At 36.1% G+C, this 139,949-nt stretch overlaps 15 protein-coding genes, 4 long non-coding RNA genes and 2 other non-coding genes across 26 annotated transcripts; 11 read left to right on the forward strand and 10 right to left on the reverse strand.

Annotated features, from left to right (window-relative positions):
* Window positions 1-815: 815 nt before the first annotated feature.
* LOC141611078 (lysine-specific demethylase JMJ26-like) lies at window positions 816-10,251 on the forward strand. Of its 3 annotated transcripts, none has more exons than XM_074429488.1 (13): window positions 816-1,462; window positions 1,880-1,995; window positions 2,194-2,293; window positions 2,379-2,520; window positions 4,158-4,221; window positions 4,335-5,109; window positions 6,765-7,103; window positions 8,284-8,661; window positions 8,764-8,836; window positions 8,924-9,009; window positions 9,315-9,437; window positions 9,533-9,597; window positions 10,074-10,251. In XM_074429488.1, the coding sequence occupies exons 1-13, from the start codon at window positions 995-997 to the stop codon at window positions 10,144-10,146; spliced, it is 2,802 nt and encodes a 933-aa protein (XP_074285589.1). In that variant the 5' UTR covers window positions 816-994; the 3' UTR covers window positions 10,147-10,251. The 3 variants fall into 3 exon arrangements, with proteins under 3 accessions (XP_074285589.1, XP_074285590.1, XP_074285591.1); XM_074429489.1 differs by having other exon boundaries at window positions 9,540-9,597; XM_074429490.1 differs by having other exon boundaries at window positions 867-1,462; window positions 2,469-2,520.
* Window positions 10,252-12,449: 2,198 nt separating this feature from the next.
* On the forward strand, window positions 12,450-17,777 carry LOC141611079 (E3 ubiquitin-protein ligase RING1-like). Its single transcript, XM_074429491.1, has 2 exons — window positions 12,450-13,476; window positions 17,430-17,777. The coding sequence occupies exon 1, from the start codon at window positions 12,556-12,558 to the stop codon at window positions 13,465-13,467; it is 912 nt and encodes a 303-aa protein (XP_074285592.1). The 5' UTR covers window positions 12,450-12,555; the 3' UTR covers window positions 13,468-13,476; window positions 17,430-17,777.
* Window positions 17,778-20,594: 2,817 nt separating this feature from the next.
* LOC141612710 (uncharacterized) lies at window positions 20,595-34,544 on the forward strand. Of its 2 annotated transcripts, XR_012529161.1 has the most exons (3): window positions 20,595-21,630; window positions 22,044-22,146; window positions 34,409-34,544. It is a non-coding gene; the product is annotated as an uncharacterized LOC141612710 (long non-coding RNA). The 2 variants fall into 2 exon arrangements; XR_012529162.1 differs by lacking the exon at window positions 34,409-34,544 and having other exon boundaries at window positions 22,044-24,577.
* A 599-nt stretch (window positions 34,545-35,143) lies between these two features.
* LOC141612711 (deoxyhypusine synthase-like) lies at window positions 35,144-37,726 on the reverse strand. The gene is made up of 7 exons (XM_074431495.1): window positions 37,429-37,726; window positions 37,159-37,326; window positions 36,606-36,824; window positions 36,440-36,526; window positions 35,922-36,027; window positions 35,513-35,748; window positions 35,144-35,411 (listed from the first exon to the last, which is right to left on the reverse strand). The coding sequence occupies exons 1-7, from the start codon at window positions 37,624-37,626 to the stop codon at window positions 35,316-35,318; spliced, it is 1,110 nt and encodes a 369-aa protein (XP_074287596.1). The 5' UTR covers window positions 37,627-37,726; the 3' UTR covers window positions 35,144-35,315.
* Window positions 37,727-38,836: 1,110 nt separating this feature from the next.
* LOC141611062 (uncharacterized) lies at window positions 38,837-42,450 on the forward strand. The gene is made up of 3 exons (XM_074429473.1): window positions 38,837-38,988; window positions 40,060-40,225; window positions 42,039-42,450. The coding sequence occupies exons 1-3, from the start codon at window positions 38,928-38,930 to the stop codon at window positions 42,292-42,294; spliced, it is 483 nt and encodes a 160-aa protein (XP_074285574.1). The 5' UTR covers window positions 38,837-38,927; the 3' UTR covers window positions 42,295-42,450.
* A 411-nt stretch (window positions 42,451-42,861) lies between these two features.
* TRNAT-UGU (transfer RNA threonine (anticodon UGU)) lies at window positions 42,862-42,933 on the reverse strand. Its single transcript has one exon. It is a non-coding gene; the product is annotated as a tRNA-Thr (tRNA).
* A 1,467-nt stretch (window positions 42,934-44,400) lies between these two features.
* On the reverse strand, window positions 44,401-44,472 carry TRNAT-UGU (transfer RNA threonine (anticodon UGU)). Its single transcript has one exon. It is a non-coding gene; the product is annotated as a tRNA-Thr (tRNA).
* Window positions 44,473-45,175: 703 nt separating this feature from the next.
* LOC141611063 (prefoldin subunit 5) lies at window positions 45,176-50,094 on the forward strand. Its single transcript, XM_074429474.1, has 4 exons — window positions 45,176-45,588; window positions 45,680-45,783; window positions 47,044-47,121; window positions 49,806-50,094. Exons 1-4 carry the CDS (start codon window positions 45,387-45,389, stop codon window positions 49,887-49,889), a joined length of 468 nt encoding a protein of 155 aa, XP_074285575.1. The 5' UTR covers window positions 45,176-45,386; the 3' UTR covers window positions 49,890-50,094.
* A 4,752-nt stretch (window positions 50,095-54,846) lies between these two features.
* On the forward strand, window positions 54,847-66,042 carry LOC141611059 (myosin-1-like). 2 transcript variants are annotated; one of them, XM_074429469.1, is made up of 23 exons: window positions 55,684-56,085; window positions 56,936-57,037; window positions 57,125-57,268; window positions 57,375-57,525; window positions 57,687-57,714; window positions 57,866-58,031; window positions 58,142-58,205; window positions 58,340-58,353; window positions 58,457-58,541; window positions 59,152-59,255; window positions 59,373-59,511; window positions 59,951-60,069; window positions 60,985-61,137; window positions 61,237-61,326; window positions 61,644-61,721; window positions 61,875-62,033; window positions 62,373-62,579; window positions 62,747-62,952; window positions 63,083-63,218; window positions 64,178-64,307; window positions 64,482-64,628; window positions 65,015-65,073; window positions 65,191-66,042. In XM_074429469.1, the coding sequence occupies exons 1-23, from the start codon at window positions 55,795-55,797 to the stop codon at window positions 65,854-65,856; spliced, it is 3,438 nt and encodes a 1,145-aa protein (XP_074285570.1). In that variant the 5' UTR covers window positions 55,684-55,794; the 3' UTR covers window positions 65,857-66,042. The 2 variants fall into 2 exon arrangements, with proteins under 2 accessions (XP_074285569.1, XP_074285570.1); XM_074429468.1 differs by lacking the exon at window positions 58,340-58,353 and having other exon boundaries at window positions 54,847-56,085; window positions 58,440-58,541.
* Window positions 66,043-67,350: 1,308 nt separating this feature from the next.
* On the forward strand, window positions 67,351-71,779 carry LOC141611060 (FAD synthetase 1, chloroplastic-like). The gene is made up of 5 exons (XM_074429470.1): window positions 67,351-67,700; window positions 68,743-68,795; window positions 69,349-69,484; window positions 70,493-70,668; window positions 70,760-71,779. The coding sequence occupies exons 1-5, from the start codon at window positions 67,396-67,398 to the stop codon at window positions 71,260-71,262; spliced, it is 1,173 nt and encodes a 390-aa protein (XP_074285571.1). The 5' UTR covers window positions 67,351-67,395; the 3' UTR covers window positions 71,263-71,779.
* Window positions 71,780-73,352: 1,573 nt separating this feature from the next.
* Window positions 73,353-78,306, forward strand: LOC141611061 (uncharacterized). 2 transcript variants are annotated; one of them, XM_074429471.1, is made up of 6 exons: window positions 73,353-73,508; window positions 75,804-75,943; window positions 76,135-76,981; window positions 77,069-77,174; window positions 77,589-77,797; window positions 77,890-78,306. In XM_074429471.1, the coding sequence occupies exons 3-6, from the start codon at window positions 76,257-76,259 to the stop codon at window positions 78,158-78,160; spliced, it is 1,311 nt and encodes a 436-aa protein (XP_074285572.1). In that variant the 5' UTR covers window positions 73,353-73,508; window positions 75,804-75,943; window positions 76,135-76,256; the 3' UTR covers window positions 78,161-78,306. The 2 variants fall into 2 exon arrangements, with proteins under 2 accessions (XP_074285572.1, XP_074285573.1); XM_074429472.1 differs by lacking the exon at window positions 73,353-73,508 and adding an exon at window positions 73,577-73,665.
* Window positions 78,307-94,979: 16,673 nt separating this feature from the next.
* Window positions 94,980-98,450, forward strand: LOC141611073 (uncharacterized). The gene is made up of 3 exons (XR_012528492.1): window positions 94,980-95,110; window positions 97,290-97,344; window positions 98,365-98,450. It is a non-coding gene; the product is annotated as an uncharacterized LOC141611073 (long non-coding RNA).
* Window positions 97,843-99,130, reverse strand: LOC141611066 (putative GEM-like protein 8). Its single transcript, XM_074429476.1, has 3 exons — window positions 98,672-99,130; window positions 98,333-98,562; window positions 97,843-98,238 (listed from the first exon to the last, which is right to left on the reverse strand). Exons 1-3 carry the CDS (start codon window positions 98,886-98,888, stop codon window positions 98,020-98,022), a joined length of 666 nt encoding a protein of 221 aa, XP_074285577.1. The 5' UTR covers window positions 98,889-99,130; the 3' UTR covers window positions 97,843-98,019.
* LOC141611072 (uncharacterized) lies at window positions 98,770-101,425 on the forward strand. The gene is made up of 4 exons (XR_012528491.1): window positions 98,770-98,851; window positions 99,885-100,960; window positions 101,063-101,209; window positions 101,320-101,425. It is a non-coding gene; the product is annotated as an uncharacterized LOC141611072 (long non-coding RNA).
* On the reverse strand, window positions 100,805-102,295 carry LOC141611068 (putative GEM-like protein 8). The gene is made up of 3 exons (XM_074429478.1): window positions 101,646-102,295; window positions 101,313-101,563; window positions 100,805-101,182 (listed from the first exon to the last, which is right to left on the reverse strand). The coding sequence occupies exons 1-3, from the start codon at window positions 101,836-101,838 to the stop codon at window positions 100,994-100,996; spliced, it is 633 nt and encodes a 210-aa protein (XP_074285579.1). The 5' UTR covers window positions 101,839-102,295; the 3' UTR covers window positions 100,805-100,993.
* On the forward strand, window positions 101,641-118,933 carry LOC141611071 (uncharacterized). The gene is made up of 8 exons (XR_012528490.1): window positions 101,641-101,729; window positions 106,361-106,451; window positions 107,310-107,436; window positions 107,539-107,685; window positions 107,796-107,895; window positions 108,088-108,207; window positions 118,580-118,727; window positions 118,830-118,933. It is a non-coding gene; the product is annotated as an uncharacterized LOC141611071 (long non-coding RNA).
* Window positions 104,100-105,707, reverse strand: LOC141611067 (putative GEM-like protein 8). Its single transcript, XM_074429477.1, has 3 exons — window positions 105,149-105,707; window positions 104,809-105,038; window positions 104,100-104,714 (listed from the first exon to the last, which is right to left on the reverse strand). The coding sequence occupies exons 1-3, from the start codon at window positions 105,363-105,365 to the stop codon at window positions 104,496-104,498; spliced, it is 666 nt and encodes a 221-aa protein (XP_074285578.1). The 5' UTR covers window positions 105,366-105,707; the 3' UTR covers window positions 104,100-104,495.
* Window positions 107,281-108,663, reverse strand: LOC141611069 (putative GEM-like protein 8). Its single transcript, XM_074429480.1, has 3 exons — window positions 108,124-108,663; window positions 107,789-108,039; window positions 107,281-107,658 (listed from the first exon to the last, which is right to left on the reverse strand). Exons 1-3 carry the CDS (start codon window positions 108,314-108,316, stop codon window positions 107,470-107,472), a joined length of 633 nt encoding a protein of 210 aa, XP_074285581.1. The 5' UTR covers window positions 108,317-108,663; the 3' UTR covers window positions 107,281-107,469.
* Window positions 114,343-117,548, reverse strand: LOC141611064 (putative GEM-like protein 8). Its single transcript, XM_074429475.1, has 3 exons — window positions 116,448-117,548; window positions 116,085-116,314; window positions 114,343-115,988 (listed from the first exon to the last, which is right to left on the reverse strand). The coding sequence occupies exons 1-3, from the start codon at window positions 116,662-116,664 to the stop codon at window positions 115,770-115,772; spliced, it is 666 nt and encodes a 221-aa protein (XP_074285576.1). The 5' UTR covers window positions 116,665-117,548; the 3' UTR covers window positions 114,343-115,769.
* On the reverse strand, window positions 118,463-119,644 carry LOC141611070 (GEM-like protein 4). Its single transcript, XM_074429481.1, has 3 exons — window positions 119,392-119,644; window positions 119,051-119,301; window positions 118,463-118,949 (listed from the first exon to the last, which is right to left on the reverse strand). The coding sequence occupies exons 1-3, from the start codon at window positions 119,582-119,584 to the stop codon at window positions 118,767-118,769; spliced, it is 627 nt and encodes a 208-aa protein (XP_074285582.1). The 5' UTR covers window positions 119,585-119,644; the 3' UTR covers window positions 118,463-118,766.
* Window positions 119,645-123,876: 4,232 nt separating this feature from the next.
* Window positions 123,877-124,999, reverse strand: LOC141611074 (GEM-like protein 4). Its single transcript, XM_074429482.1, has 3 exons — window positions 124,645-124,999; window positions 124,282-124,532; window positions 123,877-124,188 (listed from the first exon to the last, which is right to left on the reverse strand). Exons 1-3 carry the CDS (start codon window positions 124,826-124,828, stop codon window positions 124,006-124,008), a joined length of 618 nt encoding a protein of 205 aa, XP_074285583.1. The 5' UTR covers window positions 124,829-124,999; the 3' UTR covers window positions 123,877-124,005.
* Between the last annotated feature and the right edge of the window lie 14,950 nt (window positions 125,000-139,949).

The following is a 139,949-nucleotide window of genomic DNA, read 5'->3' on the forward strand; positions in this document are numbered from 1 at the left end:
CGTTATTGTCAATATTTGGCAACTTTATGATCCAGGAAGGAATCTTGTGTTAAAATCTACTCCCTTCGGACAGAGGGAGCACATATGAATAGAGATCTATTGACGCCTACTAATGCATGATGTGCCTTGAGAGGAAGGTGACTATATCGTGCTGAATGCTGATAAAGTGTTCTCTAGATTATATACTCCGTATTGTTTAGCATTTTCGTGTCTCTAGTTTGTCTAGTAGCACAAAAGTTCTCATAATTTGATCTGAGCAATAACATTTTATCAGAAACAAATCCAAGATTACAAGGTAATTGGTTTCAAAAAAATAAAATATAAAATATAAAATTTACAAGGTAGTTACTATTCCGTATAAATATTTTTTACATGAGACCGCTAACGCGCATAAATATATCAATTTCTTCTCTCCTTTGATTAAAGAGACGACGGCTTAATTGTACGCATATATAAGACTAATTGAGTGTAATTACAAATTTTGAAACATCAGTACTACTCTAAATACTTCAATTGCTGTAATATATTTTTATTTTTATTTTTAATATTGACTAAAAAACTTGAATGAAGAAATTAGCCCGAGAACAATTCGAATACAACATATTTGAGCTGAATCGAACCTGAATAGAGTCAATTAATCGTCTACAATACTTCCGTCTTAACCTGGTAACCATTACAATAAGGCTCCTCGGCGAAAAGACAGCAAGCTTGCTTAACAAGTTAATAACAACTTAACTTGATGTCAAATTAGTCAGAGAACAATTCGAGTACAACCAGTTCAACATAAGTGAGGTGAATCGATTATGAATATAACCGTCCACGATAACTCCGTCTTAACCGTTAGAGTACGACTCCTCGTGTCCTCGGCAAAAAGACAGCATTCATAACAAGTCAGCAACAGTGTTAAATCAGTGATAAACTGGGAAATCAGTACAGGATGTTCATGCTGTTCTACTGAATTTTGTCTAAATTAACAATCATATCAGCTAAAACAATGGAAGAAAATGAGGAGAAAACTGGGAAATCAGTAGAACCAACTGAAAGAGAAGAAATGGATCGTTGTAGAACTCGTAAGCGTAAATGCGTCGGAAAGAAAGGTCGCAATAAACGTCGCAATATTGCTACAACGGAACCGGCAATCCTCCTCTCACCTTTTTCACTAAGTGTTTGTCGAAATGCCGCTGTGAATGCTGAAAATGATGATACGATGAAGCAAGTAGAGGAGTGCACACCAAGTGTTTGTGGAAATGCCGCTGTGAATGCTGAAAATGATGATGTTGTAGAAGAGAGGAGAAAAAAAGATGGGAATGATACGGTGACGGAAGTAGATGAGTGCACACCAAGTGTCTGTGGAAATGCCACTGTGAATGATGGAAAGGATGATGATGGTTTTGATCGATTATGTGGGAGTAGTAGGAGGGAGGAAACACGGAAGTCGAAAAAGCACGTGTATGATGAGAATGTAAGATGAATTGGGTTTGAATTTGCTTGGGTCTTTAGCTTATTCTTTGGTTATATTGTTGTTGTTTGGTGAATTGGGATTGAATTTGTTGGTTCTTTAGGTGATTCCTGGTTTTATTGTTATTTGATTGATGAAGTTGAAATTATGTAGGGATTTGAGGTGTTGGTTCTTGAGTTTTATGTTGTTTTTTTATGAAGTCGAAATTTTGTATTTTGATGAGAGTGTGAGATTAATTGGGATTGAATTTGTTTGGGTCTTTAGCTCATTCTTGGTGATATTGTTATTGTTGTTTGATGAAGTCGAATTTCTATTTTGATGAGAGTGTAAGATGAATTGGGATTGAATTTATTTGGGCCTTTCGCTCATTGTTGGTTGGATATATTGTTCTTTAGCTCATTTTATATGTTTGGTTGACAGGGAATTAAAATTGATTCGAACATGTGTCACCAGTGCCAGAGGAATGACAATGGAAGAGTTGTGAGGTGCACCAAGTGTAAGACCAAGCGCTTTTGTATTCCCTGCATAGAAAAATGGTGTGTCCCCTCTTTGGTTCTTCATGTTTGGTCATATATGCTTGAGCTAATTTGTTGCTTTTGGATTATGTCTAGTTTAATACTCCGTATGTTTTGCTTTTTCTGCATTTGTGATGGCTTTTTCCTGCCTTTGACGAATGACAAAAACTTGGGAGTAACTTATAAGGCTTACGTTACAATGCTAATGGGATTGACCAGGTATCCAAAAATGACGGATGACCAGATTGCCCAAGCTTGTCCGTTCTGTCTTGGAAATTGTAATTGCAAGGCATGCTTAAGGATGGAAGGAGGTGTAAAAGTATGTTCTGTTTTTGCTTTCTTGTGTACCATTAGACGTAAATATCATGTTCTTAATGATTTACGAGATAGACACTTTTCGACAGAGTTTTGTGAGGGATAATTTTGACATCAGCGATGAAGAGAATTTTAACCACAACAGATACTTGCTGAGTACTATTTTGCCTTTTCTGAAGCATTTCAATCAGGAGCAGATGATGGAAAAGGAAATTGAGGCCAAAATTCAGGGTATTTTTCATTTTCTTAATGTGACAAATCCCTATTTTTTTTCTTGTTTCGAGTGCCTCTATTTGACAACTAAGAGCGTCTTTTTTTCTTTTCTTTTTAAAGTTTGTATTATACTCTGTTTGATTTATATGGATTGATTATTGTATTTAGTCACCTACATTTAGCTTGCTTTGATGAAATTCAGGCAAATAAGTTTCTTGGACTGCAGAATGGGAATGTTTTGTTTTTTTATAGAGTACTTTATGCTAAGTAACTACTAGCAGGGGAGTTACACTAGATTTTGAATATAACAGTTGGGTTAAAATATTTTTTTTTTCCTTTTTGTAAAAGTTAAGTATATACATTTCAACCAAACTCACATATTACATCAATGGCTATAGACAAGCGTAGTTGCAAATAAACAGGAATGAAGTAAATAGATTATAGCATATCCGTCTGTTCCCTATTTTTAAGCAAAATATCAGACTTCGCCTTTGCAAAGAGACTGGATTTTGCCTCATTCCAAACATTCTCAACCACCTTAGCAGGATGACCGACTTGATTTTCAAGTCTGCGCATATTCCTCATCCTCCATATATGATAAATAAGGTCAATTATACAAGCTCCAACAAATTTCTTTTTCAACAGGCCTCTGAACCTATTCCTTTTCCACCATTCTTGATAAGCATCAATTGGGATATAAAAGTTCAGCTTCTCAGACAGGATCTTAATGCACTTCCTGCTGTACTGACATTAGAAAAACAGATGACTGTGACTTTCGTCATCATCTTCACACAGCACACAACTCCTCTCTGTGCAGATTAGCATTCTCTAGAGTCTGTCTCTAATCAAAAGTCTTCCCTGAACAGCAACCCATCCAATAAAACGGTGTTTAGGAATATTCAGCCTATTCCGGACCATATGAGCTCAGGGAACTTTACAATCTGCAGGTCTAAGCCATTCATATACCCGTTTGATAATATAGACACTGCCAGATTTAATCCAATCATTTCTATTAAAACTAGTCTTAATTTGGTCTTTAACAGCACAAATTTTCCTCCAAGATCGACTCGATCCTTGTTTAGGAGTGTAATTCCACCAATTCCCTTGCTTTAAGTAAATAGAGTGGAATGGGTTAAGAGATATTTACCTAAAGAAATGGTGATTTTGAAGTGCATCGTGGATTTATCTTACATGAAGACTATAAGCTTTTTTGTAATTAAGGATATCATAAGCTGTTCATTGACGCCTTTCTCCTCCTGTTACCCTGATTAGCAGGTTGTCAGGGGCATTATGGTAACAATATTATTATTGTCATACCATATTGCTGGGTTTTATTCATTTGTTATAAGAATTTTATATGATCTTTCTTTTGACTTTCTTTTATGTGTTGCTTGGAATAAATGCTCACTCTGAAATATTGAGTGGAAAAAAATTGGATACTATTCGACTGTATGGGATTTTGATACCTGTTCATTTGCTCCATAGAGTTAGCTTGTAAATTTGTAATAATTATTTCGTCATTGTAGTTATATTGATTATATTTATGGTGCTAATCTTCTTTAACCTCCTTTTTTCATGTGCTTGCACCTGAAAAATTGTGTTAGTGAAGACAACTTGGCTGCTCAGTCTGAAACCGTGGTCTCTATTTCTTGTAGGCATACCAGTAGCTGAAGTAATAGTCCCACGGACAGTTTGCAGTAAAGACGAGCTTGTTTTTTGGTAAAATGGCCATAGATGACAAATTATTGTTAATTTCCATTTAACTTAACATTTGTGTTTGGTTAAAACAAGCGCTTTGATATTAAGCCCTTATTTGCCTGTTTATTCCGCAGCAATAACTGCAGAACATCTATTGTAGATTTCCACAGAAGTTGCTCGAAGTGTACGTATGATTTTTGTCTAACTTGCTGCCAGGAGCTTCATGCTGGGAAACTTCAAAGTTGTGGAGAAATCACTTTTGAGTATCGCAACAGAGGATACGACTATTTGCATGGTAAACTCTACACTCGTTCTAAGAAATTCAAGAGTGTACGTGGAGGCAATGTCGCTTCTACTGAAGCAGTGAGAATAATGAGATCAATGACAGATAGATATTCTGAGGGGCAGTGTGATTGTCAAGATGGAAAACTACGATGGAAAGCAGATGAAAATGGCAGTATAACATGCCCGCCTGTGGAATATGAGGGTTGCGGTGGTGGAGATCTTGAACTAAAATCTGTTCTTTCGGATGGCTGGGTTTCAAAATTGATTCAGGAAGCAGAGCAGAAACTTGATGATTTTCCAGAGGCTCCTGGTGGATCATCATTCTCGGAAATGACAGTTGATGAGGACACTGATTGCAGTATGCGGAAATGTGCTTCAAGAGAAGGCTCCTCTGACAATTATTTGTATTACCCAGATGCCCGAGATATTCCTCATGGAAATTTGAAACAATTCCAGCGGCACTGGGCTAAAGGAGAGCCAGTAATTGTCAGGAGTGTGCTTGAGACTACCTCAGGCTTAAGTTGGGAACCTCTGGTAATGTGGCGTGCTGCCCGTCAAATTAAAAATATCAATCATTCCAAGCTGTTAGACGCCGAAGCTATTAATTGCCTGGACTGGTCTGAGGTAAGTCCTGTCCACTTGCATCGTTACTAAGTTTTAAATTGCGTACTTATTATTTACCTTTTTCATTTGGAATATTTATTGTGGTTAATTTGTGAACTTTGTCGACCTCAATTTTACTATTTTCTTTTTAAGTTGACGTTTGTATCATATGGGCTATAACTTTGTAAATGTTTATTTGGTGGCTGTTGAATTAAATATAATTCTAGTATGCTACTATGCTTATTATGTCCAGTTGTGCAGGTGTAATTAGTCCATGTGTTTTGGAAATGTTCCACGTCTTGACAAAACTTTATCTCCTTTTATATTACTAATTTTTATTCTGTGATTAGCTAACTCTAACTTTTAAATACTGAACAAACATGGCCATCACTTTTGGGGAGTACACTTTACTAAACAACTAGTATTGGTGCCCGGCTTTGCCCGGGCTACCTTTACTTACCATTAATTTTTTTTTATTAAATAAAATTACTTAAAGTTGCATAACCCATAAATTTATCATTAATATATTTTTTATAACATATCCTAAAATTACGATGAAATAAAATTTGATACAAATTCACTCCCGTTATTAATATTTTACTCTTATTAATGAAACAATAGTAATAAGTAATAACATTTCACTACTTGCCCATAATCATTGTTACTTTCACTACTCCCGCCGTAATTATTTTTACTGTCACTACTGCCGCATTAATATTGATAATTTCACTACTCCCGCCGTAATTATTGTTACTTTCACTATTGCCGCATTAATATTGATTATTCCACTACTCCCGTGGTTGTTTCTACTACTCTCACTAATCTCGTTGATAATATTGTTACTTTTACTATTCAAATGAGTGATTACTATCATATAACTATATCCAATGTTACTACAATTCTTTTCTTTACTGACGAAATTACTTTTACTACTTAGACATGCAATTTTAAGAGGATTATATTTTTATATAAATATATTACATATATGCATTAAATCAAATCGAAAGAATTATGCAATATTATATATTATGGAATCTAACTTGAATTATTTATAACCTACTTATTATATTTTTGTATGTTAAATAATTAACATCTCTATACATCTAATAAACTATAAAGTTTAATAAAATTGCATTAAATTTAATATATAATTTTATTATGATAATAATTAATACCATAAGCGTGCATATTTATACTAATTAATTATTTTATTTTAAGGAAATTGACCATCTTCTAGTCTTCTATAAATATTTAGGAAAATTACCAGGCATTTTCTTTCTTTTAGTCTCATTGAAATTGACCATCTTAATTAATAATTTTATTTTTAAAGAAATTGACCATCTTAATTAATTATTTTATTTTAAGAAAATTGACCATGTTTAGGAAAATTACCAAGCTTCTATATAATTTAATTTTAACCCAAATTATATAATATTTGCATTGAGATCCCTCAATCGGGTCCATCACATGGTGCTAGTGATTTAAAACTATATAATATAATTAATTTGTATAACTTTCTTTAATTACATTGAAGTCCCTTGGTTTCTGGAATTAATATATAGTATTGATTGATGAGGAATTGTTACTGAATTGAGTTTGAGATTTTTCTGATTTGTATCCTGTAGACTGCTGATCATTTAAGCTAATACCGATTCCTGTATTTCTATGTGCTGTAGGTCAATGTTAATCTTCGCAAATTTTTTGTCGGGTATTCGGTTGGTGAATTTGACGAAGTTGACTGGCCTATCATGCTGAAATTGAAGGACTGGCCAGATGATAATAATTTTCATGAGCGTTTACCACGTCACGGTGTTGAATTTATCTGTGCATTGCCGTTTAAGGAGTACACACATCCCCGTGCGGGACCTCTGAATCTAGCTGCCAAATGGTGCACAAGTCACTGCACATCGCCTTTCCCATATATGGTCCCAGGCACTTATATTGCATATGGGCTTGCTCAGGAATTGGGCCGTGGTGACTCTGTTACTAAGCTTCACTATGATACGTTTGATGTGGTATGTTGAACATTATATTTTTTTCCTTGGCATCTGACTGCTGTGATGCAGTGATGGTGTCTGCTGCTCCTTTTGGGTGACAATGTAGTGCAATAAAAAAAAAAAAAACTGTTACTAGATTCTTATGGAGTTATGGTTTCTGTTTGAGGGATATGTTCCACTATTTCTTGCCTGTTATAGTGTAATGTCATGATATGTTCCAGTCTTTCGTCTATTCTTATTGTGCCATTTCTCTTGTTTAGACATGTTTTGTTGGTAAAATGGCAAACATATCGTACTATACTGGGTGAGACTCAACATCCACTCACCTTTCTTAATGATTGCGCGAAGCCAAATGGGCATTTCTAGAGAATTAGAGGGACTAATTAGTAATTACTACACAGTCTAGTATTTGAATTGTACTCTTATTTATTTGCTTTTGGCACAATGTTGTAGAAAAAGTAGAAAATGTGGGGTCTATAGTACAAAGTTTCTAAATTACCTCTCAACTTAGCAAAATATTGGGAGAGAGAAGATTGGGGGATGGGGAGAGAAAGATAGTGGGGGGTATAACCTAGGTAGTACCAAAACGGACACGGATACGACACGGACACGTGATACGACATCCCATGAAATTTAGGACACGGGACACGCTATTTAAATTTAACAAAATATATATTTTATGATTATAAATATTGTATGATTTTATGGTTACAAAATATATATTTTATGGTTATAAATGAGTGAAGGTAAATTTGACCTTGACTATGACTAATTCTCATTTCCCACCCAAACCCATCTTTTAATCAATCTCTTTTGACATTTTATTCCTCGGCTAAACTATAACATGTTTAGGCGTGTGTCCGACGAGTGTCGGATGTCCGACACGGAGTCGGACACGGGACGGCTAGTTAGGAGGAGTGTCCGTGCTACCAAGGGTATAACTATAGCTTTTATAAATGAAACTTACTAAAATAGGACATGTATACTATTAAATGGAATTGTTCAAATTGGACTATGTTTAAAACTCCATGGATTGGAGGGTGTATTAAGTAGAGTGGCAGAAGAGTGGCTTCCTCACCACCTTCTGCCCTTGAGATAGGTGGTATTAAGTAATCTTTATCGCCTCAAAACTCTTCTCGGCCTACTTGTCTGCCTAATTATCTGTGGTACTTGAATGTCATTTCTGTTGATTTTGTAGGTCAATATTTTGACACACACAGCTGAAAACACCTTGACCACATCAAAAGCCGAGGCTATTTCAAGACTGAAGAAGATTCATTTTGCTCAAGATCAAAAGGAAATCTTTAGCAATAGTTCCTCATCTGGTAATGGTACCAGTAATGGTACGACAGACCATTCTGAGGTCATTGCTGACACTGGAGCACAGCAAGCTACTAAGGCATTAGATATTCTTTCTGGAGAAAACTGCTCTAACAAAGAAGTAACCCATGAATATCCTGATAATGGAGGTGCTCTTTGGGATATCTTTCGGAGAGAAGATGTTCCTAAGCTAGAAGAGTATTTGAGATCCCATTTTCGGGAGTTCAGGCACATTTTCGGTGCTCCGCTGAACCAGGTATTACACTTCTGCACATAACGATTATCATGTCTTCTTATTAGAATTTAAGGTTATTACCCTTGTAAGAATTTCAGAATTTTTTTTTTTTTTTAACTACAGGTTGTCCATCCTATTCACGATGAGACGTTCTATTTGACACTCGAACATAAAAGGAAGTTAAAGGATGAATATGGTAGGTTTACAATGTATAACTGACTCACATTCTTTGATCAACTTTTGGGCAACTTTATTTCATCTCCTTTTTTTTCATGTAATGTAGGAATTGAACCCTGGACATTTGTTCAGAAGCTAGGAGAAGCAGTCCTCATTCCAGCTGGATGTCCCCACCAAGTTAGAAATTTGAAGGTAGGTTACCCTTTTCACTTGTCTCATGTTTGTTAACTTGTACTTTTGATGTTATATTCTACTTTAGCGTCTGTAAGTTTCGAATGCCTCACGTCGTGTAAAAGTCTTGGCTATATTACATATCAATATATCATGAGTTGATAAAAATCTGTTTCTTTATCTTTTACCTTAATTCGGTGTGAGAGAATGTTTTGTTTAGATTTACAATTACCTGATGGTCCTGATCTTGCCTTTTTCCTTGGCCTTTGAAATCGTACGAATTCTGGTCTAATTTGTTGATTTATTGAATCTATTTGTTTTTTCAGTCTTGCATAAAAGTTGCACTTGATTTTGTTTCACCTGAAAATTTCGGCGAATGTATCCGCCTAGCTGGGGAGCTCCGTCATCTACCACATAACCACAGGGCCAAAGAAGATAAGTTGGAGGAGGTAACATTCAGTCATTTCTCAGTTAGAGCTGTTCCTCATGTTGCCTGGTGAGGACAGGCACCCTTGATCTGTTCAGGATTCTGATGCTTTTTCAGGATACAGGTAGAGAACATGCTTATTTCTGTTGTCGAGGACGCTATCAAAGACCTAACGAAGATAGGTATGTCTGCAGTTAATAATCAGATTCCTGGGTCACTATTATCCACTATCAACATCATCAGTTTTTCGTAAAATCCTTTGATTGTTTTTGGTGTTTGGGAGTAAGCTAAATATTCAATCACAAGACAATTAGACGCAAAATTATATGACAGTTTAGTATCAAAAACCCTTTTGTCTCTCACTAGACATTTTTGTTCGCTGGTCTTGAATGGTTTTACTTTCGTGTTTTCCATTCCCTCCACCTTTTTGTTGTTTTCCCATGCGTCATAGACGGTTCCAAACGATAATTTCTTTTTAGCCGACTCCAACTATCTTTGGAACAAAGCTAAGGTGTTTAGATAAGGAGATGGTAAGTTAGTAACCCTAGACGGAGAAAATCACATGCTTACATGAAGATTGTAGTAGTCAGTATTGTAGTATGGATAGGCAACTCTTTATTATGTTCTCCTGTTTTTTTTTGTTTTTTTTTTATTACAGAAGAACAAAAATTAAGATTGGGAATGAAGAATTGGAAGACTTAAGTTTACCATGGAGGTCATTATGGAGTTGATGGCACTTTTGACTGATATTGTAGTTTGTACAAGAATTTGGAAAATTATTGTCTCTTTTGGCATCTTTCAGGCTGCACAATGCCAATGTAATTTTGTTACCAAAATAATGTCCTTGGGTCAACATGGGCTCGGTTTTTTTTTTTTCCATCCATGGTTCAAAATCGCTTGCTGACGTATTATACAAAATGGAAAAAAAATAAATGGAACTTGGGACGAAACTGCGAGCTTGATTTGTCGTTGTATTCTTTTCATTTTCCCACATAATCTATCTAAAAATAAAAAATAACTATAACTATAATTATAAAACGTAATTGCTAAATCCCGCACACCATTTTACTAAATCCTACACAAATTACCGACTTATTCCAATTTTACCCCTCATTTCACAGCCCAATGGAAATTAAACCCTAACTCAAATTCTACACCCTTCTCCTTCTCTCACCTATCCCAACCGACTACCCTCCTCCGCCGCTTCAAACGCCGTCCCTGGCCACCGACCTACGATACCTCTCCGGTGGCTCACTTGTCGTCACTCTTCAACAGCCACATCTCATTTAGTCATTCGTTGCAACCATAAATATGACGGCATCTTCTCTAAAACTCTTAACGGCGATGTCGCATACGGAAGTCAATAACGCCTTGTTTGGTAATGCTACAGACGTAGTTCCGTTAACAGCGTCGATTTGGACTTTCCATATTAGGTTTTCTTCGAAGTTGTTGACATAGGTGTTTCCATGGGGACCAAAACGATGATGTTTGAGCCGGTAGAGGAAAGGAATTGGTTGGGGGAGGAGAGAGAAAAAGAAGGGTGAGGGATTAGAGTTGGATTTAGTTTTTTTTAGTCGTGTATTTGTGGGAGGGGCAAAATTGGAATAAACGGTAATTTTGTGTAGGATTAAGTAAAATGGTGTGCGGGATTTAGCAAGTCCCTTATAAAATACTTCATCCATTCAACTCCACTCTACCTATTTCTATTTTTTACACTATTCACAAATGCACATTCAATCTCGATTTTCTCTCAATACATAAGTGAAAATATATTCATGTGGGATCTTGTTTGATCCGTCTTTACGAGTACATTAAAAATATCTAACTTTCATAATTTTTGCAAATATGTAGCTAACGATATTTACCGTGTAAAACACGCATTGGGGAACGTGAAAAAGCAAAGTGTTAGAGTGGAGTTGAATGGAGGAAGTACAAAATATAATATACACTCCCTCCATTCAACTTCAAATAACCCATTTTTTTGGACACTATTTATAGGTGAAGAGTATCTTTACGATTCTTTGCGATCTATAAGAAAAAATATGGTCATGTGAGATCTTGTTTGATTAACCTCTAAAACTAAAGATATTTACGTTACAAATTGTGCATTGAAAAACGTGTAAAAGGAAAATGTTGTGTTTGGAGTTGAATAGAGGGAGTAATATATACTTATATATTAGCTGCCATATAAATATAAAAAGTGAATTGTGAGATAACACATATAATCCAAAAATAGTCGAGTCATAAATTAAAATTATATTTTTTTTTTAAAAAAAATGAGTTCAAACGAGTTTATGATCCGAGCTTTGCTGAGCTTGGGGTCAACTCGGATTTGGTCAAGCTCAGGGTGACTGAGCTTGAGCGGGCTGAACTGGCCGGCTCTCATAATTTTACGCCTCTACTTTGAGCAAATTTATTTTTCTTTGGAAAAAAGAAAGAAATCAAAATACTTAGAACTTTTTCAAGGCAGTCAACGAGTCATATAAAAAGATCACGATGAGCAAAGCGGACTTTAAACTAATTCGAGAATATATCAATTATTTTAAAGTCAAACAACAAGATGTTGCCAAACCCTAAATCATCTCCATATGATACACTAATTCTATCCCGATTATTTATTTAACTTTTTATTTTTTGTAAAACGCATATTAATCAAATACAAATGAATATGACAACGAAATACCTCAGTAGGTCTCATACGAGACCGTCTCTCACTAATTTAGTGGGAGACATATTGGGGAAAAAAAAAATTCAATAGACCCATCACCCTATCATGTGAGAGGTCTCTCAATAACGCTATTGAGATACCGTCTCTCTGAAGTTTTTGTGTACCATCTTAACATAAACCTAAAACAGTTCTAATAATCTAAAACGAAATAACTTTCCTAATCCCAATCGAATATGTAAATTACTTAACATTTTCTTCAAGAAACCGTCTCAAATAAGATTCTGTGTTTAACTCTATTTACCTAAAAATAAATAAATCCAACCCCTAATCTTCTTCAGAATAGAACATACTACACACACGTACGTATTCCCATATATAAATACCCAATAACTCCATAAAAAATTTCATCAAAAAATCAAATCAATCAAAATTCCTAATTTTTCTTCTGTCGTAAATCTCACGCGCCGCCGCAATGTCCACCGTCGAAACCCTAAATCTCCAATTATCATACTTCTGTCACCAATGCAATCGCAACGTCTCCATATCTCCTAACCCTAATTCCGACCTCTCTTGTCCTCTCTGCCATGGCGGTTTCCTTGAAGAAGTCGATTCCTCCACCACCAACCCTAACCCTAACCCTAATTTCGCCGATGACCTTTTCCCTTCCTTTCTCCCCGACCCTTTCTCTTTCTTCACCGATCCCTTATTCACTCCGTCCACCGGTTCCGTCACCCGCCGCACTCAGTTCATCATCACGCCGTCGTCGTTATTCTCTTCGTCGTCAGGCGGCGGCGGAGGCGGTGGCGGTGCCGGAGGATTTGATGCGGTCTCGTTTCTGCAATCGCACCTCGAGAATTTCCAATCCAACGGTGTGAATATCCAATTCGTGGTGGAAGGTTCGGATGGTTCATCTAGGGTTCCGGCGAACCTTGGGGATTATATTACCGGAAATGGAATAGAACAAATTCTTCAGCATTTAATGGAGAATGATCCGAATCGATACGGAACACCACCGGCTGCGGAGACAGCGGTGGAAGGGCTGCCGAGCGTGGTGGTTGGAGAGGAGGTAGTGAATTCGGAGTCGAATGCGTGTGCGGTTTGTATGACGGAGTTTGAATTGAATAACGAGGTGAAGCAGATGCCTTGTAAGCATTTATATCACCCTGATTGTATTATACCATGGTTGAAGATGCATAATTCGTGTCCCGTGTGTCGGTTTGAGTTGCCTACCGATGATCAGGATTACGAGACGAGGAAAACAGGTGGTGGTGGAGGTGGTGGTGGTGGTGGTGAAGGAGGTTCTGGGGGTGGAGGTGGGAGTTCCGGGTCTCGGTCGCCGTCTGGGATGACGTTTAATATTCCCTTGACTTGGCCGTATATGTGAAGGAGCTAGGTACATTGTCTTAGTTTTATACGAGTGTTGTTTGTGTTGTTGGTTTATGAATTATGAATTTGGTCTTTTTTTTTTGTTAATATAATAGTATCATCAATATAATCGGTTATTTTTGAGTAGTTGTTGATTTGTTGTTTGTTTTGAAAGATTAATTCTTTGTTGTGTATTCTTATGATTATGTGTTTGGCTGTTCACGGTTTTAGAGGATGATTCACGACTCTCTTCGTCTTTAACTCTATTATCACGAGAATTTCGGAGGGAAAGAAGGTGTAGAGGAAAATTCATGTCGAAAAATTTAGTGGTTCACATATCACAATAACCACAAAAAACAGAGTAAATAAGAAGTAATTCAAAGAGTGAATTTTTTTGTTAGATGGTCTGAAAAAGAAAGTGTGAGCCTTTAGTGAGGCAAAGGGAGTTTTTTGAGATTAAGGTTGTGATGTTGTGTCCTTTGTTCTGCCTCGTAGGGTGGTGCGAGGGGTAGAGGTATAGAGGTGCTGAATGGAATGGGTTTGAGAACTGCTATGTTATTTCTACCTTTCGATGATCTGGTTTTGGAGCATAAAATTTACGGATGCAAATTTCGAGAGGGTCTGGACGTCTGAATTTATCTGTGACTTGCTGTTGACGTATTAATATATGCTGTTTCGATGTGCTTGGATGTTTAGCTTTTTGCTTTTGTTCCTTTTTTAAATTTTTACCAGATAGATTGAAGGGGAAATGGCTACTCAGTATAAGTTTTTACTTGTATAAATACTTAGAGCTTAACCCCTTTAGTAGGATAGTCTGGATCTATCTATGGGAGCAAGGTAGTGGTGTGTGATTGGCAGATGATTCGCTTCGAGATTGCCTAATTGACTGAGAAAATTTTAGAGTTAAGAGAGGTTTGAAAAGTTGAGAAATTTAGTTCGTGGCTGTTGGTGTATTAATAGGCTGTTTTGATGTGCCTGGATGTTGGGGGTTTGTGTTCATTTGCTTTCTCTAATTTTTGCTAGACAGACGGGAGGGGTTGTGTCATTTGGCAAGTGCATATAGATGGTTTCATCAAGGCTGGTGAACCGAGTGGGAAAGGGAAATACTTTAGTTTTGGAGCTCTGATTTTTTTGAAATCAATGAGAAAAGAGTTCAGAGTCAAAGACACAGACACAGAAAATTTTCGTCTTTGACTGATGAATGGGAAAATTTTGAGTTGGATTCCGGCAAGGGAGGATTTCGAATTATCTTCGCATTATTATGTTGTTATGGCCAAGCTCTGCAACCCACAAAATTATTGTACTTGACTTAGTATATGTTTCTTATGGTTTGACCTTTTGGCCTGTCTTTTGCTTGTGTCTTTTAATTTGCCTTATTGTTTTCAAGTGTTTACCTTCGAGTAAGGGGGGCATATAAGATAAGCAAGATGGCATGTTGATCTTGTGTAAATCTGAAATCAGTTATTGCTGCATCCCAGGAATCTTGTGTAAATCTGAAATCAGTTATTGCTGCATCCCAGGAACCTTGTCCATTTTTTTCCATTAAGAGTCGTTTCCCTTTCAAGTAACTATTTATGAGTAAAATAACCATTCTATCCTCCTTGGCATTTTTATTGTACTGAAACCGTAGTTCATTAAAATTTAGAGGTTGAATACTGATTCCGTAACCATAGCAATTAGGCCCACTAATGCCATACTTTATTCAACTAGATAACCATAATTAAACCTAAACACATCGGTTGCACTAAGTTTGTGCTGACCTTTGTTCTTCTTTCGTTACCTTCACTTTTACCCGTTAGCTTTTGCCAAGTCAGGGTTAAAGTTTTCTTCTTTGGTGATGTCATACTTTCCATGGAGGTCCAAACCTCACCACTATTTGTTTTCCTAAGTTGTTCCTTCAATTCTCCATCTGAACCTTGGCTTTGAAAGGATCACTTAAGTATCGTTTGGTTGGCATGGGGGAGTTAAATTCCCATGAATTTGAAAAACACTTGACAATTCATGTGATTTGCTTACAGAGTGTTTGGTTGGCATTCGGGAATCAAATTCATGTGGGAGTTTGCAACTAACTAAGGGGGGGGGGGGGGTGTAATTAAAGTCCTCCATTATGGAGGAGAGTTTACAATTCATGGAAAAAACAAAATCATGTGAATTTTGGGTAAACAAACACTCCATTTTTCCAATTCATGGGAATTTGCAATTCACCCATTTTTAAAGGGGTAACCAACCGACGCCTTAGAGTTCGAATTTATTTTTTATGGCAAGTTTAATTTCATGGAGTCTTTTTCCCTTGCACACCTCATGTGTTTTTCGTGTGTCAAACTGATGAGTGTGAGGCTCTTCAAGAGGATCAAAATCTTGTTGAATCAGATTTGCCAAAACACTAGCATGTGCTTGCACAAGTAACATATGAGGGTACATGTGTTTTATGCGTGTCAAACTGATGAATGTGGTCACATGTATTTTGTGTGGGTGTTAAAATTGATTATTTTTCTTAGAACCCACTTGAATGAACTTCCATGTGCTTGCATAAGTAAACGGAAAGCAACCTGTCTAATAAGCAGATCTGTTTTTGGTTCGGTTACTTATGCAAGTACATGCAACTCGGCTTGAAGACAAATATTTAAATTTGCCACCCCGTCGTCGTCACCGTAGTTCCTACTTCTCTCTTTCTCACCATGCCACCTTTTCCCTTTTCTATCTTCTTGCACATTACCCCGTCCCTTTATTTTCATACCATGTTACTACCTTCGGTTTAGACATTTGATGCGGAGGATGAATCTTATTGGAGACAGTAGAAGGCGCTGTTTTGCGACGATTTTGAAGGTGGGCAGAGAGTACAGACAATTTTAATGGTTGTCAAGGCTGGGACGGAAGCTGAGAGCTGCTGTGAGATGCCAATTAGGTTAGGGACTGCATGCGTTTGAAGGGGCGTGTGTGGGAGACTGGAAGGTTTAGGAGGTTGGGAGCTGTGTGGGGGACATGGATGCTGATCATAAATCAAATCTGGCTGGGGGTGGACATCAGCTCTCTGTGGATGTAGTTGGGGATGCTGGAAGTAGGGGTCGAAGTGGCTGAAGACTTGAATATTTTATCCAACAGTAGTAAAGGCGAGGTTGGCATCTCAGGAGTGTTCCTGGTAGGGACTTGGGGGCGGGGTTGGATGGATACAGTTGCTGATAGGTGGTATGAGTAAGTTGGTTGGGAAAAGTTGTAATTTGCATTTCCAAGGCCTACACAATACATGAATGAATGTCAACTATCAATGAGACGGTCAAAAAAAAAAAAAAAATAGAATCCATAAACCTGTTTTGGTCTCAGCCTTGATCCGTAAACTTCAAAATTTGGTATTTTGAGTCACATCTGATAAACCAGGAGTAGGAGTAAATGTTAGCTTCGTAATGCGTATGTTATTTGGTCTGACAAGCCATGCTAACCTCAAGTGATTCTGTAGGCACCTGAATGGAAGGCTTTTTCCTTCCGTCTTAAGCTTCCTACTACTGCTACTACTACTACTATGACCCTCCTTCATTCCTGTTATTTTTATCACCAATTTCCCCTGTTTCTTGCTTTCAGCTGTATAACTTCCATAGCAATTACTCCTATCTCAAAGCAAGGCACATAATGCTCTACGCCTCTACTAAAGTACTAACCCTCATTGGGAATAATGTAGTTAGCCAAGTAATAAGTGATGTTACTGTCGAGAATAGGGTTGCTCCAATCTGACTTTTGCTAGATAAGGGACTTACTGCCTGCAATCTGTTGGTTGACTTGCTTCCCGACTTCTTATCAGTTGTCGAGTGAATCAAATGACGCCTTTTTTTGGTTTATCCTATTTCAAATACGTAGACAAGATTATTTGTCAAATTACTCGTACTTGTGTATACGTGTACCATCCCAGTTCCCACCTAGATATGTAGGACATTGCCATTGTTTGTATGACGTGGTTTTCTCTTTTTTAATCCTACCTCCGTTTTGCAGGTGCTTATCATCGGAGTGATTGCTGTTCAAAGTTGTTTTTCTGGGCTTGATATAGATGACGCGAAAGCTGAATATGGTGGTGGAATTTTGATTTTTGCGACTAAAACATGCGTAAAACTCGGGACTCCTAAGAGAGGAAATTATTATTTACCAATGACTAAATGTATTATTATTATTATTATTACTATTTTTTCTATGGATTCGTTTTTTGTACAAAGACGTGGGTGCGTTAGATGTGTACATAGATCTTATCATACCGACATGTAATTTTGTTTGTCATGGCGTTTTCATAACGTACGGTTTTCACTTGCATTTTGTTGGCTGTGATTGTGTTGCCATTTTCCAAAATCATTTTGGTTGTTTTGCTTAAAAATGACATCTCGTTTGATTCTCTTTCCATGGTGTCAACACCCACGTTTTTGTGCTACCTATTTTTGCGCTACATTCGACAGTGACAGGTAGGGGTGTTCAGAATAAACCGAACCGCAATAACCGAACCGCAAAACCGAAAAACCGTCCATTTTTAAGGTTTGATTAACCGAACCGTTTTGGCAAAGCGGTTCTTTGAACCAAACCGTTAACTTTATTATGGAAAAGGTTCGGTTAAGGTTCGCAATTTTAGATAACCGATTAACTGCGAACCGAACCGTTTCACAAAAAAGTAAGCAAAAAATTAAAATATTATATAAAAAACCGTTCGTTCGTTTAATTTTCTTAGTGTATCCAAATTTAAAATTTCTTAAATTGATTAATGCTAAAGTTTAGTTTATTAACTTTATTGTTGGGTATAATATATAATGAAAATTTAATTAAACTATTAGAAAAAATTCCCAAAAATTAACGAAAACTGAAAAAAAAAAAAAAAAAAAAAGTAATATAGAACGATTATCGGTTAACCGGTAACCGAACCGCTAATAACCGTTTAAAGTGGTTAACCGAACCGTTTATAACCGTTTCTAACGGTGCGGTTTAGGTTCGGAGTTTTGTCGAACCGAACCGTGTGCGTACCGAATTAAATTAGAAGTTCGGTGAACCGAACCGCGAATGAACACCCCTGCTGACAGGTATAGAACACACATTCTTACGGCGTACCATATTTAAGAAGGTGATGTCCGTTTTAACTGAAAAACAGGCAAAGTAGATGGGTAAAACAAAAGGGAAGTAAAAAGCTTTGTCCCGTCTATTTATATGGTGGTGTGGCCTGTTTTGTAGTTAGGACGAATACTGTCGTTTTAAGGGAGGCTAATTGGACGAGGAAAATGGAGTGAGAAGAAAATACTGATAATACTTGAGCTTTTTCGAGAGGAAACTAAAGTGATATATATATATATAGGCATAGTTGGCTTTTTTGAGTACTCCGTATCGGTCATGACACTGATATGTAACCGAGTTATAAGATTTTGGAGTTTACCTTAACTAACGTAACCGAGTTATAAGATTTTGGTGTTTACCTTGACTACTGTACATTTTACCGCTTTTGTAGGCGATATTGACCGGTAACAATCTATACCATGACCGCAACTGAAATTGAGATTTCATATTATGTATATAGGTAAGAACATACCAAGTGACAATATAGGCGGAAATAATGAAATAATCCATAAAAGAAAATATACTTGTTTAATTCGTCTTTTTATTTTTACTTCTCTTTTCCATTTATTTGTTTATCTCTTTATTCTGTGTGAAGTTTTATCAAACAGGTACTTAATCTACTCAATTGCAGTAGGTCGCTTTCCTTAATACCGTATATGAATTTTACTAAATGTACTCGTGTGAGATCGACTATGTCTGTCCATTATCTCATCCCGTCTAGAGCTGATAAATTGGCCGCTTTATCTCGACGTCAGACCCAGGCAAAGCCCGCCTTTGATCACCTTTAGCTCGAGGTTTATGTGATTGCTTAAGGAAAGGTGTGTTGTCGATAGTTTACTTGTGAATAAGTTTGATTGATGTAATATTTGCTCGTAAACTTTAAATTTGTCACGCAGTAAATCTTTTGAGAGACCGTCTCTCATTACATTAATGAGAGAGAACAAATAAATGCATTAAAAGGTAACTTAACAAAAGATAAAATTAAATAAAAAATAATGACTACCTCTTAAGACTTTAAGAGAGCTCTCTCACTCTCATTAATGAGAAACCGTCTCTCTTAAGAATTTATTACACGTCAAATATAACTAGAGGTGTTGCATGCTTTAACTTCATCAATTGATTTAATTGCATTGTTGTTTGCTTTACAACCCTCGATATTTCATGGTGAATAGGTTGTTTTCGTTTCAAATACTTGATTTAACAAGTACGGAATTTGAAACCTAATGCATGTAAACAGTAAGAAGACTATACAACCAGTTTATCAGTTCTAGAAATGAGTATTTGAGACTGGAAAATCCTCGAATAAATAACAATGTCGAAATAAATAACATTGTAATATGAGAAATTAGCAGGGGTCTAACCCCCTCCCAATATAACTAAGGTCCTCCACTGGAGTCGACTGTATTTGAGGCTGAAAATCTTCGACTTTCAAGTCGACTCCATTTTAACTCTATGTAAGTGCAGGGTGACATTGTGACAAAGAAAACGAAGAGAAAACCAAGAGTGAAGAATTAGAAGAGAGATCAAGCAATAGTTAACTCAAAGGATGAATGTCAGTCACTCAGTCAAGTGGGATTTGTATAAGAAATGTCCAATAAGAATTTCTTTGAAAATTTTAAGAATTTGTATCAAAATACACTCAAATCCAAAAAAATTTGTAGATTCATAAACATAAGTTTTGTCCAAATTTAGGTTTAATTCAATAATGATTCCCATTGGCTATAAAATTATTTGTTAAATACTAGTAATTAATTTAATTCATAAAATTTTTAACGGTACTAAACACTGATCTGACCGTACGAATAAACTAATCCACCGGCATCTTATCTTCCCCTTTTACTCACTTTTTTATCTGATAAGATAAAGGACAAGTATAAAAAAATGAACGGTTAAAACTGATTGGCCGACACAGTCCGCGCACTCACCATATAATAAACTTAACTTGGTCTTGGTATGTACATAGTACAAACACAAATATATACTCCCAAGGGTTAGGGAGAAAAAAAAATATGGTAAATTAGTATAAATACCTAATAGTTGATGGCTTAGGTTCTCTCAAACTTACAAGTTTACAACCACTAAACCCTATGTCTAGATTCCCACCCTTCCCTCACTATTTTACCTTATTTTGTCCCTCTTTTTTTCCCTGGAGTTTGGGCTTTTGCCTCTATGTCTCCCTTCTTCTTCTTCTTCTTCCTCACTTGCCCAACTTTTCTTCTTTAGGTTCATTACTATCTATATTATTTTCCTTTTTTGTTGTTGCATATGTATAGTATTATCATATGTTTATTTATATTGTTATCATAGGGGTGAGGCTGCGTATATCTGACTCTTTCTTATCCCTTGATTTGCGGCAGCTCTTGAGGCACTAGGGTAATGATAGTAATGATAGTTGTTGTTATCTTTGACAAGTTGATTCACTTTTTAAATTCTTGTATTCAATCAATCAAAATAGTTTTTCAGTTCTTGATGTATATATATCACAAGTTTGATCTATAGATTTAAATTATTTCATTTACATCTATTTATTTTCACTAGCTAGGGTTTATTTATTGACTGCGTACATCCGATCTTCCTATCTTTCAGTAGATAATCAAGTCGGAGATATTTGAGGTTTGTACTAGAAATTTGTAGATATTATTGTAGGGTTTTTGGTAATATTGTGACAATTATTTCAAAGATTTTTTAAATTTGGGTTTATTAGTTTCATGAGTTTCTAAGGTTTCAATACATGAATTAATAATGCTTGGTTATGTATTCCTGCATATTTCATGCATATAATAACATCTATGCAAGTGCATCACTTGACACACACACAAGGAGAGCTAGGGTTGCTATCAAAAGAATCGTTGTTTGCTGATGCAGCATCACCAAGATTCACAATCAAAGACGACGATTGATTAGTGATTAAAAATCACTTGATATCTCGCTTCTAGATATGCGAATCTTGATGATGCTGCATTGGCAATAGACGATTATCGATGAAATGTGATTGAGCAAGAAGCGTTTTGTGATTGGTGTCTTTTTTGACAAAAAGATCGAAGACGACATCTACAAAAGATATCAAAATTGACGGAACACAAAGTTATGTCCAATAACATATACGATGGTATACTACTAAACCCTGTTCTTTTGAAGTTCATTTCTGTTCATTATTCCTATAAATTCAATTCAATTTAGTTTATTTTTACTCTTCAGTTCAGTTCAAGTTTTATATCTTTAGTTCAGGGTTAGTTTAGAGAGTTTCAACAACTCATACTATCATACTTATGTACTTAATTTCATTTCAGTTATGTTCTGTTCAAATTCTACAGCAGGTTCAGTTCAGTTCAATTTAACTCTTTTATTCAAATCATATCTTATAAATTCAGTTTAGTTCAAGCGGTTTCAGACGGGGCTAAATGACATTGTCCAATAACATGTTTTGGTCATATAGGAAAGAAAAATCTTGGGTTTGGAAGATTGCAAGATATTTGGAAACAAAAAAGAAGATGTAATATGGCAAATTTGTGTGGTATGCAGGATAGTGAACAAGAGTGTCACAGATTGTGTACAAGATTTGGACCACTTGAGCAGCATAATAAAGCTTGAGAGTTTAGATTATTGGACCGACTTACATATATTGGTACGTTTATCTGACTAAGACCTTCTCATTTCTCAAATTTATTATTATTCATCTTCTTTTCCAAATATCTATCTGGTGATGAGGTAATATAACTTGGTGCTTATTTTTAGGTCATGTTATGCTTTTATATGGTATCATTGGTTGTAACTTGTAATACGAATATTGAATACTTGTCAAAGAATCAAATATATGGTTTGCTTGGTCATATGATTTTTTTTTTTTCGTATACCACCTGGTTTAGTTCAGAGTCCAGCTCGATCTTCTTCATGAGTTTTAACACTACTGCTGTGTATTCCCGGGGATTGAACCTGAGATTTCTGTTTAAGTTGGAACAACTTTTTACCTGTTGATCTAAGTGTTCATGGGTTATTTGGTCGTATGATTGATGATTCATATCACCAATTAAAGTCTAAAGGATCATGTGACTATTCGATTGGTTAATTTAGAAACTATGACTAGTTTTTATTTGACGACTCATTTTGATTTGAAAATTTCTTAGGTACAAATATCATATAAGAAGTTTTGAATTTTTCATTTTAGTTTCTTAGGTGCTACGTGTAGTTGATTACGATTTCTTATTGGTCATAACTCATAACTCATAACATATGTGTATCTGAGAATTTTTTATCTCTTTAAATTCTTATAAGAGAAGATTTGATCGAAACTAATTTACAAAAGATAACTTCATTATACATCTAGGGTGTAATCATCAACAATAAGTCTACTGTATGATTCACAAATTCTTGGGAGAAATGGTCTCTCAATAACTTATTGAGAGACCGTCTCTCCCCAGGACTTTGTGAATTATCAAGGAGGCTGCAATAGCGCAATGCTACCTAGTTTGATACATAATACTCGGTATATATTATCTCTTGTTTAGATGGAGGAACGGAGAGGAATAGAAAACGGTAATAATTTACATTATTGGGTTAGTAATCCGGTTTTAAGGAAACTGGACGAGTCATGGAAATGGAGGATTCATTTTTCCTTTCACCTTATCTTCCCTCTTACCTAAACTAACCTCATGAAGCTAGACGTCTAAGATTCCAATAAATAAACTCGTTTAAGGTTTACATTTGTTTTTGGATCGGTTTATTAGGGCATATAAGGAGTCCTATCGTTCCATTCTCCACCACACAAAACATGTCAAAAAGGAACATACTCTTAAGCTGATGCGAGTTATTTATGAATCAAAATGTAATATCGATTACATACATATGTTAATTATGTATGCTACACATACAAGTTGGGTTCATAGTGTCCTCTGTCAAGTGGGACATGAAATTGGTCCTAGCCAAAAAAAAAAAAAAAATGCTATGAAGATTTAGTGAAGATCTTTCCTTTAATATAGTTGGTTCATTTAAGCTCTTTTATTTTTTTGGTGGGGAAACTTGTAAGAGTGTAGCCAGCTTGCATCTTAGTCCTTTTTGCTAGTACTATCACCATCTTATAATTCACCTTCTAATTATATCTGTACTATTTTGATTCCTCTCCTCTTTTTAATTGCTTTCTAACCCAAAAATTACTCCTCTTTTAATTAATGGCCATATACACTTTCTAAATATACATTCCCTCGGTTTCAATCGTTTGTTTACCTTAACATAAGACTGTAGGAGCCTTTCAGGTATTATTTCCATGTTTCTAATGGAGTCAAAGACTCATTACTCTTTGGTTTTGGACTATGATGGAATAAATCAAAATGGTTCATGTATTGAAATGGTTGTGTTTCTTTCTCTTGGGAAGTGTGTGGTCCTTTGTTGTAGTTCTCGACAGAATTTTCATCTTAGGTCATTCAGAGACACACTCTTTGCATACATCTGATCCCCTTTCCTCACAATTTGTGGGAGCCATTGATGCATTGCAGTAATGTTGTAGTTGATGTTGTTGTTGTACTCGGTATTCATTATGCTGCATGCATTATTTGTTATTATTCCTTGATATTGGCCAATTCTGAATCGAACTATACTTGACTCATTCAAATTTAAAATGGAAAAAAAGTATCCAACATTCTAACTACGTACATTACTCCTTTACTAGACAGATTGGTACTGTCACTCTAATGCAGCTCCAAATAAACAGTGATGTTTTATGACACGGTTTGGAGTAGGAGTCGACCATGTAACTATCGAAGTGAGAAACATAAAATTAAGCTAATAACAAGACTCATGTTATTAAGCTTGGATTTTCAGAAAGAAACAGGAATTAAGCATGGCTCATCTTTCGCAGTGCGCCACGGGTACATGCGAGCAGGGATGGAATTAAGCACAGGCAGAGGCCGACTAGGCTATGACCTGGACAATTTTTTTAGGAAAAAAAATACTATATACATAAATAATATTTTTTGCGAAAAAAATAATTATAATTAGAAATACAAGAAAGATGGTTGTTTAAGCCCTAGGTAGAATTTCAACCTAACTTCGTTATTCTTGCATGCAAGTTGTGAACTCTCATTTCTAAAGTAAGTGATTAAAGGTTCATGATACCTAACTACTACGAATGAAAAAACTAAATTTAAGAGGGGTTTATCTATTAATTAAGTTGCTTTTGTTATCCGAAGAAGATTGCCCCAGCACTCAACAGTCGGAATTCTCGGGAAATACTATTGAAGTTGGTCGAGTTTTGAACCTAGACTAACATGGAAGATGGTTTTACCAGCCACATAATATCAGTTGACAATATAACATTTAATAATGTATACCGATTTGCAGATGTAAGTTAGCTTAACTTGTAAAGTCGTTATAAATAGTGATACTCATAACTTAGGTTTAAATCCTATCAGCATTATATTTACCCTTATAACTCCTTTTACATCAAAAAATAAAGTAAATCGATTATAATCCTCGGACACGAGTATCACCTCTCCCAATTGACACAAAAGAGTGAATCACCTTGGTGTGTGCATCAGATCTTGATCCACGCACGTACCTTAGTTTACTTTGCAACTTGCAAATTTACTTTAATTTACATATACCAATAGGTCTCACATATATCCGTCACAAGATTGTGACGGGTCAAGTATCACTCACATGGATAGATAAGACAAAAAGTAGAATGCCTAGAGAATTACAAATGACTTGTCTTTATCCTCTCACGTGGGTTTATTTGACCCGTCACAAGCTTGTGACGGATATCGACCGTCACAAATGAGAATTTGTGTTACACATATGATATACTCTCTCTGTCCCGGCCATTTGTTATTCTATTCTATTTTGAAGTGTCTCATACTCTCAGTCAATTGTTGTTTTTTCTATTTTAAGAATGAATTTGATGAACAATTTGATTATTCACTCTGAATTTATTCCACTTGTTATTTACTAATTGGCTCTCACATCTTTCCTTAATCTCTGTGTCAAAACCAAAAAACAACAATTAACTACATCGAAGGGAGTACTAAACATTAGCCAATAATAGTGGTTAGTGACATAGTGCAACATGTAATATTTAATAGACTTAGGAAATGTATACAATATGCATTTTTGTAACCTAGGACATTTCCATATATAGATTTGCCCATAATACAGGAGTATACATTATTTATTTTAGTCATGGTTCCTGAAATTACAGCATATACTTTGCTTTTGATGCTTTATTTTTTTTTATTTTTTGAGGGAAACAATTTTTTATGGTATACATTATTGCCCATGTTAAGATTCTTCGATTTGTCATTGAGCATGCTTATAATAAACTTTTCGTACATGATAAAATGTTTTTATATAGGATAATGCTATCTAAACTCCATTAAATATTGATTATCGACTTATCGTACCACTTTAATTTGTTTGATGTCATGATAAGCTGTCAATGTTAGTTACTCCCTCTGTCCCGGTAATTTGTTGTCCTTAATTTGTTGTCCTTTTCTATATTAGGGTGTCTCAGTCATTTATTGTCCTTTCTATTTTAAGAATGAACTTGATGAGTAATTTGATCATTCTCATTCAATTTGTTCCACCTGTCATTTAGTTATTGGCCTTTTCCTTTTTTCTTGGTCTTTGTGCCAAAACAAAAGGACAACAATTGACCGAGATGGAGGAGGTACATGCTACTTTTTGTTTAATCAAATAATTCAAGATTGAGTTAACTGTAACTTTTATAATCAAAATTAACATGTTCTAGTCTCATAATGAACATGTATAAACTAAATGCGGAAGCGCGATAAAAGAGATTGATTACTTATCTATAACCATTACTTGAAATTATTAATCCGTCTTACTAAATAACCTAATTTCTTATGCCCCAAATCTGACTTGGCTTCCAAACCATCGGCCTCACAATTTAAATTGTGTATTTTCTTAATGAGATAGGATTGGTGAACCTTAATCAGAATAAATATGTTCGCCTTATATACTTTTGCCATAAAAGAGTCAACTGAACAGTTTACTAAATTGTGAGTGGTAAATTCCATCATACAATGGACCAACTTAATTTCTATAAAATAACTTAGTTAAATATTAATATAATACTTATTTATTTTATGGAATATCTTACATAAACCTCCTATAAAATAATTATATGATCAAACATTGTTGTTCCGGGTGTAATTCCAGAGCAGTGATTAGTTACCACCCGTGGCTCGTAGAATAATGTCTTGAGCTGAATCCTTCTTGCTCCTATCGTCCCACTCGGCCTCTCCTGCAACAATGAACGAAGGCGAGGGGGCTTGTTTGTGTGCCAAGCGTACTCACTCCGACGCTCAAGTCATAAACTTAAAGGGTTAAGGTTCGTGTTACTTGGCTAGATGCGTATTGTAGAGAGATAAGGGAGATATTACCAGATGAATAGTGTATTTAGGTTATAATTGTGAGATCCTCTCCTCAATGAAGGTTGAGGAGTATTTATAGACTTTCACCTTTTGTCACGTAGTGGCCAAGTGGCCAAGTGGCTAGCAGGTGGAAAGACTGATCTACCCCTCGGCCGAGGGACCTATGGCAGGCCGGCGGACAATGTTGACTCGCCGCCGAGGGGTCTTGGATATGAGTACGCGGATGTGTGTCCCTACGTGGCGGGTTGTCACGCCGAGACCAGTGTGGCGGTAGATGGGATGCATCGGCTAGGCTATCTAAGTCGTTGACTTGCTGTGGATATCTTTGACCTTGCTCAGTGTGTTGACTTGGTCAGCGGTGCAGAATATGCCCCATCAATTGTAAAATCATATAACAAATACCATGATGACCTTGATGCCCTTATCCGGTAAACTACATGATATATTATGAGCCTAGGCTCGCTAGTTCCTGTGGTTTACGTGAATTGTCTTAGCTGATTCGTGTAAACCACATCAACCAGCGAAGGCCAATCACTCTAAACAATACAAATAGACCAATTTATATTTTTTTCCGTTGTGTTCGATCTAGCTTGTCGAAATAAGCGATTTGAAAAAAAAACCTCGAATTGAACACCCAAGTCCGAAGTTGTGATCGTTCATGTTGATCCTCATTTTTTGTTATTAATTATCGTTTAGTAATGTTATGAAGAAACGAAAGGAGGAGAATAATGAGAAATTTTATGAAGTGTAATGGGTAAAAAATGAGAGTAATTATCTTGAAAACCATATTTCCCTAAAAACTAATTAAAAAGTAAAATAAAATAGTAACCACTCATTATATGAGAGGTCTCAGACTCTCACATTAACATTATTGTAAAACCGTTTCATATGAGAATTAGCGTAAAAAACTAAAAATGTTGGAAATATTAGGTAAATGGATGGTGATATATACTTGCTGTTACGTACGAGTACAAGCATAATTTTCCATATTTACCTCCCTTTGTGCAATTATGTCATTGGGGAAAAACATGGAAATGACATAAAGTCTTGGTTTTTTCGTTTCTCTAAGAGCATCCACAATGGTAAGCAACAACCCAACTAGCTTAACTTTTCACATCACATTTTTGAGCTATAACACTTTTAAGCTACTAAACTCCTCCAATGGTTAAGCTATAAGAGTTGTTGCTTAAATAAATTTACAAACATTTATTTAATTGGCATATATCACTTTGTGGGTCCATTTGAGCTACTAGCTTCATAGAGCTAGTTGCTCAAACTAAGCTAGTTCATGTGGAGTTCTCCAATGGTTGAGCAACTAGCTTGAAACTTTAAGAATTTGCAAGCAAGTCCTTTTACTCAACCATTGGAGATGCTCTAAGACCATCCTCAAGCAAGGTCAATTGCTAGGTCATGACCTTGTTTGGTCACACTAATCATCAATTAAGAAAAAAATTATGGTGACCTTTGGAGAGAAGAGGTCAATTTGTGACATTTGGTGGTCAATTTGTGACCTTTGGTGGAGCAAATTGACCCAACTCATGACCTATATGTGGCGATATGTGATTAGTTAACAATATTAATAATTAATAAAAATATATATATATGAAAAAGTGATATAATGTAGAGAGATGTAATTGGTTGGAAAGTGAAAAATGATTGGATTGATGACCTAGATCGTGACCTTCTGCTTGGGAGGGTGGAAGCAGGTCAAGATAAATAAAGTGGGATTAAGAGAAAACTGGGTCGCGACCTAATTAACGCGACCTTTGCTTGAGGATGGTCTAATGCTCCTGACAACAGATGCATTCAAATGATTCAATAGTACTAAAATCTCTAATTGTTTCAAGGGAAAATGATAAATACAAAGCAAGTAAGAATTATAGTAACGCAATATACAAAACAATTAACAAAAAATCATATTATGATAAGGAACGAAAATATAGAAATTGATTATGGAATATTATGGAGGTAATGGTAAAAACAGATTTATAATAGCAGATTTAATTATAGCGTAGTTTAAATACGTCTATAATCAATGATATCACCTAAATAACTTATATTTTATAATAGCAGATTTATAATAGCAGATTGACTTGTACTTTAAAAGAGACGACGAATAACTTATCAAGTTATCAGTTGATCCAACTATAAGCACAATTAAACTTGAATCAAACGTCAACAAATTTTTAAAGAGATTGAAACCAACTCGACTCACCCAATTTACACCTCCGAAAAATATTGACATAAAAGTAATAATGTCATGGTGCTTAAATTATTCCACAATAAAATAACGTATATGCTAAATCCCGCACGCTTGTTTGCTAAATCCTACACATTTTATCCTAATTTTCCATATTTGCCCTTTGGTAAAAAAACAGAATTAAAGACTACTAAAGAATTAAAAAGATTTATCTCTCTTACCCTAATCAATCCCTTCATCGTTCGATTATTATGAATCGTAATTCGCACATATCAAATATAATTTCGTCATTTTATCAATAATTTTATTAAGACCCCGACTTTTAGTCGATTTAGATGATGTTTTTGATATTAAAAATAGGGTTTTTTTAACAATTAGGATTTGGATTAAGTTTGGTTGTTGAAGGGTGGTTGTGGGGACGTCGGACCGAAATATGGTGGTCAGAGAAGGATGCTCTCTTAAGTCTTAACCTGCGATTTGTTCTTCTTCATCTTCAAGGATGCCCTCCTTTTTATTAGACATTATAATGTGAGAGTCACAAACAATTAAAGTCATAAAATTGAACATTTGTCTCCACCAATTTATTTTCCTGTAACCAAAGCACTCATACAGATGATAAGCAATTGCAAACTGATGTGCTCTTATCGCTTGGTGTTTGTTTTGTGAGACGATCTCAAATGTGTGCAGGGAGGGGGGGTCGGTTGCGGGAAGGAGGTTGTCGACTCCGGGATGGTCAGCCGCAGGGAGGGGACTGTCGAATCGGGACGGTAGGATGCGGGGAGGGGGTCGTCGGTGTGAAGGGATGGTCGCGTCGCGTAGATGGGGGTGTGGTGGGGTGGTCGGCGGCGCATGGACGGGCGGTGAGGGAGGAGGGTGACGGTGAAAATTATTTGGGGTTTTTTATTTTCTCTTGTTTCTCATTTGATGAAGGGGAGAAATGAGAGGGGCAGTCTTGGAATAAGGCGGAATTAAGTGCGGGATTGAGTAAAATGATGTGCGGGATTTAGCACGTCCCTAAAATAAAATAATACACGTTCTTGTTCTTTTGCAAGGTTGTTTTACACAGAAATTTGTATAAGGGTTATAGACTTATAGTTATATATATATAACGCGTTTTTCTAGTTTTTTTGTGAATCTGTCTCACATTACAATATAGTAAGATCACCTCATAAAAGACATCAATTTTATAGTTTCTGAACATTATGATAAAATTTTTGAGTTTTGTTTTAAAAATTACTTCGTATGAGTTTTGCTATAAAGTTTCTGAGTTTATTCACGAAAACATTGAGCTCTAAAACATTACAATAAAACTCAAAAACATTACATATAAATTTAATAAAATTTGAGTTTGGATGGAAAAAAAATTAAAATCTAACTTATAAATTTTAATAAACTCAAAAAAAATATAAGTATGCTAAAAACAAATAAAGTTTGAGGTAATAAGCTCAAAAAATATACAAATATGCTCGAAAACAAAAAAAAATTTGAGGTATTACATCCGATGTATGTTCCTTTTTCTCGCTAGGGGGGCTAGTGGGGGCGCTCGGCCGCTCGCCCCCTGACGGTTCAGTTTTTCGAAGTTTTTAGTTAAATGTTTCGAATTTCTTTCGAATGTCATCTATCTTTCTTAAGCTCAAATCCTGGCTCTGCACTGGGTAAAAAGAGGAAGAAGAAACTGGACCATTTGATAGTGATCTCTGGTGCTGATGGTCTGTACTGTGTAGGGTTCAGTTAGATGGTCCAAACAACTGCATGATCAATGGTAAAGATCTAACCATCCTTCCTTCAAAAAAAAAAAAAAAAAAAAAAAAGATCTAACCATCCCAACCAAGTTCCATGCATTTCTCCTATATCAGTCAATTATTATTGTACTCCGTACTTGGTACAATGATGTCTATCCACTCTAAAACTTCTTTTAAAGATCCTCAAATCTAAATCTTTAAATTTATTGATCGAGTACAAATTAGTGGCGGATTTTGGAGTGAATAACTAGTTTTGGAGCCCGTGAAAATCACGGGATCGTTAATAATTGATTGTGTTTAAGTGTTTAATTTGTGAATAACTTATATGGAGTAGTCCCCCTCTCAATTATTTGTTTAATTTTAATTAAAAAACCACTCATAAATAATTAAAAAAAAAGTAAATAAATAAACACGACTGGGGAAACGGTATTTTAAAACAAAAGTTTAATACACCAAATTTTTGATTCTGGATGGTACGCAAACCAAAATGTGAATAGCTTGGTTGTTTTGAAGTGAAGACACAATCCGTCAAATTGAATTTTAGTCTTTCCGGTCTTATGGACAATCTTGACGCCATAGAAGTATTGGAACATGAAATTGCGCTCCATTGTCGTCCCTTGTTTTCAAAGGACGGGTAATATTGGTTTCGACAACCTGGTATCAAATAAGACAATATGAATTGGTATTTTGATGAGATTTTATAGAAAGAAAATCAATGACTCTCAATTTTCTCGTTTGAGTTGCTAATGATTCTTCAATTGCCTGTTCAATTAATGGTTCTTCAATTGTCTCTTTAATTAGCGATTCTTCAATTGTCTCTTTATTATTTAACCATTGCTTTGACCGGCTTAAAGATTATAGAATATGAATGGTTTTTTTCACCAACAAACATTGCATTTTGCCTCTTTATTGCTTGAATGAAGATACTGTTTTTATTGTCGTTTTGGTGCATTTTAAAGTACTTGGCCCTATGTTTATCTTGCAAAGAAACGGTCGTGAACTTTTATGTGAGCAACTTTAACAACTATTCCAAATAATTCCAAGGAAAGATTACATATATTTAAAATATCACATTTTGTGTTATAATAATATACTCCGTAGTATATATAAGATTAGATATGGGACAAAAAGTAAGAGAGTAAAGTAAGGATCAAAACTTTATAGGTGAACTCTAATAATTATTATTATTAGTATAAGATGAGCAAAACTAATTACACATTGGAATTGAAACAATGAATTGGAGAATAAGAATCGTTTTCTAACTAATTACTATTTATGCATATTATAACACTATGATAAGATCAAATTGACATGTGTATCGTAATTTGGCTAAACAATTTGATTTGTAACCTGTTTGACAAAGTAAAAATAAAACATAAGTGTTACAAAGGAGACTAAAGTGTATGAAAGAGTGAAGGACAATAATGCAACAACATGTCAACAACTTATTAAAGATTTTTGCTACCATTCGATATTTCTAATACACCATTGTAGAAAAATGAAAAACTGACAAAAATGAAAGTGTCATCCAAACCAAGAAAAAAATCTGTAAAGAAGATTCATAGCCATTATTTCGAATCTCGTGCATTGTTATTTATATGTGAGTATGTCATCCTCTTATAATATTAATACAAACACACATAAAAAAATAACTAATAAAATTCTAATTAATTCAAAACATAATAAAAATAAAAAGTGCAACAATTAATTTAGTTCTCATTGTATAGTTTACCTACCAATTTTTTGAATAAAGTTGAAAATTCATTCTCCTGCAATATTAATATAAACACAAAAAAGTAACTAATAAGATTTTAATTAATTCAAAACATAATAAAAATAAAAAGCGAAATAATTAATTTAGTTCTTTAGCTATACCTTACCTACCAATTTTTTGAATAAAGTTGGAAATTCATTCTCCTGCAATATTAATACAAACACAAAAAATAATAACAAATTAATACAAAAATAAGAAAAATGAAAAATGAAACAATTAGTTTACTTTTCTATGTATACTATAGGTGCTATTTTTTGAATAAAATTGAAAATTAGGGTGAATATAATAGTTATATATATGAAAAATTCTATTACAAATTCTCTCAAAATTTTATGAATGAAAGAAAAATAAAAAAATATGGTACATAAATAGGAGTATATATAGTAATGATGAAGGGAAAGTTAAAAGGTCATTTCATTAAATAAAGGAAATAATGGTTATTAAATAAATAAGGTAAATAAATAAATAAAAAATTATGAGAGGAGATCAATGGTTTACAATTTTTTTTTATTTTTTTTTTGTGTTTATCCCTTATATTTTTTTAACTTTTTTTACCTTATATTTTTTTAATTTTCTTAAATTGTTAATCCATATTAATTTTTTTTAAAAGTTGTCACATCAAAAGTTGTCACATCACAATTAAACTTGCAATGTCACATTTTTTTTGTTAGCCTTTTAATAAGATTTTATAGATAGAAACTATTATAGGTTTTATAGCCATTATACAACCATAAAATCCAATATATTAATTTTATTTTTAATTTATTTTGTGGTATTATTTAATTAGATAATTGATTGCCGAGAAACTCAAGAGGTGAATTAAATAGGAAAAAATATTAATGAAAATTATTGGTGTTAACTGTTAAGTAATATAAAGAGTTTTAGTCAATTTATTAACATATTATATTATAAAAATTGATTAGATAGAAAAAAAAAATTAATTAATTTGGTGGGTGTTAAGTATTATGAAGAGTTTTAATCAATTTATTTCCGTGTTTAATTAAAAAAAATGAATTAAATAGGAAAAAATGTTAATAAAAATGGTGGGTGGTAAGTAATATGAAGAGTTTTAATTAATAAGTTTTAATTAATTTATTAACATATTTTATTATAAAAATTTCAATTTTAATTATAAATTATAAATTTTATTAACATGTTTTATCACAAAAATTTCAATTAAAATGTCAATATTAACTATAAATTATGAAATTTTGATGTAATTTCTAAGGTTAGATAAATTTGGGAAAACAATATATTTAATATACAAAAATCATTTAAGAATATAGATAATATCTTTTAATATTATAGATAAGTGAACTAAATTAATTTATAGATAAATGAATTAAATTAATGCCATGTAATAATAAATTAATGCCGGTTAACAAAATGAGCGGAAAAAGGGGGATTGTCGTTGTCGGTAGGAACAGTGATGATAAGAGACGGGGTAATTGGGTATGAATGTGTATGTGGCATTTGGGTTATAAATGAGGTGGGCTTCAAATGTCTGCGTGGCTTTTTTTATCCTACGTGGCATTGTCTACGTGGACTTAATTGAACATTTTAGGGTAGCCTTTTAATAGTATTTATAGATAATAAGGGAGGTCTAAGTTTAAACTATTGATTTCGTGGGTGAATCTTTAACACTCAATCATTGAGTCAAGGGAGGCCGACTGATAATTTGACATTGTATTATAAAAAACAAACGGGGACGGGTCGACTCTAGTTAACATATGCAAATGTTTTCTGAATGACCATCTAAGAAATATTGAAATTCATCATATCTATAGGGAGGCGAACGGGCAGTGTGCGAACTGGCTTGCCAACCAAGGCGTGATTCGATGATACGCCCAATCATCTTTTTCAGCTTATGCAACAGGATATTGGGGGAGTCTCGTGACCTCATTGTGTGCCTTTTTCCGCTTTTAGTTTGTATATTTTTTTTTTGTTTCGCTTTTAATTTGGGTTAGTCCCACTTCTTGTAACAAAAAAAAATTGTACAATGCACGTCTGCTTAATTACATGTTCCTGCATTTGAATGCTAATAGAGCAAGTGACTGACTCGCTAATCAAAGATTTTTGGAACATATTTGACCTATATTTTTATCTCAACGTACTCTCCTCCATCTGAGCTATAAGCCATTATTCGAGAAAATATTGTTGGAGTTTCATTTCCTCGTTTAGTTAGTTTCCCTTTCCGGGATTATTATCCCTCTTTCTGTACGAAAAGTGAATGTTTCGACCATATAAGCCTTACTGCCTTAGCTAGCTTTGGACTACCATCGAAAGACGAAAATAATTGCAAATATCGGAATAGTTATATGACTTATCGATCGTTTGATTGGTTAGGGATAATAATATCAAAGCGTCTTGCTTGTGACGGGTACATTTCGTCATAAGCTGAAGACGGGGTAAAATGTGACCCATTTAAGACGAAAATATAACCATTTTACCTAAAAACTGAGAACAATTTCCTAAGCTATAATAATTTGTCATTTAAATGGTCACATTTTATCGTTAAAATGGCGACATTAAGCCCGTCTTCAGCTTATGACGAAAAGTGTCCGTCTTCAATGAGAATTGGTGAATATGAAAAGTTCTAGGAATAAAAGTTGTATATCTAATTTTAAATTAATAACGCTCGTAAAACGACTTGATGATCCATTTCCCACCAGAACACCACACATTAGTTGATTTTCAGGCGTGCTCCGACATCTTTCTCTCGCGCTCTCGCTTAGGGGCAAAGGTCGCAGCTACTACTAACGGGAAAGCGATAGTGGCGTCACAATGCACCTAGTTGAAAGAGAAGATTAATCAGGCCAAAACAAGGATAGACTGCAGAGCGCTACTTTATTAATTAATACGTATATAACAAGTAAAAACGATGGACAAACCTTAACAGTCTTAGCAGTTGCGCGGATTTTTCCCCAGGAAACCGCCTCATCAGGCGAAGCACCAGAATCACTGCCATCAAACTCTTGGGCAGTGTTAATAAAAACAGCATAATCTGCCCCACCTCTCATCAAGTTTGCATTGCATATGTGATGCTTTGCCGCCCCTCCCCCTAGTATTATCATGCCTGTTTTCCTCGGACCCGCTCTTACAGCCTCTAGGTTCATGCCATCTACATCTGCCCATATATAATGATGAAAACGTCAAACAAGTATTGTATTAAACCGCCTTAAATGTGAGACTTGTCCCTAAATCCTACGGAGTAATAATATTGTGTGTATATAATTATATTCCTCATTTAATTATACAGTTCGTCTAGTTTAAGTTAAGCCCAATCAAAAAGACACTTACCCTGCATAATATCGATGATTAAACCCGGGTTGTGACATAAATGAATAGAAAGCATGTCTCCGAGTGAGCCGTCTGTAAAACTTGGACAGTATACTGGAATATTGTTCTGAAAATTAAAATAAGTTAGAGCTTGAGCAAATATATGAAATGTCACACAGCAACGATTACTGGAAAAATTAAAACAAGTTAGAACTTGAGCAAATATATGAAATGTCACACAGCGACGATTACTGAAATATTGTTCTGAAAATTAAAACAAGTTAGAGCTTGGGCAAATATATGAAATGTCACACGGCAACGATTACTGGAATATTGTTCTGAAAAATAAAACAAGTTAGAGCTTGACTGAGTATACTGGAATATTGTTTTGAAAATTAAAAGAAGTTAGAGTTGAGCAAATATATGAAATGTCACACAGCGACGATTACTGGAATATTGTTCTGAAAATTAAAACAAGTTAGAGCTTGAGCAAATATATGAAATGTCACACAGCGACGATTCCTGCTGCGTGTTCTAACCTTAGATGCCCAGTAAAGATATGAAGTTTCGTCATTTATTTCTCGTCCCAAACGAGCAATTGTCTTGGACGGTGTCCATAGTATGTTCTGCAAATATTCGCCAACAAATAATTAGGAAAAACAAATATAGTTACTGTAAATAAATACAATCATCAGATTATTCTACCTGTGAATTTTGCTCTTCCAACATTTTATCCAAAATCGGAGTAATCCAATCATCAAATTTGCAGTAGTTGTCATTCGGAACCAACAAATTACCAATGCGGTTCCATCCTTTTTCGCGTAATTCAGCTCCAGGTAACGAAAATTCACCTTGGAAAGTCGGTGCTAGACATTTAATAAGGTCTTCTTCTATACCCCCACCAGTCGTTACTATCACGTCAACCTGAACAGTCAACACCGGCAAATTCGTATCAACTAATTCTAATCAGGTCATGAATACCACCTCTCATGACTTTACCAGCTAAGTAAGCGGACATCTCTCAACATTTAACAGGTAATATTGACAGATTGACATAGAAAGAAAACTGTTTTGTGGCAATTACTTTCAACCAAATAGCCAACAGGACATCTCCTCAACATTTAACAGGTAATATTGACAGATTGATAGAGAAAGAATAATGTTTTGTGGCAATTACTTTCAACCAAATAGCGAACAGTTTTCGAAGTAAAGCCCGAGAAAATTTGAGAGAGAAAGAAAACTGTTTTGTGGCAATTACCATACGATGTTCAACCAAATAGCGAACAGTTTCACGAAGACCAGAGGAAATAATATTCGAAGTAAAGCCTAAGAAAATTTTGCATCGCGTAGATTCTCTAAATTTGGGATTTTTCTCTTCCTCGCTGCAATCATTTGCAATCGCCTCGTCTGCCAGCTTCCACTCCAGCTACAATCACGCGAAAACAAAATCAAACAAACAACAAACAAGAATGTCGCGTAAATTAAAACTGTGCAAAACCAAAAAAAAAAAAAGAAACAGAGTACCAACCATTTCATTAACTATTTCAATGGCGTCTCCAAGATTTGTTGCTTGAAAACCGGTACAACTTAACGAGTTTATCAACTCAAGAAAATTTACACCTTGATTAAAATCATAGCCTTTAATCTTTCGGCGTTTTCCTTCTAAGTTCTCGGACTCCTTGAACAACACAGCGCAAACAGATGCCATCATACTATCTCCCTCCATTTTGTCACTGACGGATAAATTGAATTCAAAGGCTCACCTCGTAAATTGAAAACGTCAATTATTTTAGAACGAGGAAGTATTATTGATGATAATAATACGTGCCTTACCAATACAATATACTCGGTATTTATAGGCACTACGCGTCTACGCCTTGACCTAATTCTTGTTAAGGAATATGGCGAATATATCTTATAAGATTATGGAATAAGATATATTGTGTGTATTATTATGATTATGAGAAGGGTTTTTCTAAAATGTACCCTAAAGACACATGTTAATAATCTTAATATGTAAGATTAACAATATATTCTCATTAATTATGGTAAGAATGAGTTTATAGTTAAATATCTCATGAGAATATGTTGTCAATCTTACCATATTAAGGTTATTAACATGTGCCATTCGGACACATTTTAGAAAAACCATAAAAAATTACTCTGTAAGATTTTTGGAATAATTGAGGTAGGAGATATAACTAGCTTGATCTTAGTTTTCTATTCCCGAAAGTGGTGATTAGTCCCCATAATTTTAGCTAATTGTGAGATCAAGCCCCATAACTTACAAATGTAGTAATTAAGCTTCATAACTTTGATAAAAACAGAAATTTAACCCAATTTTTTATGTTGGTACGTAGACGCCTATACGGTGTATACATATATATACGATGCATTAGTCACATTGATTTATTTTTAGGGTTTTTGTTAAACACAACCTTTAAAGAAAATATATTATTAAACACCATCTTTAAAATAAAAAGTTTAGAAAATACAACCTTTAATAAATGATTTTTTTTATCAAACACGACTTTTTGATTGGCCGAATTCCGACAACTTCATGATCACTTGCAATTGGGTGACTTTCAGTCGATGTTTGAGATAGCAAACGAGTTCGATTTGAGCTGCTCTTGGACTCGTTGGAAAGATGAGAGTACAGGCTTTCCAGGGGTTGTCAACACAGTGGTTAAAGGTGGCATTATCTGGGTTTAGAGTGGATTGTCGGGGGGTTTTCGTGGTTCTTTTAATGAGGTTATGATGCTTTGTTTGGTCTGACATTTGGTATGTAGGTAGAGGGGAGTGAAAAATGACGGCCAAATAACCCGACTTGACCCAATCATTAAATGTTAGCAAACTGAAATAACCCAAATTTGAATTGACCCGATCCATGCTTGACCGGGTTGTATCTATAAACCGCCATAAGACGTAAGCCCATAATCGTGAAATCGGATCAATCTAGTTTAACAGTTGCCGGTGTAGCCTTCATATTTTTAGTTCGATTAAATTCTAAAAACAAAAACAAAAAAGATGGAAGATCCGCAGAAAAAAGACGAGCGTATGCATTCCCCAACTAATTCTCAGCAAACTGGTAACTATTTTCTCAATTTAATTTAATTTGTTTTTTTTTTTTTTGTTATTACTCGTAGTCTCGTTATTGTATCTAACTCGTGGACCGTGGCGGAGTCAGGATTTTCAGTCAGGGTCCAAAAATTATAAGCGGCGAATTAGGAATAGAATCAGTTAAATTAAAAAAAATTCGGATTTTTCCGTTGTCTCCCCTGCTAGCCTCTATTACTAATAATCATTTTGATATTGTAATGTTAGGATTAAAGTTTTGTTGAATGTTTAATAATATTGATTTCTAGGTATGTGTGTTCGATCAATTAACAAAAGCTTGTGTGAGACGGTTTTATGAAAACCTATTTGAGACGATTTTACATGTGAGACTAGACCATTTATGTCTGACTGTCTGTCTCTTTGAGAGACTAGTGGGATTTAACAAAAGCTTGTATGAGACGGTTTTCCATTGAGTATAAGGTCCTATTCTTTTGGACTGAAACCGTATGAACTGAATTGAATTTAATGGAACTGAAGTGAACTGAACTCTGAAATGAACTGAATTGAAGTAAAGAGTTAATTTGTGAATAGAAAAGCTGTTAGTTCAGTTCAGATTCATTCAGTTTAGTTCATCTTGTCTCTTGCACAAATTAACCCTTTACTGTAATTCAGATCCATTCAGTTCAGTTCAATTCAGCTCGATTAAATTCAGTTCAGTTCAGATGGTTTCAGTCCAAAAGAACAGGGTCTAAGTTATTAATATTATATTTAAACGAGGAATGCATGTGTCTTTGGGACGGAGATACTAGATTCACTGGTTCGATTTAACAAAAGCTTATATGAGACGGTTTTCCATGTGAGACTAAGTTAACAACGTTCCAATTAAATGAATGAGGAATGAGTAAGTCTTTGGATCGGGTGTGAGTCGTGTCACACTCCTACAAGACTAGATATGACCTATTTTGTTGATTGTGCTTGATTGGTGGTTTCACAAACTACACGAGTCACTTGCTCCACGCGAGTAGGTGTGGTCTGTGGTAGCGTGATGCTGTGAGCTTGTTGGGCTAACTTAGTGTATGCTTTTGCTGGCTGTGGTTTTCAGTTTCTGATGATGATGAAATAGACTACGAAACCAGACCAGAATTTTATGATTCGGACTTAGATGATAAGGATGAGTCGTGGGTGACAAACAAAAGGAAAGGTCGGACCACTGATGCTGTTCTCAGCTGTCCTGCTTGTTTCACTACGCTCTGCCTGGATTGTCAAAGGTATGGTTCGACCTGTAAAATCAATCGTTGCATTTTCAGCTGTAAATTAATGATCACAGAGCTAAAACCGATTCTTAATATCTCTGGGTAGCCGCAACCTGTGTATGTATTAGATGATGTTCTTGTTGTTTATCTCCTTCTCTGGGTTAATATTCCTAACAGAAACTAAGTGAAATAAGCTTGATTGCAAAGTCCTTTGTCTGTTGTGACGTTATTTGGATGACTTCGTAGGTGAATTTCCAATGAGCTCATATTCTTTGTAGCCTGGATCTGGAGTATGATTGAATAGACCAAAAATAGCTCACTAAACTATCTAAATTCTTGTATTGGGAAGTTGCATGTGGTCGACGCAATTTTCAATTCCGACATATGTGGACCACCTGCATATTATAACAAAAGGGGAACCAAAGTTGACTGGTGTGAGTGGTAAGGGCTCCCATCTCTTAAACAATTGGTCAGGGGTTCGATTCCTGACTTTTGCAAATGAAAAAGCCAGACTTGGGAGAGGTCAACCCATTAAATTGCCTTCCGTACCCCGAAAGAGATTGCTCTAGCTGTCGGTAGTGGATACTCTTGGTCAACACCAAAAAAGAAATTATAACAAAAGGGGAAAGGAGTGTCAAAACCGATTCTTAATATCTCTGGGTAGCCGCAACCTGTGTATGTATTAGATGATGTTCTTGTTGTTTATCTCCTTCTCTGGGTTAATATTCCTAACAGAAACTAAGTGAAGTAAGCTTGATTGCAAAGTCCTTTGTCTGTTGTGACGTTATTTGGATGACTTCGTAGGTGAATTTCCAATGAGCTCATATTCTTTGTAGCCTGGATCTGGAGTATGATTGAATTGACCAAAAATAGCTCACTAAACTATCTAAATTCTTGTATTGGGAAGTTGCATGTGGTCGACGCAATTTTCAATTCCGACATATGTGGACCACCTGCATATTATAACAAAAGGGGAACCAAAGTTGATTTGTGTGAGTGGTAAGGGCTATCATCTCTTAAACAAGTGGTCAGGGTTCGATTCCTAACTCTTGCGAATGAAAAAGTCAAACTTGGGAGGGGTCAACCCATTAAATTGCCTTCAGTAGCCCCAGCTGTCGATAGGGGATACTCTTGGGCAACACCAAAAAAAATTATAACAAAAGGGGACAAGAGTCTTTAACGTAGAAGAGAAATGTTGTTTGTATGGACTATGGACGAATTTGGATGTTAATATCATAGGCAGTGAGCCGGTCAGGCTATTCTTCTAGAGTTTGGATGTCTGAGGTGCACAAAGAAAAGTATAATAAGAGTCTGAACTCCGATTGGATGAGTAAATAGACGATCTTCTGTTAGAGACTAAACTGCAACTGTAAATTCGAGTAAGTCGGCATGTGGCTCAAGTGTTCAAGCCTTAGTAAGACTCCGTATGTGAATTCAACTTCATTCGAGTGGCTATTTTTGGAGCTGATAAATTAAGGGTACTTGAGATATTCGAAGTGAATCAGCTGGACGAGCTGGTACTTTGTTCTTTATCTTTAGGTTGTCGATATTTTTAATTTTTGCTCGGGTGTTGCAATGAGCCAATGACTCATGTACTTTCCTGTGATATTCGGCCGTGACATAATTGCTATTGATTGTGGGAAGGAGTATTTGATGTGGCAAATAGACATAAAATAGCAGCGGAAATGAACCTGTTTGACCATCTAATTATTTTTCTTTCTACCACTCGAATCTTTTTTTGGCATTGTTTTAACATTATCGATGTTTAGTAGATCAATCTAGAAAATGTTGGCCTTTGAGGATATTGATAATGGTGTTGTTCCTGCAGACATGAGATATATGTGACACAATACAGGGCCATGTTCGTAGTGAACTGCGAAATAAAGGAGAAAACAGTAGCTCCAGTAGGAGGCCAGAAACGGAGAAAGAAGCGGAAGGGAAGAGACAGTGTAGTAGCAGATGAAGTTAGCTCAGAGAGTGAATTAGTCAGGCAAGTCTGCTGCTCAGTCTGCTCAACCGAGGTTGGAGTTTTCGACAAAGATGAGGTCTATCATTTCTACGATGTGCTCCCGAGTGAATCTTAAGAGTAATCAAGTATCACTAACTGCCTCCTTTTTTCAAGTTACGAACCATAATCCATGGCTGTTTGTAAATATACGCTTGATTAATGTGACTTTGATTACGATTAGTTTCTTGTTTACAAACTTGATTAAAGAGTAATGTCAGTTTCATTTGCGATTTTCCCCCTTGGTAAATAAATTGTGATTGATTTCAGTTCTACAGCAAAAACGCAAGAATGTTAACCATCGCTATTGGTAGACGGGTACAGTTCGATTTACTGCATTCTGGCTCCTCCATTTTCTGCCTCCAAGAGCAAAAGAGGTTGCCAGCTTGTGGCATGAAAACCCTTGCACTTTCGTATCCAGCAATGTAGAAACATTTATGTTCGAGTACATAATTTAATTTTTATTGTATTAGTTTCTTGAATTTTTTATTATTTTATTAAAATGTACTCCGTAATACGTATAATTCTAATCGTTTTGTTACCATTGGAAGGTAAAACTACATTTTTCGAATATTTTTGTCTGTGATCGTTTCTCAAGGAATTACAAAAGGAGCATTCCCCTGAAGAAATTACAAAAAAATAAAAGTGCCCCCATGCAGGATCGAACTACAGACCTCCAGTTTACAAGACTGGCGCTCTACCACTGAGCTATAGGGGCCACTTGGCAACAAAATTCCAAGTTAAAGAACCAAAAAAAAAAACAAAAAAAAAAAAAAAAAGAGTCGGACCCATTGCAGTATTGTGATTTGGGCTTTCTCCCTTGTAAGTTGTACCACCTAGCCATGTGAAACAGGTTACTTTGGGTCGATTTTGGGTAGGATTAATTCGGATCGGTTATTTCGGGTTTGTGGCATGTATGAAAAACTACAAGGTCTGAGATCTCAACAAGACTCCACATTACGCAAACGTAATGGAAATCAACTTCGATATCAGTAAGTCAGTAATTTCAAGGTATTGCTAGTTCTTATCAGATTTAATTTTGGGATATGCATTCTTGTCTTTTTCCGTCTTCAAAGTTGATTTTTTTTGGGGGTTTTTTGAAGAGTTAGACTTTCTTTGTGAGAGTCTTCTGGTTGTCTTCTTTTTTTTCTTGGTCTTTTATGTTTTTCTGTGGTATTTTGAAAGTTTTTACTTTCGTTTACCATTTCGTATCCGAGAGGATGCTATAGGTGTTGTTTGGCCAAACTTTAAAAGTGCTTTTGTAACTGAAAAAGTAGTAGCTAGGCCAAACACCCTAAATTATGGAGTTCTAAAACTACTTTAAAAAAGTTAAAAACTAATAACTTACCCCCAAAAGTAGAAGTAGGTATTTTCTACTTCTACTTCTACTTTTCACATAAAGTGCCAAAAATTCATTATTTATGCGTTTTTTTATCCTCTCCAGTAAATCATTACTTCTTTATATATGTTGTACGTTGTACCTCAACTTTTTCTCTTCTCTGTACAATATTTGCTTCTTTTCTCTCACATACACCATCAAAGTACTTTGATAAGGGTGTGTGAAATTATACGAAGTAAATTCAAGGGTAATTATATAATTTTAGTATAATTGACGAGTGATTACATAAAACGTTGATTTTTATTCAAATGATGAATTTATAAATAATATGGTTAATGAAAAAGCAAAAAAAAAAAAAAAAAAAAAAAAAAAGTTGAATGAAGTAGTTAGGCCAAACATATAAATTTTATAAGAAACCGCTTTTACAAAAGTATGGTCAAACCACCAAAACTTTTCCAAAAAGTAACCTGTCAATAAACTCCTTTTGAAAATGAAAAGTTATTTTAGACAAACAAGGCCAAACAGCACCATTGGATGATTTCGATTAACCTAGTTTCTTTTAAAAAAAAAAAAAAAAAAAAAAAAAAAAAAAAAAAAAAAAAAAAAATTCGATATCTTTCAATGACTTTTCCCTCTAGGGCGTAATTGGGTAAATCTTAAAGCAACTCCGATGGTGAGATGACCGAGGCATAAATAAGACGGTTGTTCTACGTACAACAACTCTATCCTACGATATTGACTCCATTTGGTGATAACCATACAAACTACGGAATATTATGGTCATATAAAGACCATATCTACCTTGGTGGGAAAAAAAAATCTCAAAGAAATTTACGAAAAAAAAAATGCCCCCATGCAGGATCGAACTACAGACCTCCAGTTTACAAGACTGGCGCTCTACCACTGAGCTATAGGGGCCATTTGTCTACAGAATTCCAAATTAAGGAAAAATCCAAAATAAGAGAGTCGGACCCATGCAATATTGTGATTTGGGCTTTCTGCCTTTCTCCCTTGTAACTTGTAACTTGTAACTTGTACTATCTGTCCAGTGTCCACCTAGACATGTGAAACAGGTTACGTGGGTCGAATTTGTGTAGGATAAATTCGAATCGGTTATTTCGGGTTTGTAAAAATTCGGGTCATATTTGTTGAGGTTGGACCGTTTGAGTCATTTTCGAATCCTTTATTATCAAATTATTTCGAGATAATGTTCAATCTGCAATCACTAACATTTGGCTTAGGTTATACGGAGTATTAGTTCTACTTGATTTACCTGATTCGGATTGCGAGTCAATATTGGGCCCTCAGCTCGGATGTTGGATCGGATATGGTCGAATTATTCAGGGCGAGTCACTCGGGTTTGATCGATTTTGCCTAGTGCTCTAGTTGTACGGTACTACGGTTGTACCATAGTTTTGTACTCTGTAAGTTATATTCTCCCTATACCCAATCAAATGTTTGCGTTTTCTTTACTATTTTTTCAATTTTGATATGTCGATCATTTTTTATTATTATTATTATTTTTTTTGCCGCAGTAAAAATATCTCGATTATTTTTTTATGCTTATGCATTTAGTATATGTGTAGCAAAATTTATTATATGTATAGCAAAAATTTACTTATTCCATTCTAATCATTTCTTTAATTTATTTTTCAAAATAAAATTTTAATAAAAGGTAAATAAGTAACTGAGACGGAAATTTTCCGTAAAAATTCTCGACTTTATGATCTCTTTAGTCAAAAGTTACATTACAACTTACAATCAGTCAAATATCCCGTAAAAAAAGGTCGAAAGGGAGAGAAGGCCAAAGAAAAGAGGAAAGAGATTCAACAATGGCGAACCAAGGTGGTGGAGCGGCGGCCATGAGAGCAGCAGAAATGGAGAAAATGACCGTTGAACAACTCAAAATGCTTAAAGAACAAACTGATGGTGAAGTTAATCTTCTTCAAGACGGTCTCAACAACATTCGCACCGCTACTTCTCGTCTCGATCTCGCTGCTACTTCTCTTCATCAACTTTCTCTTCGTCCTCAAGGTTCTCTCTTCGCGCTTCGCACTTCGCAATTTTCTGCTTTTTTTATTCTTATGGAGTATTACATTGATTTGATGATTTTGATGATGAATAGGTAAGCAGATGTTAGTGCCTCTTACGGCGTCGCTTTATGTTCCTGCTACTCTTGATGATGCTCAAAACGTTCTTGTTGATGTCGGTACTGGTTACTTCATTGAGGTATGGTGATTGAATTCGCTGTTTTTATTTGAGTTTTTAGATGATTTTGTTATTTTTGTTTTTGATTGATTTGATGAAGATTAGGAAGATTTGGAGTTGTGAAATCAGTGTAATTATGTTTAGTTCGACTACGGTTTCGAAATCGGTTGTTTGTTTGAGATTTCATCTGATTAAGTGAAGATTAGAAAGGTTTGAAGTTGTGAATTTTGTGGAAGTGAAATCAGTTTGTTAGCGAAATCGCTCGTTTATTCGAGGTTTTGCATGATTGTTTCTTGTCAACTTTGTGAAGTTTGATTCGGTGAAGATTAGGAAGGTTTGAGGTTGTGAAATTGTGGAAGCAATATCAGTTCGTTTGTGTTTATTCGACTAGTGCAGTTCCAAAAATAGCATGTTTATTCGTGTTTTACAAGATTATCGGTTGTTCTTTCTAGTTCATTTGAAGTGGTGATATTGTGGAAGAGACGTCATTCCGTTTGTGTTTATTTTGACTACGGTTTATCTCCAAGGAGGGAGCTGATGTTTGTTGATTGTGTTGGGGGTTATCTTTTCTTGCGTTGAGGTTTCTTTTTGTTTCGTTTCATTAGATGAAGATTAGGAAGGTCTGAGCTAGTGTAATTAGGAAGGTCTGAGCTAGTGTAATTTTGACTATAACTTATCTCCAAGGAGGGAGATATGTTTGTTGATTGTGTAAGAAGTTGGCTATTCATGCTTGGTTGTTTATTAGTTTAAGGATGCTTGATAGCCTTGATTAATATTTTTGACTTACCATACTCTTTCTACGCTGCAATCTCATTAAAGCCTTACACGAGAAAAGTTTGTAGGATGGGATAGATTGTGTTCTAGTGCAAGTGTTTTTGTTGTGATTTGGATGCGGACTTAGGTTTAAAGGTTTCAGAAAGCCAGACATTTTGAGGTTTCAATTTTGCTTTCTTTTATTTGTTTGTGTGTTAAATTTTATGTAATTCGTGTTCTCTTTGAATGTTCATATTTACACCAATAGCAACATAAAATTTGTCTTAAAATGACTTGAAGCCGTTTATTAATTCAAAACTAAATAAGTTTCCTCAAATTGTCCTCGTTTGTTGCTCTTGGCAACGTGGCATTCATATCTATCGTTGTGGCCTTTCTAAGATCGGCTCACTTATTCTTTTGGATTTTAAGCCTTCTGCAAATCCCCTGTCAAACATTCGTGTGTGCGCTTTAGTTTCTTCCATAGGATACAACATTGCTTGAACTTGTTCATCTTCTTTTCTGATTCAGAAAACAATGGATGAAGGCAAGGATTACTGTCAGCGGAAAATCAACCTGCTTAAATCTAATTATGACCAACTTCTTGAGGTATTTTTCTGTGCCGAAAGGCTATAATTCTTTTCAACAATGACCAACATGGTAATTCTTCTGTATATAACCATGTAATTGGCCTTTTATTCGTGAATTATTTTCTTCACTGCTTTCTGATGATGCTTGTTATGCTGAACTTTAGTTGTGGCTTGGGTTTGTTAGTAAGCGGCTCATGTACTATAATATGGTATACCTAAGACATAGTAGTAATTTTCCAGACGGTTTTTGTGTCAGATGTGGTGTAACGCTGTAACCTCTTTGATACGATGAGCGTCTTTTTCTCCTTTTAGTTGATGTAACGTTTTTGGACTTGCAGGATGAGCACTTGTTGTAATAACAATGATAAGATAAATGCTTTAAGTCCTTGTCCTCTTCTTCTTTTTTCTTCATAAAGGCAAGGACAATAATAGATAGATTACTTGTAATCATTAAAGGTTACCTTTCCTGATTCAACTCTGTTCTATGTAGATCTTTTTAGAGGTCTTATCTACTCTTATGCACACTATGACCCCTTAGGGGTTGCTTGGATTGGGGTTATTTTGATAGGGACTAATTTTTATAGGGGTAATGGAACTCAAAACAAGAAGAAAATGAGAAAAAACGAGGGTGATGAAGGGAAGATAAGGAGTGGTAAAGAGGATGGAGGGATGGGGGAGAATTATTAATCATATGAGGAAGTTTAATCATTGCTCCGTGAATGGGTACTTATTTGCATATCTTCATCTCATTCCTCCAAACTCTACCTCCTACTTAATGTTTATCATTGTCATTGACTGAATGCCTCCAAAAATGTTTTTGCTCCATATGAGGCAAGCGGAGGGGGATAGTTGGACATTTTCTGTGCGGTGTCGTCTTGGGTAGTGCTTATCACATGCTATAATACTGTACTTGTTACTTGTTAATGCTATACAATCAAATTAGTGTGCTGTGACAATCACTTTATCTTTAAGTCCTCTAGTGCGGAAACCTTGATGTAGACTTGCGGTCAGTTTCCTGCTGTACCCAGCCATGATATACGTGTTGAGAAGAACATTCGTGTCGACGACTTTTATCATGATTTCTAAGTTCTAACTATAGCATATGTGGACGATAGCATACTTGTTGGGAGGAATATCATTGTGGACTGTGGACTTTCTGTGACATATGTATGTGGTTCATTTTGGAATGACATGATATCTCTTAGCTTTATGTCACAGCATATTTCTTTGGTTATAATTTTGAATTGCATTTAATCATGGATGTGAAGATACCTAAACAATAATTCACTCTCTAAGATGAATAACTTGCATACGATTAGCGGACTACTTTTATCCTGACTATAGTAGGTGTGGACTACTTTTATCTATAAAATTTATCTCGACTATAGCATCTGCAAGCTACTCTTAAAACGGCTCATTAAAGTGGTTGCGCTTCTTTCTCTTTTGAAGTACCCATCCTTCGATGCAATTCTCGGTGCAGTATTCATCTTGGGTCATTTGGAAATAGTCTCTTTGTGTTGCTAACACAAGGGTAAGATTGCGTACCGCCGCCCCCCCCCCCCCCCCCCGCAATTTGCGGGAGTTATTGAGGCACTGGGGAAATGTTGTTGTATTATAGCATCTGCAAGCTACTTTTATCCTGAAAAGCATTTAGGCTCTGCCTTCCCTTTCTTTGTTTTCTTGAACTTTTTCTCCTGAAGTCCTCGACTTGTACGGAGTGCCATGCATGGTCCACGGGGGATTGGCGGATTGCTCAAATAGTCTGATCTAAAAGGTTCCCTTTGCTAGTTAGCTACCTGAAATCCTGCATATTGAATTTGGAACTTCTTCAGAACTAACTTTGGTGATAGTCCATTAAACTCCTCTTGGTTGTTTGGTTCTGTGATTTGTCCACGGCCGAACCTGTTTTGAATTTCTCTTTCCTGTTCTGGTCTTCTGGATATGTGGCATGTGATATATAATTTGACTTTTAACCATGAAAGGAATTTCATCACCCAACTGACAAGAAAACATGTTGCAGAGTGTCTAGCTAGTTCATGTTGATGATGATACGGCTGGTAGAGACGTAAAACTAAGTTGTACTCCGTACTATGTAATAAGTTAGCAAAGCTGTCACTTTGAAGTCTCAAAAGTGGTCTTGACAGGCTGTTAAAACTAATAAGAGTTCAACTTCATTCAGATAGGACATGAATCAATGATGAATGTTCTCCTTCCTATAGTTTTCGTTGTGCTGCATGTGATTTCTTCTCCCTCTTTGTTGGCTTCAACTGAATACTTACTTCGCTTTCGAACCTCTGGCTGTAGGTACAGGATGTTGATATAAGTCCATGTTAAGTTGTTTGCCTATTTTATTACTATAACGGAAATTAGCTATGAGACTCATAGATTATTACATTCTGCTAAAGGGGAATTTAAATTGAAACACAAGGGGTATCCGGCATGGTTTTAAATCTCAGTGTCGGTCGTAGTCCCGGTAGCGATATAACCGGTCCTTAATCGACCGTCGCGGACGAATCACTGTGAATCTTGGTGATTTCTCGGGCGATACCTCGTATCCGTAGACTGAAAATCCGATACAACTCGGCCGAGATTTTGAACCATGGTATCCGGAACTACAAAATAGTCATATTGTCCTTGATTCCATGCAATCGCAGCTCTAAATACTTCTCGTGTTTGGACTAACTAGTTTTTGCAAAACTGCAGATTGCGTCCAAGAAAAAAGTTATAGCGGACGAAGCTGGAGTTGTGTTACAGTCCAAGTTAAAGCAAATGGCATCAACTTCATGAGGATCTGTGTTCGGTAACCCAAGTTTTTGTACTCTTGTTTAGAATGTTTTTTGGCTGTGTAACTGACTAGTTTTTTAGAAACTCATTCCGATACATGAAGCTTATATGCTCTCTTTGTTAGAGGTTGTGTACACTTTATTCGTCCTTTGTGCATTGTTGGTCTCAATAGGTTAATGAAAACCATTACGGAGTACTATTTTTTTAAGCGTCTATGGTTTTGTATGGTGCATGAATTTCAAAATACTTTTCTATACCCTCCGTCCCAGTTATTTGTTGTCCTTTGGTTTTAGCACAAAAACCAAGAAAAGAGCAGAGAGTCGGAGTCAATTACTGACATGTGGACCAAATTGAGTGTGAATGACCAAATTGTTCATCAAATGCATTCCTAATATAGAAAGGACAACAAATGACCTAGACACCTCAAAATGGAAAATGTCAACAAATAACTGGGGCGGAGGGAGTATTAAATACGAGTATGTGGTATTCTTAACCCCTCACGTAACCTTACTTGCTTCCACTTCGCTTGATTTCCCTTCCTAACCTCCAAAATCCCCGTTCAAAATCATCCATCGGTTTAATGAGAATGTTAGGTATTCAGGTTAGGGCTGTTTTTGTGGATAGTCATGTTATTGAAGAGTTGTTGACTCCTCGGAAAGTTGTTTAAAATGGCAAATTAGCATTTAAGGTACGGTTAATTATTATTTTTATTCAACTTTTCTCTCTTTTTAGTTAGTTTTTGGTATATTTATTGGTTGTCTCTCACTAATGTAGTGAGAGACGGTTTCTCAGAAGACTTATTGTTACAAAAAATCGGAATTTGAAATTCGTGAAAGAGTTGTTGACTACTCGGAAAGCTTTCGTTTTGGTAAAATTTGTTCGGAGATAGACAGTGAATGTAAAGAAGTTGAAGAGGATCAGCCAATGCTACTCCCTTTGCATCAAAGGTAGTAGTAAAGGCGAGTTCCGTAGACGTACAAACTCGTAAAGTATCCTGCATTTTAAAGAAAGATGAAAGAATGAAGATATGTTGTTGTTAGGAGGAAACTGGAAAGCGATAGAATGAAGATGTCTAGTTTGATACGAAATACAAACTTTATGGTGTGATCAACTTTGTGTAGTCATCAACAGAACATTAGAGGGATTCATGTTTGATACATTTATACCCCACATCACATGTTCGATAAATAAAGGATTATGATTTAAGATATACGGAGTACAATGGAGAATGTGATCGTTCACCAAAAGTGGGTTTTTGCCCATAATTCCACTTCTATCTTGTACAAGAAACATCTTAGGTCATGATGTAAAAGCTTCCATGGCGGCCGTATTTTTGGGGTACATTTTCAGTGGAAGCGTTTTATCGCGACATTCGCAAGTATTCCGTCGGAAAAAAGGTTTCAATTCACGATTTGAGTCTCGTATATACTCGTGAATAGGCTCGGGAAATAAGTCATTCGGGCCGGGTTTGGGTTGGGTCAATTTAGGTCAGGTAATTTGTGGATTATTTTTAAAGTCGGGTTATTTCGGATTGGGTTGTTTTTGGTCGTTTCGAGTCAGATTTTGTCTAAAATAAGTCACCTTCGGTCGTTTCGGGTCACTTCCAATCATGTCATTTTGGGTATATCAGGTCAAGTTCGGTCATATTTTTCGGGTCACTCTTTGTCAGGTCTACTCATGTTCATGAAAATATACTATGAATAATTTTAAAAAGGAAAATGAGATAGCGTTATCAGATGATACCGAGTCTCAATACTACACTCTCACAGTCTCACATACAATGTCAGTTTCTATTAAAATGATGGATCCTACGCAAAGACATGTGAAAGAGTGATATACCGAAACTTAATACCACTAGATAACACATCTCCAGTACCTTCTTTACTCGCAATAGCACTCAAGTGTACTTTTCAAAGATGTAAGTACTCAAGTTCATCAATGCATAAAGAGAAGATGGGGATATATATATATATAATCATATACTCGTAGTAAGTACAATAAGTCTTGTTGAAGACGAGATACATATCGTCATAAGCTAAAGACGGAAAAATGTGACCCATTTAAGACTAAAGGTAATCAGACCAAATTTTTAAGCTATATAACAGTTTGTCAGACAAATGATCACATTTTTCGACATTTGACCCGTCTTTTTGAAATAACGAAAAGTGTCCGTCTTTAATAAGAATTTGTGGAGTAACACGGGCTTTGATTTAAGTAACGTGTTGCTTAATAAACCGTGCATGAAGAAATATGGTAGTCACTCGTTATTAAGTGGTTCACATAGCCATTAAGCAAGAGCCACATAAGTTACTTAGATAACCTAACGTCCTAACTACTCGTGCCCCGTGTTCTTTTTTCAAGTGGGATTCATATGCTCCTCCATGTGCATTTGTGATCTAATATCTTTTAAACTTTTAGATCGTGTGATTGATTACAAATATGTACGAATTACTTTATTATTAATACCCCGATTGATTTGATTAGTAGGGTGTCAAGGGATTTCATTGTAAACGAAGTACTTTTTAGATAAGATTATTGTATAATGTACCGGTTTAGAGTTGGCAAATTTAATCTGACCCAATAAACTCAACTTGATCACCTGATCCGATACAACCCGAAAATATAGCAACTCGAAAACCGACCCGATAGATCCGAAAACCGTCCCTATTGACCCGGTTTGGTCATGATACCCGATACAACCTGATAACTAGTGAGCCGAACCCAACTCGATGAGCTGATAGATTGATGACCCTATAATTATTAAGCTTACTGTTGATCCAAATGAAAGTGAGATACGTTCAACGTATGACATTGTAACCAAACCAAATAATGGTCAAAAACTATAATTATTGGTAAAAAATTGAAGTAACACGATAAAACGAAGAGACACCCGAAATGAACCAACTCAAACATGGCAAAACCCGACACATCAATTGACTTGGAATGATATGACTCGATACCCAGCACAATCCTGATTCGATCCGAAATGGAACTTTGGCTCAATATGACTTGAATCCCACTCCAATCAGTCTGACACGATTACCACCTTTACGTACAACAAGATCTTTATTACTTATACTTGTATATCCTGTTTATTGCTATCATTAGTTAAAACACATATCGAAGATGTCTTAGTCTAGTGGTTAAGAGTTAAGACGTAGGTATCCTGGACAATAGGTCTCAGGTTCGATTCCCCCTCCCCTATTGTAATGCGACTAAGTGCGCGCTTCGTTGAACCAAAAAAAAAAAAAAAAAAAATTAGTTAAGACACATAAATATATATTTTATTATAAAGTTTTTTTACATTTTATAGACAACTTGGCATGTAATTTGACATGTATTTAACCTGTTTAAGATTAAGTATTCGTCTTAGATGAGTATTTGTATGGTAAGTAATAGGGGTAGGATCATGTTCTACTCTTCGGAGTCTTTTATTCCTTTAGTCAATTCATAGTCAAGTGTGTTAAGTGTTGTTTTACGACCATTTCTTGGTTGATTTTCGTAGCATTGTCAAGTCTGTCCACCACATAAATTTACTGGTTTTAAATACCTTTACATCTAGAAATTTCAATTGTTCACCAGGAAATGTCAAGTGTGGTCGCAAAATGATGATAGGTTACCATCTTCAACAAAATGTCAAAGCATTAAATTGCTCTTTGAATATGTCAACTTAGTCACCAATTGGTCCAACTATTGACTAATCCCAATCTATGAAATTAAACTGGGGTGTACACCGTTGACACTAATAAGTTATTTCTTGTTATAATTTTATAGGTGCAATTCTGAAACTTGGTTAATACGGAGTACGCCTAGTTAATAGTATGGATTCCGTTTAAATTTTCATTTTATTTATATTCATTTTCTCTAGCAGAACAATTTTAAATCTACACATTATCGTACAATTGAATGATAGATTGTCGCAAAATAAAACTTGAGCAATTAAAAGGAAATCAAAGATTGATGGAAATGGAGAGGATCAGAATCCCTTGGTTAGCCATATTTGAATTTTAATATAGAAACAGTTCTAATAAAAATGTATATATCGAAAGCTATAGGAACGTACTTTGCAATATTTAACTGCGGAACCAACTCTTTGTATTAATTTTTTTTTTTTTTTTTGTAATTTCTTCCAATAGTAAATTACGAGACACAAATATAACTATATGACTATATGAGATATGAAAGTGGAATAATCGAATATTGGATCCACACCTGACTCTTCAACGTTAATCTTATGCTATGTATCTCTATAACTCGTTTCATATTGTAAGCTATACATTTAACTGAGATGTTTTATTTTTCACCTTTAACCTTTTTGCAACCAATAAGAGTGGAAGATGCATACAGAGAAGCAAAAGTGAGTCTTGAAAAATAAAGATAATGTTGCTTTACATAAACCCACGAACACAAATACTTGTGTACAACGGCCTTCCACAAACATATCGTAAAACAGATTCTTAATAACTACTTTCATCCATGAATAGAATTGTGTTTTGATATATGTTTTACTCTATATTAAGGTAAACCGCCTTACCCAAAACCTATCAAGGCTTTGTTCTTTCGGCGGAAAACAACTGTACCGAACTAAATTGAATAAAAAGGAACTGAACTAAACTGAAATAAATTGAATGAAGCTGAATTGAACTGAACTAAATTGAATTAAAAGTTAGGCCTGTTCTTTTAGACTTAATTTCAGCTTATTTCAATTCAGTTTAACTCTATTCAGTTTAGCTTACTACAGTTCAATTCAGTTCAAATCCACCAAGTTCAGTTCAGTTCAGCTCTTTTCAATTGAAAAGAAATAGGTATTTATTTGTGAAGAGATAAACTAAACTAAACTAAACTGAACTAAAATAAGCTGAAATTAGTAGGGGCCTAAAAAACGGAAGTGAAAGGGAATATCCGCTTCACATAAAAAATGTTAAATCTCCAAAAACAACAATAAAAAAAGCAATTAAACACTAATCTAACGTCTTAATCACTCAATACTTGCATAATTTGAATTTTTAATTTTATCAAAAGAGAGAGACAACCGGCATAATTATACCCACCTCACAAAATCTCCATTTTCACCAATATTTTGAAACGTAAAACACCATTAAAATACAAATATTCTCCCAAATATTTTTTTCAATTTCATATGCATTTTTCCCACACTTTTTCACAACAAATTTTAAAAACAATTACTCACTCACTTTCACACACTATTTTAACTTCTAATTCTTCAAAAATTTCCCTAATTAACTTCCCAATTTTTCTATCTTACTCACTTCAGAAGATCTACTTTTCCCAACTTACTGTTTTTGTTATTGTGTTAAACAAATTTCTGAAGAAAACCCAGTTTATAAAATCAAATTTTGTGTAATGGGCTGCTTTTGTTTTCTCAATTAAGATCCAAAAATTGCTAAATTTGTATAAAAGTTGAATTCTTGTGTTCTTTTATAAAGGGTATTTGTTCAAATGCCCAATTCTTTACTCTTTAGTGTAGTGTGATTTTCTGTGGAGCTGAATTTGTTGCATTTCTTTGCATCTTATTATAGTCTTGGTCAATTTGGGTGGCATTTAGTTCGGATTCGAGCCGAGTAAGACCAAAAAGGGTGGTAAAATTGCAAAACCGAGACCTCTGGTTACGCTAGAATAAACCGTTATCATAGAATTTGTAGTGTATTACATTTCAATTTTATGCACTACAATATAGAGTAGTTTGTATGTTGTATGAATGTGGGGTTTATGAAGTAGTGTATGTGTATGTATTGAAAGTTGGCCCCTTTCCCTCTCCATAGTGCATTTGTGCTGACTATTTAGTGATCAAAAGTGGGTCCTTGGAGAAAAGCTTGATAGTCCATTTTACTGAAAAAGGCAAAAAAAGGAAAACTTTATTGGGGTATTATTGAACCCTTTGTAGAAAATGGCTCCTGTTGGGACTCATAGTGGTAAGACGGTTGCGCCTTCGCTTAATTCGATTAAGTCATTGCCTGTGGAGTTAAGGTTGATGGAGTCGGTCCAGGGATTTGGGGATTCAAATGGGAGGTTTAATGGTAATAGTAATTTAGATCAGGGAAATGATGATTCACCTTATGGAGGGAGAGTCATGCCTGATTTTGATGATGAGTCCAATGTCGCTTCTTCGCCTTTGCCATCTGTCCCGTCAATTGCTGAGTATAAATGGAACGATACAGCTTCGTATGCTAAGAAAAAGGTTGTGTGTTGGCTCCTTTCTGCTCTTATTCCTCTCTGAATAGCTAGTTTCTCCTGAGTTAGCTGGTCAAGCTTAGTAATGTGAAGTTTGTCTTTGCGTTTGGCGTTGTTTGATATATGTTGTAGAGTTTTCTTTGCTTATTTGTGGTTAGTATACTTGGTAATAATCTCTTGTATACTTCAGGTGTGTTCTGCATGCCATTTCACTGTAATGCTTCCAAATTGAATATCACTCTCCTGTTTTCCTTTTAATATATTTGTTTGATTTTACCTACGGGATTTTGTAGATTACTGTCTCTGACCATCTGATTGCCTTTTATCTGGAGTCTGGACTATAGTTTTTTCGTTTAAGTTCACAACTTCCATATGCATAAGAATTCTGTGAGCGTGAGAGGATTTTCTCCGCTTCAGTTTGGTAATAATTAAAGTGATGGAGAGATGAGTGTAACCTGTGGAGGTAGACTTAATATTTTGCAGGACCTGTTATGCTGGATCCGTTTGATGTTGAGATCGCCCCTCCCTCTGCTTGTACTTGTCTAATTACCACTTTCTGCATTTTTATTTTCTTTCAACGACTTCCCATCATTAGTCCAAACTTGATTGCCACCTTCTGTTTTTGATCATTCTAATGCCTATGTGGGTGTTTTTTATGTGAGCACAAAACCATATTCTTTGGGTGGTATGTTATGAAGACATGCTTGACATTTGTTTATTGTCATGAAGCCGAGAGTAAAATTTCATGCTGACATTATTGCCATTGTATGACATTTATGGTCAAGGATTTTGTGGCATTATACTCGTGTTATTGTTGCCGTGATTGCTAATTGCTTATTCTGAATCTTATTTTACAGAATGTCCACTCTTGGTACCAACTACCTAATGGTAACTGGGAGCTTGGAAAGGTTATATCTAGTGCAGGTGCAGAAACTATTATTTCTCTTCCGGAGGGGAAGGTAAGATGACTAGGAAATGAAATTTCAATTATTTTACGTTTGTTAGCTTCTCTTGGCTATCGTCCCTTACCGAGACACCAATTTTAGGTTGTGAAGGTGCAAACTGATAGTTTACTACCAGCAAACCCAGATATCCTTGATGGAGTAGATGATCTCATGCAACTAAGTTATCTCAGTGAACCGTCAGTTCTATACAACCTTCAGTACAGATATGACCGAGATATGATATACGTGAGCAGTTTTTTGTTTTTACGGAATGTTTACTGAAAGATTCATATTTAGTCTATATATATATTCGTTTTTGTCTGATGGGCCCTCTTTATTTGCATTGTATTAGACAAAAGCAGGTCCTGTTCTTGTTGCGGTTAATCCTTTCAAAAAAGTTCCACTGTATGGAGATGAATGTATTGAAGCTTATAAAAGTAAATCTGCCGAGAGTCCACATGTGTACGCCATTGCGGATACTGCTCTTCGGGAAATGACACGAGGTCATTTGCTTCTTTTGTTTATTATTTCTTTCCTAGGTTTTTTTGGGTCTCTGACTCATGGGTCTTAATCTTTAGCCTCTGCGATTTTCGCAGCTACAGAGCGATATATTTCTTCATTTTTTGACCATTCCTTTATGTTTTCTTGTGATTCTCTTTTGCAGATGAAGTGAACCAATCAATTATCATAAGGTGTGTGTTAACTGTCAGGCGTACACATTCAAATATGCTGCCCCATGTTAAAAAGTGGTGTCTGCATACCCACTTCAGTTCGTGACTACATATGAAATATCTAGAAGCCTAACGCTATACTCTGCTGCTAAACATCTCTTTTTTGACACAGTGGTGAGAGCGGAGCGGGAAAAACTGAAACAGCAAAGATAGCAATGCAGTATTTGGCTGCATTGGGAGGTGGTAGTGGAATAGAGTATGAAATATTAAAAACTAATCCTATCTTGGAGGCTTTTGGAAATGCGAAGACATTAAGGAATGACAATTCAAGTCGCTTTGTAAGTTCTAAGTTTCAACTTCTTGTCGGAGTGACTCATGCTATGTTGGATATACTGTTTGAGTTTAGGTTCCAGAACGAGTATATTTATCTTTTGCTTACATGTGTCAGGGAAAGCTGATTGAGATCCACTTTAGTGAAACTGGCAAGATATGCGGGGCAAAAATTCAAACTTGTAAGTTTGATTCCTTGAGCTTGTTTTGCCAATGTCGTTAAAATTACATATGTTAAGACTGATGTTACTAATGGTCCACTAATGGCATTTCCCCCTATTTTCCAATGGTTGCATTGTTGGTTTCGAGGATGCAGTCCTACTTGAAAAGGTATTCCCATCTTCCATTGTTTCCTTTAGTTGTGATATTTTTAGCGATTATAATATAATTTTATTACATATCGTTGTTCCTGATAGTATTGGTCCGTCAACAGTCCAGAGTTGTGCAATGCTCGGAAGGCGAACGTTCGTACCATATATTTTATCAGCTGTGTGCCGGAGCACCTGATTCTCTAAAAGGTACATATTCTCAAGATTTTCTTATCCCCTACTCCCTAGCCTATCAATCTTCTTTTTGATATCCTTAAGTTGTGCATCTTAAGTAATACTCCCTCCATACCAGACAAATGGTAACACTTACCTAATACGGTCGTACCACACCAATGGTAACATTCCTTATTTGGCCCACAATATTACCAAGTTATCCTTATACCCATTTGATATTTACACAAAATGCCATTACATACCCCACCTACCAACCCACAATGAAACCCACCTATTTTTTCCCTCTTTACCCCTGCTTTTACCTTCTTTTCTTAAAAACCCCATTTTTTACCATGTTACCATTGGTCTGGTATGGAGGGAGTATTACTTAATTCTTTGGCGTCTGATAACCGAGTATTCATCAATAGGAAAGTATAATAATAATTTTTATCTGTGTATAAGTTAAATTAATCAACTTCTCAAGGCCTTCACCTATCTTTTTTTTTGGTGCAAAGGCCTTCACCTATCTAGACATGCCATGTCGACAATGACAGCCTGAACTGCTTATGATTTACCTCAACGAGATTTAGATTCTCTCATTTAGATGCATTGGCATTAATAATTGGTTTTCCCTTGTAATTTTCAGAGAAGTTGAATTTGAGGAGTCTTGAAGAATATAACTATTTGAAGCAGAGTAATTGTTACACCATTCCGTCTGTGGATGATGCTGAACAGTTTCACAATGTTCTGGTATATTGATATCTTTCTGCCATTTTAATCCTCCCAATATGACTATTGATGAGGAGCAAAGGAGGGGTATTGATAGACATATTAATATCCTTTTTGCTTTTATTATTTGATATACAGGAAGCACTGGATGTGGTTCATGTCACCAAAGATGATCAAGAGAACGCATTTGCGATGGTTTCTGCCGTGTTGTGGCTAGGGAATGTCTCTTTCACCATAATTGACAATGATAATCATGTGGAACCAGTACTTGATGAAGGTAAGTTGCCAATTCTAGCAACACTGTTTGTGTGTGACGTAACCATTTTTATAGCACCGGTAATGTGATGACTTGTATAATAAAAGCTTCAATATTCAGAATGGAACCATGAATGTGATTTTAATATTATAATATTGAAGGCCGTAATTCTACAAATGTAATAGCTTGTTCCCCTTCATCATGATGGTTTGGTTCATTGGTTCATTGAGTAGATGTCCGTCATTCACAGTAATTACTTCACAATGTTGTAGGAAAAAAAAAGGAATAGCTCAATTCATATTTTTCTTGTTATTGAGGACCCTTTTTTTACGAGCAAATTTTTCTTGTTATTGAGGGTCTATTCTTTTCCTTCGAAGAATGCATACTTAGGGAAATGGGCCTTTTTTTTTTGCTCTTAACTGAGTATTATTTTTTTTGCATGTGGACTATTGGTTTTCAGCGCTTCTTTCTGTTGCAAAGTTGCTTGGCTGCAAAGTTGAGGAGTTACAACTTGCTTTGTCCACCAGAAACATGAAAGTTAGAAAGGACAATATTGTTCAGAAGTTAACACTGTCTCAGGTAAATGATTCTTTAATTGTATTTTTTCTCTTCTGCTATTTATAGTCATGTGAATGGCATGAAGTTACCGCAGGAAACAGTTTACCATGACAGACTTACTATAGGCATGGTGCGTGCTTTGGGTTTCTGGTTCGCATGCAGGGAACTTTATCATGTACACTGCTTTTAACCGCTGTATGAAACAACATGACATGTTACCAAATTAATCAGAGGATACTAGAAACTGCACTGGGTCCCATAGTTCTGAATGTGGGAGATCGGAATGCCGTTGGAAGCACCTATTGCCTTCACTTGAAGAGATACTTAAAAAATACATTCCCCCTAACTGTACACCAAAGAAAATGAATGCCTGAACTTCTCTCTAACCATATGCTTCAGAAAGCGGTAAATTTTTGAAAATTTCAAAGCAACAACTTATCATTGCTCCTGTCAAGACTCACCGAGAATAGAATAATCTTCACTCTGAATTCTGAATGGTCACAACCAATTGCTTTTGGGGGTGACCACACAACCTAAACTAGAAGAAATGGCATCATAGTGGGGGAAGCAAATGTGTATCATACTTACCGTCTTTCCCACACCCAATCTACACATCAGGACTCACACTACGCCACTACCTGGTCGTTTACGCTGTTGGACATAGTTACTCCTCAGTACTGATTTTCATAATGCATAATCCAACCAAGGCATGTAAGAGTTGCAACACAAACAATTAATGTAGATTTCATGATTTAATGTTTTACTTATTACTCCAGATTTAGGTTATCAGCGAGTCATATTTAGACCTAGTACTCAGTGGAATTGATCAACTGAAATCAATTGTTATGAATCAACAGTGTATGTTGTATTAGTATTGTTGCACTGTTAAAGATTTGTAAATGGCTTGGTTTGACTTTGGTTGTATTTTTTTTCTAGGCAATTGATACCCGTGACGCATTGGCAAAATCTATTTACTCTTGCTTATTCGACTGGCTTGTTGAAAAAATTAACAAGTCACTCGGTGTAGGCAAGCGACACACGGGAAGGGCCATCAGCATTCTTGATATATATGGTTTTGAATCATTTGATGTACGTTCTCTCTGCTTGTTTCCATATGTATTGCATCCCATTGCTTATTTTCCCGCTTTCACGGTCCTAAATATTTATGCTTTGTGTATTATGATCCAGAAAAATAGCTTTGAGCAATTCTGCATCAACTATGCAAATGAGAGACTGCAACAACATTTCAACCGCCACTTGTTCAAATTGGAGCAAGAGGTAAATTGGTTTTGAAGGGTTCAAGATCCTAGTGGTTAAAGACCAGTATATTGCAAACATCCTGTCGTTTGAGAATCAGATGGCTGATTTTGCTTCTGATTTTGCCTGCTAGTTTTCTTGTGAAAATTGGCGTCACCTTACTTGTTGTGTCAAGGACGGGTCTGTTAAAATGTCGTGTGTTTTTCAATATTAAATTGGGCCTCCTCTGGTTGGCGGTGACACACTTATTTCTGTTTTCTACTTGGTAGCCATGTTAGTTAAGACCCCGTTCATATAGAGGACATGTCGACTCAGTATGCCTTTTTATTTTTGTCTAGGAATATATCCAGGATGGAATCGATTGGACAAAAGTCGACTTTGAAGATAATCAGGCTTGTCTTAATCTATTTGAAAAGGTATGCTTAATTACTGAAATATAAGTTTTTGAGACATTGAGTAAATGAGTTGATGGAATTTTTAAAAATGCTGTTTGTTATATTTGTCGAAACATTTGTATCTGGTTTTTCTTTTTCTATGTACTATCAATTCATTTCCTATTTTTCTTGTAGAAACCGTTGGGTTTGCTGTCTCTACTTGATGAAGAGTCCACTTTTCCTAATGGCACAGACCTAACATTCGCAAACAAGCTTAAGCAACATTTGAAGTCTAATCCTTGTTTTAGAGGAGAGCGCGAGAAAGCTTTTAGTGTGTCTCACTATGCTGGAGAGGTAATGAACTACTATTTTTTCCTCATCATCATATGTCCAATGTTCTAGATGTGTTCAGTAGGATCTCTACTAGGCAGAGTCTTGTTGTCGCTGTATCTGAACTGAACTTTCTCGTTGATATATTAAATTCCTTTTTGTGGAAAGATTAATGTTGGCAACTTTTGCTTCTGTCATGTATGGGTGTACTCATCATTGTACCTTGTAGGTCCAATATTTGCATTGTGTTTGGTTTTGGGAAGGAGTATGTTTATTGCACGCACGTCTTTTCCTTGATAAAAGAACGAGGGCAGTTTTTATCTTTTTGTAATTAATTGTGATACCTACCATTGCACCTTGTAGGTCACATATGACACTACAGCATTTCTGGAAAAAAATAGAGACTTGATGCACTTGGACTCCATTCAACTTTTGTCTACATGTACTAGTCCGCTCCCACCGAAATTTGCTGAAAGCATGCGTGGTCAGTCGGAAAAACCTGTTGCTGGCCCATTGTACAAGTCAGGAGGAGCTGACTCACAAAAACTGAGCGTTGCCTCTAAATTTAAGGTATACGCCTCATAAATTAAGCAAGCTTAAACTCTTCTTGCTCAACTTACTTGCTGCTGTTATTTTCAAATCAAGTAGATTGATGAATTTGCTCCTTCAGTTCCATATGGTTTAAAACATAGCTCATTTTACGATACAGTTTCTAACAACGCTTATGCTGTGTTCAGAGTCAACTATTCCAGCTAATGCAACGTCTAGAGAGCACAACACCCCACTTTATCCGCTGCATCAAGCCAAACAGCTTGCAGTCTCCTGCAAACTATGAACAAAGCCTTGTTTTGCAGCAACTTCGTTGTTGTGGTGTACTTGAAGTAGTTAGAATCTCGAGGTCTGGATTTCCTACCAGAATGACTCACCAGAAGTTTGCCAGAAGGTAAACTTATGACAGATATACTATTTGTTTTAAAATGTTTATATGTATATGATGTTAACTATTTCTTGTTCATTCAAACTCATAACATAAAGTTGTATAACATTCATTTGTTGCTGACATGTTGAAATAGGTACGGGTTTCTTCTTCTGGAGAGTGTTGCTTCACAAGACCCTCTTAGTGTTTCAGTAGCTATTCTTCACCAGTTCAACATTTTACCTGACATGTATCAAGTTGGCTATACAAAATTATTCTTCCGAACTGGGCAGGCAAGATTATATTTTATTTATCTCCATCTATTTCTCGTACTAGTAAGCAATATCTGATTTTTTGTTTTGCATTTTGGAGTGAAAAATATGTGTGTTGCATTCTTTGTTTAGACATTGGTACTGACGATAGATGCCTACGGACATAGCACATATGTATCTCTACAGATCCCTTTCTTGGTTTTAACTATACAATTGCCATGATCACCCAAGGATTTTTATGGTGGTGTTTGAGATATAGAAGCGGGAGGGAGTTGGAGGGATCCATTTCCCTCTACAACCCTAATTAAAATTCCTCCAATATTGGAAACATTTGGAGGAAAAACTTCTGTGGTCTGTTCCCCCGCCCCTCGTTTTTTTTTTTTTTTTTTTTTTTTTTTTTTATCCAGACCAAGGATTAGTCAATGATGATGCTATATTATCAATAGCATGGGTTCTCTACGACAGTGTATCTTCTTATGTTTAATATCTGCCTTGACTGTAAAGATATTCTACTTGGTCGGTATATAGGCCTAATTTTTACCGAGTATTTCTCTGTGACCGGATATTGAAACTTAGTATGTGTTTTATTTGGAACGAATTTGCTAAAGTTTAGTTGCGTGATGCTGTAATGTCATACCACAAAATATACTTGGTCAAAGCTCGGGTCCATCACCCAAGTACTATCTCTCTTATTCTGAGTAGTAGACAAGAAGTGAGGAATAGTAATATGCTAGTAGTACACACTAATACACTATGGTTTCTGTTAGTATAAATAATTTTCGACTTTTTTTTATGATGAGCATTTCATTTTTAGTCGTGAACTACTATCTTCCTGTATGTCGTCTCTTTGGATGGCCGTGTTATTGCTTGATTTAGAGGAAGAATCGCTATTGTCAGTTTGGCATATCGTAAAAGCGCTCTTTACTGGATACATTTTTGTCTATAAGTTTCTCTTAATAATCCTCTTTTATGCTTTCTAGATTGGGGTTCTTGAGGACACGAGAAATCGTACGCTTCATGGCATATTACGCGTCCAAAGTTGCTTCAGGGGCTACAAAGCTCGGTGCTATGTGAATGAGACCAAGAAAGGGATTTCCGCACTTCAGTCATGTAATGATATTTACCCTGGAATTTCTTTATTAATCAATTCATTCGTCACTATTATATGCGAAATCAAATTGAGGATCGAAACTATGAGCTACTATCTTTCATACAAATTGTTTTTATATACTCCACATCTGGTAGAGGAACTGAAACGATTGATACTCTATATTGTATTGGCAGTTATTCGAGGTGAAAAGTCCAGAAAGGAATTTGGTGTCCTACTGAGGAGACATAGAGCTGCTGTGACCATACAGAAACATATCAAGTGCCGAAGTTCTAGAAGACGATTCTTGGGGACTACTGATGCTACAATTGTGATACAGTCAGGTAATCTTTGTTTTTTGCTTCTTTAATTTTTCAGTAAGTGGATTATACATCCGATGTACTACCACCAGTTTTGTAGTTTTTGAGCATTATAATAAAGGAATTTGGTGTCCTACTGAGGTACTACATCCGATGTATGTTCCTATTTCTCTTAAATTTTTGTGCGTGGGGTATTGTGATTGCGCCGGGAATCATATAGCGAGAAATCCTATGTTGGACTAATGATTACTTGCTTTTCTCTCCGATTTCATTCCTTTTCCCTGTTATCGTGTGAATATTGACATGAAACGTCAATATTTCTGATGTGCCTACTAATGGTTCATGGAGATCTGTAACTTATCGTTCGGCTTGAACTGATGTTCTTCTAATTCTTTGTAATTCATTGGCAGTTATTCGCGGTTGGCTAGTCAGGAAATGCTCTGGAAATATTGGCCTGCTAAACTTAGGCGTAAGGGTTAACATTCACTGGCTATTCTTTTACTACTGTTATAGTTCATTGGCTAGTCAGGAACTGTCTGGAAATATTCGCATTTAATCGTGCCTGATCTGATGATATCTGAAACAGGGTAATGAGACGGATGAGGTGTTGGTAAAGGCGTCGTATGTGGCGGAGTTGCAAAGGAGGGTATTGAAGGCAGAGGCTGCCCTGAGGGAGAAAGAAGAAGAAAACGAAATGCTTCATCAAAGGTTACGCCAGTATGAGAACCGCTGGTCTGAGTACGAGCTGAAGATGAAGTCCATGGAACACGTTTGGCAAAAACAAATGCGGTCTCTTCAATCAAGTCTCTCGATTGCCAAGAAGAGCCTAGAAGTTGACGACTCAGCAAGGAGTTCAGACGCGTCCGTAAACGCCAGCGACGAAAGAGACTGCAGCGCCGATACCGGGGGTCCCACTTTGAGAAGTCACGAAAGCAACGGGGTGAGTAGACCGATGAGCGCCAGTCTGAGCGTGATAAGTCGGTTGGAGGAGGAGTTGGAGCAAAGGAAGCAAGTATTTGGGGACGATGCCAAATTCTTGGTGGAGGTCAAGTCGGGTCAGGTTGATGCATCTCTGAACCCAGACAAAGAACTCCGGCGGTTAAAACAGATGTTTGAGACTTGGAAGAAGGATTACGGGGCGAGATTGAGAGAGACGAAAGTGATACTGCATAAACTGGATGACGATGACACCGCAAATGACAAGCTGAAGAAGAAATGGTGGAGTAGGAGGAACAGTACCAGGATTAACTAGCTTCGTTGTGCTACGACTTTCACGCTTCACACACGATATAGCTTTGTGTATTTACGAGTTGAGACGGTTAGTTGTTCGAGTTGAAGCATAGAACACAAGTACACAACATATGTATATCTTTTCTGCCATTGTTTACTTGTATTGATTTCCTGATATTCTGAACCGAAACAGCTTTAAAGCCAGTCACACAGGGTGTTTCCCTATCATTAGAAATCTGTATTATGGGTGGGTTTGGGCAAAGTCGGGATCGAACTCCGGCTCCGGCTCCGGCTCCGACTCGATATGGAATGACAGATTGAGATGTGAGCTTTTAATAAATCTGAGTTTGTGGTATAAACAAATATAATAAGGGGACAATTAGTTTAGGATGGATTTAATGGACACAATTATCAATTGGGCAAAATTAATCGTTTAGGGTTATTTTTAATTTAGTTAATTGCGGGTTGGTTGGTTTCGAATTGGGTTGATTTTAGAACTGGTAAACGGGACAATCGAGTTGGGTTTAGGTTGTTCAGGTTTGCAAAAATTTGGGCCGGTCATTTTCGGGTGGGTTGTTGTCAAGTTATTTGGGATAATAGTCAAGCAATAATAAATACTCGGGTTTGGTTGAATAAAGTTAGGTCAATTTAGGTCTCGTGTTAGATTCGGGGTTCTCAATGTGTTGGTCGGGTCAATTTTGCTTTTATGTCTAGTTGATTTCAAGAACAAATGTCCATTTTGGTTAGGGTTAGATATAAACCTGGCAAACGGGTCAATGGAGTCGGTTTAGTTCGGTTTTGAGTTGTTCGGGTTTCTACGAATTTGGGTCGGACCAGATTGAGTTATTTCGGATTTGGTTCATTTCTGGTGAGTTTTTTCAAGTTATTTGGGTATAAAGGTCAGTTTGCGATCATAAACATTCAGATTGGGTTAAATAAGGTCAGGTCAATTCGGATTCCGTGTCGAGTCCTCAATTCGGGAGCGGGTCGGGTTCGGGCCGAGTCAGTTTTGTCCCAACTTCAATTCAATTTTTTCCGGTCGACAATAAGTTGATTTTTTTGGATAACGAGGGAACCCGCAACCGCTACTTTTAGTGCGCACGGGGTTACTCCACAAAATTGCTCTTGATGAAACTTGAAATTAAGACCCATTGAAAATTACACCATATTTTAACCACTCGACTCCACCGTTACCAACCAATAAGTTGATTTTATAAAGGCCATCATCAATTCCCAATCAACCCCAAGTTGGGCAAATTTGGTTCCAAATTTCCAATAGAAATTCCTTACACAAAGGGAACTAGACAACTTAGAACTAGAACCTTAAACACAAATTCTCATTGAAGACATAACATATCCGTCACAAGCTGAAGACGGATACCATTTTACCTCACAATGTACCCACTTTTTCTCTCTCTGCAACACTATTCATGTGGTCCCCTTTCTCCACTAACCCATTTTGTTACCATTTTATCTCACAAAATATCCGTCACAAATGGTAACCCGTCACAAGGGAGACCAATTGAACCTTAAAAGACTTCCAACACACAAACACAAGTACATGTTTGTTCATGTGCCTCAAATTGTCATCCACCCTCTTCTACCCTCTTCTCAAATGAGAATTCCCCAACATCTCAAAGAATGGGAAGGTTTAGGGATTTATACTTCATCAATTTCTTCTTCAAAATTGATTGTTTCTTCTCTTATTAAACCTGGATTTCTCAAAGTTTTACCCTTTCAAAACAACAACTGCATAACAGTAACACCATCTTCTTCTTCTTATGTGGGCATTTCTTTACCCTTTATCAGTTGTATTCATTCTATGTCTCCTCATCATTCTCCTATTCTTTCTGATTCTTCCTTCAGGTTATTCCCCATCTCTTTTTTTCAAAGTTTTGTGCTTTTTGTTTGTGTTTTTAGTTCTGGGTACTTTGTTTAAGCTTTAATTGTAATTAGATTAAGGAGTTTGAATAGTTTGTGATTTGTGTATGTTGGGATTAAGTTGTGATTGATTTAGATTGATTGGCAATATTGGTATGATGCAATTGTTGACGGAATTTTCATCTTGGGTCATTCGGAAACAGCCTGTTTGTGTTGCTAGCTCATGGGTATGACTGCGTACATCTGACACCCCCTACCCTGCAATCTACGGGAGCTCGTGAGGCATTGGGGTAATGCTGTTGTTGTAAAGTATAGAACTTTTGGTGTAGAATTTGCTAGTGATGTGGGTATGCCCTTATTAGGCCAATACTGGCTGCAGTTGCTTGCTTGGGTAGGCCTTAAAACCGCTGTGAGGTCCGTCATTAGTGTTACTTTATTATATTGTCAAGCAAATCAGTCTCCTGACCTCTAGGGTTAAAGGCAAATGAAGATAACCCTGATGCCTTGAGGGCTTCTGCAAATGACGGGGTGAGGAGAGTCGTATGTAGGTAACCTTGCCCTTGTGTTAGCAACACAAAGAGGCTATTTCCAGCCAGCAAGTCTCCCTTGTGACGGACATATGCATTCTGCTTTTGTCTTATCTACCCCACATAGCCAGTACTTGACCCGTTGCAACAGATATGCCCATCACAAATTAGAATTTGTGATTTCCAGATGATCCATAATGAATATTGCATTGTGAATTGCATTGAATGACTTCTACTTCACTATAAAAAAATAAAGGCTACCAGTATAGTGAGCTATTTTATTTGACTCCAGTATAACCTAATTATCTTGAACCAGAGAATAACTAGTCTTTGGCTTCATTGAGAATGGAAATATACAATTCGATTCATGAAAAGCAATATTATCTTATTTTTTTGGGTTTTTAAGCTAATTTATTTGTGAGCTCCTTTCTCATTTGACAACAGTTGATTTCGTAAATGTTATCTTATTCATACTTGTGTTCCCTTTATATCTTATGAAGGCCAAAAGAGTATGAACTTGAGAAGTCATCTGAAGGTTTGCCATCCATAGCAGGTTCGCTTTGGTCTCTAATTCTTGAATTTGTCCCATCTGTTTTTCCTTAGAACAATTAATCTAATTGGCCTAAGTCCTGGTTAACCCCTTTTTCTATATATATTAAAGGTCGCCATAAAATGGCTCTTTTGTTTCCTCTTTCTGGGAATCGTGTATAAATTATTTTACTTAATTTTTGGTAAAAGTATTTCTTTTGGATTGGCTGTGGTAAATTCACTGCAGATGTCATACGTAGTAAGTTATAGGGAGTATGTTATATAAGCGGGAGTATCATATGTGCTTATATAACATACTCCGTACGTCAATTAATGCGAATTCGTGAAGTTTAGGAACTAGTACTATAGTAGCATGGGATATGGATTGAGTGTCCAAAGACACTCACGCAACCACGAACAAGTTGAAGAAGAACCGTAGTGTGAAAGAGAGAAAGAGAAATATTCACAAAGTTTTTCTGGGTTGATCTCAATTTCTGTTTGTTGGTCGTTAGCTTAGGGATCATAGGTGTTGCTGAAATATTCTGCATCCTGATAAAAAAAAATATTGTTTTCCTCAGGTGGTATAGTTGCGTTGGGGAAGTTTGATGCCCTCCATGTTGGCCATCGAGAACTTGCCATTCAAGCATCCAAAGTTGGAACTCCTTTCCTTTTGTCGTTTGTAGGGATGGCTCAAGTGTTTGGCTGGGCACCTAGGTAATGCGTCCATTCGTTTTTAAGTTGGCACTTCTTCATTATCTGTTTCTCTAACCATGGAAACCATATTCTTCAATAGCATATACTCTGACCTCATTTTTATGTTATTTCCGTTAGGGAATTAACTTTCATGTGCATGCAATGTCATTGGAGCTTTCAGTGTGAAATTTTGTGTTAATTATTTTGACAAACACAAAATTACTGCTGTCATTTAGGAAAGTAGGGCTCTTTTTCTTTGCACTCAAGAGTGTTGCTAAACACTTTCTTTTCAAACTAACCATGGTAGATAAAGCGAATTGCAAAGTGTCAGTAATTTGATGAAATTCTCAGAAGAAGTTCCATTTTGGCCATTATCATCTTTGCACTTTTGCAGTTTGCACTCAGAGTGTTGCTGAACACTTCCTTTTGAACAAACCACGGTAGATAAACAACCTCTTTGTGTTTTTAGCAGTCTATCAGTAGGGCACATGGGTTAACCGCTGTTTACATCCGACCCTTCCTTACCCTGCCCCTTAAGGTATTGGGCAATGTTGCTGTTGTTGAACCATTGTAACAGTCTAACAGAGTGACACATGGGTTAGGCGCTGTTTACATCTGATCCTTCCTTACCCCACTATTTACGGGACCCCTTAAGGTATTGGGGAATGTTGTTGTTGAGCTGGTCTTACTGTGTGAGTGCGTTGTATATATCTTGGCATTGGACTCGGCTATCTTAGAAATGTTCCTGTGTAACTGTGTAAGGCCTAAACTGAAGTGCTCATAGATGCTTCTTTAAACCGACTGTTAATCAGGCTTTTCAGGCATTAAAAGTTGTCAACTGCATCGTTGGACCAAATAATCAAATTTCCCATTTGGTTACAGCCAACAGTCCTAGACCGTTGTTACAAAAAAACTGGTGGATGATTTGTGTTGACCTCTGATCCAATAGTTCTTCATGCAACATTAAACTGCTAAGCTTAGCTATTTTACTGTATGCTTGATTTCATTAGTCGTCTGAATAATAAACAGGGCTCCTATTGTTGCCAAATGTGATCGCGAAAGGGTCCTTTCTTCCTGGGCCCCACTGTGCGGTAATGTTCCTCCGAAAGAGTTCATGATTGACTTCTCACGTGTTAGACATCTCACTCCTAGCCAGTTTGTAGAGAAGCTGTCGAAGGAGTTTGGCGTCCATGGAGTCGTGGCAGGTTTCTCAAATAAGTTTGCTATTCACTTGCTGATATACTTCGCCTACAACATTTGATCGATTAAGTCATGTTATATTGGTCGTTATGGCAGGTGAAAATTACAGATTTGGGTATAAAGCTGCTGGTGATGCATCTGAACTGGTAAGGTTATGTGACGAGTATGGGATGAAAGCGTATATACTTAATTCTGTCATGGACAAAAATAAAGACAGAGATGATTCATACCCACTAGATAAAAAGGATATGGGGCAAGTCTCATCGACTCGTGTTAGACATGCTCTTAGCAAAGGAGACATGAAGTATGTGTCCAAGCTGTTAGGGCGTCACCATCGTCTATTTTTATCTGCTGAATGGTTGGAAGATTTAGATGGCCCTAGAACCGAATTATGTGCTCCATTATCATCCTTGTTAAACCTACCACCTAAAGACGGAGTTTACGACAATTGTTATCTATTAGTTGGTGACGAGATTGAGTTAGCATGCAGAGTGGTTATTGATTCATCTCATATCCGCCTAGAATCAGACGAAAAGGAATGTAATATTCATGATGCTGTCAAAGGTCTACAGCTTGTAGGCATCGAATTTAGAGGGTGAAGAATTAGCGTAAACTTGGTTTAGGTCACAGCATCTGGGTTGATGGACAGCGTGATACAGCGGCCTTTTCATGTGCTTGACATGCCGATGAAGTACATAGTCAGCGTATAATAGTGTCGAAATCACTTATCCAAGTGCGAAGACTCAAATTATTCAAGGTTTCGGGGTAATGTTCTCTTGTTGTGATTCCGAAGTAGATACACAGAAGTATATGCTGATGAAAGCTGCATTTGTGGGCAGCCACGGCTCATGGCCATGGGTATCGATTATGGAAGTCATACGGATTATGTTCCAAACTCCGAAGGTGAGGATGTGAATTATGCTTCGGAACTTTCTAAAACTGTTTATATTACTTATTGCTGACACCCATTTTCTTCTACCTTCTAAATTGTACTCTTAGTGTACCATGTTAATTATTTTTGTCATAGTTAAGAGTTTGGAATAGCAAATTCAAAACTACCGAGAAGCATTTTTGTAACTCAACAATGGCAGTAATAAATTGTGCCTTTCCATTTAATGTTCCATTCTTTTTAATGCACCTATGTCACATCGGTTGGGCGGCAATGGTGATGGTGACGGAAAACTCCGAATGGGGTGAATGGTGTTGGTGTTGGAGGAAAGGTCGAGGTTGAGAAAGAGATAGGATGAGTTATTTTGAGATGTCAATCCTACCTTTGTATATGGACATATTCATCCATTCTGTTAGGCCTTGTTTTTTTTTTCGGCTGAAAAGAGCTGATTTGAACTGAATGAAGCTAAACTGAATTAAAATGATTTGAACTGTTTATCTCAAAAACAGAAAAACAGGGCCTATTGGGGTAAAAGGAGTAACAAAGGTAAATATGTTAATGTAGGCTACAACAGTAAGAGGATTATACATCTGATGTACTACCTCCAATACTATAGTTTCTGAGCATTATAATAAAGTTTTTGAGTTTCAATATGAATTTTCTGAGTTTAGTCACTTAAACATTAAGCTCTAAAAAATTACAATAAAACTCAAAAACATTACATGCAAGTTTAGTTAAATTTGAGTTTTGTTGGAAAAAATATTAAAATCTAACTTATAAACTTTATTATGCTCCAAAAAATACACATATGCTCAAAAACAAATAAAGTAAACAAAAAAGTTAGAGGTAGTACATCCGATGTATGTTCCTTCTTTTTCTCTAGGCTACAACAATGCCATAAGCACTATTGATTTTCGTTGAAACTCTTCTTGGTCTTATTTTGATCTAGTCATCATCTTCCGTTGGATGATATGAGTAAAAAAACGTTTATGTTACTCAACTTACTCTGAAAATACATACCCAAAATAATTCAACCTAAACTCAACTATACTTAAACATAAAGCTGTAACTAAGAGTAAAAAATATTCCGACTCGAACTTAAACATAAAGCTGTAACTAAGAGTAAAAAATATTCCGACTCGAACTTGCCTTCCACCAACCCAATCTAAATGACATGTTGATTAAAGATGGAAGTTGGCATGACGGTTGGGTTGGCACACCCTACGATCCATTTTAACATGATGCGGAATTGGCACAGCCAGCACGACACGACATGACATGGGCCTTAGGCCGGAGTTTGAGAAAAAAAGACCGTGCTTAGGTATAGCCTACCTGGACACGCTCAAAATACAAAGAAATTGGGTTAAAGTGGAGGAATTGGCAAGGCACGCTCAAACACGACACGACATGACATACATGAGGCGTGGGTCATGCCTGGGCCGACATTTTCATTTGATTGGCACGACACGACACGACACGACACGAAGTCCACCTTCATGGACCTAGACCGTGCCATTTTCTTATTCAGGTACGGTGGACCGGCATGAGACACGGCCCAACACAAGCCCACTTCCATCTCTAATGTTGATCAAACTTCAAAGCATTCAAGCCTCATTGTAGCAACAGCCAAGGACATTTGACCTCCTATAGGCTATACCCTTCCTTTCACCATCAAAGAATATTCCATTTTCACCAAGTAGTAATAAAAGTATATTATTATATTATTATAATATACTCCCCATAAAATAGGATGTCAATATAATATGACGCGTATATATAACGTCCACGATACTCCTTTGTAAATTGATGCGCCATTGCAATTTGCAACCCATTCTCCTATCCTTGCTGCATCCAATACCATTCTCGCCATCCCTCTTTTTCCCGCTACACTAATTCTTATATGAGACGGTTTTAATTCGAAAACAAAGCGCACCCACATTTAATTCCAGCTTTCAGGTGACTCATTTACTCTTTCTCCCCGGTATTTTCTTTGTACCCTTTTCTGCATCAATGTATATTTCTTAATTTGGGTATCGCATATAATTAGCTTAGCTTAGATACCCGACATTAATTCTTATATGAGACGGTTTTATTTCGAAAACAAACCAAAAAGGTGACTCTTTTGCTCTTTCTCCTCCGTTTTTCTTACCCATTCCTGCATTTATGTTTTCTTGTTATTTCAACCTATTCTTCAATCAATGTATCTTTTTTTTCAATTGGGTATCTTATTTATTTAGTTTAGATTATGTTTTTAATTGAGATTACAATTTGTAATTTGCAATTTTGTTGGTAGTTTTTGCACATTGTTTGAAAAAGTTAGGATCTTTGATTATAATGTTGGGATGATTATTGTTTATTTATAATGGATTTTTGATTATAATGTTGGGATGATTATTGTTTATTTGTAATGGGTTTTTTATTATTGTTGAAATTCATGGTAAAAGGTGTCAACTTTTGTTGTGGGTTTGATTGAATTTGAATGAAATGAGGGTCCTACCTGGGAAAATCGAGGGTTATGAATCCTCGAGTATTTGAATAGCTACCGACCTATTGTAGATGGGTAATGACGGTCCCACCTCGTTTCTGTTTGTCCCCAATTTTTCCCAATTCCAAATTCAACCCTGAATTCTTGAAATTAATTCAATGGTGATAAAGTTTAAGAGCTGTCGAAAATCGGGTTGACCTAATTTTGCATCCATTAATTGTCCACATGATAAGTAACCTGATGAAATCGACCCAACCCATTTGTTTGACAGGTGTAAATGTGTGTAATTGTCAGCATCCAATAGGTGTATGCGCTTTTAAGCGCATTGTAACGTGAGGCACTAGCCAAAACGCCTTAGGTAGCTATGTGCACCTTATAACGGAGTAATTTCTTCAGTTTTTGTATATGTTACCCTTTTTTCTGTTCCGTCATATGACTTGTTTACTTCTATACAAGCAAATATGGTTGCACTAATCTGTATTTTGAAAACATTGTGGCTGAGGTGCATGAAGCATGCGCCTGCAGGCAGGGCCGCTCGCACCTTGTTGCCTTGGTGTTGTGTTCACGAGGGTCCTACTCCATATTTGCTTGTCAAGAACTCTAAAATCACACCTGACAACCCAAACTATTGTAATTCTGATTTGATTACGCGCTGACAAATGCTAGCTTGACTGATAGTCTGAAATTGACATGAAACTGTAGAAGCTTAAGATTAAAATTGATTTGCTACTAGAATTAATCCGACATAAAACCGACTGAACTTATTGGTCCAGTAGGTGTGATTAAAAATTTACAACCATCCAGGAACACAATTCCTTTTGACTTAACCCTCCTATTCCGATGCTTTATTGATCTTTAAGTCTGTCTGGTTAAATGTTTCCTTCATCTTAACGTTGAACTTTTTTCCCTTTGGTTATTGTACGCTTTTCTTTTTGCTGGTTTCAAATGATATAATATGAGTTTGACTCCCTTACATGCTACTCTTTAATCTTTTCTCCTAAGCAAAGAAATGAAATAAAGTCTGAATTGTGGTATGGTAAGGGATCTAAGGGTAACTGCGTATTTTGGAAAGTCACATGAAATCTTCAAGGCGTTGGCTTTTCTAGCAAATCACCTTTATCTTTAATTATCAACTTCCTTACTAGCGTTCCGGTATGGTAACTACTACCCATTAATTTTCTCCTCCCTTCCTAAAAAAGATGGTAAATTGAGGAGGAAAGTTGAGATGTTGGGTGGGAGTTCTTGATGTCATTTTCACGATCTTTTATTGAATATGTGGTCAGAAGTGGTACATCATTTTGTCTGAAAGCAACTGGTTGGCTGATCAGCTTTCAACTAATCTCATGTTAACGGGCCACGTGTGACTGTTTGTGTATTTGTATGAATTTTGCTTGTTTATTAGGCAGGTCCTCTAAGAACAGTGTAAAAACGTCATCAATTATCACCCAACTTTGATTCTAAAAGTGTATAAGACTTGGACAGATGGAAAATGTCTCACTAAACATTACGAAGTAATATGGTACTTATATTATGAAGTAGTAGAGTGTTGATTTATCTCATGACGTAATTTTGTTATTGGATTATCCGAAAACAACCTCAAAATATTTCCAACTTTTAGAAGTTGTTTACAATCTACCGTGTCTCACCCCAAAGAGTGATAGAGACAAGAGCCGTTGAGGCACTGGTGTTGTATTCTCTTCATGTTTGCAGTGTCAAATATTTTGCAATTGCCGTATAAAACGTGTTTCTTCCTTTTCATGTGCCAGGAAGAAAGTCTTGTGACCGCACCTGGAGAAGATTTGGTGCTGAGGCATCTGTTTACATAGCAAAAATCGGGCTGTTCGCTTTTGACAGCCCGATTTTATCGAACACAGCCAAAAGCCAATATTTTGTCAACCAGATCAAGGTACTTAGTTACAGTATTACGGAGTACGTATTAGCCAAATGTTTTCTAGATAATTTGTTATTGTTTTGTTTCATATATAGAAGCTTTTTTTGATGTGATTCTGTCCCAACCCATTCACGGGAAAGAATATTCTTTTATTGGTAGCAGTAACATGTAGATGATTTGACATCTAAACTGTTCATCGTGTACAGGTGTTTAACATTTTGTGATCTAAAATTTTGCTCTCTGGATCACCTCGTTGGTTATTTATTCGAGTTTTCATGAACACTTGGTGGATGTGGTTTTATAAGAGATTATAAGCCTTCTCTGCATAATGGGTTCCATGTCTGGAATCCTTCGACGGCCTTTATATGCGGCTGCTGCTGTTGCTGTGGCATCCATTTCGACTGATCTACCAAATAAGTTTAAAAATCCAAAATTGATCGATCCGTCTGCTTTGCATTCCCTGTCCCGCGACTCCTCCTCATGCTCTGAGGCTTCATGGGCGTCTCACATTTCTGTCTCCAAGCTTGCAAACTTCTCATTTGTGACCCGAATTCGAGTGCCATTACCTAGTATCAATAGCAATCTTATACCATATTGCAGTGGAACCTTGGCAGGGAATTCAGTTACATCGTCACCTCTCTTGCTTAGTCTTTACCAGTCAGCTGAGTTGTCCAAGGCATCAAAACCCAAAACTTGTTCCTACACTAGTAAGAGTGTGCCATCTGAGGACTTGTACAGATGGCATCTGCCGGAGCCTGCAGTTGTTGACGACAAATCAGACTGTTCCTCTGTAAAGTCAAGGACAGTGGTGGTTTTGCTAGGATGGTTAGGTGCAAAACAGAAGCACTTGAACAAATATGCGGAATGGTACACCTCGAGGGGATTTCATGCAATTACCTTCACTTTTCCAATGTCCGAGGTTCTGAGCTACCAGGTTGGTGGAAAAGCTGAGCAGGATGTGGAGTTACTTGTCAACCATCTTGCTGAGTGGCTAGAAGAGGAACATGGCAAGAACCTATTAATTCACACCTTCAGCAACACGGGGTGGTTAACGTGAGTGACTGTCCCTTCCCTTTGCATCTTTTTATTGTGTTTATTTCTGTTGTTTTAGTCAATAGCTGGTTTATTTGCCGTGTCCAGATACGGAGTCATGCTGGAAAAGTTTCAGAAACAAGATCCTAGTTTAATAGGCAGAATCAAAGGCTGCATTGTCGATTCGGCTCCAGTTGCGGCCCCAGATCCTCAGGTGAGATTATATGCTGAATGCTCTTAAGTGTATCCTCTGAAGCATAGATGGTTGAGGAAATATAACAACAGCAACAACATTACCCCAGTGCCTCAATGGCTCCCGCAAATTGCGGGGTAAGGGGGGGTCGGATGTACGCAGCCTTACCCTTGTGTTAGAAACACAAAGAGGTTGTTTCTGAATGACCCAAGATGAAAATTGCGTCTAGAGCTCATTGTGAAGTAGAAGTCCGTCCCTCAATGCAGTTCTTGATGGGTCATTTGGAAACAGACTCTTTGTGTTGCTAACACAAGGGTAAGACTGCGTAATTCCAACCTCCCCTTACCCCGCAATTTGTGGGAGCCATTGAGGCACTGGGGTAATGTTGTTATTGCCGTTGAAGTCGGCTCATTGCATTGTCTTGGTATTGTGCAGGTATGGGCATCAGGATTCTCTGCTGCCTTTCTGAAAAAGCAAAGCGTAGCGACCAAGGGGTCAGCAACATCACATGATGATTCAGCCGAGGAGGAATTTGGAACTGAAAAATCAGATAAAGAGCCAAAACCAGCAATGACAGAAACTGCTTTATTAGCCGTCTTGGGGAAATTCTTTGAAGTTGTACTAAAACTTCCTCCAGTAAACAGGTAAGTACTAACCTCCTAGTATCATGCATGCAGTTTTCTTAGATTGCGGTCGTTTGGAATGTTAATTAGGGTAATGTGGTGCTGAACAACAGGAGGCTATCTGACGTAATAGGCGTACTATCATCACGACAGCCGAGCTGCCCGCAACTGTATATATACAGCTCAGCAGATAGAGTCATCCCAGCACGTTCTGTCGAATCGTTTATTGAACAGCAACGACAATGTGGGCATCAGGTCACATCTTGCGATTTTGTTTCGACACCTCATGTTGATCACTTTAGGAATGATCCCCAATTGTATACATCTCAGCTTACCCATTTTTTGACCGATAGTGTACTTAAATGCTGTAAAGGGTCATTTTAACCACAAGTGATAACCCCTCATCCTCATTCTTTAACAGAAACCTGTTCAAGGGTGTACATTTGATTCAGAGACACATACCTAACTGTATACATCTCAGTTTACACATTTGCAGTTTAATGTTAGCTCGAGCCTCGAGCCCTTAAAAATGTCGATCATGTGGTTCAATTTGGTGCATGAATTTATCAGTCTAATAAACTCCTTGCATATTCGAGCAACGGACATACACTTCCACAGATCGGGTAAGTAGCCCTACCATTTGTTTTCTGTCGACAGTTTTCGTTAACATACATTGCCACAGACCACAGTAAGTAGCCCTACCATTTATTTTCTGTCGACAGTTTTCTTTAATCCCATGGAGGCGAAGAGCGATTTAACTGCTATGTCGAGTTATGACCAGCTTAATTATCTTCATGTTCTTTTCAAGCCTTATTTGCGCGTAATTATAGAAAGTAATAGAAAAAATTAGATCACTAGGAAGACTTTTTTTTTTTTTTTTTTTTTTTATAATATCGCTCATCCCGTCAATTTTTTATCGTTTTTTTTTTCTTATGACAGGGACGTTGATAATAGTTGGTTTTTTCTTAAGATAAGCATATCTGTCTCAAGCTTAAAAAATGTTAAATAAGACGAGTTTTTTTTTTTGTTATAGTTCCTAGGCATTCTGTTTTTGCTCTATCTGTCTATTTGATCTGTTTTAAGTTTTAAGAATATCCGTCTCAAATAAGAATACGTGTGGATTAAGAGGTGTGTAAGAGGAGACACCAATGTTCCTCTGGCTGCAGGAGTGCCGTTGCATGACAGCAGTCACAGACAGCACATCACATGGACTTAATTCTTTAATACATAAGTAGTCACTGAAATGTCCTTCTATAACTGTGATTTAACATGGAAACAGGAGGACAGCAGTACAGTACTGGCATTCTATTATGATCTGCATACTAATCTTACAACAATTAGTCAATACAGCCTGCCCCTTGTAGTTAGATTCCCTTGTGCTAAGGCAAGGGATCCTAAGACACCTACCCTACTTACAACCAGACCTCTAACCAAATGTGAAAACGGTTCCGAGTTGGGTTAGAATATGGGTCGAGTAGTATATGGATCGGGTAATTGTATGTACCCCACATACAACTAGACCTGTAATGAAAGGTGTAATTGGTTTGGAGTTGGGTTGTATAGGTATGGTCGTATGGGTTAGAACTTAGAATATGGGTCGAGTAGTATACGGATCAGGTAAATGCGAGTTGGGATACCCCACATACAATTATACATGTATCGAAAGGTGCAATCGGTTCGGAGTAGGACTATATAGGTATAGGTTAGAATACGGGTCGAGTAATATATAGATTGGAATATTGGATAAATACGAGTTTGGATCGGTGGAGGTTTAATAGTCGGAAGTGATGGAGTTAGGGGAGGGCTAGTAGGGACACTCACCCTCGCCAGAGCATGAAAATTTCAAAGTTTGTAGTTGAAATTTCCGCCCTCACTAAAATATTTTGCCCCTACTATGTTTATATAATGGCTCCGCCACTAATGGTCAGGTGGAAATATGTTTTTAGATCGCTTTTAAAATCGAAACTAAACCTGAATTAAGGAGCTAAATAATCCTATTAACTTGTTTGGTTGCCCCTCATAAATCATGGGAGTTGAAAATCCCATGAATTAAAAAATAGGAACTTGTTTGGTTGCCTATTTTTTGGCAAAATGTAGGAATTTAATTTTCCTAGGAGTTTCCAACTCCACAATGGAGGAGTTGAATTACCTAGCCTCCCCCATTAAATTCCTGTGTTGGCAACCAAACGGATTTACTAAAATCATGTGAATTTTATGTAAGAACTTAATTCTCATAAATTCGGGATTCTTCCCAATGAACAACCAAACGAGCACTAACTCTACCCAGGCACCTAGCACAAATCCAAAATTGAACTCTCTTTAAATTGCTTTATTCCAAAACACTATCTAATGTTGAGTCAATTCCATATCAAAAAGAGTTGTAAATATGTGTACGTAACAATAAAACCGCACGGCGAGGCACACAACTCACAACGACAAGTCATAACTCATAACCCATATGATTTCCAACTATTAACATTTTTTGTCTTTCTTCCAAAATTCAATATTAATATTTCTCCGCCCTGTTTAATTCTTTGTGAACATTATTTTAATTAAAGATAAACAAATAATTAATACGAAGTTAGTATATGTAAAAGGGTATATTGTATACTTACTGATACTCAATATTATTCAATTACGCAATGTCATTATCATGGGCGTAGGCTCTGTTGGACAAATAGCAGAAACAAATTTATTATAGCGAATTACGTTAGCAGAATACGATTAACAAATTAACTTAGCAGATTTAAGAAGAGGTGTTTGGTAATCAGCAGATTATACGACAATTATACCATTTTCATGTATAGATTGAATATGCTATTGCAATATGCTGCTATTAGCAGCATATTCAAAAACAATAGATTCCGACCAATATGTTATCAGAATAAGTCATTTACCAAACACATCAAATTAGTAAATTGGTTGATCAGCATATTATTTAGATCGGAATCTACTAATTTCAGTCAATATGCTATTTACCAAATAGGGCTGTAAACTTTCTAGGATTATTTTTATTTTCCTTTCCTTATGCCTTATACTTCTATCGGGTAATGCTATCTCATTTTCCAAACATTAATTATTCCCTATGTCCCGGTCATTTGTTGCCCTTTTCCATTTTGGGGTGTCTCAATCATTTGTTGTCCTTTCTATTTTAAGAATGAACTTGATGAGTAATTTGATCATTCTCATTCAATTTGTTCCACTTAAACCTGGCAAACAGATCAGGTCGTGTCGTTTTCGTGTTCGTGTCAATATTAAACGGGTCACCACTACCCCAATTACATAAACGGGTCATTTGTCTCAACCCTAACCCGACCTATTTAATTTTTCTACAACCCAATCTGACCTGTTTAACCCATTTATCTTTAAGCCCCGTTTAACCCGATAAACTAATACAACAAACTTCGCTTTGTAACCTTAATATCCAAAAAATGATGAATGAAAATGCTTATTTTTAAGTTATTTTGTTGAATTATTTACTCAAGCAAAATATATTATGACAATTTTAAATAAATGGGTCGTTATTCGTGTCGGGTTTGTGTCAAAAGACATCAACCCTAACCCGACCCATTTAAGTTTCGTGTCGTGTTTTTTTTCAACCCAATTACTTAAATGGGTCACAACATCTTGACCCTAACCCGCTAACTTCGTGTCGTGTTTTCGGGTCGTGTCAATGATTGTCGCCTCTAGTTCCACTTGTCATTTAGTTATTGGTCTTGTCCTATTTCCTTTGTCTTTGTGTCAAAACGAATGGACAACAATTGACCGGGACGAGTACAACGTTACATCCCCAGCTAAAACATCACAAAAATACATCAAAGATAAGAAGAAAGCCAGATTGTAGTCAACCCACATTAACACCATACCACACCACCTTCATTCCTCCTCTCCATTACTACAACTACAACATCAACTGTACAACCAGTCAGTATTCATCCATATTAATGGCGGAAGCCGCAGTCGTCGCAGAAGACGACACAATGCAATGCAACAAACACCCACTTAAATCCACCTCCCCAAACGGCGGCATTTGCGCATTATGTCTCCAACAAAAACTCGGTCAGCTCGTCACTTCCTCAACCTCCTCATTCCTTCCTCATGTCGCGACAACAATAACCGAATCTGAACACAATGCAGCAAGTGCGACTCGCATCCCTCCTCCTCATTATCCACTCAAAAGAAGTCATTCGACTTCTACCACTGTCGCGACCCCTAAACGACGTGGTTTCTGGTCGTTTCTTCAGTTATCCAATAAAAAACCCTTCATGGTTGACAATATCCAGTCTAGTAATAATCCGGCGTCGTTTGCGGCTAAGGTTACAAGATCTAAATCTGTTGGATGCGGGAGTCGGAGTTTCTCTACTTCAACCGCGGCCGCCTCAATGCGGGATAAAGTCTTATGTGGCGGACTCTTTGGCGGGTTTATTATGATTACCTCCTCTTCCTCCTCCGCCACTGCTTCCACCGCCGAAGATAACAATAACAATAACAATAACAATAACAATAACAATAACAATAACAACAATAATAATACGCCAGTGTCTAGAAGCAGGAGTTGGGCCTGGCCTTTACCAAGCCCACGAAGAGCATTTGCCGGTTCTACTAAACCGGCAACAACTACTACTACTACGACTACGACTAGTAAGGCGGCTAATTTGGCGGACATTCCTTCGTTGTTGTCTGTAAGAGGTTAATTAAATTAATTTATGTCTTTATTTTATTAATATTGTGATTAGTGTTATTATACTTGTTCGATTAATAAGTTTGGATTTAATTGTGGTAGATGTAGAAGAGTAAGCCTTTATATAAGACCGTCTCATATTAATGTTCAACAATTTATGATGATTTATTTTAACATGGAAGTGGATTTTTTTTGGTGTGTTTACGTTCATTTTTGTTAGTCTAGATGCCAAATTACTATGAAAATGAGTATATTTGTCATCCGATTTAGTTTACTCCGACTCGTTTAGAAGTAGTGTCGGATTAAGATAGTTTAATGAAAAATATGCAAATTTTGGTTTTAAATAAGGTGATCAAGTGTCGAGTGTCAGACACGGGTATGTAAGATAAGAGTAGGAAATTAAATGGCATTCAATTATCAAGGAATGTAGTTTGTGCTTGCTAGTTTACTCGAACTCGTTTAGAAGTAGTGTCATATTAAGATAGTTTAATGAAAAATTGCATATATTGGTTTTAAATAAGGTGATCAAGTGTCGAGTATCAGACACGGGTATGTAAGAAAAGAGTTGGAGTAAAATGGCATTCAATGTCAAAGAATGTAGTCTGTGCTTGCTAGTTTGTGCTTGCTAGTTTACTCGGGCTCATTTAGAAGTAATGTCAATTGTCAGATTAAGATATTTTCATTAAAAACTATGCATATTTAGGTTTTAAATGAGGTGTCCAAGTGTCGAGTCTTAGACACGGGGTACGTAAGAGAAGAGTAGGAGTAACAATGAGAATTGACATCTAATATCAAACATAGAGTAGTTTGTAAAAGAGTCAAAAGGTTCACCAATGATGATTGATGATGATGATGTAGATTGGATCTTAAAAAAGTTGGCTTTTACATCAATAATTTCTTGTCTCTTCTATGCTCTATATCTTTCATCAATTGTTGATCTTTCATGTGATGATTTTAGTTTTTAAAAGTCTAGAATCTAGATGTGTTTTTTTTTTTTTGTTTTTTTTTTTTCGGTTTTTGGAAGTGAGATAGATTAGCTAAAGTTGGCTCGAGCTATAGATGCTTGAACTCGGACTTAAAAAGCTTCAACTTCTCAATCTTGAAAATGTTGAGATTATGCTCAAAAGTAAAATCTTGACTCGAGCTCAATATCTTTATACTTGGATTAGCTCAAGCTCGAGCCTTTCCATTTTGAAAATTTTGATATTGAGCTCAAACATTAAATCTTGGCTCAAGCTTGACTCAAGCTCAAGATGTTTGAACTCAGACTTAATTCAAGCTCGAGCCTCTCCATGTTGACAATTTTGATATTGAGTTCAAACATAAAATCTTGACTCAAGCTTGACTCGAGCTCAAGATGGTTGAACTCGGGCTTAAGTCAAGCTTGAGGCTCTCCATGTTGATATTTTTATACTGAGCTCAAACATAAAATCTTGGCTCAAGCTTGACCGAACTTAAGATGTTTGAACTTTGAACTTATATTTAACTCAAGTTCGAGCCTCTAAATGTTGGAAATTTGGATATTGAGTGTGAACATAAAATCTTGGCTCAAGCCCGAGTCAAGCGTAGGCGCAACCTAACATAGTTTTTTTTTATCTGTTTCACCATCCGGAGTAGTCCAGATTCCAGATGATTAGGAGTTAGGACCACCAGGGGACAAATATTTGCTCAAGCTGGATTAATATCTATAAACAGAAATAGAGAGGGAGTTTTGACAGTTGCCTGTGGAATTTAGTGAATTGGAAGTGAGTATCTGCAAAGATGCTCACTTTAGTTTAGGTATATTTCCTTTATCAGTTTGGATGCCTTTTATAATTTTATTAGATGCATCCTTAAAGGAGTCTGACTACTTTGCAATTCACTCTCTTTTGCATCTCTCTATATAGCTATATTCTCTTATAGTTTTAATGAATCATCATCACCATCATATCCTTTGCTTTGACCATTTTAAGCAATTAGTGTTATGTAAGGCGATTTTACGTTAATATGGTTGAAACGGATTCAGACACAAGCACACAACCCTATTACCTATTAGTGGGTTAAGTAGTTAGTTATGAAAACCCGTTTTACAGAAAACTTTTATAAGACTGTTTTACACAAGTATTTGTGTTTTACAAGTGAACCTCAGCTTAATATTTCACGTTCGTTCTTTTATCAGACTGTTGTCTGGCATAACACAATTTCCTCTGCTATTGACAAACTTACTTAAGGACACTAGAATACCCGATTGATGCGAATATTAGCATGTTACATTATGTAAATGTCTAAATCCAATAGAATGTGGTTATTCGGGTTTATGGAGTGTGGCCGTGTGGCTCTCTGAGACTGAGAGCACTTCATACATGTAACTGAACCTTACCTTACCTTAATATTTCACGTTCGTTCTTTTGTAAGACAATATTATTTGAGAGCCTAGGAATAACAGATTGATGTGAATATTAGTATATTATGTACTGTATAAATGTCTGAATTCGATAGAATTCGTGGTATGACATTTGACAAATGTGGTTATTTCGTTTCTGAAATGTATAACGAGCTAACGACTCTATCCTTCGTTATCTATGCAATATAATCCGCATTCCGGATTATATGTATGCTTTTATTTTTCCCTACAACTGTTGGGAGTTGATGAGTAATGCAAGTAGATGAATGATGATTTCATAGGAAAATGTGGAGTTTTTCCAAGTGTTGTACAGAAGCTGAGCACATTGTTTTCTGATGTGTTTTCAATTATAACTTGATTGTCTCAGAGAAAGAGACTGGACCAAATGGCATGGGTCAAGGTCACTCTATTTATTAGGTGGTCCAATTTTTGTAGTATCACCTCACGTTTTCCATGGATGACCAAACTTTTTTCACACGGCTATTTTTATCTGAAGTCTTTAGACAGACTATATGTGACCAAAATAGTCACATTGGTCATATACTATATTTTAATAATTTTTTATTGGGTTTATAATTTGTGAGAATTTGGGATAAGAAAATTACCTTTTTTATTGAGAAAAAGGAACATATATCGAATGTACTACATTCAACTTTTTTGTTTTTTGAGCATATATGTATTTTTTTTGAGCTTATTACCTCAAACTTTTATTTATTTTTGAGCATATGTGTATTTTTTGAGCATAATAAAGTTTATAAGTTAGATTTTAATATTTTTTCCGTCAAAACTCAAATTTAACTAAACTTATATGTAATGTTTTTGAGTTTTATTGTAATTTTTTAGAGCTTAATGTTTAAGTGAATAAGCTCATAAACTTCATATTGAAACTCAGAAACTTTAAAACAAAACTTAAAAACTTTATTATAATGCTCAGAAACTATAGAATTGGAGGAGGTAGTACACAGATGTATAATCCTCTTACAGTTTTTTATTGGGTTTGTAATTATAAGTACTAAAATTAATTGTATTTCCACTATTATTTAAAATAAATAACTATATTTTAATAATTTTTTATTGGAATATTCTCACTTGTACCCTTCAACTTTTTTGTTTTCTAAGGTGTATTTTCGTTTTTTGCAAAAAAAAAAAAAAACTGACTTACAATAATTCCTTGCTACGAGTTCAGAAAACGGTTATTTTTTTTCAAACCAATTATCTCGTAATGACCTTGAACTTGAAAAAAAATTACCGCTTTCTGAACTCGTAGCTGGTAGTTATGGTTGGTCAAAGTTTTTTTAACGAATAAACTTTGACCGACCATAATTCCCGACTACAAGTTGATACGTCGGTGAATTTTTTTCAAACTGAAGAGCTCGTAAAGACGATCAATTTGAAAAAAAAGTTCATCGTATTCTGAACTTGTAACCGGGAATTATTGATGGTCAAAGGTTTTTTTTTTTGCAAGAAAAGAGGGGTACACCTTAGAAAATGAAAAAATTGAGGGGTACAAATGTACAAGTGAGGATACCTTTTTTATTTATCCTAAATTCAACGGGTCGACTCGTTCCGGTCAGGTCGTGACCTAATTTAAATTGACATATAATTTGACTTTCAGAGTAGTGTAAAACCGTTTTATGCAACATTTTAGTATATCATTCCATGGGCACACACAAATGCTATGAACCCTAATTCCATCCACAAATTAGCATAATTTCGACGAGCATAAAGAAAACGATGACGAAATTCAAGTACTTGCCCCTGGAAATTTGGACTCTGATTTTAGCAAGAATGCCAGTTAAAACCCTACAACGATTCCGGTGCGTGTGTAAATCTTGGTGCTCTATTATCGATTCCCCTAATTTTGTTCACTTGCATCTTCAACTTTCCTACATCAATAACAGTTGCAAGAATAAATTATTCGTAGCTTTCGAGGAATTGGGACTTCATGGAATAAACGGGTATTCGCTAACAATTCATGAAGCCGATACTTTCAAAAAAACCGCAGAAATTTTCATGAATTCCGAAATGAACTATCATTCAGCGAGCTGTAATGGGTTAATTTTAATCCGCAAATATGTTCGTAATACGATAAAATTGAGATTATGGAACTCTAGTATTAGAAAATCGTTGCTAATTCCCGCTTGCCCAATTCCCTTCCAATTCGTTTTTCCTGACTGCATATGTGTTTGGATTCGCTCCGTCCACTAACGATCATAAGATACTCGCTATCACGTTTGATGCAATTACGGATGCTCCGCCTATAGAGATGTTTTTTACGGTTTATACCTTCAGTGATCAACGATGGACTGTCAGAAAGAATGGCTTCAATGTTGAGAGGTCGCACTATGAGCGTATATTTTGGGGTTATTTTTTTTCGTCAAATACTGTTTTCTTTCAAGGGGAGCTACACGCACATTGCGACATAAAGGTAAATATTTTGCATGGGGATCTGTGATGCTCGGACTCTTCACCTGACCCTGAGGATCCGATGGACAGGATCCGGACACGGATCCGGACATGGATCCTTGACGGATCCTTCTATGAGAAATCGGTGTGAGAGTGTTTGTTTTTAACCTCTGTTTTGTCTGAAATTACTATATCAAGAGTGATCTTGATACATGAATTTAATCTTTATAATAAAGTCTTCGTTCATGTTAAACATGAAAAAGCTACTTTTCCTTTCTTTTCTTTGACTTTTTTAACTAATAATCAATTTATTTTCAAAAAAATAAAACATTAGCCGAGTCCAAATTCAAATTAGGATCCTCGTATCCGAGTCCTTGTTTTTGAGATTTCAAGGATCGGACCCTCGGATCCGTGTCCGTGTCGGATCCTCGTATCCGAGTCCGAGCATCACAGATGGGGATGATAAGGAACTTCTTGCTTCCCTTGACTTTGATTCGGAAGAATTCACCTTTTCTGAACTTCCTTTTATTTCCAATAAAAATCATTCCTTGAATCTGTTTATTATTCGGGAATCACTAGCAATTTTGAGTATTTTTGAACTGCGCGCCAACATATGGGTGAGTGAAATTGACGATGGAAAGCGGGTGTGGTCGCTATGGTTTTCAGTACCCTTATATGAATTTGGTTTAATTCACGACTGCATCTACTCAAAGGTATTCTATTATGAGAGTGATGACGGTGGATGTCTTATTAGCGGGAATATGTCTTATAATATTGCTACTCGCCAGACGCAGAAGCGTAGAGAATCTACGAGGGATGATGTACAACTAGAAATGTTTTCAGAGAACTTGGTGCTGCACAAAGCAGATGGAGTTCAGGATGACGCGTTTCAATTCCCGTGAATTATGACTTCTTCAAATTACAGACGTAAATTTGAATCATTCGAGTTTAGTAGGAATAACCTATGTTACTCGTACTCTTCATTGCCCTGCATATTCATGTGGGACACTTGGGCACTTATTTTAAAACCAGAGCTTGAATTTATAAGACTTCTCCATTTGAACACTTCCAATGTCGGATACTTCTAACCAAGTCCGAGTATCATAGGTAAGTTATTTGTTCATTTAATTTCCTTCGTTTCATGTAGGTTCTTCATGATTAATGACCTCCAATATAATCATTTCATTGATCCTTCTCCTATTCTCGCTATGAACATACAGTCAATCAGTCATGTCGGAACGTTTGCAGTCGAATCAGTTACATATTGATGACCTTGAATTTTTTAATGTTCTTTGCAACTAAGTTCTATCTACTCATTTCCAATAATTTGTACACACTCCGTTTCAATCATTTGGTTACCTTTTATTAAGATACCTTCACAAAGAATAAAAAAAGTTAACAAATGATTGAGAGACGGAGGGATCGTATGTTTGAGGACATGCGCCAACATGCTTCTCACGGTCTCACATAGTCATATGTAAGGCTTGGAAATTTGAGCTTCAGCTCGAAATCGGATCGGAATTTTCCGAGCTTAAAAAATTTAGAGCTCGAATTGACTCGGATTAGACTCAAGCTCGAGGTTGGTTAAATCATTATTTTCTTTAACTTTTAAATAAAAATAAACAAAAATATTTTAAGTTAAATGCAAATGTAAAATACTTTTCAAATATAATATAAATAGAATCATAAATGCAAAATATAATTTTATTAAGAACAAAAGCAATTGTAAAATGCCAACATTAAATAATAAAGAAATAAAACAAGCATGAAGGAGCTTCCGGTTCGAACTCTAGGCCAAAAACCGATTTCTGCATTCCTGACCGACATTACCAATGGAAGGTTATGCCATTTGGGTTGAAAACAGCTCCATCCTTATTCCAGAAAGCAATGATCAAAATCTTTAAAACCATCCTTACCGACGTCATGGTCTACATAGATGATATTCTCTTATTTTCCACGGATATTGATTCGCACTCAGCCCTGATAACAAAGTTCCATGATATCGTTCAACCATATGGAATAATGCTTTCAGAAAAGAAGATGGTTGTTGGAGAAACAAAAATTGATTTTCTTGAAATGCAAATTTTCAAAGGTCACTATTATCTCCAACCTCATATTGCTACCCAACTTGAAGAATTTCCAGATGAAAAGCTCTCTTACAAGCAAATCCAGTAATTTCTTGGTATTGTCAATTATATGGCAGATTTTATTCATGACCTAGCAAAGCACAGGTCAATATTATCAGCCCAGTTGGAGAAAACTGCTGCTCCTTGGAACCAAGAATGCACAGAAGCCATAAGAGAGTTGAAACGCATTACAAAAACTCTCCCTGCATTGACAATCCCTTCAAAAGGAAAAAGAATTCTACAAACAGATGCAAGTGATTGTTATTGGGGTGATGTCCTACTTGAAGAAGACAAGAAAGGCAATAGGCAGATATGTGGATATAAGAGCGGAGCTTTCAAAGAAAGTGAAAAACATTACCACTCAACTTACAAGGAGATCCTTGCAGTCAAAAGAGGTATTGAAAAATTCGAATTCCATCTTATCGGGCAACATTTCCTGATAGAAATGGACATGTCATCATTCCCAAAAATGATACTCCCTCCTATTCATTCATTTTGTCCCCCTTCTATTTTGCACAAGAATTAAGAAAATGATTTTGGACCACACAAAACACTTTATTCCACTCTACCCCACATGTAATTAAATTTGGACCACACAAAAGTTACCAAAAAAGGAAAGAGGGACAAAAATCCGACTAGCTTTGATAAGGAAAGATGGTCAAAATGAATGAATAGGAGGGAGTACAATTTAAGCAGAAGACTCTTCCCCAAGCACAACTACTCCGTTGGGCAAGTTGGTTTTCTCAATGGAAATTCGATGTCAAACATATAAAAGGAAAGGATAATTTCCTTTCAGATTTCCTATCAAGAACACAATGCCAAATTTCATCAATCATCCCTATGATTTATATGCTCAATCCTGCACAATTAGATGAGGAACCCCTAAAATCTTTGGTAAGTCGTATGCCTCAAGTTTTACAAGAAGACCTTCTCAAGAAAGTCCTAGCCACCAGAGGCATTGAAACCCTTCATAAACTCCTCATCTTATACGTCCATAGATATGGATTAGATCAAGGTCCCCTTCTTGGTCTACCTTTCCATCCGACGTATCCATTTCTCACCACTATCAACCTAAATCCAAGACATTATAGCAAATTTCTCCGTGAAGCCTATCTCCTGCTATGGTATCTTGCTGAATTATACACTATTGGAGTGCTCATAGAGAAAGGTCCAATATTACAGTATTTGGCAAAATGTCTTCAGAAGGAAGCCTCATTACAAGCTACTGTACAAGTGGTTAACCTTGTTCCAAAATCCCACTTGGTGGCAATAAAGTATTCGAGAGAAAGAAGGCCATACAATATTTATCACATTCAAAATTACTATCTTCCCAATCCAAAATAGCAATGAAATCCAGGTGCAACGAAGATACGATACTCAGGTCATGGCAGAATATAAGGGATCATTATCTAAAGAAAAGAATTTCAGCAGACGAACACGTGAACTAGCAGCCCTCAATGGAGTAAAAGAATCTACCGTGGATGGAAGGTTATTTTGCTTACTCACAGCTAATTGGCATCATACAGACACGTATCCTCAAAAGTTTGTTCATGAAATCAGAGAAATGCTACATGGCTTTCATAGCCAGTACTGCTGGCCCAGCAATCATCCTGACCACCCAGGATTCAGAGTCAATAGGCATCCACGTATGGTTGAGAAATATATTCCAGGTCTTAAAATATATGTCGATGAATATATATCAAGAAGTGAAGAAAATGATTCTGATGACAGTGACAACTCAATATGAACTCCGCCCTTTTTTTTGGAGAGGGGGGGAATAAGACAAGGAAATGTAAATGTAAATAAATAATCCAAATTTACCAGTAAGGTAAATTGTTTGTGCTAAACTATGTATGCTAGGTGTAAGCACTATATAAGTGTTAAGTGTCAAATAAATAAGCTAGCAAAGTGTCTTAGGTGTAGTGCAAGGTGTAACACCGAGGTGTGCCAAGTGTATGTGGCATGCTTATCATGTAACCTCCTTAAGTACTATAAATAGATAGGCTTGTGACCTTACAAACACAAGCTAAGTTGAAATAAAAAAACACTCCACATAAAAACTTCTCTTAACTCTTGTTCCTAATATAAGTTCTAGCTTACATCTTCTTGTTCTACTCTTTATTCCTAGTATTATAACTTCGATCCTAATCAACCTCCTTTGTGGTTGTACTTACTATATGTTCGTAAACTTTGTTTGTGCTAAACTATGTATGCTAGGTGTAAGCATTATATAAGTGTTACACCTTGCAGCTTATTTATTTTACACTTAACACTTATGTAGTGCTTACACCTGTCATACATAGTTTAGCACAAACAATTTACCTTAATGGTAAATTTCTACTAAACTCGAAATCGACTTAGATTTACTCATTTTTGGCTTGAAATCGGTTTCGATCGATTTTGAGTTGAACTTTGACCGAGCCGACCGCGAGAACTCTACGAGCCAGTTCAGATCATAGTCACATGCATTAGGATTTAGGAGTCACAATCAAAAGAGAAATGGCGCCATTTACAAAAGGGAATTTGCGAAATTAGCAAAGATTTGATACGCACCCACAAATCCTAAGAACCCTAATTTCTCAATTTAGGGCAATTTCAAACCAAATTGTCGTCTTTGAAATTACTGTAATTGCTTGCATTTGGAGTGGCGAAAGACAAAAGAGATGAAGACGACGATCAATTACTTACCCCTGGAAATTTGGACTTCAATTTTTGCAAGAATGTCAGTTAAAACCCTAATTCAATTCAGGTGCGTATGTAAATCATGGTGCTCAATTATCGATTCCCTAATTTTGTTCACTTGCATCTTCAACTTTGCAATATCAATCACAATAACAAGAATACATTAGTTGTAGCTCTCGAGGAATTGAAAGTGAACGGAAGGCACGGATGTTCGCTAACAATTCGTAAAGCCGATACTTTCAGCAAAATCGCTCACATTTTCAAGAGTTCCGAAAGATACCGTTTTCTAGCTAGTTGTAATGGGTTAATTTTACTGTGCAAAGGAGGTTTTGGTTATAAGAGTGAATTGAGATTATGGAACCCTAGTATTCGAAAATCATTGTTAATTCCTGCTTGCCCAATTCCTTCCAATTTGCATTATGTGACTGTATTTTTGTTTGGATTCGCTCCGTCTACTAAAGATCATAAGATCCTCGCTATCTGTTAAGATTATAGAGGAGGGAGGAATTCATAAATGATAACTGTATTATTGAATGATGTGATTTGATGACAATACATAGACATATATATAATAGATGACGATACTGTAAACCCTAGACGGTAGCCGCCTTAATGGGCCTAATATTGGACTTATTATCCTAATACCCTCCCGCAATCGTAAAGGCAGTACATGTACGAACTTTACGATTGGAGAAATACAAAGAAAATATAAAAAATTAAAAATCGTCATCTATTATTCATCTTCGTGAATAGACAAGAAAATCAAAATCTTCATCTCTTTTCCATCTTCATTAATTTCTTCGCAAGGTTGGTAAGATAAACGAGTATTAAGACTCGTTAGAAATTTATTCGAACAAGACCGTTAAGTTTTTCGGATTTGTCGAAAAATGAGTTAATTTGCAGGAACCCTAATCGAACCTGACAAATATCAATAAAACGGAAAATTATCCGTTAATTTCAAGTTTTGGAGAACGTTGATTTTTTCGAACTCCAAAATATCAATTTAAAATTCGCCTTGAAGAAGAGAATTTAAATCAAATTTCATAGAAAGGAAGAAATTGTTTCTTTGTTTTTTGGATCTATTTAGACAAAATGTCTTTGGGGGAATCTGACAAAATTTTGAATAACAAAAGAAAACATCCGTTCAAGTGTTGAACCACGATTGATGTTATTATCAATTAATTTTTTTTTTTTTTTTTTTGGAAATATGAAAAGTACGGGTAATCGGAAATTGTTTGTGAGATCCTGCCGGTGGGCTAGGTTAAACACCCACCGGCAGGGCAGCGGAATTTATTTAGGCCTCAAGAGCGAGAGGCTCTGATACCATGTTAAGATTATAGAGGAGGGAGGAATTCATAAATGATAACTGTATTATTGAATGATGTGATTTGATGACAATACATAGACATATATATAATAGATGACGATACTGTAAACCCTAGACGGTAGCCGCCTTAATGGGCCTAATATTGGACTTATTATCCTAATACTATCACATTTGATAAAACTACGGGTACTCAGCCTATAGATATGTTTCTTGCGGTTTATACACTCAATGATCAACGATGGACTGTCAGAAAGAATGGCTTCAATGTTGAGAGGTCATGCTTTGAGCGTATAATATTTCAGGCATATTATTTTCCGTCAGACGCTGTTTACTTTCAAGGGGCGGTGCACGCACGCTGTAGGGGGAAGGGGAATGATAAAGAACAGCTTGTTTCCCTTGACTTTGATTTGGAAGAATTCACATTTTCGGAACTTCCATTTATTTCGGACAAAAATTATCACCAAACGTCTCTATTTGTTCTTAGGGAATCATTAGCGATTTTTCGTATTTCTGAAGTAGGTGCCAGCATCTGGGTGAGTGAACTTGACGATGGAAAGCGGGTGTGGACTTTATGGTTTTCAGCACCTTCTGATGGACTGGATTTATTTATCCCCTACATGTATTCAAAGGTATTCTATTATGAGAGTGATGATGGTGGCTGTCTTATTAGCAGGTTGAGGTCTTATAATATTGCTAGTCGTCAGATGCAGAACCGTGGAAAATCTATGAATAATGATGTTCAACTAGAAATGTATTCAGACAGCCTGGTGTTGCACAAAGCATATGGAGCTCAGGATGACGTGTTTCCCGTGAATTAGATAATACTAGTCCGGATCTCTTATGAATGATTTTTGGAACATCCTCTGCTCGTAAACAACGGATATGGTTGTTGTTACTTTTCCATCTTGCTGTTTGATTAGCTACCCGATGTGTTAACTACTAGCTTTAATGTCCGTCGTTTTGCTTCTGCTGGCTGCTGTAATGGCCTCTGCTATATATGGCCTTTATGAATCTGGTTCATGCTAGAAGTATGACAGCAAAAGAATATTTTCAATAAAGTCGAATTTTATGTTGCTGTCGGCAAGTACTAGCCCTTTTGGAAGCTTCATTTCCCCTAGGTCCCTTTATCGAATTGGTTAGTTTCGAACTTAGGCGTTGTTTCTGCATTTTGGAATTGGCTTGCTATAGTTTCAAAACTATTGTGGGGTTTTCAGTTTCGAACTTTTTTTCTTTCTAAGCTGTTCTAATTGGAATGTAATCTTCGCTAGGTTTTGGCATAGCCGGTCGTTTATGATCCACTTTAAACTTTCTCCCTTATTTCTGTATCTGATGTTTTCTAAGCATTACGCCATTACGTGTACTGATGTACACTTTTTGCATTGTGTTATGATGAACTCTAAAATTTCAAAAGTTTCTGATAAGATCCATTGGTAGAAAATGGCTAAAATGTTTTTCCGACCTCTTCAAACTATAAATGTAGATCTCAATCATTTATACTCTTCATTACCCTGCATATTCATGTGGGACACTTAAAACCTGAGCATGAACTTTTTTATTTTTTTCATAAAATAGCCGACTTCTCATTTGGACACGCACAATGTCGGATACTTCTAACCAGAGTATCATAGTGAGTATTGACAGATTACAATAGTCCATGGAAAATTACATTATTACTACCTCAAGGTTGGCGATTCTTTGATCTACAAAGGAACGACCACTTAAGGCAAAGGTACGTTTTTTCTCATTTATTCTGTTTCATATAAGTTTGTCATGATTATTGATCTTTAATATAATCCTTTCATCCACCGTTCTCCCATTTTCACGATGAACATACAGTCATGTGAGAACGTTTGCAATCAAACCAGATACATTTTTCAACTTTTCATGTATGCATGCCGAACTAGAATAATATCGGAACAAGTTATATGTTGATAACTCGATATAGAATTTTTAAATGTTCTTTGCCTCTGTCTGCTCCGATCATTTCCGATAATATATACTCCGTATGATTGATCATTCATGACATGCCTCTACAAATGATGATTGTTAGTTGTTAATGATTATAAAGCTCTAGTTCCTGTACCGTCTTTTATATGAGTAAAGACATTGCAGGACTTTTGACGTGTTCTGCCTCCTGGAGTCCTGGCATGGATTTTGTTCATTCTTTATTTCCTGACAATATACTCCCTCCCTTTCAGTGGACCAAATTGATTGTGAATGATCAAATTGTTCATCAAGTTCATTCTTAAAATAGAAAGGACAACAATTGACTAAGACACCCTAAAATGAAATAGGACAACAAATGACCGGGACAGAGGGAGTATATACCAAAGAGAATTCATAGCTAAGTAAATAGAGTTTTATCACTTTTTTTTTTTCATGGTTGGCATTGATAAGGCAATTTTTTCTCTTTTACCACTAAAATATCTCTTAATTGACCAACCAAGTTGGACATAAATATAAACAAGGTGCACTCTTTAATATTAGTTGCCATATTGATGTGATGAAGAGATACATATCTACTTTTTAGATGCTTATCTTGATAAGTAGTGTTGCCTTTCAACTTTTTTTGAAGCTCATAACTTTTTTATTTCAGAAGGTCATACATAAGATACATTCATTGGTTTCTTAAAAAAAAAAAAAAAAAAAAAAAGAAACATTCATTGGTAAAACTACACAAGGTCTAGTGATTTTGTTTATTTGGAGCATCACATCTCAAAAAGATTATAGGAGATATCGGAATTTGAACTCGAAACTTTTAGTTAATCTTTTAGTGGTGTATTTTGTAGTATGTAAATAGATCATCTCAGCTAAAAGATCTAAATTGGTAGTCAGTTTTCAAAGAGTGATACCTATATACCCCTTTATTCAATGGATCTAAATAAAATTTATGCCATAGTACTATTAGGCGATAATTTATGATTTCAATAACTATTGCATAAGAACATCTTGAGACGACTTTTTTATATAGAAAAACACTAGCTAGTTTATTCTAGTACTTTGTGTTATGACTTTATGATGAATGAGCAAGCATTATGGGTGGTTGAAAATGATGCTTTACATATGGTTGATCACTTAATCCTGAGTTAATTAATGATACATACAAAGTTATTGTCAGTTGTGACTTAACTGCAAACAAAATGAAAAGAGACACAAACAGTGTGCTGCTAATTACTCCCTCGGTCAATTGTTCTCCTTTGGTTTTGACACAAAGACCAAGGAAAGAGGTTGAGGCCAATTACTAAATGACAAGTGGAACAAAAAGGTGTGAATGATCAAATTGCTCATCAAGTTCATTCTTAAAATAAAAAGGACAACAATTAACTGAGACACTCCAAAATAAAATAGGACAACAAATGAACGGGATAGAGGGAGTAACTAATTAAGTGAATACAGCTTATTTGCACTTTGTTTAATTATCCTTCTTTTGCAGTACTTTTCCCTTTTTATCTTCAAAAAAATTGCTTTTGTTAGTTTATTTTTACTTGTAAGATAAGAAAAAAAAAAAGATGTGAAATAAAAGCAGAAATGTGGTAATTTAGCTGTTATACAACAAAGTTTAGTGGTGATATAAAGAACATGCACAACATCACTTGATAATATTGCTAAGATCAGTTGACATCATATATGCTTAAACAAGTTTGACCAATAATGCACATGCAAGTGCATGCATGGGTTCCAATTAACCGAAGATGTCTTAGTCTAGTGGTTAAGATGGAGGTACCAGGTTCGACTATCCCCCTCTCCTCTATCGTAATGCGACTAAGTGTGCACGTGCGCGCTTTGTTAGACAAGAAAAAAAAATGCATGTGTTTCAATTATTAGTGTCTTTTATTCATTAACTGGATGTCCAACTTCATTGTTTGTTTTGTTGTTACTATAATAACACTTGAAATACTTGTAAGCAGTGGCGGAGTTATGACGCCGAAAATTGTAACGGGAACGAACGAGTAACACTATAAGGTAAACTAATTTTTTTTTTTTTAAATGTAACCAAAATTTTCGAAGTTTTCATTTTCCAACGAGGACGAGCGTTTCTGCTAACCCTCGTCGTTCCACCACTGCCCTTATGAAAAAGTTCAACTTAGAGGAGTAAATGTACTGTTATATTCATAACATTAAAATTTTCCATTTCCAATTTATCCAAAGACACACAATTCTTTATTTCTGATTTATGATGGAAAAAGCAAAACAATTCACTAAACTGGTTACTTAGCTTTTCATTTTATTGTGAAGTAGAGTCATTTAAGGCAGTTTTTGATTTAATTTTCATATTTGGTCATTCTTTGCATGACAATTGAGACAGTAGGGTAATGTTGTCGTAACATGTAAAACAGATTGAATGAGATAAAATTGATTGGTGTATGGGAGAGTTAACAAGAGTTGGTTTTCATAGATGTAAATGCTTCAATAATTTTGATGTTTGAACATTTGAAAAGATATAAGAAACTCATCAAGTATATAAAATGAATTATATAAGACATATTTCATACATACGATGTTATACATAAATTCATATTATACCCGCGCATTTTTATACAGGTTACACACTAGTACAATTATATATACACAAATACAAAAGCAAGTACTAATTTGAGACAATAGTTGCACTACTAAAGGAAAAATACTAATACTAATCTAGAGAAAAGTGTGAACATTTTGAATTGAAGGAAGTGAATCCAAGCTTTGAGAGACTACTACTTGTTGTAAACATTTGAATGCTTTGTTGTAATGAAGGAATCCCATGAACCAGAACTCGAACTCGTCTGTTGTTACTACTTGTACATACTTCTGTGTTGGCTTCTTCGTGTTCTCACTTCTAATCACTCCCTTCAGTTTCGTCAGTGGGATCACTATCTGCAATATTCGACATTTTCATGTTAATTTTAGAAATATAGGGCAGCTGACAGGCGATATTCTTGACTATAAAGAATAGTAATGAGAAATTTACCTTGTAATGAAACTGGAGTAGTTCTCCTGTAGAAGAGACGACTTTGGAAATTGGTCGATCACTGCAGAATGCAAGCTTAAGAGTCGAGATGAAGAGACGGCCTGGTATAGGACCCGCTGTGGTTGACAAACAACATCGAGAAGCCCTTAACAACTCCTCTTCTGTACTTACACTGAAGATTCGTCTGAACACTTTGTCGACGTTAGCTCCTATGCTCAGACTTCTTCTTACTGTCATATTCAAAAAAAATTACATACTGTGAGTTAAAATCATATGAATACATATCGCGACTAAAACAGTAAAATAATGAACAATAACTTATAAGAAAACAGAACATACCAAGCTTGTTCATTGAGCTAAGTACTGATTCCACTTTTTTGTGCTTTATAGTTAAACTCCTATCAACATTCTTATTGCCTGAAGGTACAGACAACAGTGTAATCGGTTGCAAATTACTTCCCTCATCATATTTGAATCTTGACAACCCGTTTCTTAAGACATCATCTCCTGCTATACTCGGTATAGTCCTTGACGTAAATGCCTCTATAACATTCATGTTTTTTTTTTTGCTTTCTACAAAGTGTTTGCTAAGTAATAGAATAGCCTAAAAATTGTGAGTATATGTTCGGTTTTTGGTGGTGTACTGATGAAGTATATTAAGGTGGATATATATAGGCAAGCAGGGAGGTTGAGTATATTCCAACCTTTTAGATGCACTCAGTCAAGAACAGATCAGCTGAGTCATTCAATGGGTCATCAACAAAAGCAAAAAAATACATTTCTTACTCAAGAAGTTGATCCCATGGTGGATATCTTTCTAAAACTGATCTCCGGAAAAAATATTTGTAAAGCGGGTTTTCTAACGTGTGCTCAAATGGTACATTTAAAGTCTTTAATACTATATAAATAAGAATATTTCATGAGAAATTCAAGTCTCGTCAACTTGTAGTTTATTATTAATCTGTACCCTAGGACCACACGTTAGAAAAACTGTGTCGAATATTATGCAACTGTTTTCCTTTAATCACCAGATTTTTGTCTGTGGTTGTTACTTGTTTGCATAAATATAACATAACTGTATATGAAAGATTGATGCTTTTTTGAGTCGGCAGTGTAACTTTCTGATGCTACCTTGCTTTTTTTACACTGAAATTAGTAAAAGATTCTGAAGACTTTTACTGCACTGATTGACCTAATATGGTAGTGGTTAAAGAAAGATATTACAGATATTTATAGTGAGTTGCTTTTGTAAGGTAATATCAATAACCGGCGATACTTGGGTTTGCCTGTAAGTATCGGACATGGATTTGTGTCAGAGTGTTATTTTACGTCTTTTATGTATATAATGCATCAAAGTGTCGTGTTGCATTCTACAAATGACATGCCACGAATATACGAGTGGGAGTATATCAGAATCTGTACTTGCTGGTATGCATATTAACAGTTTGTTTATCAGCTTGTATCACAGTTGCAGTTTTATCTTTATAAGTTTCCTGAGGTCATACCACAGGAACTGTAACAAAGCGTTAATATATCTTCGAATGTCTATCAGCTGTTCAACAGTAAGCCATTTCTGAACAAGTCGGCGAACGCATTCTATGAAGGCACGCCCTCAGCAGTAAACCATGGATCAATATTGACAGGTTACTGTTTTTTGTCCGTGTCTAATGATTTGATCATATCTGATACAGTAATCAGTAATGTATACCTGTAAAGTATGTAGTATGACTGTGTGAAGGCATTGTTGTAGGTCCTCCAACATGGGAACAAATCTATTTCTTCCTTGAATACTCCGTATCTTCTGACTGTTCAGTGTCGACATGTTACTTTGTTGCGTACTTAGATAACTGTAAAATTCTGATATTGACCACCAGGACCCTTATGCTGTTTGGGGACCCTTATGCTGTTTGGGACATGGTAAGTGTTATCAGAGTAGCAATAGTTCCTCCCTCACCTCTTTCCACCCTCTAGTACCAGCACTTATTACCGCGCTAATAGTCCAACCCCTCTTCACAGGCGAGCCTAAAAGTTAGGTTGATGATCTCTGAACATCAAAAAAGTTATCAAATGCCACTACGATATTAAGTAGTTAAGTTTTCTAACTCAATTCATTGTTATGAGAAATTAATCAGACTTATCTCCGTGCAATGAAATCTTTATGGCCTTCAACTGTTCTGTTTTACTTGTATTCTGTAATGCCAGACAATCGGAACAGCAGAAGCCGTACATAAGGAACCAAGTCCAAAAATACCTGTTCTGTAACATTTTGATGCACCATTTTTCCGGAATTAATCACTGATGATTCATCTTTTTATTATAAAATCCTGAACTTAATCAGTTATGCATTGATCATTTTCTCATCATTTTAATAATTTTGCTGAATCCAGGGATTTAAGGTATTAGCTTTTAACTCGAGTCAATTTCAAGTACTCTCTGCATTTCGACATTTTGTGCTACCCTTGAAATACTCCGTGCTGAAATTGAGCCCATACGGATAAAAGGCGAACAGGGTATACAGTTTGGACACAAGTGATACAGTGGAATATACAATTTACAGGACTAGCTAAAATTTACAAGTCTACAAGTAATTTAAAAAATCAAATCATAGCTAATCTTCCGAAAATCAAGGTAATTTGATCTCTTTGTATGCTAAGCTCTACATTAAGGTCGGCAAATCATGGTTTGTGAGAGAGCTTGCTGTAAGCATTTAACGATTTTCTTGGAATGCAGGACTCCTGTAAACCAGAAGTCAAAGTCGTCTGTCGTCACGATTTGCAGATACTTGTGTGAAGACTTTTTCATATTCTCACTTTGATTCAAACTTTTGATCTTCCCATGTGGGATCACTATCTGCAGGAATTAGAAACATCAAGTTAGGTACATATAATCATCATTATTACCAAGTTTCAATATGAATTTATAAGATTTAAAAGCACGAAAAACGATTGTAATATAATACATTGTAGTGTATGGTAATTACCTTGTAGTGGAATCTAAGAGATCCACCTCCATCAGGAGAGGAGACTTTAGCAACAGGCCTGTCACTGCAGAATGCAAGTTTGTGAGTTGAGATGAAAAGACGACCGGGTATTGGCCCAGCTGTTGTGTACAGGCTGCATTGACATGCTTTCAACAGCTGTTCTTCTTCTCTTATACTAAAGATCCTCCTGAACACCTTGTCGATTCCTCCTACTTTCATTATCTTCGCTCCTAACCCGAGCTTTCCCTTCACTGTATCATTCAGGAGTATATGTTATTAACATGGTATACAAAATGCAGGTTTTGAGAAAAATAAGGAAGAAATGCAACATACCAAGCTTATTCATTGTGCTGAGTACTGACTCGACTTTTCGATGGTTTAGCGTCAAAGATCCGTTCATATGAGACGATGGTCCAGGTAACAGTTTCAATCCAGCATTACTTTCTCTTGAAAAACCATTTCTTAGTACATGATCTCCAAGCATACTCTTCATGCTCCTTGATTTAAATGCCTCCGAAACATTCATTTTCGCTTATAGCTAGTTGCGATTCGTTACTTCACTTCTTGCCTAAGGAACAATTCTTGATGATGGTAGATTGATTATATCAGTGGTGTGTATATATATAAAGAAGCAGAAAGTTGGAGCATACAAGTTGGTGAACTTTAAGCCTTTTAAGTGCATATGTATTGAGTCGCTCATAGATCAGCTGAGTCATCCATGACTTATCAAAGAAAAAGAAGGCCAAACAGTCAAAAGTTTTCCTACAAACAAAGTCGATCACAAATAATAGAATAAGACTGTTTTATACCGTAAGATGATTTTTCATTGGTTAAACGCTGATTTATTACTATCAGAAAGTGTGTGTATATATAAAGAACCGGTTTCACACTGTAAGACGGTAAGTTTGATTTGCTTTCAATGATTTGTATGTTTAGAAAACTAAATAAATCTAGAAATGGGTAAAACTAATTGGAACAGTTTCTTGAATTTTCTATCAAATAACTTGAGTTGTGACGGATATACCCGTCACAAGGGAGACTTACTGCTATTGCCCTTAAGGAGGTTTCTGGGTTGGCAATGTAACTTTGTGATTTGGCATTTTTTTAGTATACCTGCCATGCATGTTGATGTGATGAGGAGATGCATATCAAACTTTTTAGATGCTTATCTAGATAAGTAGTGTTGCCTTTCATCTTTTTAATTTCACATGTTCATACAGAAGATGCATTCACTGGTAACACTACAAGGTCTAGTGATTATGCTTTTTGGGAGCATCACAACTCAAAACAATTATACGGGATATCAGAATTCGAACTCGAAACCTTTAATACTATATTTTCTAACTTGATGTATTTTGTAGTATGTAAATAGATCATCTCATCTAAAATATCTAAATTGATAGTCGGGTTTCAAAGTGTGATACCTAATTACCTATATACCCCTTTAGTTAATGGTTTCAAATAAAATTTACGCCATATTGCTCTAAGGTGGTTGTGTTACGATTTCAGTAATTATTGCATAAGACCGTTTTGTAGCATGAGACAACTCTGTCATTACTCTATAACGTAGTGTTATGACTTTGTGATGAATGAGGAAGCATTATGGGTGGATGAAAATGATGTTTAGCCATATGGTTGATCACTTATTCCTGAGTTAATAATTAAGGGAATACAGCTTATTTGCACTTTGTTTATCCTTAGCTTTTTTTTGCAGTACTTTTTTTCTTTTTATCTTCAAAATTGCTTTTGTTGGTTTATTTTTTTTTGAGGGAAATTTTGTTGGTTTATTTTTACTTAAATGATAAGAAAAAAACAAGTAAAATAAAGAAAAGCAAAAATGTGGTAAATTAGCTGTTATACAACAGCTTTTAGTGGTGATATAAAGAACATAGAGTACATAACATCACTTGATAATAACATTGCTAAGATCAGTTGACATCATAGTATATGTTTAAACAATTTTGACCAATAATGCACATGCAGCTGCATGCATGGATTCCAATTATTAGTATCTTTTATTCATCAACTGTATGTATGTGCATCTGAATATACATCGGATGTACTACCTCAGATTTATTTGTTTTTGAGCATATGTGTATTTTTTCTGAGCTTATGACCTCAAACTTTACTTGTTTTTGAGTATTTGTGTATTTTTTTTGAGTTTATTATAGTTTATAAGTTAGATTTTAATTTTTTTTCCGTCAAAACTTAAATTTACCTAGACTTATATGTAATGTTTTTGAGTTTTGTTGTCATTTTTTGAGTTTAATGTTTAAGTAAATGAACTCAGAAACTTTATTGTAAAACTCATAATTTTTAAAACAAAACTCAAAAACATTAATATAATGCTCAGAAATTATAAAATTGGTGGTAGTACGTCGGATGTATGGTCTACTTATTGATTTTGTTTTGTTGTTACTTTCATAACACTTGATTAATAATACCAGCAATGACAGAGTCAAAATTTACAGTTTGGGAGGGAAAATTATAGGGAAAATAAATTTAAAAAAATTTCAAAAATTTAACTAAATTTTCGAAGTTTTCATTTTCCAGTAGGGACGAGCACTTTTGCTAATCCCTACTTGCTCCACCATTATTGCCCTTAAGAAAAACTTCAACTTAGTGGAGTAAATGTACTGTTACATTTATAACACATAAAATTCTCCATTTCCAATTCATTCAAAGAAATGATTCTTTATTTCTGATTTATGATGGAAAAAGCAAAACGATTCACTAACCTGGTTGAATCGCGTTTCATATTATTGTGAAGTAGAAGTTATTTAATGCAGTTTTTGACGTAATTTACATATTTGGTTATTCTTTGCATGACAATTGAGACACTAGGGTTATGTTGTTGTCGTAACGTGTAAACGGATTGAATTAGATCAAATTGATTGGTGTATGTGAGATTGTGAGAGTTAGAGTTGGTTTTCATAGATGTAAATGTTTCAATAATTCTGATGTTTGAACATTTAATTTGGAAAGATGTAAGAAACTCATCAAAGTATATAAAATGAATTAATTATATGACATATATTTCATACATACGATGTTATTATACATAAACTCATATTATACCCATGCATTTTTACACGGGTTACATACTAGTATAATTATATATACACAAACTCAAAGCCAATTACTAATTTGATACAATAGTTGAACTACAAAAGAAATACTAATCTAGAGAAAAGTATGAACATTTTGAATTGAAGGAAGTGAATCCAAGCTTTGTGAGACTACTACTTGTTGTAAACATTTGAATGCTTTGTTGTAATGAAGGAAACCCATGAACCAGAACTCGAACTCGTCTGTCGTCACTACTTGTACATACTTCTGTGTTGGCTTCTTCGTGTTCTCGCTTCTAATCACCCCTTTCAGTTTCGCCAGTGGGATTACTATCTGCAATATTCGACATTTTCATGTTAATTTTAGAAATATAGGGCAGCTGACAGGCTATATTCTTGACTATAAAGAATAGTAATGAGAAATTTACCTTGTAATGAAACTGGAGTAGTTCTCCTATAGGAGAGACGACTTTGGAAATTGGTCGATCACTGCAGAATGCAAGCTTAAGAGTCGAGATGAAGAGACGGCCTGGTATAGGACCCGCTGTGGTTGACAAACAACATCGAGAAGCCCTTAACAACTCCTCTTCTGCTCTTACACTGAAGATTCGTCTGAACACTTTGTCGACCTTAGCTCCTATGCTCAGACTCCTTCTAACTGTCATATTCAAAAAAAAATTACATACTGTGAATTAAAATCATATGAATGCATATCGCGACTAAAACAGTAAAATAATGAACAATAACTTATAAGAAAACAGAACATACCAAGCTTGTTCATTGAGCTAAGTACTGATTCCACTTTTTTGTGCTTTATAGTTAAACTCCTATCAACATTATTATTGCCTGAGGGTACAGGCAACAGTGTAATCGGTTGCAAATTACTTCCCTCATCATATTTGAATCTTGACAACCCGTTTCTTAAGACATCATCTCCTGCTATACTCGGTATAGTCCTTGACATAAATGCCTCTATAACATTCATGTTTTTTTTTTGCTTTCTACAAAGTGTTTGCTAAGTAATAGAATAGCCTAAAAATTGTGAGTATATGTTCGGTTTTTGGTGGTGTACTGATGAAGTATATTAAGGTGGATATATATAGGCAAGCAGGGAGGTTGAGTATATTCCAACCTTTTAGATGCACTCAGTCAAGAACAGATCAGCTGAGTCATTCAATGGGTCATCAACAAAAGCAAAAAAATACATTTCTTACTCAAGAAGTTGATCCCATGGTGGATATCTTTCTAAAAGTGATCTCCGGAAAAAATATTTGTAAAGCGGGTTTTCTAACGTGTGCTCAGATGGTACATTTAAAGTCTTTAATACTATATAAATAAGAATATTTCATGAGAAATTCAAGTCTCGTCAACTTGTAGTTTATTGTTAATCTGTACCCTAGGACCACACGTTAGAAAAACTGTGTCGAATATTATGCAACTGTTTCCCTTTAATCACCAGATTTTTGTCTGTGGTTGTTACTTGTTTGCATAAATATAACATAACTGTATATGAAAGATTGATGCTTTTTTGAGTCGGCAGTGTAATTTTCTGATGCTACCTTGCTTTTTTTACACTGAAATTAGTAAAAGATTCTGAAGACTTTTACTGCACTGATTGACCTAATATGGTAGTGGTTAAAGAAAGATATTACGAATATTTATAGCGAGTTGCTTCTGTAAGGTAATATCAATAACCGACGTTACTTGGGTTTGCCTGTAAGTGTCGGACATGGATTCGTGTCAGAGTGTTATTTTACGTCTTTTACGTATATAATGCATCAAAGCGTCGTGTTGCATTCTACAAATGACATGCGACGAATATACGAATGGGAGTATATCAGAATCTGTACTTGCTGGTATGCATATTAACAGTTTGTTTATCAGCTTGTATCACAGTTGCAGTTTTATCTTTATAAGTTTCCTGAGGTCATACCACAGGAACTGTAACAAAGCGTTAATATATCTTCGAATGTCTATCAGCTGTTCAACAGTAAGCCATTTCTGAACAAGTCGGCGAACGCATTCTATGAAGGCACGCCCTCAGCAGTAAACCATGGATCAATATTGACAGGTTACTGTTTTTTGTCCGTGTCTAATGATTTGATCATATCTGATACAGTAATCAGTAATGTATACCTGTAAAGTATGTAGTATGACTGTGTGAAGGCATTGTTGTAGGTCCTCCAACATGGGAACAAATCTATTTCTTCCTTGAATACTCCGTATCTTCTGACTGTTCAGTGTCGACATGTTACTTTGTTGCGTACTTAGATAACTGTAAAATTCTGATATTGACCACCAGGACCCTTATGCTGTTTGGGGACCCTTATGCTGTTTGGGACATGGTAAGTGTTATCAGAGTAGCAATAGTTCCTCCCTCACCTCTTTCCACCCTCTAGTACCAGCACTTATTACCGCGCTAATAGTCCAACCCCTCTTCACAGGCGAGCCTAAAAGTTAGGTTGATGATCTCTGAACATCAAAAAAGTTATCAAATGCCACTACGATATTAAGTAGTTAAGTTTTCTAACTCAATTCATTGTTATGAGAAATTAATCAGACTTATCTCCGTGCAATGAAATCTTTATGGCCTTCAACTGTTCTGTTTTACTTGTATTCTGTAATGCCAGACAATCGGAACAGCAGAAGCCGTACATAAGGAACCAAGTCCAAAAATACCTGTTCTGTAACATTTTGATGCACCATTTTTCCGGAATTAATCACTGATGATTCATCTTTTTATTATAAAATCCTGAACTTAATCAGTTATGCATTGATCATTTTCTCATCATTTTAATAATTTTGCTGAATCCAGGGATTTAAGGTATTAGCTTTTAACTCGAGTCAATTTCAAGTACTCTCTGCATTTCGACATTTTGTGCTACCCTTGAAATACTCCGTGCTGAAATTGAGCCCATACGGATAAAAGGCGAACAGGGTATACAGTTTGGACACAAGTGATACAGTGGAATATACAATTTACAGGACTAGCTAAAATTTACAAGTCTACAAGTAATTTAAAAAATCAAATCATAGCTAATCTTCCGAAAATCAAGGTAATTTGATCTCTTTGTATGCTAAGCTCTACATTAAGGTCGGCAAATCATGGTTTGTGAGAGAGCTTGCTGTAAGCATTTAACGATTTTCTTGGAATGCAGGACTCCTGTAAACCAGAAGTCAAAGTCGTCTGTCGTCACGATTTGCAGATACTTGTGTGAAGACTTTTTCATATTCTCACTTTGATTCAAACTTTTGATCTTCCCATGTGGGATCACTATCTGCAGGAATTAGAAACATCAAGTTAGGTACATATAATCATCATTATTACCAAGTTTCAATATGAATTTATAAGATTTAAAAGCACGAAAAACGATTGTAATATAATACATTGTAGTGTATGGTAATTACCTTGTAGTGGAATCTAAGAGATCCACCTCCATCAGGAGAGGAGACTTTAGCAACAGGCCTGTCACTGCAGAATGCAAGTTTGTGAGTTGAGATGAAAAGACGACCGGGTATTGGCCCAGCTGTTGTGTACAGGCTGCATTGACATGCTTTCAACAGCTGTTCTTCTTCTCTTATACTAAAGATCCTCCTGAACACCTTGTCGATTCCTCCTACTTTCATTATCTTCGCTCCTAACCCGAGCTTTCCCTTCACTGTATCATTCAGGAGTATATGTTATTAACATGGTATACAAAATGCAGGTTTTGAGAAAAAATAAGGGAAGAAATGCAACATACCAAGCTTATTCATTGTGCTGAGTACTGACTCGACTTTTCGATGGTTTAGCGTCAAAGATCCGTTCATATGAGACGATGGTCCAGGTAACAGTTTCAATCCAGCATTACTTTCTCTTGAAAAACCATTTCTTAGTACATGATCTCCAAGCATACTCTTCATGCTCCTTGATTTAAATGCCTCCGAAACATTCATTTTCGCTTATAGCTAGTTGCGATTCGTTACTTCACTTCTTGCCTAAGGAACAATTCTTGATGATGGTAGATTGATTATATCAGTGGTGTGTATATATATAAAGAAGCAGAAAGTTGGAGCATACAAGTTGGTGAACTTTAAGCCTTTTAAGTGCATATGTATTGAGTCGCTCATAGATCAGCTGAGTCATCCATGACTTATCAAAGAAAAAGAAGGCCAAACAGTCAAAAGTTTTCCTACAAACAAAGTCGATCACAAATAATAGAATAAGACTGTTTTATACCGTAAGATGATTTTTCATTGGTTAAACGCTGATTTATTACTATCAGAAAGTGTGTGTATATATAAAGAACCAGTTTCACACTGTAAGACGGTAAGTTTGATTTGCTTTCAATGATTTGTATGTTTAGAAAACTAAATAAATCTAGAAATGGGTAAAACTAATTGGAACAGTTTCTTGAATTTTCTATCAAATAACTTGTGAGTTGTGACGGATATACCCGTCACAAGGGAGACTTACTGCTATTGCCCTTAAGGAGGTTTCTGGGTTGGCAATGTAACTTTGTGATTTGGCATTTTTTATTATAGCTGCCATGCATGTTGATGTGATGAGGAGATGCATATCAAACTTTTTAGATGCTTATCTAGATAAGTAGTGTTGCCTTTCATCTTTTTAATTTCACATTTTCATACATAAGATACATTCATTGGTAACACTACAAGGTCTAGTGATTATGCTTTTTGGGAGCATCACAACTCAAAACGATTATAGGGATATCAGAATTTGAACTCGAAACCTTTAATATGATATTTTCTAACTTGGTGTATTTTGTAGTATGTAAATAGGTCATCTTAGCTAAAACATCTAAATTGATAGTCAGGTTTCAAAATGTGATATCTAATTACCTATATACTAATATATACCCCTTTAGTTAATGGTTCCAAATAAAATTTACGCTATATTGCTCTGAGGTGATAATGTTACGATTTCAGTAATTATTGTGTAAGACCGTCTTGTAGCATGATACAACTCTCTCATTTATTCTATAACTTAGTGTTATGACTTTATGATGAATGAGCAAGCATTGTGGGTGGATGAAAATGATGCTTAACCATATGGTTGATCACTTATTCCTGAGTTAATAATTAAGGGAATACAGCTTATTTTGCATTTTGTTTATCCTTAGCTTTTTTTTTGCAGTACTTTTTTTCTTTTTATCTTCAAAATTGCTTTTGTTAGTTTATTTTTACTTAAATAGTTAAATGATAAGAAAAAAAAAAGTAAAAAGATAGAAGAAATGTGGTAAATTAGCTGTTATACAACAACTTTTAGTGGTGATATAAAGAACATATAAGACAATAGGTTTAGAGGAATGTGAATTGTATTATGTCAAATGAATGTTACAGTATATATAGTTGGCTATACCTATGTAATTAGGGAAGGAAGATTATACAATTATCCTATATGTAGTATACAAAACATTCTTACTGTTTATACAATTATATGGCACTAAAATTGATTGTATTGTGAAGATATTTATTGTGTAGGGGATATTGGAATATTTGCTGAGATATTGTTAACACGCCCCCTCAAGTTGGACGTTCTGGGGATAAGGCCAAGCTTGTCGCGGAGCTCATGAAACTGGTGTTTGTGTAGTGGCTTGGTGAGGATGTCTGCTAGTTGATCTTTGCTGGCAATGTGAGAGATGCGTATTTGACCGAGCTGTAGTTGTTGCTTGACGTAGTGGAAGGAGATGGCCATGTGCTTCATTCGCGAGTGAAAAACCGGATTTTTGGCATAGAGCGTGGCTGAAATGTTATCACAAAAGATAGCCGGAGGTTTGATGACATGGATGTTGAGTTCGGATAGGAGGTTGCGGAGCCATAAGGTTTCGGTGGTGACGGAAGCAATAGCTCGAAATTCAGCTTCTGTCGTAGATAGAGCAATGCCCTTTTGTTTCTTGGAGGACCAAGCAATGGGATTGCGCCCGAGATAGGTGATATAGCCGGTGGTGGACAGATAATTATCTTTGTCACCGCCGAAATCTGCATCACAGTATGCATGAAGACAGAGAGGAGTGTCCTTGTAGAGTTGAATGCCGTGGTTCGGGGTACCTTGAAGATATCGGAGAAGGCGTTTGAGTGCCGTCCAGTGGGTCAATGTGGGATGATGGAGGAATTGGGCCAATCTGTTGACTGAGAAAGCGATGTCTGGCCGGGTAAGAGATAGGTATTGGAGACTCCCAACAATGGCCCGATAGTCGGACTGCGCATGAATGGGGTGTTGGTCTTCCCGAATTAATGGTGGTGACGTAGCCATAGGTGTTGTGTTTGGTTTGGCATCGGCCATTTTGTATTTGGTAAGGAGGTCTTGAATATATTTGGATTGACTCAGGTGAAGGCCTAGGGCATTCGGGGTTACCTCGATGCCTAGAAAATAGGATAAGGGGCCAAGGTCCTTCAATGAGAATCTAGCAGAAAGTTTGGCGATAAAGGTTTGTAGATGCGATGAGTTAGGTCCGGTAATAATTATGTCATCGACATAGATAAGCATGTAGATGGTGAGGGTGGGTTTTTGTAGAATAAAAAGTGACGGGTCAGAGATAGATTGACTGAAGCCAACAGTGATGAGGTAGGACTTAAGCTCGGTGTACCAAGCTCGAGGAGCTTGCTTAAGGCCGTAGATTGCTTTATTTAATTTGCAGACGTAGTCGGGATGAGTTTGATTAATAAATCCGGGTGGTTGACTCATAAAAACTTTGTCAGTGAGGTTGCCTTGTAAGAACGCGTTGTTGACATCAAGTTGCCGGAGGGACCAATTTTTAATAACAGCTAGGGAGAGGATTAGACGAACAGTAGTGGGTTTTATCACGGGACTGAAGGTTTCCGTGTAGTCAATACCGGGTCGTTGATGGAAGCCTTTGGCAACAAGGCGTGCCTTATGTTGTTTTAGGGATCCATCGGGATTGAATTTGTTTCGAAATACCCATTTGCAACCAACAATATTGTGAGCTGTTGATCGTGGGACTAAGGTCCAAGTAAGATTACGGGTGAGAGCATCGTACTCATCCTGCATGGCTTGGCGCCAATGTGGAAGAACGAGAGCTTGTTTAATGGTGTTGGGAAGGTCGGTTGGAAGCGAAGTTTTAAGAGCGAGTTTAGCATATTTAGGATTGGGTCGACGAATGTTATTGTCTAGTCGAGTTGTTATGGTTTTAGTTGGTTGAGGTGGTTTGGGACGGGGTGTGCTAGGGGTAAGGGTAGTGTTGGACGTCGTGTGGGTGGTGGGAGGGGGTTCGATGGGGGTGGTAGTCGGGGAGGGAGTGGGAATAGTGGGTGAAGTGGAGGGCGTTGAGGTAGGATCGACGTGAGGTGGAGTGGTAGTGGGGGGACGTCGAGAGTAGACTTGAGTGATAGGTGGGCGAGAGGGAGGTGGCTGGGGTTGTGTGGAGGAGGTTACGGAGGGGGTGTATGCAGCGGGAGGGAGGATGTGGAGGGAAAATGTGGTCCATTCGTCAGTTGTGGGAGATGGTAGGGTGGTGTTCAATGGGTTTTCGAAGGGATAGATATCGTCATAAAACTTGACGTGACGAGAGGTGTATATACGATGAGTCTTTGGATCAAGACAATGAAAGGCACTTTGTGTGGTTGAGTAACCAATGAAAACACAAGGAATAGAGCGGTCTTCTAATTTGTGTTTGGTGTAGGGTCTTAGCCATGGATAGCATAGACAACCAAAGTTATGGAGGTTGGTATAGTCGGGTTGCTTATTGTGAAGTATAGAATATGGTGATTTACCGTTTAGTGACCGAGTGGGTAGTCGATTTATGAGATAAGTAGCGGTGCTAAAGGCAAATGGCCAATATTTGGTAGGTAGGTGCGCGTGTCTAAGAAGGGCAAGGCCCGTTTCGACTATATGACGGTGTCGTCTTTCGGCATACCCGTTGTGTTCGGGGGTATGCGGAGGAGAGGTTGAGTGAGAAATTCCGTCATTTAAAAGTGTGGTATTTAATTTAACATATTCGCCGCCATTGTCGGAAAAGAAATGTATGATTGGTTTATTAAAATATTTTTCGACAACGGCTTTAAACTGAATAAAAACTTGATTGGTTTCGGATTTTCGTTTTAGTGGATACATCCAAATGTATTTAATGAAGTGGTCAACGAAGATGACATAATATTTATAATTGTCAAACGAGGGTACTGGACTCGTCCAAAGGTCCGAAAACAGTAGTTGGAGCGAGTCAGTAGTGCGAAAGGAGGACTGCGAGAATGGCAATTTCTTGCTTTTGGTTATGTTGCACGCTTGACAGTGGTTAAAATCATGAATGGAAAATTGCAAATTTTTATTAATTGATTTCATTACATCATACGAGGGGTATCCTAGTCTATGATGCAACGACAGTGGAGCGGGTCCTTTGGTTGTAGAATAGGCGCGCGGTTTCGGAGGACTCCACTCGTAAATTCCGTCTCTAACTTGGCCCTGTAGGAGCGTGGTTCCCGTCGCCATCGCCTTAACAAAAAAACGATCATGTGAGAAAAGAACATAAGCTTTATTGTCTCGACAAAGTTGCGATATCGATATTATATTACGTGCTATTTTCGGAACATGAAGAACATTGAATAAATTAATACCATTTATTTTAACAGTACCTGTGTTAGCAATTGGGAGGCCGGAACCATCGCCTATAAGGAGCTCATCGAGACCGGAATATGGTGAATGAAAGGCTAGTGTGTCAAGGTCGTGGGTTACGTGGTGACTCGCACCACTGTCTAGTAGGTAGTTAGGGTTGAGAGCCGAGGGACCTGCTGTCATACCCACGGCGTGGGCTTGTGGTTGGGGTTGATGGTGGCGGTTTGGTGGTGGTGCAGGAAAAACGATGCTAGGGTAGAGCTTGCGAAAATAGGGGCAGTTAGCGATGACGTGCCCGGTTTCACGACACCATTGACACCGTCCTTTGAAGGGACGAGGGTTGGCTTGGTTGTAGGTGGCGGCAGTGGGGTTAGATTGGTTGTTGTAGGTGGTTGATGGTTTGTAGTGGTGACGAGGGGTGTTGTAGTTTTTGTACGACGCATTGGCAGAGGGTTGAAAGTGATTGGTGGGTGGGTTGTGTTGGAGGATCATTTCCTGTTGAAGGAGTTTTTCATGGAGCGCCTCGAAAGAGATTGGTGTATCGCGGGCTCGGACTTGGTCTATGACAGATTTATATAATTCGTAATCAAGGCCATTAAGGACTCTTGAAATTACGTCCTCGGGATCGAGTATTTTACCCAAAAGGGCAAGTTGATCCACGCAAGCTTTTATCGAGTGAATATACTCGGTAATGGTTTGATCCGTGGTTTTAGAAATCGAATCAAATTTGGTTTTAATTTGTTGTATGTGAATACGCGATGGATTAGCATACGTTTGGGCAAGTATATCCCATGCTTCCTTCGCTGTTTTAGCCCTAACGATTAAGGTTTGAAGGGCAGCGGTTATGGTACCCATAAGGGCACCGAGGATGAGTCCATCTTGTTTTAACCAAGACATATAAGCGGGGTTGGGTACCTCTTGTTTGGCGGCATCGAGGGTGGTGGCAGCAGGTATAGGTTGGCTGCCATCGATGAAGCCTAAAAGGCTAAGACCAAACAAGATGTTGGTTAATTGAAACCTCCATGTCGTGTAGTTTAGAGGGTTCAATTTCACGACATGGTTAAGGTTGGGTGCCGTGAGAGGGTGAGCAGCGTCGTGGGGGTTGGTAATGGTGGAGTCGTGTTGGTTGTTTGTCATGGCGGCAGTTGGGTAGGTGTGGTGTTTGGAGCGTTTGAAGCTGTTGCGTTTGGGTCGAAGAGGGTTGGATCGTTGTAGGCTCGAAGATACCATATAAGACAATAAGTTTAGAGGAATGTGAATTGTATTATGTCAAATGAATGTTACAGTATATATAGTTGGCTATACCTATGTAATTAGGGAAGGAAGATTATACAATTATCCTATATGTAGTATACAAAACATTCTTACTGTTTATACAATTATATGGCACTAAAATTGATTGTATTGTGAAGATATTTATTGTGTAGGGGATATTGGAATATTTGCTGAGATATTGTTAACAGAACATACATAACATCACTTGATAATAACATTGCTAAGATCAGTTGACATCATAGTTTATGCTTAAACAAGTTTGACCAATAATGCACTTGCAGCTGCATACATGGATTCCAATTATTAGTGTCTTTTATTCATCAACTGTATGTATGTGCATCTCCACTTTGTTTTGTTGTTACTTTCATAACACTTGATTAATAATACCCTTAAGCAAAGACAGAGTCAAGATTTACAATACAACAACAACAACATCAGAGCCTTAATCCCAAAATGATTTGGGGTTTGCTGACATGAATCATTCTTTAGAACCGTCCATGGGTGAACGCACACGGCACACCTCAAAAATGCGAATAGAAAAGGGAAAATGAAAAACAAAAGGGAGAGCGAAAATGTAATGGAAAATCAAGGTAAACTTAGAGGTTTTAAAATCGAATTCCGGATTTCTTTTATAAAAACTAAAAATTTAAATCGAGAGAAAAGATTAAAACGATTTTGAAAACCGAAATAGAGTTAAGGATTCGGAATGCCTTAAAAGTAAACCAAGTAAAATATATAAGAAAGTGGTTGGTAAAAAAGGAGAGAAGAACAAATAATTTAAGATTTTTAAATTAAATAAAAACACTAAATATGTCAAAAAAAAACATCAAATATTCTCTCCATTGTGCCCTCTCCATCACTATACTCTCCTCAAGCCCCAAAAAAATTATAATGAAAATAAATTTGAAAAAAATTCAAAAATTTAACTAAATTTTCAAAGTTTTCATTTTCCAGTTGCCCTTAAGAAAAACTTCAACTTAGTGGAATAAATGTACTGTTACATTTATAACACATAAAATTCTCCATTTCCAATTCATTCAAAGAAATGATTCTTTATTTCTGATTTATGATGGAAAAAGCGGAACGATTCACTAACCTGGTTGAATTGCGTTTTATATTATTGTGAAGTAGAAGTTATTTAATGCAGTTTTCGACGTACTTTGGTTATGACAATTGAGACACTAGGGTTATGTTGTTGTTGTCGTAACATGTAAACGGATTTAATTAGATAAAATTGATTGGTGTATGTGAGATTGTGAGAGTTAGAGGGTTTTCATAGATGTAAATGTTTCAATAATTCTGATGTTTGAACATTTAATTTGGAAAATTGTAAGAAACTCATCAAAGTATATAAAATGAAGTTGAATTGATTATGACATGTATTTCATACATACGATGTTATTATACATAAACTCATATTATACCCATGCATTTTTACACGAGTTACACACTAGTATAATTATATATGCACAAATACTAAGGCAATTACTAATTTGATACAATAGTTGCACTACTAAAGGAATAATATACTAATACTAATCTAGTCTAGAGAAAAGTATGAACATTTTGAATTGAAGGAAGTGAATCCAAGCTTTGAGAGACTACTACTTGTTGTAAACATTTGAATGCTTTGTTGTAATGAAGGAAACCCATGAACCAGAACTCGAACTTGTCTGTCGTCACTACTTGTAGATACTTCTGTGTTGGCTTCTTCGTGTTCTCGCTTCTAATTGCTCCCTTCAGTTTCGCCAGTGGGATCACTATCTGCAATATTGGACATTTCATGTTAGTTTTAGAAATACAGGGCAGGTGACAGGCGATATTCTTGATTTTCTCGACAATAGGATAGCGAAAAATTACCTTGTAATGAAATTGGAGTAATTCTCCTGTAGGAGAGACGACTTTAGCAATGGCTCGGTCACTGCAGAATGCAAGCTTAAGTGTTGAGATGAAGAGACGACCTGGTATAGGACCTGCTGTGGTTGACAAACAACATCGGGAAGCCCTTAACAACTTCTCTTCTTCTCTTACACTGAAGATTCGTCTGAACACTTTGTCGACTGTAGCTCCTATGCTCAGACTTCTTCTTACTGTCATATTCAAAGAATTACACATACTTACGAGTTAAAATTATACGAGTACAGAGCATATATCATTATATCGCGACTAAAACAGAAAAATAATGAACTAAGGAGTATTAACTTATAAGAAAACAGAACATACCAAGCTTGGTCATTGTGCTAAGTACTGAATCCACTTTTTTGTGCTTTATAGTTAAACTCCGGTCCACATTATTATTGCCTGAAGGTACAGGCAACAGTGTAATCGGCTGCAAATTACTTGCCTCATCGTATTTGAATCTTGACAACCCGTTTCTTAAGGGATCATCTTGTACTATACTCGGTATATTCCTTGACGCAAGTGCCTCTATAACATTCATGTTTTTTTTTCTTTCTACAAAGTGTTTGCTAAATTATTCGGAATAGCCTAAAAATGTGAGTATATGTTGGGTTTTTGGTGGTGTATTGATGAAGTATGTTAAGGTGGGTATATATAGGCAGAAAGGGAGGTTGAAGAATTTCCAACCTTTTAGATGCACTCAGTCAATCACAGATCAGCTGAGTCATTCAATGGGCCAGCAAAAGCAAAAAAAAAAAAAATACATTTCTTACTCAAGAAGTTGATCCCGTGTAGGATTTCTTTCTAAAAGTGATATCGGAAAAAAAATATTTGTAAAACGGTTTTTCTAATGTGTGCCCAAATGGCCAGATTACACATTTAAGTCTTTAATTAGTAGACTATACAAAGAAAGATTCACAAAGGAGTAGTTTATTGATCTATACCCTAGCCCCTAGGGCCACACGTTAGAAAAACTGCTTGTCGAATAAAATATGTAACTGTTTCCCTTTAGCAACCAGATTTTTGTGAGTGGTTGTTACTTGTTTACATAAATATAACATACAGTAACTGTATATGAAAGATTGATGCTTTTTTTGAGTCGGCAGTGTAACTTTCTGATGCTACCTTGCTTTTTTTATACTGAAATTAGTAAAAGATTCTGGAGCCTTTTACTGCACTGATTGACCTAATCTGGTAATGGTTAAAGAAAGATATTACAGATATTTATAGTAACTTGCTTTTCTTAGGTAATATCAGTAGCCCACGTTACTTGGGTTTGCCTGCAAGTATCGGACATGGATTCGTGTCAGTGTTATTTTATGTCTTTACGTGTATAATGCATCAAAGTGTCGTGTTGCGTCCGACAAATGACATGCCAAGTACACGAGCGGGAGTAAGCCGAGTAACATGGTTATTATTGTTAATATGAAGGTGGCAGCACCGCGTAGATCAGAATCTGTTCTTGCTGGTATATGTATATTAACAGTTTGTTTATCAAAGTTTCAGTTTTAGCTTGATTGGTTTCCTAAGGTCATAACCACAGGAACTGTAACAAGTCGGCACTTGCATTCTAGGAAGGTGCCCTCAACAGTAAACCAAGTTTCAATATATTACAGAGTACTTTTTTTTCCGTGTAACGATTTGATCATATCTGATACAGTGATGTATACCTGTAAAGTATGTAGTATGACTGTGTGAAGGCACCTTTAGCAAAAATGGTAGTTGTCGGTCCTGCAACATGGGAACAAATCTGTTACTTCCTGCTGATTACTCCGTATCTTCTAACTGTTCAGTGTCGACATATTACTTTGTTGGCCACTTGGATAACTGTTTCAATTCTGACATTGAGCACCAGGACCCTTACACTGGTTTGGGACATGGTAATTGTTATCAGGGTAGTAATAGTTCCCCCGTCACCTCTTTCCACCCTCTACTACCATCACTTATTACCGTGCTAATAGTTGGCCCCATCACAAGCGAGCCCTAAAAGTTAGGTCGATGATCTCTGAACATCGGAAATTTTGATCAAATGCTAACCTATAAGTAGTTAGGTTTTCTAACTTATCATTGTTATGAGAAATTAATCAGACTTTCTAGCTGCAGTGAACTCTTTATGGCATTCAACTGTTCAGTTTTACTTGTATTCTGTAATGCGCTAATGCCAGATCATCAGAACAGTAAAAACCTCATAAGGAACCATGTCTGAAAATTTTTATTTTACCGGAATCTATCACTGATGTATTCATCTTAGTACAGAATTCGGAACTTAACCACTTATGCATTGATCATTTTATCCTCATTTTAATCATTTTTCTGAGGACAACAACTGAATCCATGGATTTAAGGTATTAACGTTTAACTCGAGTCAATTTCAGGTACTTTCTGCATTTTGACATTTTGCGCTACCATTTTGTGCTACCCTTTAAATACTCCGTGCTGACATTGAGCCCTTACAGACAAAAGGCGGAAAGGATATAGTGTTTTGACAGAAAGTGATTCTGCATTGCTGAAATTTGCGAGTGGAATATACATTTTACAGGATTAATCGAGATTTACAAGTCTACAAGTAAAATAAAAAATCATGGCTAATCTTGTGAAATTAAGGTACTTTGATTTCTTTGTATGCTAAACTCGAGGTTGAGGTCAGCAAATCATGGTTTGTGACAGAGCTTGCTGTAAGCTTTTGACGATTTTCTTGGAACGCAGGAGTCCGGTGAACCAGAAGTCAAAGTCGTCTGTTGTCACGACATGCAAATACTTATGTGAAGGCTTCTTCATGTTCTCAGTTTGATTCAAACTTTTGATCTTCCCATGTGGGATTACTATCTGCAGGAATTAGAAACATCATGTTAAGTACATATATTCACAATTTATAAGATTTGTAAACACGAAAAACAAATATAATTAATCCAGTGTATGGTAATTACCTTGTAGTGGAATCTAAGAGATCCACCTCCATCTGGAGAGGAGACTTTAGCAACAGGCCTGTCACTGCAGAATGCAAGTTTGTGAGTTGAGATGAAAAGACGACCGGGTATTGGCCCAGCTGTTGTGTACAAACTGCATTGACATGCTTTCAACAGCTGTTCTCCTTCTCTTATACTAAAGATTCTCCTGAACACCTTGTCGATTCCTCCTACTTGCAATATCTTCGCTCCTAACCCGAGCTTTCCCTTCACTGTATCATTCATGAATATGTTTTATTACACTGATACATAAGAAAAACATGTTATACAGAATGCATGGGAGCAGAAGAATTGTTACATACCAAGTTTATTCATTGTGCTGAGTACTGACTCGAGTTTGCGATGCTTTAAGGTCAAAGATCTGTTTATTTGAGATGATGGTCCAGGTAACAGTTTCAAACTTGCATTACTTTCTCTTGAAAATCCATTTCTAAGTACATGATCTCCAAGCATACTCTTCATGCTCCTTGATTTAAATGCCTCAGAAACATTCATTTTCGCTTAGCTGGTTGCGCTTCGTTTCTTCACTTCTTGCCTAAGAAATTCTCAATGCATGAAAAAGGAGGTATATTATGGAGTGTATATATATACATTATATAAAAGCAGCAGAAAGTTGGAGCATACAAGTTGGTGAACTTTAAGGCTTTTAAGTGCATGTGTATTGAGTCACTCATAGATCAGCTTACTCACCCATGAGGCCATGACCCATCAAAGAAAAAGAAGGCCACCAGTCAAAAGACTGTCCTACAAATAAAGTCGATCACAAATATAGAATAAGACCGTTTTATATTGTGAGACGATTTTTTGTTGGTTAAACATTATAAGACGGTTTTATACAATGATTATTGTATTACATGCTATTGGTTTGCTGTCAATGTGTATCTTTAGAAAACTAAAGAAATCTAGAAATGTGTAAACTAAAGGGAACAGTTTCTGCTTTTTCTATCAATTATTTTCCTTTTTTATAAAATAGCTTTAAACAGGATGAGATACAGTAGGGTCAGTATATGTATATTCAACTGTCAGAAAGGAGGTTTCTGAGTTGGCAATGTAACTTTGTGATGCCACCTTATGTAAGTAGCACTATCACACCGAAAGCGGTTTCCAAAAGGCTTTCACTGTGTCTACTAACCTTATCTGGTTGCATTCTGAACACTTCTGCAGTTCTGCTAAGTAATGTCTTTCTGTTGTTGTTTTGAATTGAGATAAGTCTGGAAGAGTCATAGCAGTACATTAATACCGACATCAAACATGTTTCGGATCCTGATGCATTTTACTGAAACCTTGGCATGTTAAAACTAATGTCTACTCTTTAATTTCTTCCAACTGTTCAGTGTCGACTGTCGACACTTTGCTTTTTTCACTTTGCTTTGTTCAGTTTGTTGGCTTTGTTCAGTTTGACTAATGATCTCTGAACCTTGAAAATTAATCAGACTGTTCTTCAACTGTTCTGTTTTACTTGCGCCCCTAAAAACTCCTATTCTGTTAAGACGTTCTGATACACCGTTTACTGGAGTTAATTACTGATGTTTTCATCTTAGGGCAGAATCCTGAAATATATTTTGTGCAATAGATCATTATTTCAATGATTTGAGATTTTGATGTACAGGAACCGGATCCAGGGATTTATGGTATTAGCATTTACTTCGGGTCATTTTAGGGTACCCTGTGCATTTGGTGCTACTTTTTATATTCTCCCTGCGGAAATTGAGTCATACAGATAAAACAGAAAAAAAAAAATGGTTCAGAATTCAGACATAAATGATTTTGCATTGCTGGGAGTTAAGACAGGAATATACATTTACACGCTGTTTTGCGTTCCTCGTTTTAGCATCTGTGCAACACAAACTCAGGTCTTGAAGACGCGTTAAATTCATTTTATTCGAACATAAATCAGCATCAAGTAGCAATGCAAGAACAATAAGTTTCAGTACATACAAGTTCAGGCACTTAACCTACTGCTAGTTATTCTCAAGAGCAATATCAGTTACAAGGTGCTGACTTGCTTCTTCAAGTGACAAGATTTCTTGCATAAGCTTCGTCAGCTTCGCCACATTTTGGAATCTTTTCTTTGTATCCGGAAGCGCCCATCATTTTTTCAAGGGCCTCTTTATGTTTTCAAAGCGTCTTGCTTGTGACGGGTACATTTCGTCACAAGCTGAAGACGGGGTAAAATGTGATCCATTTAAGACGAAAATGTAACCATTTAACCTAAAAAGTTACCAGAACAATTTCCTAAGCTATAATAATTTGTCATTAAAATGGTCACATTTTGTCATTAAAATGGCGACATTTAGCCCGTCTTCAGCTTGTGACGAAAAGTGTCCATCTTCAATGAAAATTTGCCTTGTGTTTTTTTGTTTCTTCCATCTTCTTCTTTCCATCTTCAAAATCTCCTTTTCATGAAATCGAAAGATTTCTGCAACACCTTCAATTCGACAAAGGGATAAAGCTTGTCTCCTTTCATTCCTTTCTTTGGGAGGCAATAATGACTTGATAGAAGGATACTCGCTAATCACGATTGATTCTTTTCTTACAGTATCTTTTGCCAGGGGAAGTCTCTGCCACAACTCTTCTGTGATAAACGGCATGAATGGATGCAGGAGATCAAGCCCAGTATCAAGACACACTCACAGAGTCACAGTGTTGCCCGAGCAGAATCTCTAGCAGATTCAAGTGACTCATCATTTCTCGAAAAATAAGGTTTAATTACTTCAATAAAAACATCACAATGTTGGAATTGCCACCAAAAGTACACTGAACTGGCTGCATCAGAGAACTCATATGACTCCAGAGACAATACAGTTTTGCCGACAGCTTTGTAATGCGAGACAATCAGAACTGTAGACAGAAGCGGCATTCTGTAATGCGAGACAATCAGAACTGTAGACAGAAGCAGTTCATAAGGATCCGCACCTCTGAAAATACTTATTCCGTTACATTCTGATACACCATTGTACTGGAAATTAGCAGTATTCATTAGACGCCTTCTCTCTAAACTTCCCTCTCTCTAAAAAAACACAAAACCTAATCCTTACCTTGCGCCGCCGCCTCCCCTAACCACATACTTCCCCTCGTTCTCCCCCTACCTTTTCGCCGGAGATAGGCTCGTCCCTTGGCCTATCTCCGGCGATCGATCATGCTTCAATTCTCTCTCCGCCCGTTTTGATTGCTTTCTCTCCGATCCTGCTGATGGTTCTTGGTATGGTTCTGATGGTCCTCTGGCTGCGACGGTATGGTGTCGGCCGTTCTCTCGTTCCCTTGTCCTGTCGTCGAAGCCTTGCATGCTTCCCCTTCCCCCCTTCCCCTTGTAAGTTCCGGTGGTCTGTGTCGGTCTTGTTGGGTTGGGTCTTTCACTGACGTTCCCGTCCCCCGTCCCCTTGTCCCGTCGCCGTCGTCCTTTGTTTCCAACCCAGGGTGATCCCCCCATTCCCCCAGCTCTGGATTGGTTTTCTTGTTTGTCTGTCTGTCTGGTTTGATGGGTATAGCTCATCCGTTGTGATTTGGGTCTGTTTTGGTGATCCCCCCATTCCCCCCACCATTCGGTCCCATGTCCTTTTCCTTATGTTCTGCCGGTCTTGTTTTCTTTGGTCTGTTTGGCTTGTTAGGTGGTGGTCCTGGGAGGAGTCGTTGGGTGAATCGGGTTTCGTTGTAGTGTCTTGTTTGGGTTTTCTGTGTCGTCTTATGGGTTGGGTTGGTGTTTCCTGCATGCAAGCCGACGGTCCTAGGGGGTATCGTTTGTTGGTCGGGTGTCTTTGTGTCCTCCTTGGGTGTGGCCTTTGTTGGGCCGGCTGGTCCATTTATGGACTTTTTTGTGTGACCGTCCTGTTCTGTTGTTGGAGGGAGTTTGCGGCAGCTTGGGCTTTCCTTTTGTTGATTTGAGGCGTGATGGGTAGGTTGGAGTTGGGTCGGATGTGGTGGTTCCTGCTTCTTGATAATGGTTCACTTTTCTTGGTGCTGTTTGTTTCCTCAGTTTATTTCAATAATTATCTCCCTTTGGTTATGGGTGTCCTGTCCCGTAATCAGTGAGGTGTGGGTTGGTTCTGGTCGTCTTCTGGCTTCCTTTGACTGGGTTTTGGTTAATAGACTGCCTTTGTCCCTTCTTCATTGCATGGTGGATTTCTTAAGGTGTTGGTCCTTTGGTCGAAGGGTTCAATCGCTTAGGTGTAGGAGTTTTATCTCCGCTGATGGCGGACTTCGTCGTCTCGCTCATCTCTTTTTATGTCTTCGTTCTTTTCGCAAGAGCGGAAGTACACCTAGTCATTGTCACTCGGCGGCTCGGTGGCGTCGATGCCTTCTGAAAGTCAAGAATGCCTTTGAAGCTGGTTCGGTTGTTCGTGGCCAATCCTCCGCCATTTTCCAGCCTATCATCGCGGATTTAGATTTTCTTAATGTTGTTGTTTTAGATTTAAATAATTTTCACGTTTCTCTTAGGTATGGCTTTGTAGTGCTAGATTTAGCTATCGGGTTTCTGGTACTACCTTGCCTGTAAAACTTTGTAAGTTATTCACCTGCCGTTGTCAAAAAAAAAAATTGTACTGGAATTAATTACAGATGTATACATCTTAGAACCGAATCCTGAACTTAGATATTGAGCATTTGTTAATTTTTCAATGATTTAATATTTTTATGGACAGGAACTGTAACCAAGGATTTAAGGTATTACGAGTAACTTTTAAGTCGAGTCGTTTAAGGGTTAAGGGTACCCTGTACATTCAGGTGCTACCCTGTAAGTTCTCCCTGCTGTATTGTAATTATTCAGATAAAAGATAAAAAAGGGTTCAGAATTCAGACAGAAGTGCTTTTGCATTGCTGTATTGAATTATTCAGATAAAAGATATACATTTACAGGGCTATACAAGATTTACAAATCTACAAAGTAAAATAAAAAATCATAGCTAAACTCTAAGTTGACATCAGCAAATCATAGTTTGTGAGAGAGCTTGCTGTAAGCATTTGAAGATTTTCTTGTTACTCAGGAGTCCTGTAAACCAAAAGTCAAAACCGTCTGTCGTCACGACTTGCAGATACTTATGTGAACTCTTCTTAATGTTCTCACTTTGATTTGAATTTTTGATCTTCCCATGTGGGATCACTATCTGCAGAATTAGAAACATCATGTTAAGCAAGTTGAATTTATAAGATTTGTAAACACGGAAAACGAATGTAATACTACAGTGTATGGTAATTACCTTGTAGTGGAATCGGAGAGATCCACCTCCATCAGGAGAAGAGACTTTCGCAACAGGCCGGTCACTGCAGAATGCGAGTTTGTGTGTTGAGACGAAAAGACGGCCGGGAATTGGCCCAGCTGTTGTGTACAAGCTGCATTGACATGCTCTCAACAGCTGTTCTCCTTCTCTTATACTAAAGATCCTCCTGAACACCTTGTCGATTCCTCCTGCTTGCAATATCTTCGCTCCTAACCCGAGTTTTCCCTTCACTGTATCATTCATCAGTTTACCTTTATGTTATTAACACCAATACAAAGGAAAAACATGTTCACAGAATGCATGTAAAAAAAGGGAAGAAATGTAAGTTTGTATGTAACATACCAAGCTTATTCACTGTGCTTAGTACTGACTCGACTTTTCGATGTTTTAATGTCAAAGATCCGGTCATATGAGATGATGGTCCAGGTAACAGTTTCAAACTAGGATTACTTTCTCTTGAAAATCCATTTCTAAGTACATGATCTCTAAGCATACTCCTCGACTTAAATGCATCCGAAACATTCATTTTCGCCTTGCTAGTCGTGCTTCGTTACTTTTACTTGTTGAATCTTGCCTAAGGAATTCTCTTGAGAACAATGGTAGTATGTATATATAAGAAGCAGAAAGTTGGAGAATTACTTGTTGGTGAACTTTAAGCCTTTTAAATGCATGTGTATTAGTCACTCATAGATCAGCTGATTCATACATGACCCATCAGAAAAAAAGAAAGGCCAATAGTCAAAAGATTTTCTAAAAAAAAAAAAATAAGCTGATTTGCTTTCAATAAAGTATTTCTTTAGAAAACTAAAGAAATCTAGAAATGCGTAAAACTAGAGTTCAGATTCTCTGTCCCATTTTCGTGTCTCATTACCTCTTCTTATGACACATCACTCCAAACATTAAAAAAAAAAAAAAAAAAAAAAAAAAAAAAAAAAAAAAAAAACCTTAAAAGTAATTCATTTTGAGTGGATGGTGTTGCGGAGCCAGGATTTTAGACCAGCGGGGGCGAAAAATTTCAGCGTGGGCGAAGTGATTATTACTATAAGGCAACCTCGGAAAAATCCGAAAATTTTAACTAAAAAATTTGAAATTTTTCAATGCTAGCGGGGTCAATAGGAAAAGGTGATGCGGCACGAAAATGGGACAGATGATCTGCTATCGTAGAATTATTTTCCTTAATGAAAGAATAGCTTTAAACAGGATGAGATACAGTGGGGTAAGTTAATGCATATTCAAATGTAATAAAGAAGGCTTCTGAGTTGGCAATGCAACTTTGTGATGCTATCCCATGTAATCTGCACTATCACACCGAAAGAGGTTTTCAAAAGGAGACTTATTACCTACTAACCTTATCTACAGTCTACTTGCATTCTACCAGTTGATGAAGGAACTGTATATTTTATTTGCCACAAAAAAAAAACAATATACTGTAACTAAGAAATGTTGATGCTGGTGATATAGTGTATGCTAGATCGTCTCCTCTCTTTTTTTTCAGCGAGTCTAAGTGTCTAACCTTATAAAATACTTGTGTGCATGGCTTGCTACTTGCGGTGCTGTACTGGTGTTCGTGTCACCACATAGTTCCGGGATATACTTTGCAACCTCCTTTTCCATATTTGTCCAATCCTACAAGAAACAACCTGCATCCGCAAATTGCCCATCAGAAGCAGTACAAAAGTAAGCGCCCAAGACAATATTGCACAATAGGTCACCTAACAACTCATATGCATGATCGCGACTAACAGACCAGATTAATCCGACAGCAAAACACAAATATGACGCGCTTACTGATACCTATGAGACATGCTTATCCAGGTCTATGCGCTTACTGTTACCTATGAGTCATGATTATCCAGGTCTATACTAAATTTGAAGCCGTCAAGAGCCCACTCTTGAAAATGGCATGGTCTCATATATAAAGACGCTATTGGATCTCCAGGATATGGAGGATGCTTAACCTTTCAAACGGGTTCTTTTCTAGAGGACCGTCTTCACTTTAAAAAAAAAAAATCTAACAAAACCTCATGAATACTTTTTATTCATTAATCCAGTAGAGATAAACTATCAACTAAATGCCGTAATTGCCAGTAACTCACAAGGTCAGGCATTGTTGTATCTTAGCGAATCAGGGTAGCCTGCAGGTGAGCAGAAACGCTGTGGAACTATAACATGTATGTTATGTGCTCTAGCTATGGCCATGAAGTGTTGAATTTTTTTAGAACACGCTTTTTAATCTCGGCTTCAGAGGTGGTTCGAAGGTCATTTCCATCAAGACAGCGCTACTTCCCTCTCCCGTTTCAAAAATAAAACCATCAGCATACCAATTCCCAACAAAACATCACATTATACTTTCCTTGTACCTGGCCAGTACACTACTGCAACACCGTAAGCATCTTTTCCCGGTACAAACTATAATCATCCCAGCAGCAACAGTCCTGAATATCTGGTTTTATCAGGTTGAAGTCACCATCTCATCTTTCTTTACAAAACAAGTCTTAAATTTGAACCAGAATCTGATTGGGTTCTCAGAACAGAACTGCAAGACTTAATGAACTCCACAAAAATACTCATTGGGCATTGGGTAAAAGGGTAAGCCGCCTCCTTTCAGCCTACGAAATCATTATAGCATTGCCTTAACGAAAATGCAAACTAGGTGAAGCAGCTAATAATGGAAAACATGCACAAAACCACGACGTACAGGAGAATAATTCCATCAGAAGACACAAATTTACATCACAGCATTATACTCTAATTCACTAACTAATGAGACAGTTTTTACCTAACTTTTGGCCTTGGAAAATAAAAATGGCAAACATCGTCGATAATGCCATATCTGATCCATATAATATACTGTAACCTTCTTGAGTCAGCCCACTACCCTAAACAGTTCAGGTTCTAGTGGAAACTGAATAATCTTCCATGTTTTCAACATGACGAATGCATCACCGGTGAATAGTTCATGCAGTTGCCATCTAAAACTCTAAAGCACAATCAGACGGGTTTGTTAGTCGGATGAAATATTACTAAGATCTTCGCCTATTCAATAAAATAACTTGGTATGCAAAAAAAAAAAAAAAAAAAAAAAATCCCTGTCCTTTCCAATTGCAGGCATTTTTCGGGGTGAAATTTTGTGAAACCCATCTCCAAGACGAGCAAACCCTAAACGGATAATCTGGTGGTTTTGTTCCCTTTCTAAGAGCGGCTAGTTAATCGCATATTCTAGCTAACAAGTACGTTTTGTTTAAAACCTGAAATACAATTACAGAAGTGAAAACCACGCCGATATCAATTGATGAAGTGGGAAAGGACCGACTATAGATTGGTGCATACACACAGATGCTTAGAAAGGGTACTCTGATGGTTTATGGCAAAACCAGAGACTGTTTTCAGAAAATGACAGGCTACAGCTGATTACATTATTCTATGGGCTCTATGACACTGCATTCTCTTTGACAATTTGATCTGGTAGTTATCAGCATATCAAACCAATAAAATAATTCACTTTATAAACTTCTGTATCGAATTAGATACAGAAGTTTCATTGATCGCAGAGATCAGGGAGAAAAATAGCATTACAGTTTAGCACAAGACTGTGGTAGTTTTGAAACAATCTGAATATCAAATTTACGCAGCACAGTTTTGCTGGGATCCTTCAGCAAAAGAAATGACATTCTCAGTTTTGCTGGGATCCTTCAGCAAAATAGAGAAGGCCGAGACAAAGAGTCTTAGTGATTTATGGAGTATGTTATAGCATTGTCCCAGCCTATTCATAAATACTCAAGGGAAACAACAAAACTAGGATCCACAAATCTAGCATTATAGGAGTATTAAGCCTTCAGTTAAGCTGCGGAAGACCATACGAATGCACATGACAAAAATAAGAAGCAGTACAAAAAGCAGACATAAAAACACTTGCCTGTACATAGCTCCTGATCTGCCCTCGATGCCTTACCTCCACGATTGGACTCATTACCATCCTCAGGACCATGAACCAATGAACCCTCTGAAAAAAAACTATAGGAAGGCAAGGAAACGCAACCAGACTCGATCTCTTTGATATCCTCGAGTAGGATCTCTCATAATGATTCTTGACCTGGCACATCTGATGCTATTTTTTCCCAACCGATCTTCCAAATCCTCATTATAAGTCGCAATAGCATTCTCAAACGCCTTATATTGTTCTCTACTCCAGATACAGCTATCACCCTTCTCTTCCACAGTGAGACTTCCGGAACAAATATATCACTCATGAGTACTTAATTTGGAATAACCAATACAAACTGCGGTATATAATATAAGACCGCATAACCAAATCTACTGCTTAAAAAGCTGGATTAGTTTCGACTACACAGTATTTTCAATGTAGCGAATACTCATAGACCTGTGGAATCAAATAATATACAATGTCAAACTAATACAGAAGAACATCAGACGAAGAACGTAACCACCAAATTTTCAACTACACAATATTAGGGAGGCCAACTGTCTACTGTTATACTAACCTGTGAAGAAACAAACACACAAAATGGAGAAACTAATAGGTTGAAGATCAAAAGTAACGCATTAAAATCGCAAATTTCAAATTTAACAACCAATTTCACAGATAGCCTTACTGCCCCCAACCTGACAAATACAATTTTCACAGTTTCAGGTCCTCAGTTGTTACGGTTACTTCGGCTAACAAGTAAGCAGTTAAGGGAAACCAATAAAAACCCTCATGTGTCCCAAATAACCCTTTTAATGTCACTAAATCCTCCAATTACAACAATCACTTTGATTCAGTTCATCATTAGCATCATTATCGTCGAGACTAATCACCGACTGACTACAAGTTTCATTCACTACCCGAAAAAGGAACACCCAATGACCTAATATAGCATCATGACAATTCAGATTTCTAACCCACAATAAAAAGATGGTGATTCAACCATTAACTACTCTCTTGTCCTTTCAACTACAATCATTCTCCTATCCGTCGAGAGCAGTCTATCCTACTTTGTGTCGCATCTCCGCCACCTGAAACTGTTGTTGATTAGGAAATTGAACAAATCCTAACGAATTGACAGCCACACTAAGATTCCATAAATCCCCATTTCATTTCTATATCTAGATAATTCCAATTTTTCAAAATTCCAATACTACCACTAAATTAGGTTTATGATGTAACTCATGGCATAAAATGCACATAATAAATGAAGTAAAAGGGTATATATTTCGCATTTTTGGCATTCCTAACAATCTGGCCAAGCAAGGAAAGTATATCTAAAATGCTGAAAACCTCGAGTGCGAGTGTGAATCCACTGTCTCATTTCCGTATTCCAGGTTGTGTCCCATTCCTTATCCCCAGCCCGAGAGCCCTTCCGTCTCATCCTGTGTCTCACTACTTGTATCTTTGACACATCACTATCTTATGAGATTTACCCTTTTTTTAGTGATTAAATGTTATGTGTCAAGTGAACGGTGATGGAATACAAGATTAAATGGGACAGATGATCCGGACTTAACCAATAGATCAATTATTGTGCACCTCTCCCACTATTTTTCAGTAAAATAAAAATACTCCCTTCTATTCGGAATAACTGTCTCATTTGGACAATGGTACAAAAATTAAGGAATTGACTTAAAATAATGAAAAGTATTGTATAGGAGTAAGAATATAGGAGTTAAATAATGAAAAGTATTGAATATGATTGTTTAGGAGCGGTAAATAAAGAAAAGAGTCAAGGGTGGAAAGTCAAAAAACATGTCCAAATATGACAAATGGGACAGTTATATGAATAGACGGAAATGATAAATGGGACAGTTATTCTAAATAGGAGGAGTATAAAACTAACCCAAAGAAGAAGAAAAAAAAAAAAAAAAAAAAGATAATTTTCCAGGAAAATCAAGCATTATTCTCGAGTCGGTTTGGTTTGGGATTGTTTGGGCTGGATGGTAATGTTGGTAGGGTTGGTTGTGGTAGTTCCCGACTTTTTCCAAATGACGGTTGGTCTTTGCTTTGGAGGTCGTGAAGGGTCACGTTTCATTTTATCCCGATTTATCTACCACGCTTCAAGGATCGTTTAAGGAGTTGCATTATTCGATTTCAACGCCAAATGACAAGTATTAAACCATTGTTCAGGACTATCCGATTTTTGTCCAAGATTGGGTTACCGCATACCTACACACTCAAACGTCCTCTGTTTTATTCTAAAATCTGTGTGGTTGTTTTATCTAAACAAAGAAGCAATTTTTGTGATTTATGAATGACAGGTTAAATCGCACACCTATCAAAGGTAAACCAACTGGCCTAAACTAATGCAGTAAAGGAAGTCGGGATCGTATCCACAAGGAGACAAAAGTGTTCTATTTGCAATTCTAAGTCCGTCTGATCACAAAATTTCGGGAGTTTGATTGGTTTGTCTACTAAATAATATGGCAAGCAAAGAGAAATAAAGCGTAGAAAACAGATTTCAAATAATAGGAAGGGAGATGCTAGGATATCGGGTTACCACGGTCAACACCGATCAAAGGTAGGGTCAATGGTTGGCATAAATACGGTCCGATGGGTCATGAAAAGGTCATTTCAGTCCGCTATTCGCCCTAGAGTACTAATTTAACTTTCGCTCTAATCAAGATGGTTTATTGGTTGTAGCAGGTCTAACTTCTTCCAATCTCTCGATCTAGGTCGAAGTTTTCCAGGTCAAATAATCAATTACGTGCACTCAATTAATTAAACGCTATTAAATGCTACAATTAACAACACATATTTATATTAATGCCAAACCTAGTAATCTAATTATGATCGTCTTATAACCGTGGCTTCCCTAAATCCTAGCATAGGAAAATTAGCTACGCATGTTCAAACTAATGATGACAATAACAATTATATCAATAACTAGATTAGAGATGATGAAAGTATGGTAATAACAATTAAACATAAAATAAAAGAAGAACAATGAAGAGTAAAAGAAATAAGAAAAAGAAATAATTGAAGAACGAAAGTTAATTGAATTACCGAATGTGAAGAGAAAGGTTACAAGTTTCATATCCAAAATTCCGAACAAAACAAAAGTAAGAAGAGTTTTTTTGCAATATGAAGATAACCTAATAATGTTTATTAAGTCCTTCTTATTTATAATAAGAGGAGTAATGGGCCTAAATTATAAAGAAGAACAATCGATCAACATTTTTGTCGTCGCGCAGTTCCTGCAATGCGCACTGAACTTCAAACCGCCGCCATTTCTTCGTTACTTGGGCAAATAAAGCGTTTTTGGTAGCGTTGGAAAGCTAAGAGGATAATATTTCACCTCAAATTAGAATCACTTGATTATCAATTATAGAACTCGAGTTATGTCTTTTCAAAGTAGGCACTAGTAATGTGAAGCTCATATATCACTCCAAACTAACACCAATTACCAAGGAAGGGTCTAATTCAACCCTTAACCTCTTCAAATGTTCGATAAGTTTCCCTAGTAGTAGTAAGTCTGATCTATAGCTCTTCCAAATCTCCATGTGCTCGAGAATCGGCTCAAGAAGCGCAACAAAGTGTCATTTCCTGCAAAACCAATACGAATACACCGAAGTAGCAAATGTGGAGAATTTGACACTAAAATGGCTATGAAGAGCATCTAATGTGCATAGAAATGCATGCAAAAAGATGAAACAAATACATATAAAAGGCACGCATCAATGAACCTTATTGTCCGGGACCCTGAAATAACGTAAACTGTGTATTATATAGACTTTAATTTGAGCCGTTTGAGAGGTCGTACCGAGTCACATTTTATTTTCTCTCGGTTTTTCAACCACGCGCCCAAGGTCGCTCCAGAAGTTGACCTATTCGATCTCCGCGCAAAATAACAAGTATTAATCCATTGTTCACGACTATCCAATTTTAGCTCAAGGCTGTTTTATCGTATACCGGAACCCTCAAATGTCCCTGTTTTATTTGAAATTTTTTGTGGTCACTTTGTCTTACCTGAGGAGCCGTTTGTCTTATTTTTGGACCTTATTATTCCAGGTCCCTGGAATCCCGAAAACCGTGTATTTTAGACTTCATTTTCAGCCGTTTGAAAAGTCGTACCGGGTCACGTTTCATTTTCTCCTCATTTTTCCACCCGCGACCAAGGCCACTTTTGGAGTTCCCCTATTCGATCTCAGTCCAAATAATAAGTATTAATCCACTGTTTACGACTATCCGATTTTCGCTCAAGACTGGTTTATCGCATACCGGCACCCTCAAACGTCTTTTGTTTTATTAGAAAAATTGTGTGGCTGCTTTATCTGATCCTAGGAGCCGTTTGTACGATTTATGAACCTTATTGTTCCGGGACCCTGGAATCTCGAAACCCGTGTATTATACACTTCAATTTGAGTCGTTTTGAGAGGTCTTGCCGGGCCACGTTTCATTTTATCCCGTTTTATCTACCATGCGTTAGGGGTCACTTCACTAGTTACTCTACTCGATCTTAGTGACAAAATAACAAGTTTTAATCCGGTGTTTGGACTATTCGATTTTCACCCGAGAATGAATTATCGCACACCGACACCTTTTAACGTCCTCTGTTTTCTTTTAAAATTTGTGTGGCCGCTTTATCTGAACCGAGCCGTTTGTGTAATTTATGGACCTTATTGTTCCGGGATCCCGAAAACTGTGTATTATACACTTCAATTTGAGCCGATTGAGAGGTCGTGCCGGGTAAGAAAAATTACCAATTGAAAAACCGTGCATTATACACTTCAATATGTAAGAAAAGACACCAATTCACGATAATTTTTTTTTCAACAAAAATGTGTTTTAATAGCAAATTTCTGTAAAACCACCTGAAGAAAGTGTAATTTTACATTTTTACCTACTAATTAAAGGTGGGGATCGTGCTTTATTACAAAAAAAAATTGAAAACATGTTTTACGGGTATTAATTTTTAAAGGTTTATATACTTTAACAACAATTCTTATATAAAATCGTTTTACATAAACATTATTGCAAAATCAGGTGATTGTTTACCTAAAAACACGCACTAATATAATTTTTACTAATCACCACTTTCCATAATAAAGACATTAAGGTTCTTCGTTATATAATTTACAGTGTGATATTGTAAACCCATTTTATAGGAGACTTACTCATCTATCACCGCCATCCACCTCAATGTACCAACGTACCACAGCCACCAACCACTTCCATCAAACTACCATAACCATCTAAAAGGAGGTTTGAGATCGAAGGTTACATAATTGAGGTACATAACATAAAAGATGCAGAATTACTTGAATTAACCCTTTTATTATTTAAAAAAAATGTGAAATAAACAATCATGTTCAAATAAAAACTCGATTTTTATCTCTTAGAAATTGTTTTAGAAGTATGTCAAAACGATAATGCATTTGATCGAAATTGAACACGTGACCCATTATATATATTGTTAGAGTATAAAGTCAATCTTGGAACTCCACCCATCAGCTTAAACTTTTGGTTAAGATGGTTTCCTATTATACTATTACAATCAGTGTGACCATAAGGTCACGGTTTCGAATCTCAGCGCCCCCCCTCAATTCTAAACCAAAGGGTATTCGTGTTAGAGTACAAACCCAATCTTGGGAGGACTCCAACCATTAGCTTAACTAGGCAAGTCGTGTCTCTCATGTTCATTAAACGAAGATTTTTCGCGAATGAAATGTCGAATAACTTTAATTGTCAACCAAAAATTAAATATCCTATATTTAATCTAGTACCTTGAATTGATTTTCATAGTTCTCAAAGTGTCCCCTTGACATACCTTATTGTCCTAACTCTTAATTAAGCACTAAGAGACACGAATTTGGGCAGTGAATAGTTTTCTTTGGTACAATTTGAATAGTGAATAGTGATGTATGTCAATCTTCCCCCAAATCTATTTTGAGAGTGACCACCTTTAATCCCACTAATAAGCTTTCTCCTTTTTAATGTTAAAACTTTCAAGTCTACTTATAAAGTCTTTTAGTTGTTTTTGTTATACCAAATCCTTATTTTCAACCTTTGTAATCTATTGGTAAATTTACTTATTTATTTATTGGATTTTTTTGACTTTTACTTAGACATTATTTTTGATTTTTTGTAATTGTCAAACAAGTTGCTTACAATCGACTTGTAATGATAACATGTAAGTTACCCGAAAGTGACAGATTCGAAGTTTAGAAAGCATTATCTCATACCATCATAATAATACTCGATCCACAAAATTGCTCTTAAAGAGACTTCAACCTGAGACCATTAGAAATTTCACCCAAGTTTAAACCAATAAACTCCATCCTTAGGAGGCTGAAAGCGTGACACTAAGAAAATTTACTACTAATAGTATTTTTCTAGTAAAAAAGTTTCAAATTATTAAGATACGACATTAACGGTTTCGTATTAATATAATATAACAACAACTCAATTTAATAATACAAGTTCTTTATTTAATTTGTGGGGACATTTGAACTTTAATGAACGCAATAGAAATAAAAACTAACAAATAATTATGAAAGGTTTCCGATATAATATTACATATGACATAAAAAATACCAAACTTTTGAGTGGAGATGATTATTTTTAGAGAAAAAGGATTGTACATCGGATGTACTACATCATACTTAATGACTTTTTGAGTTTTTATGTATTTTTTTTGAGTACTATAGAGTTTATAAATTACATTTTAGGTTTATGATGTCAAAAATCAATTTTTTTTGAGCTTATATATAACTTTTTTGAGTTATAATGTAATTTTTTGAGATTAAAGTTTAAGTAAATAAACTCAAAAATTTCAAAATAAAGCTCAAAAATTTTAGATTAAAACTCAAAAACTTTATCGTAATGATCAAAAACTATACCATCTGATGTACTACATCAGATGTATAATCCACTTACTGTTCGAGAAAAAGGAACATACATCGGATGTACTACATCCAACTTTTTTGTTTTTTTGAGCATATATGTATTTTTTTTGAGCTTATTACCTCAAACTTTATTTATTTTTGAGCATATGTGTATTTTTTTGAGCATAATAAAGTTTATAAGTTAGATTTTAATATTTTTTCCGTTAAAACTCAAATTTAACAAAACTTATATGTAATGTTTTTGAGTTTTATTGTAATTTTTTAGAGCTTAATGTTTAAGTGAATAAGCTCAGAAACTTCATATTGAAACTCAGAAACTTTAAAACAAAACTCAAAAACTTAATTATAATGCTCAGAAACTATAGAATTGGAGGTAGTACATCAGATGTATAATCCTCTTACTGTTACTTTTAATGTTCATGCTAAATAAACAAATATGTAAAGAGGCGTGCAATTAATTATTAATTATAAATTTATAATACAACCACCAATAAAAACGTGGGCTAGTACATAGAAATTAGCATTTCATAATTTCACAGAGAAATAATTTGTTCTTTAATTTTGTTCTAGTAACTATGATGTAACAATTTTTTCAATAATAATGGGACAAATAAATCCGTAGAAGAAAAGAAGATTATCATCAGTTTACCTAAATGTACCAATATATCATGTCTGAACGTAGGACTCTGCTAGTGTCACTTTGTCAGTAGCAAAGCGATTAGTTCAAGTGGTGTCTGACCTCATAATCTCATGTATGTACGTATGTCAGTATTATATCACAAATTTTCCCTATAGACCGACACTATCCGTTTATAATAAAAGACGGACTAAATACAATATCACTTTCTTAATAGGACAAATAACAAGTGTGGCGGTGAGGGCAAAAAATGTCACCACCTTCATTGTATTTGACCCGTCTATAACAATAGACGGATATACCCGTTTATAGCAAGACTAATTGATAGTATTATATTTGTGCAATTAATAAGGGATCGTTTTAATTTAGTTAGGTATCTCGAGTTTAAGGTCTGAGAATATAAATAGTGTTAAAATTCATAAAAGAGAAGCTTTGCGATTCTATTGGTTCTACATTTTTACTCTGCTTAGCTTCACTGCTTAAATTCAATTATTTATTTATTTTTATTTTTTTTTATTTTTCAAATATGGATCGTTTGACAATGTAAGTTTGTGAGGTTATCCAATTATCCCTAACAAGTCGGTAATAGTTGGATACTTGGATTATTCAAATAAAACTTTAATAAACATAGATAAATAAATAATCGGAATAGCAGTTCAATTTAGTAAAAATGTAAAATATATTTGGCAATAACACTATAAGTCTGTCTTATGAGAAAAAGGATTGTACATCAGATGTACTACATCATACTTAATGACTTTTTGAGTATTTATGTATTTGTTTCGAGTACTATAGAGTTTATAAATTACATTTTAGTTTTATGATATCAAAAATCAAATTTTTTTAAGCTTATATGTAATTTTTTTTGAGGTATAATGTAACTTTTTGAAATTAGAGTTTAAGTAAATAAACTCAAAATTTTTATAATAAAACTAAAAAATTTTAGATTAAAACTCAAACTTTATCTTAATGCTAAAAAACTATACTATCTGATGTAACTGTCTTATCTTATAATACGAGGTAGCAGAAATTCAACGATTTAGGCAGAGTTTTTGAAGCTTCCAGATTAATACTTGTACCAAAATTTAGAAATAATCAAGTCAAGTCAACTTGTTTTAAAATTCTTAGTTGAAATTTGACTGAAACATGGACGATCAAACTCAAAATTAGCTGTAACAACCTTTGTACGTGATGTTATATTTCATACGACCGACCCAAGAGAGTGGCAAACGTATGTGCATCAGTGCATGGCTGCATGCATGTACTTACATTTATTATTTCCCCTAATTACCCTTATTTCCTAATTTTATAAAGATCTACAAATTAAAAATGAATTAACTAACTAAATACTCCCTTTATTCCGGTCATTTGTTTATCTTTGTGTCTGACACTAAAATTATAGAGGCAAGAGGCAATCATTTGTAATTATTATTATCACTAGTATAGGCTCCGTGCACTGTATGCACGGTTTTTTATAAAATTTTACCTTTTAACATACTATATTTATAGAGTGCCAATTGACAACTTATAGAGTGTCAATTGACAATTCGTTATTTTTTAACGTTTCTTATCATTTTATTTTGATTTGAGAGAAAAAAAAAATTTAAGTAATATTTATAACACGAAATGTGTATTTTAATAAAAGAAAGTTTTTACATAGATTTAGTGATATTGTTTTATAACTTTTTTTAATAGCATATCTTTTAGCTACAACTTATCTTACCGAGAACGAAATTTTTATCATAAAAAAACCTAGAACAAATCTTAAATAACGAACTATATTGAAATAGGAAAGAAAATAAGAAATTATATCAAAATAGGGGAAATATTTTAGGCGGGAAAACTTTGAGTTTTTCCTATTCATTTAGTATATAGGGGATTGGATGGCAAGTGGATAAATAAGTGATGAAAATTGCCTATAAAAAGTATTCCCTGAATAGAAAAATAAACAAATGACTGAGATACTTTAAAATGGAATAAATAAATAAATAATTAGAATGAGGGAGTAGGATCAAATACGCATACTCGTACCTCATGATAAACCTAATGGCTATAGTCCTAATTTATAAGTCAAAACCAAGCTATGTTATAGGAATATAGGTTCAATTCTAGGTAAAAATATGTTTATGCGTTAATTAATTAGTTTACTATATTTAATTTATTTATGTCGTGCATGCAACTACTCTGATGAATAAAAAATATAATAATGATAAGCAGAATACGAGCACGTCTCAATTCTAAGAACCTTTTAAACATGCTATTCAACGAGATAATAAGTAAATAAGTACGTACCTCTTTGATAAACCTAGTGGCCATATATAGCCCTAATTAGAGTGTTTTTGAAGCTCGATTAATTCTTGTACCCAAATTTCTAAATAAAGGTCAACATGTTCTAAAATTCTTAGTTGAAAATTGATTGAAAGTTTGAAACCATGCACGGTCAAACTCAAAATTGGTCGGAAGCTTGTACCCGATGTAATTATTTCTCATACGATCAGAACTAGAGAGGCACAAATTAAACGTGCATGTACTGATCCATCTACACTAAAATTTCACCTACTTATCCTTATTTCCTAATTTTATGAAGATTTACAAATTAATAAAAAAATTAATTAACGAAATACTTATTTCATCTTGATTATTTGTTTATCTTTAGTTTGGCACTAAGATCATGAAAGAACGAGGGAATCATTTGTAGAATTAGTCCGTATATTGTTGGATGACAAATAAATCAATTAATTACCAAAGTAAAGTATAGCCCTGTATAGGTAATTGATCAAATTACCCATAAAAAAGTACTCCTTGAGTAAAATGGGAAGTAATTGACCGAGACAGTACTCAAATATGAAATACGTAAATAAATGACTGAAACACATGGCTCAAATTGAAATTAATACATACTAACAACGCTCATGATAAACCTAATGGTTATAGTCCTAATTAATTTATAAGTTATTAGGGATTAAAAACTAAGTCGTTATTCCCTTCATTCCAATTATTTGTTTATTTACTTGTTTTTTATGAGTATTTTAATTAAAGATAAGCAAATAATTGAGACGGAGGGAATATCTTATAAGTTCAATTCTAGGTAAAAATATGTTTTTTCATTAGTTAATTAGTTTACTATATTTAATTTATGTCGTGCATGTATTTACTTTGAATAAAAATATATGATAATAATACCCAGAATACATCTCAATTTTAAGATTTAAGAACCTTTAAACATGCTATTCAACGAGTTGATAAGTAGAAAAGTAAGTACCTCTTGATAAACCTAATGGCCATATATAACCCTAAATTTACAACTTAAATAACTAAGCAATATATGTTCTAGGTTCAACTCTTTGTAAAAGTTACGCATGTTTCAGACCTAATTAGTTTATCTGTTTAGTGTCTGCCATGCATGCAACTAGTCGTAAATGTTTGAATATAAAAATATGATAATGATAAGCACAATGCAAATTAGAGATATGGTAGTACGTACGTATACCGTAGTATATATTGAGCGAGATATGTTAGATAAAAGAAAAAAGGTGGAGTCAAATATTTTAGGGATATTCTATGGTGTATCCTCGAGTTTTTCGATTTTTTACGGTGTACCTCTACAATTTTGAAATTCTATGGTGTACCCCTGAACTCTACGCAATAGTCTATACCATGACCTTATTTTTTGTCTTTAATATGCAAGTTTCTTAATTGACTTATTAAATCGTTTATTTAACATTCCAATTAATCAATAAGCTAATCATCTACTTATTATGAATTCGTCGATTACCCATTAACCCACCAAACAGTATACGAATCTAACTGAAAATTCTTCAAATTTCCATTATCATTTCATGAATCATAACTAAGGTTCTTAAATCTTAATAGTAGTTTGTGCTTATTAAAAGTTGTTCCGGGTGTAATTCCAGAGCAGTGATTAGTTACCACCCGTGGCTTGTAGAATAATGTCTTGAGCTGAATCCTTCTTGCTCCTATCGTCCCACTCGGCCTCTCCTGCAACAATGAACGAACTGAGGGCTTGGCTGTGTGCCAAGCGTACTCACTCCGACGCTCAAGTCAGTAAACTTAAAGGGTTAAGCTGTGTTACTTGGCTAGATGCGTATTGTAGAGAGATAAGGGAGATATTACCAGATGAATAGTGTATTTAGGCTATAATTGTGAGCCC

This window comes from Silene latifolia, chromosome 11 (assembly GCF_048544455.1).
Source record: "Silene latifolia isolate original U9 population chromosome 11, ASM4854445v1, whole genome shotgun sequence".
Classification (NCBI taxonomy): Eukaryota; Viridiplantae; Streptophyta; class Magnoliopsida; order Caryophyllales; family Caryophyllaceae; genus Silene; species Silene latifolia.

Excerpts from the sequence above, each read along its gene's own strand:
- LOC141611078 (XM_074429488.1), top strand. The coding sequence starts at position 995 with ATGGAAGAAAATGAGGAGAAAACTGGGAAATCAGTAGAACCAACTGAA. Across the intron at positions 8,662-8,763 it reads TCGGTGCTCCGCTGAACCAG|GTTGTCCATCCTATTCACGA; the intron begins GTATTACACTTC and ends TTTTAACTACAG. Across the intron at positions 9,598-10,073 it reads CAAAGACCTAACGAAGATAG|AAGAACAAAAATTAAGATTG; the intron begins GTATGTCTGCAG and ends TTTTTATTACAG.
- LOC141611079 (XM_074429491.1), top strand. The coding sequence starts at position 12,556 with ATGTCCACCGTCGAAACCCTAAATCTCCAATTATCATACTTCTGTCAC.
- LOC141612711 (XM_074431495.1), bottom strand. The coding sequence starts at position 37,626 with ATGGAGGGAGATAGTATGATGGCATCTGTTTGCGCTGTGTTGTTCAAG. Across the intron at positions 37,327-37,428 it reads TTGAAATAGTTAATGAAATG|CTGGAGTGGAAGCTGGCAGA; the intron begins GTTGGTACTCTG and ends GCGTGATTGTAG. Across the intron at positions 36,527-36,605 it reads TGGAAGAGCAAAATTCACAG|AACATACTATGGACACCGTC; the intron begins GTAGAATAATCT and ends GAATATTTGCAG.
- LOC141611062 (XM_074429473.1), top strand. The coding sequence starts at position 38,928 with ATGGAAGATCCGCAGAAAAAAGACGAGCGTATGCATTCCCCAACTAAT. Across the intron at positions 38,989-40,059 it reads AACTAATTCTCAGCAAACTG|TTTCTGATGATGATGAAATA; the intron begins GTAACTATTTTC and ends TGTGGTTTTCAG. Across the intron at positions 40,226-42,038 it reads CTCTGCCTGGATTGTCAAAG|ACATGAGATATATGTGACAC; the intron begins GTATGGTTCGAC and ends TTGTTCCTGCAG.
- LOC141611063 (XM_074429474.1), top strand. The coding sequence starts at position 45,387 with ATGGCGAACCAAGGTGGTGGAGCGGCGGCCATGAGAGCAGCAGAAATG. Across the intron at positions 45,784-47,043 it reads GTACTGGTTACTTCATTGAG|AAAACAATGGATGAAGGCAA; the intron begins GTATGGTGATTG and ends TTTCTGATTCAG. Across the intron at positions 47,122-49,805 it reads ATTATGACCAACTTCTTGAG|ATTGCGTCCAAGAAAAAAGT; the intron begins GTATTTTTCTGT and ends GCAAAACTGCAG.
- LOC141611059 (XM_074429468.1), top strand. The coding sequence starts at position 55,795 with ATGGCTCCTGTTGGGACTCATAGTGGTAAGACGGTTGCGCCTTCGCTT. Across the intron at positions 58,032-58,141 it reads ATGACAATTCAAGTCGCTTT|GGAAAGCTGATTGAGATCCA; the intron begins GTAAGTTCTAAG and ends TACATGTGTCAG. Across the intron at positions 61,327-61,643 it reads TGTTCAAATTGGAGCAAGAG|GAATATATCCAGGATGGAAT; the intron begins GTAAATTGGTTT and ends ATTTTTGTCTAG.
- LOC141611060 (XM_074429470.1), top strand. The coding sequence starts at position 67,396 with ATGTTTGTTCATGTGCCTCAAATTGTCATCCACCCTCTTCTACCCTCT. Across the intron at positions 68,796-69,348 it reads AGGTTTGCCATCCATAGCAG|GTGGTATAGTTGCGTTGGGG; the intron begins GTTCGCTTTGGT and ends TGTTTTCCTCAG. Across the intron at positions 70,669-70,759 it reads CGTCCATGGAGTCGTGGCAG|GTGAAAATTACAGATTTGGG; the intron begins GTTTCTCAAATA and ends TCGTTATGGCAG.
- LOC141611061 (XM_074429471.1), top strand. The coding sequence starts at position 76,257 with ATGGGTTCCATGTCTGGAATCCTTCGACGGCCTTTATATGCGGCTGCT. Across the intron at positions 76,982-77,068 it reads AGCAACACGGGGTGGTTAAC|ATACGGAGTCATGCTGGAAA; the intron begins GTGAGTGACTGT and ends TGCCGTGTCCAG. Across the intron at positions 77,175-77,588 it reads TTGCGGCCCCAGATCCTCAG|GTATGGGCATCAGGATTCTC; the intron begins GTGAGATTATAT and ends GGTATTGTGCAG.
- LOC141611066 (XM_074429476.1), bottom strand. The coding sequence starts at position 98,888 with ATGAATGTTATAGAGGCATTTACGTCAAGGACTATACCGAGTATAGCA. Across the intron at positions 98,563-98,671 it reads TAGCTCAATGAACAAGCTTG|TAAGAAGAAGTCTGAGCATA; the intron begins GTATGTTCTGTT and ends TGAATATGACAG. Across the intron at positions 98,239-98,332 it reads TACTCCAGTTTCATTACAAG|ATAGTGATCCCACTGACGAA; the intron begins GTAAATTTCTCA and ends CGAATATTGCAG.
- LOC141611068 (XM_074429478.1), bottom strand. The coding sequence starts at position 101,838 with ATGAATGTTTCGGAGGCATTTAAATCAAGGAGCATGAAGAGTATGCTT. Across the intron at positions 101,564-101,645 it reads CAGCACAATGAATAAGCTTG|TGAAGGGAAAGCTCGGGTTA; the intron begins GTATGTTGCATT and ends TGAATGATACAG. Across the intron at positions 101,183-101,312 it reads CTCTTAGATTCCACTACAAG|ATAGTGATCCCACATGGGAA; the intron begins GTAATTACCATA and ends TAATTCCTGCAG.
- LOC141611067 (XM_074429477.1), bottom strand. The coding sequence starts at position 105,365 with ATGAATGTTATAGAGGCATTTATGTCAAGGACTATACCGAGTATAGCA. Across the intron at positions 105,039-105,148 it reads TAGCTCAATGAACAAGCTTG|TTAGAAGGAGTCTGAGCATA; the intron begins GTATGTTCTGTT and ends TGAATATGACAG. Across the intron at positions 104,715-104,808 it reads TACTCCAGTTTCATTACAAG|ATAGTAATCCCACTGGCGAA; the intron begins GTAAATTTCTCA and ends CGAATATTGCAG.
- LOC141611069 (XM_074429480.1), bottom strand. The coding sequence starts at position 108,316 with ATGAATGTTTCGGAGGCATTTAAATCAAGGAGCATGAAGAGTATGCTT. Across the intron at positions 108,040-108,123 it reads CAGCACAATGAATAAGCTTG|TGAAGGGAAAGCTCGGGTTA; the intron begins GTATGTTGCATT and ends TGAATGATACAG. Across the intron at positions 107,659-107,788 it reads CTCTTAGATTCCACTACAAG|ATAGTGATCCCACATGGGAA; the intron begins GTAATTACCATA and ends TAATTCCTGCAG.
- LOC141611064 (XM_074429475.1), bottom strand. The coding sequence starts at position 116,664 with ATGAATGTTATAGAGGCACTTGCGTCAAGGAATATACCGAGTATAGTA. Across the intron at positions 116,315-116,447 it reads TAGCACAATGACCAAGCTTG|TAAGAAGAAGTCTGAGCATA; the intron begins GTATGTTCTGTT and ends TGAATATGACAG. Across the intron at positions 115,989-116,084 it reads TACTCCAATTTCATTACAAG|ATAGTGATCCCACTGGCGAA; the intron begins GTAATTTTTCGC and ends CCAATATTGCAG.
- LOC141611070 (XM_074429481.1), bottom strand. The coding sequence starts at position 119,584 with ATGAATGTTTCTGAGGCATTTAAATCAAGGAGCATGAAGAGTATGCTT. Across the intron at positions 119,302-119,391 it reads CAGCACAATGAATAAACTTG|TGAAGGGAAAGCTCGGGTTA; the intron begins GTATGTAACAAT and ends TGAATGATACAG. Across the intron at positions 118,950-119,050 it reads CTCTTAGATTCCACTACAAG|ATAGTAATCCCACATGGGAA; the intron begins GTAATTACCATA and ends TAATTCCTGCAG.
- LOC141611074 (XM_074429482.1), bottom strand. The coding sequence starts at position 124,828 with ATGAATGTTTCGGATGCATTTAAGTCGAGGAGTATGCTTAGAGATCAT. Across the intron at positions 124,533-124,644 it reads AAGCACAGTGAATAAGCTTG|TGAAGGGAAAACTCGGGTTA; the intron begins GTATGTTACATA and ends TGAATGATACAG. Across the intron at positions 124,189-124,281 it reads CTCTCCGATTCCACTACAAG|ATAGTGATCCCACATGGGAA; the intron begins GTAATTACCATA and ends CTAATTCTGCAG.